We start from the raw sequence: 144,179 nt of genomic DNA, 5'->3' as shown, positions 1-144,179 counted from the left end.
TTATAAGAGTCATCACCCCCCCCATCCCCCCCCCCCATATGATGGGCCCTTGCTAAAAAATGAGGGGGGGTGTTTAGGACAGGTAACCCTCTCCACTTGATTGAGAGCTGAATGCCTAAATATTGTGTGATACTTTGTGAAGCCCCTCCTTACTTACACTATTGGCAGCCCACGAGACAGGTAAGAAGTGTCATAATAACAAAATGAAAACAAATTGGAAGCACATTTTGACATTCTACTATTACATAGCAAGAAAATTAATGTGGCCCTTACACTACATGCTTTGGTGAATTCGTCCATAAATGTGACCATCAAAAAGGTAGGTATAGTGTGTATTGGGTTTGGTCAAGTCATCATATTGAGGATTGCTATCAGCTGAGCTAGCAGTTGGGGGGAGGGGGGTTACTAATGAATTTGGCACAACCCCAAAAATTTAAAAAAGGTCACTTTGCATGAATTGAAGCACACACATCACATTTGTAGACATTTTAGGGGGTGTTTAGGGGAAAGCAATACTATGGAGCTGACAAAAAACATTGGTAAGTGACTAGACTATAGTTTTATGGGCCAAGAAGAGCATGGTGGGGAAGTTAGTGAGGCAAATATGCATGAGGACAAAGGGGCAGAGCATATGAATTAGAGCATATTGCAATGATGGTAATTAGGGAATGAGGAAAGAAATGCAAGACATTAGCAATCATGAAATATATAGAATGTGATGTTAAAGGAGAAAACTTAGCTTCATATAGTCCTTCTGCAGGACCTGAGTGATGGCAGAACAGGTCTCTGGAATAATGATCCCCAGAGCCTGGGGGGAGATGCCTGTAGAGAACTTGAAGTCCTGAAGGCTTCTCCCTGATGCCAAGTAGCGCAACGTGGCGATGAGCCTCTGCTCCGGAGTGATGGCTTGCCGCATGCAGGTATCCTGCCTGGTGATATAAGGGGTCAGCAAAGCCAGCAGATGGTGAAAAACGGGGTCCGTCATCCGGAGATAATTCCTGAAATGATCAGGATTATTCTCGCGGATCTCATGGAGCAAAGGCATGTGCGAGAACTGGTCACGCTGGCGCAACCAATTCTTGGTCCACAAACGCCTCCCCTCCCTGTTCATGGACCGGGCTTGTGTCAAAGTAAGAACCCCAACACGAAGCCCCTGCACAGCACAAACTCTACGACGAGTACGTAGACGAAACATGGTTTGAAAACATCGGCTGGTCAGAACGGACACCAGAAAGCACCGATAAACAGCAAGGCCTGAAAGAACGAAGCAAGCAGACAATAAGAAATGCTTTCCAAAGCGTACTATACCAAGATATAGTCCACAATGATCAGCAAATACTTACTGACTGCACGCACTGATTATCAGATACGCAAAGACAAGCAGAAACCGAAGAGCAGTAGCGATCTGAATCATTAATGTGAAAAGCGCAAATCGTCTCTCCCCAAACTTCTACTAACACGAGATCAGCAGAAGGAGCCCAAAGGGTGCCGGACGTGGTGCTGAACTTCCCTTTTCTAGTCCCGCCGTACACGGCTTACGTCACCACGTTCTTGTTAACCGCAAAATCCGACAACTGGGTCCGACCGTGTGTATGCAACAGTTTCGGACAAAATCCGACGGATTTGGTTAGCAGAATGTCCGACCGTGTGTACGGGGGCTTAGCCTGAATGATTTTTGACCAGAAAATTTGATAAGGGGGTGCCAGCCCCCCTCATTAATCACTTAATAAGTCTCTAATTATGTGAGATCTAACCTTAAAACCACTTGAACTTACAGGATCTAACAAATAGCTTCCAAAATAGCTAACTGCATGGTCAATTTTTTGATAAGGGGGGCTGATGACAGGTTAGCCCCCCCCCCCCAAGCAAATAACTGTTAATATTGCTTCTTCTGTGTGAGATCTAACGTAAACAACGATTGAACTAACCTGATCTAACAAAGATCTAGCAAACTGCATAAGATTTTTTCAAAAATATTGATATGGGGGGCTAACCCTGCAGAGGTGAATAAATGTGTTATCTTGCATTTGACCACTTTACCAGCTATGTGTCACGTGCTTCATTTAAAGTCCTTTTCCTTTTAAATTTCAGATTCATGGATGGAGGCGTATGGCTTTAGAATGTCATGGGCCTCATTTAAATTCCTAAAACCCCCCTAACACCCACTTTGGGTACTATGGGGGAGGTGCTTTTACTAGGTGGAGGCATTGGATCCATGTCCCTGCTTTGCAGGAACACACAGGATCCATGCCTTCCCTACTGACAGAACAGCGATCTGCCTTGTTTACAAAAACAGATCATCGTTCTGCCTCTGTACCCAATGATCGGCAGGTGACGGCAAACATTGAGTCACAGCGAGAGCGAGCCGCTGGCGGTGCACATTTAGGCCCGCTACTCGGGGGTTAAGAGAGGGTTAATAAAAGAGGGCAAGTACTTCCCTTTCAGGCCTGCTTATTAGGCAGCTGGTCAGAGAGGCTTGGGGGGAGATGGCTATTTTGCTATCAGTTCCGAGAAGACTTGAATGCTGGATGGAACCTTCTGGAAGAGCTGGAGTGTAACTGGGACTTTGCAATGTTTGTTTGGCTGGGATGATAACATGATATAAAAGACTGTTATACTGATGAGCAGCGCACCTTGTGTTGTGTTGAGCTGCCCATGAAGACAAAGTCTGTCATTATTTTTTCAGTTTTTTGCTGAATAAAGCCGTTTAAGTTGACTGACCTGTCTCCCAGCTGCCTGTTAACCCCTCAGATCCCAACAATATATACATGTGATCCAGAGCATAGGTGCTGCCCTGTAGCATGACAACTCCTATAAGGCCGAACTTAAGTGGTTAAAGCACCATGACCATAGGTGTTGCCAGGGGTTGGCTATTGAGGCTGGAGACCCGAATCTGGAGCCCATAGCTCCGAGTCTCTGGCATCCGGGTCGCAGGTGCGTCAGGCGGGCGGCATTAGAGGTGGAGGAGAGGAACATTATCTCTCTCCTTCTGCATGTCACCACTCTTCCGCTCTCACAGCCAGGCCACTTCAATGTGGGAGCGATGTGCGGTGGGGAGCAGAGAGATGACATCATCTCTCACTGCCTACCACACATCAGTGCTCTTCCGCCCTCACAGCGCGGGCCTATGAAATATTGGAGTTTCGGCAGGGAGCAGAGAGATTACATCTCTCACTGCCTGCCCCGCATCTCCGCTCACCTGCCCTCACTAAATGGACCAGTGCTGTCAGCCTGTCACAAATGCAGCGACAATGCACATTTGGTAGCACTGCCTGGCATGGCAAGTGACAACCCACATCTAGTGGCAGGTGACCACTTCATTATATATTAGAATGTAACAATAGAAACATTGCTCTTCAATCACCCTGACACCATATCAACCATGGTGCCATGATGATTGAAATGCCAATGGCCCAGCCTTCCTTTGCCTGTGAAAAATTGCCCAAGTTAAGGGATAACATCAGTCTGGGGGGGGTGGGCACACTTACATCTTTGGCCTGGGCAGCTCCACTCTGCCAGTCCCAGCCACTCATCCCCACATAGGGGCTACTGCAAATATAAATAAGGACCCACTGCTGTCCCAGTGAGGCCCAGCCTGCTACAGGAGGGCTTGTTCTACCCCCTATCGGCATCCCTGTCCATAGCTATATAACACTTCCTGTGCATGTGTACAGATGCAAATCTCGGGAACAAAGACAGTCTGTACGCATGTGCAGGTTTACACAAATAACGCCCTATACCTGCTACAGTGTCACACAGCCATACATGTCTATGAGAATTACAGGTGAATGTGCTCTGTATGACACTCTTGCAGCTGTGTACATGAGTCTTGAAAGATACCCACAAACCATATACAGTACATGTACTACCCATAGCTCCCAACTGTTCCTAATTTTGAGGAACTGTCCCCCATTCTGAACAATGTCCCTCTGTCCCTCTTTCCTCCTCATTTGTCCCACATTTTGGTCTGATCCATATAGTTGTATATAAAATGCACTATTTATCCATCAGAAAGTGTTTCACAGTGCTAAACTTTTCATTTAATTTCTGCATTGCCAGTACCAAACGGAGAGCACTATATGTACCATTATCATTTTATGTATGAACGTGACAGAGTCTATGGTCGGGACATAGGATATCTCATGCCATCAGTGTGTACACCTGTCTCCAGTGATCCTGTCATCTGGTGGACTAGCATATGTATCCTTATTGAAGGGGCTGCTTGTGTAACCTGACTGATTTACTCAGGGGTCCACACATTGAGGTGAGCGGTTGGGACTCACTGTTGGTGGAGGCTGTCACTGGTTTGATTTATCACCCTGTCTGTCACCCATAGGACCATCGTTTAAGGACACTTGATGGTGCTTTCATATTTTATGGACTTTTATATGTTTTTATTCAATTGTTTTGTTTGTCTATGCGCTGCACTGCTTTTATTACATTAATTTTTGGGGATTTGATATTTTGGCCCTTAGTGCTCAGCTGCTGTTATGTGTTAGATTTTTGCGCTGATTGACTCATCTATTTGTAATGGATAAAAGTAAACTACAAGGTTGATTTAGTAAAGGCAAATAGACTGCGCAGTGCAGATGCACTCATATTCCTTAGTAAATGTATTGTGGTAAAGCTTCACTTTGTAAAGCAGTGGTCATCAACCCTGTCCGCAGGGCCCACTAAGAAGCCAGGTTTTATGTATTACCTTGGGGAGATGGAGACTAGAATACTGCAATCACTGAGCAGCAAATGATATCACCTGTCATGTATTTCAGCTATCTTGCAAACGTGGCCTGTTCGTGGGCCCTGTGGACAGGTTTGATGACCGCTGTGGTAAAGAATACCCAGTCAGATGCAAGGAAAAAAATTTGGGTTCTCTGTTCTGTGCCTCAACTCCAAGAATAACCTCAGCCCTTATGGGCAAACACTTATAAGAACACAAGTGTAGATACATTTAAAGAGGTTGTAAACCTCCGGGAAAAAAAAAAGAAAAAACTTGCAAGACAAAAGTATAATGAGCTAGTGTATGCATCGCATACTAGCTCATTATATAATATTTACCTGAATCTGCGTCGGCACTCCGAGTACTCCGAGTACATGGCCGACATCTTCCACCCGAGTTACTTCTGGGTTTGCGGCTCCGGCACTGTGATTGGCCGGAGCGGAGATGACGCGGGAGCCGACGGGCACAGCACGAGCCTTGAGGAAACGGCACCAGCGGCCCATTTCTTCAGTGCGCATGCGCCGATGATGGCGACAACAGTGCATATACTGAATATCTCCTCAACTGTGCAAGTTTAGGAGAAATTCAAGGTACCTACAGGTAAGCCTCGTTATAGGCTTACCTGTAGGTAAAAGTGGTTCTCCACTTTAACTCAGCTGTGAATTAGCACCAGGAAATAGACACAAGACCGTTTAGTAGTAAATTAACTCAATGTTTTAGTACAGGTTAGAATAAATGGTGGTTTGAGCATAAATGAACACACAGAAGGTAGGTTCAGATAAAGTCTGCTAGACAGTATAATCACTATGCCAATGTAACTTAGAATAGAGCTCTGTACCATTAGACTGGGATTAACGCACTTTATCAGCAAATCCAGCAATAAACAGTGCATAAGCATTACCTGCAATGTGAATAATAATACCCTAACTAATCTAAAGTGCACTATAGGAGAATGGCTAGGGTATGGTTCAGTGTCACCTGACAGGAACCTTTTAGCATAAACAAAAGGTGATGCTCTCTGTGTAGCAGCTGTAAAGGTGCCATCTTTAGTCCTATCTCTTCAGCCGGCTAGCATTGGGGCCCAATTGTACTGTTTGTGCAAATGAGAATAGTCCCAGTCAAGTCTGCATGCAGAAATAATGCTACCAGATGGCTGTATGTTCAGTTCCTAAAGTGCTCAGTCTCTCTAGCAGCAGATAGTAAACCCCTACAGCAGCAGCAGTTCACCAGTTCCAGCGACATTGCAGCTCACCATCCAGTCACACACAGTGATTAGTGCACACTCTGCTCTGCACCCAGGTGACTCTGTCGGCATTGCCACACTCAGTACTCTGGATCCTGCGCAGGCTGTAGATATGCAGCAGTGATGGTGCATACTGGACATTGATGTGCACTCTCCAGGCTCCTTCATGGCAAGAGGAAGCTGTGTCCTCTACAGCCTGAGAAAATGCGTCTCTTTCCCCTCTTCCTGGCAAGCTCTCTTTGGGAAATGCAGTTCAAAAGCTCTTGATTACAGTAGAGTCTCTCTCCTCTGGACTACAGTTCCCACAGTGCAGTGCTGCCTGACTGAGTCTACCGAACTCTTCCTGCTCAGCAGCTCCCTCCTCTTGATGATACAGCTGCTACCCATTTCAGCACTGCAGGACAGCAACTATGGAGACCAGCTGCAGACAGTGGTTCCTCACTAGTAAGAGTAAGGGAGGGTTACAATCAGTGTTTATTTTGCCATCTGTGGCAGGGGATCTTTTTTTTTCTCTTTATACTAGTAATGGCAAAGATCAGCGACTTATAGAGGGACTGCGATATTGCGGGCGAACAATCTGACACTAACTGACACTTTGTGGGAACCAGTAACACTAAGACAGTGATTGGTGCTAAAAATATGCACGGTCACTGTACATTGACACTGGCTGGGAAGGGGTTAAACATCTAGGGTGATCAAAGGGTTAAATGTGTACCTAGCCAGTGTTTTTGTGTGTACAGTGTGCTGCTTTCACTAAGGGATATGCTCAATTTTATTCCCTGCTTTACAAGGAAACAAAATCCATCCCCACTGACAGGACAGAGCTCTGCATTGTTTACATATGCAGAGCTCCATCCTGTGTGTCTCCTCGCCAGGGCCGCCTTTAATATTGATTGGACCCTGGGCAAAACTTTTCTTGGGGCCCCCCATGCAGTTTTGCTCTCCACCTACTATGAGACATACAATAAATAGCAGCTAAACTCAAAATCAGTTTACTGAATCAGATTGGGCGGCTATTGCGATTGTTTTCCAGAGGATACAGTGTATCATGACCCCTTACTGACTGGTTGCTAGAGGTTACAGCACACATTACGGTTCACTGGTTAGTTGCTAGAGGTTACAGCACATGATTTTTGCTTGCTGATTGGTTGCTAGAGATTACTGTGGATATGACCTCAGGGGGACATGATATACATTTGAATGCTGCCGGCCGCCGCTATTTACATTTGAATGCCGGTAATTTACATGTAAGCACAGGGTCTGGAGGTGAGTCATCTGTACACAGCAATAGGGCAGAGCTGGGCAGCATTAGTAGCAGCACTTCACACTGCGATATCGGGACACAGCACAGGACTAAAACCTTAAGGGATGAGGGAATTTAAACCAGGATAGTTGGCAAGTATGAGGCAGCTGCTTTGGGCTCCACAACGACAGGGCCCAGGGCAGCTGCCCATTTTTCCCGCCTTAAAAACGGCCCTGCTCCTCGCCAATCAGCGGGTCCTGGCAGACATCCATTGGCTGGCATATGATGATTGGCTTCTGCTCGGACTACTCAAAGCAGGTATGGTGCGCCCCCTACCCAGAAGTGCAGAACCATGTAAATATACAGTACGTAATTCTGCACAGAATGGCTGCTATAGGGCAGTTGGCAACTGGCTATACCACATGAAAAAAACATGACTATGTATGTAAATCCAGATGCAATGTGGATGAATAAGAAATAATCCTAAAAATCACAAACAAAGTCCATAAATAACAGTCCCACTGTGTATGGCAACTGTAATATCAAAAAAGTAAACAGAAGTGATGTTAAAATCTTCTGTGAAAACCACCACCAAAGGACCCCCAAGGGTGTATGCTCACTATACTGACAGGCCCCAATATTTAGGGCAATAGAAGCCTCATATTGTATAGGATGTTAAATCAATGGCTGCAGGTAGATGCCTCAATGGATTTGACAGTCAGCATGACACAAGTCAAAAAGAGAAAAACAGCTTCATATTGCAGAGCATAACATTTTGTTTTTTACTTTATTTAAAATGTGTATGCAGTCATGTGGATGAACAAGATTAAAGGTTCATAGAAAGTAATGAACCACTACTTCCCTCGTGTTTCAATTCAGTATACGGTCAAGCTGCAGTAAGGAAAAGGATAGCAGAAGCCAGCAATTCATTAAGTCTCACTCTCTCTCTTCTGTATCCCTGTAGCTCCGCCCCACATGTTTAGTCTCATCGATGTCATCAGGTACATAACTTAGTTATTGATTTACAATTTTTGATGGTTATCAGAATTTATGTTATTTCTATCTAGTATATATAAAAGTTGTTTTGAAACATGTATTATAGTAGGAATGTCCAACCTGTGGCCCAGTGGCAGCAGGCGGCCCAGGATTGCTATGAATGCGGGCCAACACAAAATCGTAAACTTAAAAACGTTGTTTTTTTTTTTTTTACTTTTTGTAAAAATGTGTTTTCACTTAGTGAACACATGTAGCAAAAGAAAAATTTGACAGTGTCTCTTTACTGGACTTTTATAGGTTTTATAATTCCAAAGAAAAATATCCCATTCACAATCACGACTTATTCATGTCATCATTTTTTGGCGACACCTACTGTATATTTCTGACTAACTGTTTTCAAGGATGAAGCACACGAAGGGCAAAATTAAAACCAAAATATCGGATGAGCAACTTTAGACTTCATGGAGAATTGCTACTACTTTACATCCATCCAACCAGATATTGATGTGTTTTCCTTTATCAAAAACCGTGTCAAATATCACACTAGCTTTATGTTGCCCTATTTTATTTTTATAATAAAGAATATTAGGAAAAAACTGAATTTATATTACTCAAATAGGTACATTATCTATATCAGTGATTGTTACATTGTGATCTGTGTTGGAACTAGACATGTGCATTTCGTTTCGTTACGAATCGAAATTCGGACGAATTTTCATTCTTCGGACATTCGGATGCATCCGAATTACCGGATTGCAATGTTAACGAATTTAAACGAAAATTGAATCAAATTCGAAAAATGACATTTTGCGACCCGACTTTGGTATGCAAACACAGTAGAACTAGCACTACAACATATCCAAATTTGGGGTTGCTAGCTATAAGTGGCCCCGAGATACGGGGCCCCAAAGTCGGGTCGCAAAATGTCATTCTCTGCTTCAGAAAAGTGCTTGACATTTTGCGAGCCGACTTTGGGGCCCCATAACTCGGGGTCACTTGGAGCTAGAAACCCCAAATTCGGTATGCAAACACAGTAGAACTAGCACTATAACAAATCCAAATTTGGGGTTGCTATCTATAAGTGGCCCCAAAGTCGGGTCGCAAATTATCATTCTCTTCTGCAGAAAAGTAATATAAATGAAATAAGATGTGTGTGTTTTTTTGCACTGGTACACTGCAAGTATGAGAAGTTGATGTGACAGATGTATATAAGTAACTAACCATCTTCCAAAATGTATAATTCAAATAGAAAAGATTAGAAAAAAATATAATTTAATAAAATAAAATAGAAAGAATATACAACCATCTTCTGAAATTCAAATTTCAAATAGAATAAATTTGAATTTCGAATAGTATGAATTCAAAATTTTTAATTAATTAATTTTAAATTTGGATAGAAAAGATTATAATAAAATAGAAAATAGACTAGAAAAATGGTAGAACAGAACAGAATAGAATATATTATATTTTATTCTGTTCTATTGTTTTTCTAGTCTATTCTTTTATATTCTATTAAAATCTTTTCTATTAAAATCGAAATCATTATATACTAAATTCGAATTTCAGAAGATGGTGGTTTTATAATATATATATATATATATTTCTTTCCGACATTCAAATTTCGTTTAGAATGAATTTGAATTTGAATAGAAAAGATTAGAATGGAAATAGAGAATAGACTAGAAAAACAATAGAACAGAATAGAATATAGATACTATCTATTTCATTTTTAATTTCTTTTGCAGATAGCTATTTGTTTCCATACAATCTCTTGCAGACTATTAGCATCTATTTAATTTTTTTGCAGATCTCCTGCAGACTATTAGTATCTATTTTGTTTTCTAACCTGATCTCCTGCAGACCATTAGCATCTATTATTTTTAGCAGATCTCCTGTAGACTATTAACAGCCATTTCACTTCTTTTTTTTTTCAGATCTCCTGCAGACTGTTAGAATCAATTTCATTTTTTCCTGCAGTATAATAACATATATTTCATTGTTTGCAGATCTCCTGCAGACTATTAGCATCTATATCTAAAGGAAATGGCTGTTCTAATGCAAAAAAATTAAAATTAAAATTAAATAGGTGCTAATAGTCTGCAGGAGATCTGCAAAAAATGAAATAGATGTTAATATACTGCAGGAGATCTGATGGAAATAAATAGTAATCTGCAAAAAAAAAAGAAAAATGAAATTGATTCTAACAGTCTGCAGGAGATCTGCAAAAAAATAAGTGAAATGGCTGTTAATAGTCTACATGAGATCTGCTAGAAAAGAATAGATGCTAATAGTCTGCAGGAGTTCTGCAAAAAAAATGAAATAGATGCTAAAAGTCTGCAGGAGATCTGGTGAAAAAACAAAATAGATACTAATAGTCTGCAGGAGATCTGCAAAAAAATGAAATAGATCCTAATAATCTGCGGGAGATCTTATTAAAACAAATGGTAATCTGCAAAAAAATTAAAAATGAAATGGATAGTATCTATATTCTATTCTGTTCTATTGTTCTAGTCTATTCTCTATTTCTATTCTAATCTTTTCTATTCAAATTCAAATTCATTTTATACGAAATTCAAATGTCGGAAATATATATAAATATATATATATATATATATATATATATATATATATATATATATATATATAAAACCATCTTCCGAAATTTGAATTTAGTATATAATGATTTTGATTTTAATAGAAAAGATTTTAATAGAATATAAAAGAATAGACTAGAAAAACAATAGAACAGAACAGAATAAAATATAATATATTCTATTCTGTTCTGTTCTGTTCTATCGTTTTTCTAGTCTATTTTCAATTTTATTATAATCTTTTCTATCCAAATTTAAAATTAATTCATTTAAAAATTTGAATTCATACTATTCGAAATTCGAATTTATTCTATTCAAATTTGAATTTCAGAAGATGGTTGTATATTCTTTCTATTTTATTCTATTAAATAATTTTTTTTTCTATTCTGTTCTAATCTTGTTGATTTGAATTAGAAATTTTGGAAGATGGTTAGTTACTTATACTTACTTATATATATCTGTCACATCAACTTTTCATACTTGCAATGTACCAGTGCAAAAAAACCACACACATATTATTTAATTTATATTTATGGTATCAATGAAGTTGTCAGCATGCCTGATTAAAGAAGTCACGGATGTCGATCGCAAGGCAAGTGCATATGCTGTATGTCATTGTCCACTTGCCAAAAGTAGTGTATTGTATTTGTCCACTTGCCACGTCACCTGCCACAAGTTGTGTATTGTCCACTTGCCACGTCACCTGCCACAAGTTGTGTATTGTCCACTTGCCACGACACCTGCCATGAGTGCCATGTGAACTGCCACGAGTGCCACGTGGCCGGCCACGAGTGCCACGTGACCTGACACGAGTGCCACGTGACTGGCCACGAGTGCCACGTGACCTGACACGAGTGCCACGTGGCCGGCCACGAGTCCAATGTGGCCTGGCACGAGTGCCACGTGACCTGACATGAGTGCCACGTGACCGGCCACGAGTGCCATGTGACCAAGTTGTGGATTGTCCACTTGCCACGTCACCTGCCACCAAGCGACCCCAGATATGGGCAATATGAAAGTACTTTTCTGCAGCAGAGAATGACATTTTGCGACCCGAATTTGGGGCCACATATCTCGGAGTCCTAGCACTAAGTGACCCCGAGATACGTGGCCCCAAAGTCGGGTCACAAAATGTCAAGCACTTTTGTGCAGCAGAGAATTACATTTTGCAACCCGAATTTGGGGCCACATATCACGGGGACACTTATAGCTAGAAACCTCAGATTTGGTATGCAAACACAATATAACTAGTATAACTAGCACTACAACATATCCAAATTTGGGGTTTCTAATACCAAGTGACCCCGAGATACATGGCCCTAAAGTCGGGTCACAAAATATTTTCGAATCCGGTTGAAATAGTTTCGAATGCGGTTGAAATAATTTCGAATCATATTATATTCTTTTTATTTTATTCTATTAACTAGATGCCGACCGCCGGCTGTCAAATGACGGCCAGGCGGCGCACCTATTGTGGCGGGAGGCCGTCATATGACGGGCTCCCGTTTAAACAGGGAATGTGCGCAATCGTGCGCGCGCATCCCTGTTTCTTCGGTGGCGGCGTGTCACGGAGACACCGCTCGCCACCGAAGGGGGTGAACAGCCATTCGTTATGGCTGTTTACCACGTGATCGGCCGTGATGAAGTCACGACCGATCACAGATGGTCACACCCCGAAGGTGCACGGCGAATGCGCGCGATCGCGAGTGCACTGCGCGTGCACATCGGTGGCGGCGTGTTCCCCGGGAACACTGCTCGTCACATACGCTGGTAAACAGCCATTGGCCAGCTGTTTACCCACGTGATCGGCTGTGATCCTTTCACAGCCGATCACTAAAATGTAAACAAACCGCGGTAACGGGATGTTACCGGGTTCTCCTCCTCACACACCGATCGTTACCGGATACAGTGTACACCAATCATACTGATTGCCCTCCCCAATAAAGAGGACCTGTCACCACCCCTCATAGTACCTGTTAATCACAGTCCATCAGAGTACCTGTCACAGCCCATCAGAGTACCCGAGTACCTGTCCCAGCCCATCAGAGTACCCAAGTACCTGTCCCAGCCCATCAGAGTACCCGAGTACCTTTTACAGCCCATCAGAGTACCAGAGTACCTGTCCCAGCCCATCAGAGTACCCGAGTACCTGTCACAGCCCATCAGAGTACCCGAGTACCTGTCACAGCCCATCAGAGTACCCGAGTACCTGTCCCAGCCCATCAGAGTACCCGAGTACCTGTCCCAGCCCATCTGAGTACCCGAGTACCTGTCACAGTTCATCTGAGTACCCGAGTACCTGTCCCAGCCCATCAGAGTACCCGAGTACCTGTCATGGCACATCAGAGTACCTGAGTACCTGTCACGGCACATCAGAGTACCTGAGTACCTGTCACGGCACATCAGAGTACCCGAGTACCTGTCACGGCACATCAGGGTACCCGAGTACCTGTCACGGCACATCAGGGTACCCGAGTACCTGTCACGGCCCATCAGGGTACCTGAGTACCTGTCACGGCCCATCAGGGTACCCGAGTACCTGTCACGGCCCATCAGGGTACCCGAGTACCTGTCACAGTCCATTAGAGTACCGAGTACCTGTCACAGTCCATCAGGGTACCCGAGTATCTGTCACAGCCCATCTGAGTACCGGAGTACCTGTCACAGTCCATTAGAGTACCGAGTACCTGTCACAGTCCATTAGAGTACCGAGTACCTGTCACAGTCCATCAGGGTACCCGAGTACCTGTCACAGCCCATCTGAGTACCCGAGTACCTGTCACAGTCCATCAGGGTACCCGAGTACCTGTCACAGCCCATCTGAGTACCCGAGTAACTGTTCCAGTCCATCTGTGTACCAGAGTACCTGTCACAGTCCATCTGAGTACCCGAGTACCTGTCACAGTTCATCTGAGTACCCGAATACCTGTCACAGTCCATATGAGTACCAAATACCAGTCATCAAACCATCAGAGTACCTGTCACCAGGCCATCAGAGTACCTGAGTACTTGTCACCAGGCCATCAGAGTACCCGAGTACCTGTCACCAGGCCATCAGAGTACCTGAGTACCTGTCACCAGGCCATCAGAGTACCCGAGTACCTGTCACTAGGCCATTAGAGTACTCGAGTACCTGTCACCAGGCCATCAGAGTACCCGAGTACCTGTCACCAGGCCATCAGAGTACCCGAGTACCTGTCACCAGGCCATCAGAGTACCCGAGTACCTGTCACCAGGCCATCAGAGTACCCGAGTACCTGTCACCAGACCATCAGAGTACCCGAGTACCTGTCACCAGGCCATCAGAGTACCCGAGTACCTGTCACCAGGCCATCAGAGTACCCGAGTACCTGTCACCAGGCCATCAGAGTACCTATTTGCAGCCCATGTCTCATAGAATATACGTTGGGGTGTTTGCTTTCCAAAATGGGGTCATTTTGTGGGTAATTTCACTGTCCTGGTGGTCCAGGACCTTCAAAAGTGTGATGGGTAGGAATGAAATGAGATGTGTCATTTATGCTCCTAGAACGCCTGAACGTACTACTTCAATGTTCGGCCTCTCTATGTGGCCAGGCTGTGTAAAAAGTCCTACACACGTGGTATCGCCGTACTCAGGAGGAGTAGCAGAATGTATTTTGAGGTGTAATTTTTGCTATATACATGCTATGTGTTAGAAATATCTTATAAATTGACAATTTTGTGTAAAAAAAAAAAATGCATTTTAATTTTTTCCCACATATTCCAAAAACTTCTGGAAAAAAATTAACCATTCAAAAGACTCATTATGCCTCACAGATTATACGTTGGGGTGTTTGCTTTCCAAAATGGGGTCATTTTATGGGAAATTCCATTGTCCTGGTACTCCAGGGCCTTCAAAAGTGTAATAGGTGGTTGAGAAATGAGATACGTCATTTTTGCTCGTAGAACGTCTGAAGGTACTACATCAATGTTGGTGCTCTGTATGTGGCCAGGCTGTGTAAAAGTCTCACACATGTGGTATCGCCATACTCGGGAAGAGTAGCAGAATGTATTTTGGGGTGTAATTTGTTGTATGCATATGCTGTGTGTGAGAAATAACCTGATAATATGACAATTTAGTAAAAAAAAAAAAAAAAAAAAAAAAAAAATCTTAATTTTGCAAAGAATTGTGGGAAAAAATGACAACTTAAAAAAACTCACCATGCTACTTACTTAATACCTTGGGATGTCTACTTTGTAAAAAGGGGTCATTTGGGGGGTATTTGTACTTTCCTGACTTGTTAGTGTCTCAAGAAATGAGGTACACCTGATGTACTGAAGGCCTGATCAGAAGTGATCAATTTTCAGTGATTGGCACCATAGTTTGTAGACTCTATAACTTTCACAAAGCCCAAATAATATATACTAATGTGGGTTATTTTTACCAAAGATATGTAGCAGTATCAATTTTGGCCAAAATTTATGAAGAAAAATTACTAATTAGCAGAAATTTATGACAGAAACGAAGAAAAAGGCATTTTTTTCACAAAATTTACGTTTTATTTTATTTATAGCACAAAAAATAAAAAACCCACTAGTGATTAAATACCACTAAAAGAAAGCTCTATTTGTGTGGAAAAAAGGACGCAAGTTTCATATGGATACAGTGTTGGATGACTGAGTAATTGTCATTCAAACTGTGAGAGCGCTGAAAGCTGAAAATTGGTCTGGTCAGGAAGGGGGTGTAACTGCACTGTATTGAGGTGGTTAAATAATTTTTTTTCTATTCTGTTCTAATCTTGTTGATTTGAATTAAAAATTTTGGAAGATGGTTAGTTACTTATATATATCTGTCACATCAACTTTTCATACTTGCAATGTACCAGTGCAAAAAAAACAAACACATCTTATTTAATTTATATTTATGGTATCAAAGAATTTGTCAGCATGCTTGATTGAAGAAGTCACGGATGTCGATCGCAAGGCAAGTGCATATGCTGTATGTCATTGTCCACTTGCCAAAAGTTGTGTATTGTATTTGTCCACTTGCCACGTCACCTGCCACAAGTTGTGTATTGTCCACCTGCCACAAGTTGTGTATTGTCCACTTGCCACGACACCTGCCATGAGTGCCATGTGACCTGCCATGAGTGCCACGTGGCCGGCCACGAGTGCCACGTGACCTGACACGAGTGCCACGTGACCGGCTACGAGTGCCACGTGACCTGACACGAGTGCCACGTAACCGGCCATGAGTGCCATGTGGCCTGACACGAGTGCCACGTGACCTGACACGAGTGCCACGTGACCGGCCACGAGTGCCACGTGACTTAACACGAGTGCCATGTGACCGGCCATGAGTGCCATGTGACCAAGTTGTGGATTGTCCATGAGTGCCATGTGGCCTGACACGAGTGCCATGTGACCTGACACGAGTGCCACGTGACCGGCCACGAGTGCCACGTGACCGGCCACGAGTGCCACGTGACTTAACACGAGTGCCACGTCACCTGCCACCAAGCGACCCCAGATATGGGCAATATGAAAGTACTTTTCTGCAGCAGAGAATTACATTTTGCGACCCGAATTTGGGGCCACATATCTCGGAATCACTTATAGCTAGAAACACCAAATTTGGTATGCAAACACAATAGAACTAGCACTACAACATATACAATTTGGGGTTTCTAGCACTAAGTGACCCCGAGATACGTGGCCCCAAAGTCGAGTCACAAAATGTCAAGCACTTTTGTGCAGCAGAGAATTACATTTTGCGACCCGAATTTGGGGCCACATATCTCGGGGACACTTATAGCTAGAAACCTCAAATTTGGTATGCAAACACAATATAACTAGTATAACTAGCACTACAACATATCCAAATTTGGGGTTTCTAGTACCAAGTGACCCCGAGATACATGGCCCTAAAGTCGGGTCACAAAATATTTTCGAATCCGGTTGAAATAGTTTCAAATGCGGTTGAAATAATTTCGAATCATGTTGAAATCATTTCAAATTTGGTAGAAATATTTTCGAATTTGGTTGAAATATTTTCGAATGTGTCTGATTTTTCTACTTTGGCAGAAAACTAAACGAAATATGAAAACGAATTTAAAGAATTTAACTAATATAACTGAACAAAATTAATTAACGAATTAAAACGAAACAAAACTAAACAAATTTTTTCCTTTTGCACATGTCTAGTTGGAACATGCCCTTATCTGATTACATGCATCAGTATGAATGTGGCACGGTAATGGAGCAGGCCCCGCTTGCTGCTTACACCCATACCAGACTTTGGGACCTGTTGCAGGCACCACCAAGACTAGCACATCAGCATTTCCTTTGGATGGCTTGTATATATACCAAAGGTTTGGCTATATCTGAAAACATAGATGCGGATTTTTCCGTTTTATACATACCTCAAATTTGCAAAGTATATACAAATCTTCATCCTTTGAGACTCTTTATCAGTTTTGTACTGCAATGTGTAAGCAGGGCCATAGATAAGGGTGTACCACCAGTCCTCCTGTATGGGTCCCGGGCCAGCAGGGTGAATCAGATATGGGCAGGACGGGTGATTGGTATGGCGGGGGGCAATTACTGAAACAAATTCCTGTATGGCTCTCTCTGCAGTAGCTGAAAGCTGACTTCTCCTCTCCTTCTTGTTGGCTTTCAGTTGCTGCAGAGAGAGCCATACAAAGGATCGGTTCTAGTAATTGACAACCCCCCACCATACCAATCACCCTGCCTGTGCACTATACATTTCCCCCTGCTGCCCAGGCCCCCGGTGTGCCCTCCCTGCCCCGGCAGCACTGCTGGCTTCCCTCCCAATACACACAATAGGATCCAGGCAACACACGGAAGCAAAGCTGCTCCAGGTGAGCAATCAGCCGTCCATCTACTGGCTGCTTGAGGTGAAGGTGCTAGCACAGCTTGTCTGTAAGCTACAGAAAGTGAAGAAGTATCCGGAATCTGCTGCACTTCTTCAACCTTTATTGTATGTATTAATAAAATCATCACAGACAGTGTAGGGTACAGCTGAAAGTTAATGTGTTTCGCGCTACAGCTAGCACTTACTTATAACCAAAGTTTGAGATTGAGAGTGGGGGAATGGCTAGCTAAATGTCATATTTACCAGCCTCTTCCTTTCCTGAATGAACATGACAAGTGATTGGTACAGATCACACATTGTGTTCATTCATAACTGAAGCATTGGGTATATGAGGCCCCGTGTCAGGTTGTCTGTATGGGGCCCCTTTGGTTTCTAACAGCAGCCCTGTGTGTAATAAAGAGATATCCAGCTGGAATGTCGAGGGTGATCTTATGTTGATTTATATGTGATCCTCCGTAAGAGCTGGCGCTGTTTAAATATGAATTACAAGCTTTGACCCGTCACCAACTTTTATCTAGGACATTTACCTCTATTTACCTAAGGAACATTCTCTTGGATCATCACAAATATTTGATCTCTGTTTTTTCTAAGGATCACTGGCAGGAGCTAAGTGGCATTATGATGATAGCATAATCCAAGAAATGTGTTGTTTATTGTACACAACATGCATAATTCATTAAGGACGTTTTTTCTGGATTTTAGGCAACTGCCATGTTGGGTAGGTGCAGCATGGTGTGGCAGGCAAGAAACACACAGAGTCCCGATTTGCAAAGAATGTTGTTTTGAACAGTAACTCAATAGCACAGCAAGCCTGGCGGGGAGCTCATCTGCCCAGAGCATGCAGAGGATGACAGCGGTCAGAAGACACTGGGATGCCGACAGCATCTGCTACAAGAAGCAAAGTGTGACCTGGCCGGTCCACACCCAAAGGGGCAGCTTCCTGAAGAGGTAGACGTAAGCCCTGCTCTCTCTTCCTACTCCACCGGAATCTTTCCCTACAGCTACCACTGTTCTTGTCAGACAGGGAATCTGTCCTTAATCTGTCCTCTTGTATAAAGTGTACCAAAGCCAGGGGCAAGAGTCTTAAATAGCCTCTGCCTGACCTAAGATGGCCACCAGGGTCACGTGGGGCATGTGCATCCAACCGGATCACTGCCCAAGTGGCTGAGGAAATCATAGAAAACCATAGCTTCTCTTGACTTCCTCTCCCATCTGCATTGCCGCTGTGGACGAGCGTCAACTACAAAAAAATACACTGCGACTGCCTACAATCAACCCCCCCCACACACACACTTTTTGACAGATGCTGTCCTTGGCATCAAACAGAGCAAAGAACAATGTAGCATAAACACAATATGGTTACAACAGAGAAACTTCAAACAACATAAACAAAATACTGTATCATTGAGTCCTATGTTGTTTGATCTACACCATGTGGAAGCCTTCCTTTTTTCTTTTATGATCATCTTTTACCCACTGCTGGAGGAAATCCTTAAAGATGCCATACAGATCAGCAGATCATGGTCGCCTTCTTGCTTCCGGTTTTACCTGCTCATCCTATTGCTGAGAGTATCTTTTCAACTATTGGAGATCGTGGCCTGAGTTCTGGGTTTCCATAAATGCCTGTTTGACCCACTGCCGCTGGCGTGTGTGTCCACGTCCTGTAGTCAGAGTACCTACCCCTTCCTTTGGTGGTGGAGCACAGCCCTGGGTGCTTTTGAAATATCGGAACCTTACCAGCTTTGTGCTTTGAGATCCATTTGATTTTCATGTCATCATGGGCTATTCAGGAGGAGTACAACATGATACTCATCATTGATGGATTTCATATTGTGCTAATATGTACTGAAATTGAATTATCTACTGATGTCACGCTTTATTTTGTATATTGATTTATCATATACAACTCTTCACTTTACCTTTTGTTTGTTTATATGAAGTCAATTGATTCTTAGGTGTTATTTATATTAAACCAATAAGGATGTAAACAATCATCACCCCTTCTATACACCCCTCTGCGCTTTATGGACCCTAAAAATTGTATTATTTGTATTAAGGTTACTATTAATAGCATTGAATTGAAAGATTAATGCACGTTTTGTTTTCCCGAAAACATTACAGTTTAATTACTGTTGTATAGTTCTCACTTATTACTCAATTTATTTTTTGGGTATACTTGCATTTGTAGCGCTGCACTTTTTATCACATTTTTTTTATTTACAATTAGTCTTATTGTTGGTTCAGGTTCACCACAATGCCCACTTGTAAGTCTTCAGCTCCTTGAGCTCCTAGTCTCTCACTGGACTCTCTGATTCACTGACTCTGAATCCAGTGACTGCCTCAAGGATTTTGCGGTGGTATCTCCCTCAAGCCTCACCCATGCTTCCCTGCTGGGTCTCTAGTTTGGCACTCCAGATACTCCTCAAGCTACACCCCTGATCACTGGCTCAGTCCCACACTTGACACACAAGGCTGCTCTGCAAGCGTCACCTCTGCTGGTTGGGTCCCTGACTTGATCACCGCCCGAAGTTTCCAGATTGTCCACCGTGCCTGTTCAGTGAGAATGTTACTCCAGTACTTACTTCAGTTAATCACTGTGATCCCTGATAAAGGTAGTTGGTCCCTTAGTGGCGACAGCTTTTCTTCTACCTCTGACCACGACAGGTTCTCTGGCCCGCAGAACTGTCACTTTTGGTTGGACTACAAGCCGCAGTCCCAACCCTGTGCTGCTTTCCTGCTTCTGGATAGGCCTTCAGACAGCCTAGCAGCCAGATGTGCCTGGGTTAGGCCCAATCCCTGGCCTAGCAGCCGGTCAATACAACACGTCCACTCAGAGAGCCGTCCAGGTTGCACAGAACAACGATCACCTGACTCCACTCAAATATATAGGTTCTCCCAGCAGGCAAGGGAACCAAGAAAACCCCTCCCCATTGGCTGAGATTCCCCACATACCCATAACCTGAACTTGGGTTGCCCTTCTCCTATCTTTTTTTACTTCAATAAAAATTGAGAATACCAAAAAAGGAAAAAGGTATATATACATCAAAGTGTTTCTTATGAAATAGTTACTTAAATCCATTAATGCACCAACAGTTCTATCTATTCTCTTCCCTTCACTCTAATTCTATGTGCAAATTTCATTTTTAACCTTTTATTCCTTAATTGTGAAGCCATTCCTCCCCCCACCCTTTGCAAACATAGTGCCGTTCACATACACACAGAATTTCTAGTTATATTATATAACGGCAAAGTGTCTTTTTCCCATGTCTTCTTCTACTCCTCACCTGGTTGCCTATTGGCGGTAACCAGGTGAGGAGTACAAAGAGAAGTGTGTCTTGCCTACAGTCAAGCATGGTGGTGGGAGTGTCATGGTCTGGGGCTGCATGAGTGCTGCCGGTACAGGGGAGCTACAGTTCATCGAGGGAACCATGAATGCCAACATGTACTGTGACATACTGAAGGAGCGCATGATCCCCTCCCTTTGGAGACTGGGCTGCAGGGCAGTATTCCGACATATAACAACTCCAAGACGACCACTGCCTTGCTATAGAAACTGAGGGTAAAGGCGTTGGACTCCAGACCTAAACCCTATTGAGCATCTGTGGGGCATCCTAAAACAAAAGGTGGAGGAGCACAAGGTGTCTAACATCCACCAGCTCTGTGATGTCATCATTGAGGAGCGGAATAGTACTCCAGTGGCAACCTGTGAAGCTCTGGAGAACACCGTGCCTAAGAGGCTTAAGGCAGTGCTGGAAAATAATGGTGGCCACACAAAATATTGACACTTTGGACCCAATTTGGATATTTTCACTTAGGGGTGTACTGACTTTTTTTGCCAGCAGTTTAGACATTAATGGCTGTATGTTGAGTTATTTTGAGGGGACAGCAAATTTACACGGTTATACAAGCTGTACACTCACTACTTTACATTGTAGCAAAATGTAATTTCTTCAGTGTTGTCACAGGAAAAGATAGAATAAAATATTTACAAAAATGTCAGGGGTGTACTCACTCTTGTGACGTAGATATACATACACACACACACTGCATTCAGTGTAGACTATATACAGTGCAGGCAGTCTAGTGTGTTATATATACACACACACACACACATATACATACACACAGTGCAGAATATATATACAGTGCAGGCAGCCTAGTGTATATACAGTGCGGTGTATATAATACAGTGCATTGAAGTGGTTAAGGGGAACCCTATGACAGAACCCCCCAAAATCCATACCAGGCCCTTCGGTGGGGGTGGGGGGGGGTGGTTGGATACACTTGATTCTTCATCTATATTGCTGGGAGTCGACAATACATTACAGCCGCGAGCAAGTTTATAAGACATATTTTCCTTTAGAAATGTAATTTTGCTGCTACACAGCTCACAGATGCGCCACTTTGCAGGCAAACTAAGGGGAGCACCCAGGCACGATATTTAAAGGAATATTTCATGTTTATTGTTTCACTTTATGCATTATTAAAAATCACTGCTCCTGAAGAAACAGTAGTTTTAAAAACTTTTTTTTGCATTAATACATGTACCCTGGGGCAGTACCCGGGTCCCCATACACTTTTTATGGCAAGAACTTGCATATAAGCCTTTAAAATTAGCACTTTTGATTTTTCATGTTCATGCCCCATAGACTTTAACAGGGTTTGCATGTTCACTCAAACTTTTTGCCTGTTCGCATGTTTTGGTGTGAACAGAACCGGGGGGTGTTCGGCTCATCCCTAGCCCTCACGATAAAGGGCAGCTGAAGTAATGTCATGCACATTTAGGTGAAATTTCAATGCCTATGTACAGTATGCAATGATTGCTCTGAAAAACAGTCGTCTTAAGATCACCATCTCAGTTTACCAAGAACCTTTGAACTAAGACGATCAAGTTCATTTTTGGAGAGGTTAAATCAGTACAGAACAGACAGAAGCATACAAAGATGCGTGCTTACAATGCCACACTCACACAAACAGGATCAGAAATGTTTGCAGTGTCTGAACAATGTTGACACAACCAAATTCAGGTGTTCAGCAGCAGAACTGGAAAAGAAAACTTATACAACCAGAATAGAAGAATTCCAAATTTGGCACTAGGTAAAGTGGACCCAGAGTGGGCGAGCATTGGTACATAGGATTCTTCGAAATCAATGGAAATATAAAGTACTATGGTACTGTGAAAAAGTATTTGCCCCTTCCAAATTTTTTTTTTTTTTGCATATTTGTCACACTTAATTGATTCAAATCATTAAACAAATTTCAAATATTACAAAGATAACCCAAGTAAATATAAAATGCAGTTTTTAACCACTTAAGGACCGAGCCCCTTTCTGGGATTTGTTGTTTACAAGTTAAAAACATTTATTTTTTTTTGCTAGAAAATTACGTAGAAAAAAGTATAATGTTTGGGGGTTCTAACACCCTAGAGAATAAAATGGCGGTCACTGCAATACTTTCTGTCACACCATAATTGTGCAGTGGTCTTACAAGCAATTTTTTTATTTTTTATTTTAAATACACTTTCTGAATAAAAAAATAAAATAAGACAACAGTAAAGTTAGCCCAATTTTTTATATTGTGAAAGATAACATTACGCCGAGTAAATTGATACCCAACATGTCACATTTCAAAATTGCAAAATTTTACCTTTTTTTTTTTTTAAGTAGTATAAAACTAAAACGTGTCACTTTTATGCCTATTACAAGGAATGTAAACATCCCTTGTAACAGAAAAAAAAGCATGACAGGACCTCTTAAATATGAGATCTGGGATCAAAAAGATCTCAGATCTCATATTTACGCTAAAATAATAAAATAAAAAAAAGTCATTAAAAAAAAAAATGGCCCTTTAAGAGCTATGGGCAGAAGTGACGTTTTGACGTTGCTTCCGCCCTGCATTGTTATCACCCGTCTCCATGCCCAGAAACGGTGAAGATCTGATCGCCTCCGCCGATGCCAATGACTCTGGTAAGCAAGCGAATCTTACAAGCAATTTTTTTTGGGAAAAAATACACTTTTTTTTTTTAATTAAAAAATAAGGCAAAAGCAAAGTTAGCCCAATTTGTTTTATATTGTGAAAGATAATGCAACACTGAGTAAATTGATACCCAACATGTCTCGTTTGAAAATTGAGCCCGCTCATGGAATGGCGACAAACTTTTACCCTTAAAAATCTCCATAGGCGATGTTTAAAAAATTCTGCATGTTGCATGTTTTAAGTTACAGAGAAGGTCTAGGGCTAGAATTATTGTTCTCACTCTACCGATCGTGGCGATACCTCACATGTGTGGTTTGAACACCGTTTTCATATGCGGGTGCTACTCACGTATGTATGCAAGCTTGTCGGGATGGGGCGCGTTTAAACATTTTATTTTTAAAAAAATTTATTTCACCTTTTCTTTTTACACGTTTATAAATAAACATCCCTTGTAATAGAAAAAAAGCATGACAGGACCTCTAAAATATGAGATCTTGGATCAAAAAGACCACAGATCTCATATTTAGACTAAAATGCAAAAAAAAAATAATTAAAAAAAATTGGTCATTTAAAAAAAAAATAAAAAAAAATGGCCCTTTAAGAGCTATGGGCGAAAGTGAAGTTTGGATGTCGCCTCCACCCTGCATTGTTATGGAGATGGGTGGGTGGCCATCTTCCCCTCGCTCATCTCCATACCCAGCAAGGGTGAAGATCCGATCTCCTCTGCCGATGGCTCTGTTAAGCGGCGGAGGGCGCCGAAGCTCAGAGGGAGGGTGGCGCCTCTCCCGCAGCCTATAAAAGTGATCTTGCGGTGAATCCGCTGCAGAGACCACTTATCTGAAATCCGACCGCTCACTGAAGAAGAGGATACTGGGGTCATGGCAGTTAGCTGCTGCCATAACAACAATATTCCTCTTCAAACAGCCGACGTAGAATGACGGTGGGCAGTCCGGAAGTGGTTAAAATTATTATTTAATTTATTAAGGGAAAAAAAGCTGTCCAAACCTGCCTGGCCGTATGTGAAAAAGTCATTGCCCCTAAACCTGGTTGTGACACCCTTGGAGTCGGCGACAACAAATGCAATCAAGCTTTTGCGATAACTGGCAATGAGTCTTTCACACTGCTGTGGAGGAATTTTGGCCCACTCTACTTTGCAGAATTGTTTTAATTCAGCCACATCCAGTGCTGTGAAAAAAATATATATAAGCAATTCAGGAGGCAGAGCATGTGTATTTATGTACTGTCATTAAAATGTGCCTTTTTTTGGCACAAGAACAGGTCCAGGATAGTTTAACCACTTAAGGACTGCCTCACGTACATAGACTGTGGCAGGGCGGCCCTTAAGAGCAAAATCACATACCTGTATGCGATTCTCGTACGCGGCTCTGGGGCATGTGCTGCCAGAGCCACGCTCCGGCTGTGACTGGACACAGCAGGAGCCAATGAGCAGGTCCAGCTGCCACGATGGCCGCTGGCCACCCGCGATCGATCTCTGGAGAGATAGAACGGCAATCTGCCTATGTAAACAAGACACACCATCATTCTGTCAGACAGGAAGAGAGACATCTGTGATTCCTGCTAATCAGGAACACAGATGTCCCTTTTCCTTGATTCAGTCCATGCCCCACACAATAAGAAACCACTCCCAGGGAACACAGATAACCCTTTGAATCGCCCCTGATGTTAACCCATTCCCTGCCAGTGTCATTTATACAGTGTCAGTGCATTTTGTTTTAGCACTGATCACTGTATTGGTGTCACTAGGTCCCCGCAAACTGTCATTTAGTGTCTAATTTAGCCACTGCAATGTCACAGTCCCGCTAAAAATCGCTGATTGCCACCATTACTAGTAAAAACAATAATAAAAAAAAAAAGTCCATAAGTCTATCCCATAGTTTGTAGATGCTATAACTTTTGCTCAAACCAATACATGCTTTTTGGGATTTTTGTTTTACCAAAAATATGTAGTAGAATACACATTGATGAAGAAATTTGATTTTTTACATTTTTTTTATTGAGAATATTTTATAGCAGAAATTAAAAATTATAAAAAATTTTTTTCCCAAAATTGTCATTTTTTTTTTGTTTATAGTGCAAAAAATTAAAAAAAAACGCAGGTGGTTATCAAATACCACAAAAAGGAAGCTCTATATGTGGGAAAAAAGGACATCAATTTTTTTTGGGTACAGTGTCGCAATTGTCAGTTAAAGCAACGCATTGAAGCATCTCAAAAAATGACCTAGTCAGGAAGGGGGTAAAACCTTCCAGAGCTAGGGTGGTTAAAGGAACGTCTAAAGCCCCATACACACGGTCGGACTTGTACAAACTTTTCCGTGGACTTTTGTACAAAGTGTGTTGTCCACAAGTTTGTATTGCATACACACGGTCGGACTTTTTGACAACAAACACGAACGTAATGACGTCACAACGTACTGACGCCGCTTCAAAAGAGGACGTTCAATGACTCCAGCGCCACCTTTGGTCAACTTCTGTATTGTAGTCTGATCGTTTGCAATGGTTCTGAGCATGCGTGTTTGTACCTTGTACAAAAGTCCGATGCTTTTGCGTACACACGGTAGGACTTTGCTCCATCGGACTTCTGTTGTCAAAAAGTTTGTCCGTTCGCAGAGCCAACAAAAGTCCGATGAAAACAGAAAAAGTTTGTCCGATGGAGCGTACACACAGTCGGATGTTGCTCCAAAACAGCTAATTTGCATGTTTGTTGTCAAAAAGTCCGACCGTGTGTACGGGCCTTAACATGCATGGGCCATTTATAGCCTGTTGCACACTTAAAAAGTCACCAGAATAGAACAGAGAATAGGTTGAAACCAGTGTTTTTTTTTTTTTTTAATGACTTGACTTCACCTATGGTGGAAATCTCTCCAAAGTGAGGGTAACTCCCCTCTTGGACAGTGGTCACTGCAACATGTGCCCTCATTAAAAGACTTCTGCTCTATTCCTGTTGTGGAATAACTAAACATTTAAATTTGCGCTAATTTTCAGTGCCGATGATCACCAAGACAAAGAGGGTGACTATTCCCAGCAGAAAAACAGTAATAAATAAAAACTAATCCCACCCAAATTTCAACAAAAATAAAAGGTTTGGGTTTAGGTATATGTTTAATTTATTATTGTCTTGAGGGTGTAAGTCCAGAAAGGTTATGGATTTTTTTGCCACAATTTTGGGGAGATGAAAATTCCGATTCACTCTTCTCTACTGGTCAGTGAGATTCTGTGAATGAACATCTTTGCCAGAGAGGGAGCGATGCCATAGAACCCGTTGTTCCCGTCAATGGTGAGTTGCCAGATTCCTCCTGATGAAGACTGTATGATGAAACACGTAGGACGGAACTTACTTTACATCACCACACTGTATGATGAGGCTCGGTGCCCAGGGAAATTTGTGGACATTTGGAGATGTGTGGTGACAGACCGAGGAGCGGTCTTGTGCTCTGTGGTGAGGAACAAAAACCAACGCAATGGAGTGTGTGTGTAATTAGCAGATTATTATTAGCAGATTCTGTATTAAGGTTCCCAGATTTTGAAAATTAAACCTTGGGACACCCTACTGGCCACACCTTAAAAAAAAAAAAAAAAAAAAAAAAAAGGCCCCCCCCATTTTATCTCACCTTGAAAACAATCAGTCACAGACTTTTGGAGCAAGAGGCAGAATCAAGATATAAAGACAAAACATGGTTCCACGGTGAATTGTGGTTACAGTGGGAGGGACATGGTTCTCTAAAACATGAGCCTATAGTGCTATAGGGTCAAGTGAGCATAACACAGGGGCTAGGTAGAGCACAGGAGTAATTAAAGAGAGATTCCACCAAAAAAAAAAAAATATTAAAAGCCAGCAGCTATAAATACTACAGCTGCTGACTTTTAATAAATGGACACTCACCTGTCCCGGGTTCCAGCGATGCCGGCAGCCGAGGCCGATCAATCGCTCGGCTCTCGGCTGCTGCAGTCACCATTCTAGGGGAGGGAATCAGGAAGTGAAGCAAATCGGCTTCACATCCCGGTTCCCTACTGCGCATGCGCGAGCCGCGCAATAGGAAATCTCCGCGCTGTCACTGGGACCCGTGTGTGTCCCAGCAGACAGCGCGGCAGGGCAGGAAATGGCGTAGACTCCCACGGGAGTCTATGCCCGGAAGTGGGTGAAAATACCTGTCATTGACAGGTATCTCCACCCCCCTCCCCCCTGAAAGGTGTCAATTGTGACACCGGAGGGGGGGAGGGATCCGATCAGCAGAGGTTCCACTTTAGGGTGGAATCCCGCTTTAAGAACTTAATAATACGTACAGTCTGAGGGGGAAAAAAATAAATAAAAACATTTTTAAAAAAAACACACACGGTCCATATATGTATATTTTTCAGGCATTTACCAAAACTATATTCAAGCTATAGTTGTATAATGGATAGGGGATGAAGCTATAGTTCTATAATGGATAGGAGCTGAAAGTGCACGCTCTCAGGTTTAACTTGAGGGTATATCCATCCCAATCGTAGGAAGGGTTTAGGAATTACAGCTCTTAAAGCAGAGTTCCACCCAGAAATGGAACGCTGATCAGGCAGCTTTCAGGGGGGTGGGGAGGAAGCAGATACTTGTAAAATCCAGATATCTGCACCCACATCTGGGCACTACACAATGTCCAGCCCCTCCTTCTCTCCCACCCCCCCTTCCCATCTTCTGGGCAACACACAGGTCCCAGAAGACAACAGGAACCGTTCAGATCGCACATGCGCAGTAGGATACAGGCTATGAAGCCGCAAGGCTTTACTTCTGGTTTCCCTTAGTAAGGATGTCGGTGCCTGCACGCGAAGCTGGGAGCTGAGAGATGTGTCAGCTTTGGGTGAGGACATCATGGGCTTCCTGGACAGTAAGTGTCCTTGTATTAAAAGTCTGCAGCTGCAGTATTTGTAGCTGCTGACAGTGAATTTTTTTTTTTTCCCCAGGCGGAACTCTGCTTTAAGATTAGCCATCCCATTTTTCAAGGGACCAAAAGTAATTGGACAATTGAATCAAAAGTTGGTTTCATGGTGTCAGGGCTGGCTTAGCCCTTCCTTCTCTGGGCTGGCTGCTCAGCTGTCGGCTAATTGCCAGCTCTCATCTCTCTCCACAGATATCAGCTGTTCCTGATCATGCTCGTCTGACCTGCCTACTTAAAGCTGTCCAGCTCACTTCATCTCTGCCTTTGTCACATCACAAGAAACCATCTCCTGCGGTTCTGTTTAAAGACTGGCTTGCTGACTACTCAATCCGGTTACTGGACTCTGGCTATGCTTTGACTACACTTTTTCTATTTACCTTTTTATTTTTCTTTAACCACTTTCAGACCGGACCATTTTGCTGGTCAAAGACCAGACCACTTTTTGCGATTCGGCACTGCGTCGCTTTAACTGACAATTGCGCGGTCGTGCGACGTGGCTCCCAAACAAAATTGACGTCCTTTTTTTCCCACAAATAGAGCTTTCTTTTGGTGGTATTTGATCACCCCTGCGGTTTTTATTTTTTTGTGCTATAAACAGAAATAGAGCGACAATTTTGAAAAAAAACGCATTATTTTTTACTTTTTGTTATAATAAATATCCCCCAAAAATATGTAAAAAAAAAAATGTTTTCCCTCAGTTTAGGCCGATACGTATTCTTCTACATATTTTTGGTAAAAAAATCAATAAAAAAAAATCGCAATAAGCGATTATTGATTGGTTTGCGCAAAAGTTATAGCGTTTACAAAATAGGGATAGTTTTATAGCATTTTTATTAATAATTTTTTATTATTTTTTTTTTTTACTAGTAATGGCGGCAATCAGCGATTTTTATTGTGACTGCGACATTGTGGGGGACCCATCGGACATTTTCGGGACCATTGTCATTTATACAGTAATCACTGCTATATAAATGCAGTGATTTCTGTGTAAATGACACTGGCAGTGAAGGGGTTAACCAGTGGGTGGCAGTGTAGAGGTTAAGTGTTCCTAGGGGTGTGTTACTAACTGTGGGGGGGTTGGGCTTTCATTTAGTGAACACTGATCTCTGCTCCAATCACATGGAGCAGAGATCAGCGTCACTAGTTGCTAGGCAGAATGGAGAAATGCTGTTTACACGGCATTTCCTCCATTCAGCCGTCCCGTGAGACGATCGCGGGTATGCCCGCGGTGATAGAGTCCGCGGGGTCCCGCGACCGTACTCACGGGGGTCCCGACCGGCGCGGGAGTGCGCCGCCGGCGGCGCGCTCCCGATGGCAGGGCGGCATTGAAGATTGGACGTACATGTACGCCAATATGCCTGCCCGTGCCATTCTGTCGACGTACATCGTCGTGCGCTGGTCGGGAAGTGGTTAATAAACAAGTGTGATTTAATTGTACTTCTGTCTCGGTCTGATTCCTGGTTTCTGACACATGGCCAGGTGTGGGCTACTCCTTTTGTATTTCTTCATCATTTAAGCAGGTAAAAGATCTGGAGTTGATTATGGGGTATTTTCGTTTGGAATCTATTGCTGTGAACCTACATCATGCTTTCAAAGGAGCTGTCCATGCAAGTGAAACAGGCCATTGTAAGGCTTCAAATCTATCAGAGATAACAGCAACATTAGAAGTGGCCAAATCAACAGTTTGGTACATTCTGAGGAAAGAAGAACGCACTGGTGAGCTCAGCAACATAAAAAGGCCTGGACGTCAATTGAAGACAACAGTGGTGGATGATCGCAGGATCCTCTCTATGGTAAAGAAAAACACATTCACAACATGCAGGTAATTTAAGGACACTCTCCAGGAGTTGGGCGTATCATTGTCAAAGTCTACAATCAAGAGAAGACCTAACGAGAGCAAATAGAGAGTTCACCACAAGGTGCAAACCATTCATAAGCCTGAAGAATAGAAAAGCCAGATTAGACTTTGCCAAAAAACATTTAAAAAAAAAAAAAAAAAAAAAAATAAAAAGCCATTCTTGACCATTGGGACATCCCCAAGCAGTGTCATGAGAGGTGGGAAACAGCATTAAAAAAATAAAAAATAAATAAAAAAAAGGAGTCAGCCACAACCAGAAGTGCTCCCCAACAGGGGAGTTATCCCCTTATCTATCCGCATCAGAACTAGCGGTTAACAATGCAACAGTGCATTATACTCAAAAGAGAACTATTTTTTTTATTTTTTATTTTATAAGTGCAATTGCAACATTGCAAAACTTTGCGGCCAAAACAGGCATCAGCCGATATGCTTGCATCTACTTCAGGGATATGCAATTAGCGGACCTCCAGCTGTTGCAGAACTACAAATCCCATGAGGCATAGCAAGACTGACAGCCACAAGCATGACACCCAAAGGCAGAGGCATGATGGGACTTGTAGTTTTGCAACAGCTGGAGGTCCACTAATTGCAGATCCCTGATCTACTTTGTAGAATTTTTTAAAAGTGTGAACGGACGACCAAGTCGCCGCCTTACACACTTGAGCGACTGACGCTTGATGTCAGAAAGCCCAAGAGGTTCCGATTGCCCTGGTGGAATGGGCCGTGACAGGAAAGGGGGGCACCTGCCCCTTCAAGGCGTAGGCCTGTACCACAATCAGTCTGATCCACCTGAAAATGGTGGCCGACGAGACCGCCATGCCTTTTTTCGGACCAGCTACCGAAACAAACAGAGTCTGACTCCCGAAAGGGAGCCGTGGCAGACAAATACACCCTTAGAGCCTGGACTACATCCAGGGAATGAAGGGCCACCTCCTTAGGATGTGTCGGTTTAGGACACAGAGATGGTAACACAATGTCTTCATTGATGTGGAACGTCGAAACCACCTTCGGAAGAAAGGAAGGTTGTGGACCCAACACCACCTTATTCACATGGATAACCAGATAGGGCGACTTGCAAGACAAGGCCTCCAGTTCCAAAACCCTCCTGGCCAATGTAATGGCCACTAGAAAGACCACTTTCTGGGAAAAAGTCAGCAAGGGAATTTCTCTGATATTCTCAAATGGCGGTTTCTGAAGCGCCGATAACACCAGGTTCAGATCCCACGGGGGTAACTGTGGACACGCCGGAGGGACTACATGTCGGACCCCCTGAACAAAAAGGGGCTCACTAGAGAGTGAGACACCAGGGGTTGCTGAAAAAAAAAAGAAAAAACACAACATTTTTGCCCTTTAATGGTACTTAAAGCCAATTTCTGGTCTACTCCACGCTGCAGATACAGCAGGATCCTGGAAATGGAATAGGTGCGCGGACGCCATCCTTTCTCACACATAGAGATGTATGCCTTCCAGGTACGATGATATATCTTCCGAGAAGAAGATTTCCGTGCTCTCAACATAGTTGAAATCACCAAAGTCCGATAGGCCCCGGCTCCTTGGCAACTGGCTCTCAACAGCCATGCCGTTAAAACCAGTGATGGTAAAGCAGGATGGGGAATCAGACCTTGAGACAAAGTCTTCTCGCATCGGTAGTCACCAAGGAGCGTCCGCAACCAGGCGTACTAGGTCGGTGTACCAGGAGCGCTGAGGCCAATCTGGGGCAATCAGAATTACTGGAATTCCCCTCGGTCTCCACTCTGCGAAGCAGACGTGGTAATAGCTTTAGTGGAGGAAAGGCATAGATCAGTCGGTACTGACCCCACGGAGCCACCAGTGCGCCTGACGCGTCTGCCCAAGGATCTCGTCCTGGATACAAATCTCGGCACCTTCTAATTGAGACGGGAAGTCTGTCTGCCAATTCTCCACTCCCAGGCTGTAAATGGCTGATAGGGCCGGTACATGTCACTCTGCCCACTGAAGGATGTGAGCGACCTCCCGTGCTGCAGCTGAGCTTCTTGTTCCTCCTTGATGATTGACATATGCCACCGCCATGGCATTGTCTGACAGGATCCTGATCAGACGCCCTCAAAGTCTCATTGACCATGTGGAGAGGCATAGCCTGATCGCTCGTAGCTCGAGCAAATTGAGCGGCAACGTGGATTCCTCCCTCAACCAAAGGCCCTGGGTCGAATGTACTCCCAGTACTCCACCCCAGCCAGTCAGGCTGGCATCCGTTGTTATCACTGTCCAATGTAGAGGTAGGAATGGACTTCCCAGGCCGAAGTGCCAGGGACCTCAGCCACCAGAGCAGGGAGTCCGACTGGCTCACCTGAATCTGCTGATCCAGGGATAACGGAGATTTGTCCCACTTCATCAAGATCTCCTTCTGCAAGACTCTGGTATGAAACTGGGCATACGGCACTGCCTTGAAGAAGGAGGCCACCTGAAGCCCCAGGACTCGCATGCAGAAGCGTAGCGACGACCACATGCTGTTCATCAGATTTACCGCAACTCTGACAGTCTACAGCTTGTCTGAAGGGAGAAACACTCTCGCTTCCATGGAGTCCAGCAGTAAGCCTAGATACTCCAAACGTTTAGTTGGTATAAGCACCGATTTTTTTAGGTTCAACAGCCACCCAAAATCCTGTAGTGTTTGCATGGTGATCGCCACATCCTTCTTTAATTTTGAGGTGGAAGATGCTCTCAGGAGGAGATCGTCTAGGTAACCTATAATCGCGATCCCGCGTTGTCGCAGCAATGACAAAACTGGAGCCAATACCTTGGTAAAGACTGGGGGGGCTGATGCCAAGCCAAAAGGGAGAGCCACAAACTGGTAGTTGGCGTCCCCAACTGCGGATTGCAGAAACCTCTGATGTCAGAGGCATACGGGTACGTGCAGGTACGCGTCCTGGATGTCCAAAGACGCTAGGAATTGCCCTTGATGGAGTGCAGCGACTACTGAGCGAACTGATTCCATTCTGAACCTCTGTACTTTCACAAAGCAATTGAGGGCTTTTAGGTCCAAGATTGCACATACTCCTTCCTTTTTGGGGACTACAAACAGATTGGAGTAGAACCCCTAGAACCTTTTCAACTCCGGAACAGGTGCTATCACCTGTCAAGAGGACCCCTGTGTGGGACCCCCAAATGTCTCCATAATTCACCTCCAATTTTAGAGCTTCCTTATGATCGGAATCTGATACTACTTACCGGAGAGTTATATTTCAGAATTGTGGGGACGCAACGTCAGATGCCAAAGTTGTTTACGGTTATTGCACAGCGTCTCACAGAACGTATGTTCTTGGGGGTCCAAGTGATTTGGTAAGCCTACATCTGTAGAGGTGGGGGTGTGGTCACACTGTTTTCTATACGTTGCATTCTTCGGATCGGGTGGTCTATTAATGTTTCATCAATTCTCAACATTGGATTTATCACTTGGGACTATTTTTTTCAGCAATTGATTTATCACTTGGGACATTTTTGCACAGAAAAGGACTTTTTGCACTAATTTTTTTTTGTTCACTTAATAATCATTAATATGTGTAGTTTTCATCACACGAGTCACATTATTATAAATTGTGTATGATATATGTTTGATACTACCATATATTCAATTTTCACTATATAGGACTGTTTATTTGGCACGAATTGATCATCTGAAATGACAGCGAAGGGGCCACTAGTCCCCACGGGGCCCGAGTAGGCGTCAGAGCTCTGCCCTGAGGATGGGGGGGGGGGGGGGCAGGGGCCGATTTTTACCACCTTCATGCCCACGCACACTGCCTCCATCCTGGCAACGAACGTGTCAAGGACCACCGACAAAGCGTCCAGAGGCACTGCATTGTTTGCAGGCGAGCTGGTTGCAATTGCCTGGAGTTCGGGGGAAGAAACACCAGTTTCTGAAGCCATGCTGACCCACCCTGTCTGCCACCTGTTGGGGACTTAGGACAGGTGAATAGTCCCACCCTCCTAGCTGCTGCAGGCTGATGGGGCCCCCCCACTACAGGACTCACCACCCTGACTGAGTTATGCACCATTCAGCTAGTAGTACCTGTGTCCTGTGTCAGCTCCCAAGTGTCTGTGAGAAGAAACCACGCTGTTCTGAGCCTCAGGGATCAGCGCTGGGCTACAACAAAATGGTTCCTGACCATGCTTATCCCTGAGTCACACCAAACATGGCCGCCAAACAACTGTACACAAAGAGGGACAGTGAAAAAAGAGAAAATAGCGGCAGAACAGCGCTATGGCGATCAGCATGTGCAGACCTCCAGACACCCAGCGGAGAGACAGACACCCAGGGACACAGCCACCCAGCACAGCCCCCCCCCGGGGGGGGGGGGGGGGGAACTAGGGACAGGAAGAGAAGAGAGGGACCCCCGAATTGACCTCCCAGGGAATGCCCAGCTGCTCAGCCCCACCGAGGCAGGGAGAGCTGTACTTACCATTCCGGACGAGCTGGGGACATTCCATCACAGACCCACTCCCGAAGAGTAACAGACCAAGGAGTAACGACGTTTCACACATACATTGTGCTTCTTCAAAACCCAAAAGAAAGACTGACCTACCGAACCTCTAAGTAGAGGACACTCCCAAACCTCCACACAGGTGTAGGGTGGCGTGATCAGCTCTCCCCTTATCTTGATAAGCAAAAACTAAAAACATTCTGAATGACAATACAAATACATGTGTGTAACCACATTTTAAAAAAAACTGACACCATAGAAAAAGTACATACAAACTGAATAAAAATATTGACCGCCCTCTTCAAACCTATTCTCCTGCAATGACCTTGGCTTGTTACTCTGACATTGATCATCCATCTAGTGGTTCAGACAATTCAACCTCGTAAGAACTGTGCTTAGCCTAATGTTTTTGACTATTGGTCTCCACACTCCACAGGTATTCTCATAACACAAAGACTGCAAAAGGTTAGAGGCAACAGATTGCAGCAGTCAGACATAGGTAATGCACAAGAGCAGTTCAGGACTAAGAATTCAGGGGCAAGGAGTACGTTTTGCATAGAACACAGGGGTCAAGAGTCAGTAAAACACGAAGCGCAGCGGTCAGGCTCCCCTCTTCGCCCTGGCAGGAAGCTCTGGACTGGCTCATGTTGTGTAGGTGGGGGTGGAGGGTACCATTGCAACAGCTCTTCGTCTCGCCTCTTTCTGCAGATGTGGCAGAATGTACTTCTGTTATCAGCTCTCAACAGGCTTGTAAGAATGGGAGGCTTGGCTGCTGATTACAACCAGCATTTATTACTTGTAATCACAATGATTGGTTCCCAGCGATCACAAGCCACAGAGCCCTGCCAGCTTGCTCTCGATTTAACCTGTAATCTGTCTCGTCTGACAGTGCAATCATAGGCATTGTGAGTGTGCCTAACACGTTCATGCGCATTAAAAATAAGGGCATTTATAGACGTACGATCAGAACAAAAAATGTGTACCAACCGGCCTTTTAATCACAAAAAAGAACAGAGACCAACAACTGGGATAAATTGTTAAAAATATATAATTACAAAATACTAAATAATACATCTTTACTCCATAAAATGCATGAGGTAAACTATATTTCCAAATACAACAAAGATTTTTTATTTTTTTTTAACAAAGGCAAATACAATAAAATTATTTTTTTACAGTAGACCAGCGATTCAACAATGTTGAAAGCCCCGTAGTTAAGACTACACCAAACATTAACAGTATATACACCTTGTGGGCATAACTTATGGAAACTAGAGCTTAAATGGAGTCATTGACCGTGGTTATTAATGGCAGCCATGCTTTTCCATGCAGTAAGTGCATGGTGTGAAATCCTTCTGGTAAGCCATCAGCAGCTGGTAAAATAATGAATGTAGGTCCTAAACCCTTCTCCAGAGCTAGGTATGGAGGCATCTGCAGTGCTGTTGCATTAAAAAACAAAAACGAAATATGTACATTTCAAGCAGCTTCCACTCAAAGGTCGTACAATATTCTGCAGCTGTGACTTGGGGAAAACGTTTAGGAGTTGTGTAGCGCTTTTGACATTTCTTTGCTTTGTCTGTTAGAAGTTGGAATGTGCACTTATCTCTCATATGTATACATGCTTAATTGACTACAGTAGATTGGACTGACTGTCCCCAATGTTCATTTGCCAACTAGTGCAAAACAGTGACATGGTCCATATCCACACTTTATAAACACAGTGAACTAGCTAGCCCCCATGGAACAGCCTGATCATTGGTTCAGCCCACCAAATGGCTACCCTCCACAACGCACAAATAAAAGCTATAACTCAAGGGGTAAGGCTTTGAAAGCAGTACTTTGTAATCTCACCTGGCATTCTGCTTTCAAGTGGGAAAGGAGGCAGAAATTTGGCAGAAAATGTGTGGGCTTAAAGTAAGGCCAGCTAAAACGAATCCAATTTTCGATTAACCGCCATCAGAATTTTATTCTGTCCCCCCTGGAGAGATTCACCATCAACGATTTGTCCCGTTAACCCATTTTTGCTAGGGCACAAAATGAGGGGATTTCCAAAATTTTACATTCGTCACGTTAACCAGACAAACCTCAGTGGGGACAAAGGGGATACTGGTTCCTGCAATCACCAATTCAGTCAACGTGTTGAGTCACTAGGGACTAGTGAAGTGAAATCTCAAAACGGGCAGCCATCAATAAAAAGAGGTTCTTAACACTTCTACTACATCCAAAAAACTTTAAATAATTAGGTCCCATTGGCTGGAATTCCACGAACCCCTTTTGCCACCACATGTGTTGGGTGGTCATAAAGATGGGCTTTAATGCCCACATCTTGTACATATACACCACTATGTGGCCAATGTATATGTGCTGGGAGCACGCTCACCACTCTCAGCACAGACTGGGCTTCCAAAGACAGCTGGACCAGGTTCCAATCATGTGTGCACTGTCACAGTGCGCACACGATCGTCGATCCATCCCACCCCCGGCCTTTCCAAACTATTTAAAAAGGGACACCGAGGAAGGCGTTAACTCTCCCAAGTAGAGCCTGGATGGAATACTGACAATCTTATTTTGCTCAAGCTTTATATCAAGGAATGTTGGCAAGGAATGTTGGAAATTACAGGTCCCCTTTAAAGTTTAACAGCACGTGTGTGGGCTCACAGTGAAGTTTTACACATTAAAAACGAACATTTGTGCACGTAATAAATCCTACATTTAATGCAAATCTATCATGGTCCAATGAAAGAAAATATATTACACACAAGCTATTTAACTACATTATCTACAATAATATCTATAAAAAGAATATGGTTTGGCTTTGGACATAACAATGGGAAATTATATAGGAAATATGCTATATGAGAAACAGAATAAAGCAAATCTGTAACTCTCTAGCTTTCCCTTCATCCTTATGCACTTTTATACAAGTCAAGATTTCCTGGAGACAGTTTGGGCTGAAAGTACACACAAGTGTCTGATCCAAGCCCACTACTGAACCATCCCAAGAACCCACCACACGTTTTAGAGCTTGTGGTGTGTGGTGCTTGTTAAGACCAGTCATTTTATGACCAGTGGCCATATTGTGCCTGCCATTTAAATGATCGGTCATTAAGAAAAAAAAAAAAAAAAAAACACAAATAAAATTGGGCATTACAAAAAACGTCCATTGAAAGTATCCATCATGGCCATCTGCTATCCACTCAGAAAATTTGTATCGAGGAGGCGATGCTGGTGTATTTTTGGTAGAACCAAAACAATATTTTCATGTCTATAGGTATACAAGTGCATAATGGCCACCAAGTGGCAGCTTGACCCGCTTTTAAAGGATAATAAACAAACATGCATACGTACCTCTATGCTGCAGCTGTCCCCTGCCAGCTCAAAGACTAAGAACTGAGCAATTACAAGTCACTACTCCGCCCTTCCAGTGCTATTAGGAGCACCGAGCTAGGGAGGGGGCGGACACAGCTGGCTCTGGACAGCCAAAACCATCTGTCAGACATCTGTATGGTTCCCAACAATATGGTCGGGATCCTTTCAGAGCCTGGAGCGGCTCTATGACGTCAGTCGATTCTGGGTCACAGGAGAGCACAAGTGCACTTGTGACCCACAAGAGAAGTATGGCCAAAAAAAACTTTTGGCCATACTTCTAATTAAAGTGTCTATGCCTGCTGCTGTGTCTTTCAACTTAGATGGAGGCTGCCCACAGCCATTTATTTCCTTCCCTTGTCTAAATGGAAAGCGTCTGTTAGCACTGCTAAAGGTCTTCAACACCCTAAAATGGCTTGCTTGAATGTTAAAATGAGGAGCGTGATCACGCCGTTTATGAGCAATCAATAGTAAAGCTGGCCATGCACCAGATGAAATTTGCTCAGTGGGTGGCAATGCCTGTCATTTTATCAACTTTTGTTGTAGGAGCATGTTGGGGAATTTTCAGCTAAACAATGGCTATATCCAAAAAAATTCAGCCACTGTTTGCATATTCTGACAGCTGTCAGAATACAATAGCCCAGAATGGGGAATCATCCATCAGAATGTTTTTTCTTTTTTTGTCTGTCATTGTTGGAGATGTTCGCTCACCTTCTGTCTGGTTAAAATGTTGTCACTATAGGCACATTTGATGGAAAACTCCAAGCCCCAGATGGAAGGAAAAAAAATAAAAAAAAAAATAAATAAAAATGGACACTGGCTTTTACCCTTCATCACCATCAAAAACAAAATGTTGGCTAGACTTTAATAACTGGTCATATACTGGTCACTGGCAAATCATCATGCATACTCATGTCTAAGGAGTATCGGAGAAGATCAAGGGCCTGAGTTGACAGGCTTTGGGCTTGTGGCAATGGCATCAGTTTAAGACAATCCAAAGATCATTCCAAATTCATAGACAGGTGTATTTGACCTGCAGTTTACCTGCTTCACTTGGGTTTGTTAACCAATAGATTTGTATGGAAATGCAAAATTCGCCCGACGCAAACAAAAACCTGTTGGATTTTAGACAATAAGCTGCATTTCCAGGCATCTGAGTGCTTGCTATTAACAATCTGATAACATTTTGAACTAATTTGTTCTACAATGTGGAGAAATGGCAAATAAAAAAATAAAAAAAATAAAACCAAAATAAAGATAACTTCTGATACTCAATACATAGCAGCTGGGCAATTTGCTTGCAGAAGACCTCAACACAGAGGTCAACTATTTGTGGAGCATATCATTGTTGGTTGTACATAGGACTCAATATTGAGGGAGAATATACTTACTCTAATGTTCAGTACCAGGGACAGGTACCTGATCGAGAATGGTGAATTAACCAAAAGACTGCATGTATATAGTTTTATAGACCCCCCAAGGTCTTTTTGGAGGACAATATATTTCTTATGCCGCGTACACACGACCGGACTTTGACGAATGAATCCGCCGGACAATTCGATCCTGTTTGGGCTTCATCGGACCTTTGCTGTCTAAAAATCAGATGGACTTTAGGTTTAAAACAGGTTTCAAATCTTTCTGACAGACTCGAGTCCGGTCGGAAAAACAGTTTGTCTGTATGCTAGTACGAAGGACGAAAACCGATGCTAGGGCAGCTATTGGCTACTGGCTATGAACTTCCTTATTCTAGTCCGGTCGTACGCCATCACGTTCAAATCTGTCAGACTTTGGTGTGCTTGTGCGTGGCCAAGTACGGAAAGTCAGTCGAAAAGTCCGGTCATGTGTACGTGGCATTAGACACTGGCTCCTTTATAGGGCGTTGAGTGGAATGTAAATAAAGGAGAACAACATAAAATGCTGAGACATGACATGGAGAGGGAGCTTGTGGACGAGTTGCTGGTAGTCTATGCAGTGAAATCAAGCACACTTACTAAAGTAGCGCCGGTGGGCGATACACCCAACATATAAAAGGTGATACTTTGATGATAAAAAAAAAAAAAAATTATGATGGTGGTGCACAAAATAAACAGACTGGCACACCGTCAACCAAAATATTGCAGCCTGTCCAATAGCATTTTGCTATTAATAAAGTCAGAATAAAAAAAAACAAAAAAAAAACAAAAACAAAGCTGGAGTCTATGATGACCTACAGATATTAAGGCCACAATCAGTCTTTCAAGCTCACAAGTATTATACCGTTATAGAACCTCGACACCCAGGATTATTATTTTTAAAGGGTTAAGTGCACTCAAATCTTGATGATTTTGTTTTTGGTAGACTCTACAAACTAAAAAATCACCTGACTGCTTATATTTCCTGGGAACTCTGGTGGTAAGATCTCTATGCAAGCTCCTGGGTCTGCACATAAGCTGTGACTATCATGAGGGGCTCCTACCGTCCCCGTTTTTTTCTATTTAAGTTGTACTATAAAAAACGTAGCAGGAACTGCTGAAACAAAGAATGGAATGTACAGAAAATCTCCCAGGTGGACAGGAACATAGTTCGGAATGAGTATCCAAGTCATAAGAAGTCGGGGCAGACTAAACCCATGAGGCTCCAAAATAGAAAACTTTTAGGTTTAAAGACTTTAAATAACCCAAAAAGCCTTTCAAAAATTCAGTGCTGTTTTGATTTAGGCTGCTGTAGGCCATCAATTTAACCCGGACACTTCTTTTACAAACCTATTCAACTTGCTTTGTAAACAAGGCAATTGGATTTTTCATCTGCAGATTGTCTAGGCTGCAAAATATACATAGAAAACATAAAAGCAGAATCTCTGGAAATAAATTATACATCTAGAAAGGAGCAAAAAGACCGCTTCCTGAAGATAACCATTTGTGGCATAACAGGTTTAGAGTGCATGAAATCATATACTGCCCAATTCAACATATTCATCATCCCTATTAACAAGTTCATCTTCAGCTTCCCAACTTCGCCATGTGGTGGTTGATATAGAGGGTCTAAAAGAGGTTATATGAAGAAGAGCAAATGGATACAGGGAAGAGCGCCGGACTGACTTTTTACGCCTGCCGTCTACGTCATTTTCCTTGAGCGTTGGAAGGTTTGCAGTTGGTCTCTCCTTAACTTTTTTCTTCAGGCTCTGAATTTCATCCATTAGCTCTAACACTTTCTGCATGGCTGCCACATTTCCTCCTCCGAGAACCTGCGCTTCTGGGATCCATCTAAGGTGGCGCTGGGCCCAGATTCGGATTTCAGGTCCCTCGATATGTGGCAGGATCAAGCCATGAAAGTCTATAGGTTTCCTATGCCAGTTCTCGTAGAATACTTTGTAGTTACTTGGCACCTCATCAGAGGAGCTGATTAGTTTGCTAATTCTTTTACCTAGGAGACTTCTTATGAATGGTCCAGTTTCCTCCCTAAAGAATCCTTTTTTGTTAGAACCTTTCGACTGGGTAAGTGGCAGAGACAACTGTCTTTGATGCTGCAAAAATATAAAAGCAAGGATATTAAATTACAAGTAAAAAAATAAATAAATAAAATCTACAAAACACGCTAGTATGTGAAATCAAAAACGTTATGTTAGATGTGTACCATAAACAAGCAGCAGCTCTACTATGAGATCTTTTACCCAATAAATCTTAAATGTCCTGAGCGATGCTACACCACTGTATATACATCTGTTACATATACATTGCATTCAATTAAGTAATAAAAAAAAAAAAAAAAAAGTAAATAAAAATAGTTGTTGTGTCAAAAAGTACTCTTATTAGAAGTTGATATCAAGGCCACAGCCTCAAAAATGGTTCTCCATCACCAATACATTAGAATATCCATGCATCAAAAGCCACTACCTCAAGTGAAGGAGTAAAAAAAAAAAAAAAAAAAAGAAGAGCAAGCTTACCAGCTGTACATGACCAAAAGGTCCCAACGAGCCCATTAAAAAAACTGTACTGAGCCCCCACATATCATTATCCAGAGATGGCAAGGATTCTTACAGAGATCGCCACTGAAAATGCACTTACATCAAGGATTAAAATAATGCACAAATGTGAATCTCTTTTCATCAGCAAACACCACAAAGCATCCGTGCTTCCGGTATCAAAGGAACGTGATGACAGCACGCAGTTCCGCCCTACGCATTTAGTCGAGTGACGTCTTCCTGAACATTGATATGTGGCGACTCCAATACAGTTTTAATGGGCTCTTTGTGACCTTTTGGTCATGTACAGCTGGTAAGCCTGTATTTTTACCATTGAGGTGGTGGCTTCTTAATGAAACTGTAATAAAAAATAGTGTGTGTATATATAATCTCACACATCCATACACTATCTCACAAAAGTGAGTACACCCCTCACATTTTTGTAAATATTTTTATTATATTTTTTCATGTGACAACACTGAACAATTGACACTTCGCGACAATGTAAAGTAGTGAGTGTACAGCTTGTATAAGTGTAAATTTGCTGTCCCCTCAAAATAACTCACACAGCCCTTAATGTCTAAACCGCCGACACCCCAAAGTGGAAATGTCCAAATTGGGCCCAATTAGCCATTTTCCCTCCCCGGTGTCATGTGACTCATGTTACAAGGTCTCAGGTGTGAATGGGGAGCAAGCGTGAAATTTGGTGTCATCGCTCTCTCTCTCATACTGTTGCTCTACATAAAGATGGCTCAGTCTATGAGAAGATTGCCAAGATCCTGAAACTGAGCTGCAGTATGGTGGCCAAGACCTTACAGCGGTTTAACAGGACAGGTTCCACTCAGAACAGGCCTCGCCATGGTAGATAAAAGAAGTTGAGTGCACATACTCAGCGTCATATCCAGAGGTCATCTTTGGGAAATAGATGTATGAGTGCTGCCAACATTGCTACAGAGGTTGAAGGGGTGGGTGGTCAGCCTGTCAGTGCTCAGACCATATGCCGCACGCTGCATCAAATTGGTCTGCATGGCTGTCATCCCAGAAGGAAGCCTAAAGATGTTGCACAAGAAAGCCAGCAAACAGTTTGCTAAATACAAGCAGACCAAGTTCATGGATTACTGGGAGCTACAGTTCATTGAGGGAGCCATGAATGCCAACATGTACTGTGACATACTGAAGCCGAGCATGATCCCCCTCCCTTCGGAGACTGGGCCATAGGGCAGCATTCCAAAATGCTCACAAACCCCAAACACACCTCCAAGACGACCACTGCCTTGCTAAAGAAGCTGAGAGTAAACGTGATGGACTGGCCAAGCATGTCTCCTGACCAAAACCCTATTGAGCATCTGTAGGGCAAACGGAAGGTGGAGGAGTGCAAGGTCTCTAACATCCACCAGCTCTGTGATGTCATCATAGAGGAGTGGAAGAGGACCTCAGTGGCAACCTGTGAAGCTCTAGTGAACTCCATTCCCAAGAGGGTTAAGGCAGTGCTGTAAAATAAATGGTGGCCACACAAAATATTGACACTTTGAGCCCAATCTGGACATTTTCACTTAGGGGGGTACTCACTTTTGTTGCCAGCGGTTTAGACATTAATGGCTGTGTGTTGAGGTATTTTGAGGGGACAGCAAATTTACACTGTTATACAAGCTGTACACTCCCTACTCTACATTGTAGCGAAGCGTCATTTCTTCAGTGCTGTCACATGACTTCCAGGACTCCTATTTCTTTAAACTGAAAAAAATTGACATTGGCTGTATATTTGGATTAGTTGTCCTGCTGCAGAATAAATTTGGGGCCAATCACACGCCCATAAGGCTGATAACAGAAGACAAAGCTTTGCAACACAGTGCTTTGAAGAGAGAGAAAAGAAAAACCCTGCAGATAGATGTGTCCATCTCAAATTTCATGAATTGGGTTTACATCCGCTTTAAGAGCATGAGACAGTTGGATTGATACCGTCAGAGGCATAACTAGAAGCTTCAGGGCCCCGATGCAAGAAACCATGAAGGGCCCCCCTGACTCCCTGCAGGCAGAATGTTAGGGCTCAGTCGCAAGTGCAAGGTTTGTGTCCCTGGTAGTTCCGCCACTGGTGTCAGCAGTTTATTTTAATTACGTTTATTTTTTACAATTTATTAAATTTAACTTTTTTTTTTTTTTTTTTTTTTTTTTTTTAGGAGCCCTGGAGAGATATCAAGGATCTCCTTTTTCCTCTGGCAGCTGCTGAATTCTGGAGGAAGAAGAGAAGCAGCAATCATTCAGCAGCTACAGGAGGAAAATGGGTCAGGTGTAAAGGGGGGGGGGGGCAGGGGGGCGCATGGGCCCCCTGCAGCATAGGGTTGGGTGGCAATTGTGACACCTGTAGGTATGCCCCTGGATACCGTCCATTTCATTGTAAACTCAGTTTCTATAGGATAGAGTTTTGGGAGAGAAAGGGTTTCCCAAATTGCACCAATCGTCATAAATTGTCCCCATTGCTCGATTCCGAGTATTTTTAGACTTAGCAAGTCTTTATACCCAAAGGGGTATGACGAGAGCGGAGAAGAGTAGCTCCAAAATCAGCAGAATGATCAAGTGAGGCTATAGTAGCATGTGCACAGGGGCCTAGGAGAGAACCATCTTCCAAGGTCCCTTCAATTAATTTCTCCAGCTCCTCCTGTACCGTTTTTAGGTTTGCCTCTTTAACCACTTTCCATCCTGCGATGTACCGGTACGTCACTGGATGTAAAAGGTGATCTCGGTCATCGCTACAGCGATGATTGAGATTTTTTTTTAAACTAGAAATTCCCTCCACTTTAAAAAGTAATCCTAGCGGCTATACAGCTGCTGGATTACTTTTACAGGCACCGGAATGGGGTTTCCCGCCTCCGCAGTCTTTATCGATCTCTCCTGAGCAATACCGCAGCATCTAGTTTCTCCTCCCACTGTGTAACGTCATAACTCAGAAGCGAAAAGGATTTTGTCCTTTACAGTTTTTTTTTTTTTTTTAACAAACATTTATCGGCTTGTACAGCATGTGATCAAACTGATCTAGGTTTGATCAGATGCTGTGGAGGGCAGAGGAGAGATCTGAAAAGACCCCAGATCGTGCCATAGAGAGGACCACGGCTTATGCGATCACAAGGGATGTTGTTCATCCCTTGGGACAGCAATAGAAGAGATTTTAAAAAAAAAGAAAAAAAATATAGGAGTGCCCCTACTCAATTCACAAATGCGAAGGTGCGCAAGTCCCACATGAAATGTAAAGGTCATTACACCACGCATGGGAGGTATCGCCACGAACGCCAGAGCAAGAGCAAGAGCAATAATTCTAGCTTAAAACCTCCTGTGAAACTCTAAACTTGTAACCTGTAAAAGGATTTTAAAGTGTCGCCTGGGGGGGGGGTTGGGGAGTTTGGTGCCATTAGATGGGCTTACACAATTTTAATGCAGAACATGTTTGGTATAAACTTTCTCGGTGTAACATCATCTTTTATATTTTGCCAAACAATTGGGTATATTATGTTTTCATGCACTAAAACTCAAAATGTTTATTTTTTTCCCTGCACAAAAATATCCACCATTTTATAAAAAAATGTTTTATATACACACATACCGATCGTGTAAATTCTAATTGTGTTTAGACAATTCCGACGGACAAAGTGCCACGCATGCTCAGAATAAATTACAAGACAGAAGCTATTGGCTACTGGCTATTGAACTTCCTCTTTATAGTCCCGGCGTACGTGTTGTATGTCATGGAGTTCTTGACAATTGGAATTCCTGACAACTTTGTACGACCGTGTGTATGCAAGGCAAGTTTGAGCCAACATCCGTCAGAAAAAAAAAAAAATCTGAATGTCTGATGGCGTGTACAGGGCATTATAGGGTGACCCGGTCTTACCTGTTCACAACGCTGGACTGTAAAGTCCACACTTTGCCTGTTGTGGTGGGCCTACCCCTGAAAGGATCTTTATGGCTTTGACCCTTATGGCACCTTGCGGCTGACTATGACAGGGGGGGAGGGAGTAGAAGATGCAGCCCACAACCCACATGGCAGACCTTTCTATTGCAGGGACCTTACATGTGGATTTAATTTTAAGAACCTGACAGGGGTCTCTTTAAATACACAACTTACACAGATCCTTCAGGGGTAATGAAAGGTAAAAGCCGTAATAATATAAAAAACACTAACATTTACACAAATGTTCACCAAGACTATAACAATATAAAAATTACCTTTGACCGTGTTCCTTTCCGACTTTTGTCTTGTTTTGACTTCTCCACCACGTACAGCGGGTTGTTTAAGAAGGACAGAGCCTTCAATTCAAACTGCACTGACCAATTCCAGGCCGTGTAGAAGCTCAAAGCCTCCCTTTGTCTACCCGGTCCATCCTCAATCTGCCAAGAAAAATCAGAACACTCTCAGATGCCAAAAAGAAGCAGGTCACAGCTTAAGCAAACTTTTTCTTAATCACCAAATTACATTCCATGACTGCACAATACAGCGTTTGTCAAGTGCACTATAGTAAATGATCAGATCGTTCATCTACCAGCTTCTCAAAAAAATGGAGTCAAATATGCACTTCAGACTTAAAGTGGTAAAGGGTTTGGCTTAAAAAAAAAAAAAAAATTACTTACCTGCTCTGTGCAGTGGTTTTGCTCAGAGCAGCCCCGATCCTCTTCTTGGGACCCCCACTGGTGCTCCTGGATCCTCCCCCTTGACCAGTGGCCCCAAAAGCAAGCCAGTTGCTATGGGGGCACTGGTGTGCACTTCCTCCCGTGCCCTGCTCCTAACATCCATTAAACACAGAGCTGCCGCTCTGCCCCGTACCCTGCTGTCTCCTCACTGGCTGCGATTGACAGCAGTGGGAGCACGTGGCTCTCACTGCTGTCTCAGCCAATGAAGAGAGGGAGTCCCAGGACAGCTGAGGCTCTCATGCACATCGCTGGATTGAAAGGGGGCTCAAGTTAGTATTAGGGGGGCTGTGGGGGGAGCAGCACAGAGACTGTTTTTTACCTTCATGCATAGAATCCATGAAGGTAAAAAACCTTCAGCCTTTACAACCACTTTAAAAGTAAACGTATAGTGGTGTTGTGGAAATTCACTCTTCTCCAGAAGTCTGTTGAATATGAACGATTGCATATGACTAGTTTGTTTATTCATCCAGCAGGTGGAGCTCTTGACACCTTTTCAAGGCTCTTGGTTAGCGGTTTTGCTAAAAGAGCCTGTGACAGCTGTTTACAGAGTTCAATCGCTCAAGCTGAAATCTACATATAGAGAATCAAGTCACAGCAGAGAAACACACCTTTGTCTGACTTCCTGTCAACATATACATCACAGATCTTGCATAAATTTAATCTTTTCAAAAACTTCTCATTACAGAAACAGGAGTCGTCATCCCACGTAGCCTGATTTTTGCAAGTCAACTGATTTGAGCTGGTCTAACATGCACTTCAGATTTTGTACGTTTGCTCAATACAAAGAATTACCAGCTCCTGCATGTGGTGGCTGTTTTTTTGGGGGGTGGAGGGGGGGGGGGGTTTACTTAACACTATTTTACTGTGGTGATCCTGCCAGTAACTATTCTTCTTTCAGGTGACAATGTTCACACGCTACCAAAAACTTTTGGTCACTCAGGCAGGATTGATCAAAGGAACCATAACTGATTTAATGAGCCATTCGCCACTACAGAGCACCTCCATCTCCAAAATATAGAGGGTGGGTAATTTGTAGTCCACTTTGAGGGAATGCCGTTTAAGAAGAAGAAACCAACACAAGTAGAAAGTACTAAAAATAATCTTACTAAAATTTTCTGCCAGGATTTTTTTTTATACCCATCATACCATCACACACTTAAAAGAGAAGTATAGTTTTTTTTTGCCCATCGTACTTACCTAGGTGGATGTAGCATGGGTTCCAATGCGGCATCTGTCCCTGGCGCCTCTTCACTGAGAACTGAGCCATCAAACACTGCCGATCGCTCATTTCTCTCAGCTTCCTGAGTGGAGAGCTGCTGCCGGTCAATCAGCAGCTCTCCGCTCTGCGCCCCCCCCGCGCTGGGCTTTTGGGTGGCGGGAGTGGAGAAAGCCCAGCCAAACGAGCTCAGGCTGGACTTGGCATTCTGACAAAAGAAAGGAAGCCACATGCCACACACCAGCAATGCAGCAAGTCTCTGGATGGAGAGTACCCCCCCCCCCCCCCCGTCATGTTTCAGCCCTTACAGGGAAATATTTGATGGTTGTTACATCACCCATCATCGGCTGTGATCTAACTAACACAACACAAGTCCTAGCTGCATGGTGAAAATTGCCGTTTTATTCTGCATCAGACTGATCACCTTTCATTCATACACCAACCTTTAGCTTCCCTCTTTCTTATATGCCAACTGGTCTGGAGTATTGGAGAAAGTTTGTCATCAGTAGAAAAAAATAAAATAAAAAATACAGATAACTTACCCACTTGTGTGTGTCTCTTTGGTGTGGTGAATTGAAAAAGAATGTGCTGAAGATGGGGATATTGATGCAATCGGACAGGACAGTCAGATACGTCTCAGAGAATTCAAATGCAAGTGGGTACTGCTGCACCAACTGCCACACACAGTCCAAGAAGAGCAGGAAGACAGGGGCCTGCAGGGCAAAGAAACAAATGGATAAAAATTAGTAAAGAAATAATTTCATTAAAACTTCCATCTTAAACTTATATCTTTCCTAATACTATACAGGAAAATGGTGCTGCCAGGCCGGCACTAAAGTGTTGGAAGCTTTAATCTTCGCCCACTTCCCACTTCTTTTGTTAAAGGATAAGTTCACCTTTAGGAACATGTTACATGTTCCACCCATTTTTAGGGTAGAACATGTAACATGTTCTCTCTGCTGCAGCCTCTGCCTGATCCACTGCCTCTTGTGACAGCGAGACGGGGGATCTCCTCCCTGAACTTGCTGTCACAAAAAAAAAAAAAAAGTTCTGTGATAAAAGTACCGACAGACTTTGCGGCCGTCAGCTTTTAGCGCTCAATGAACTACCAGGGCAATGTTGAGCGCTCTTGGTAGTTCATGGTTTCTTCCATGTCAGTGTGTACCTGCCATCCCGTCTGTGCAGACAGCTTACACAGTGCGTAGAAGTCATGCATTGCACCTGTGAATTGCGGGTGCAAAGCTTTGCAGGCACTTGGTAAAAAAAAATTAAAGCACATTTTTTTACCTGCAAAAAGATGTGCATTCTTTTTTTTTTTTTTTTTTTTTTTTTTTTTTACAAAGGTGAACTTATCCTTTAATGTTTCCAAGCAGTTCACATGCTTCATCAGAATGATGCCCTCTGGAATAGTTAGTCCTTTATTGCAACAAAGGGTTACATCCATGAAAAGCATAACTAATCCACACGAGGGACTTCAAATCAAAATTTTTACAATAGCGTTTTCACCTTCTGTTAAAGTCAGTTTATTTTCAGATGGTTTATCATCTTTCTATTCTATGGACAGAAGAACAACTTCTTTGAATGGCCTGATGAACTGGAAGTCATGCAAAACGCATAGGCTGATAGAGCTGATGTGTCTAGATTAAGTTGCTAACTTAATGCATGTGGGCAGGTTTTACATCAGGTTTTATATTTTGAACACAATAACATTTTTATGCTGAACTTTATATAGTGGTTAAACCATTTATATAGCACTTGGAAGGTATATTTAAAGTCCCATATATTTCTTGTGGGATTTTCTGATCAGCTTTCATTACTCCCATTAATAAAGTGCAGCAAGTCGTACAAAAAAAAACAGACCAAAGAGCTATTTTTTGGCACTGTGCTAATCCCTGGTCAAGCTTGGAGTGAACTTTGAAATTTACACTATATTTTGAACATACACTATATAACCAAATAGAATGCAAACTCCTCATCACATTATTAAAATTAAAGTGATTGTAAAGGCTGATTCAAAACAAAAAACAAACCTATTTTACTTTCCTCCTCTGTGCAGTTGGTTTTGCACAGAGCAGCATGGATCCTCTTCTCAGGTCCCTTTTTTCTGCTCCAGGCCCCTGCCTCCTATCAAGTGCCCCCATAGCCAGCAGCTTCCTATGGGGGCACCCGAGCTGGGTCACGGCTCCATATGTCCATTCAGACACGGGGCCCTAATCCAGCCCTGCACCCTTCTCTCCCTTAATTGTCTGACTGACTTTGACAGCCACGGGAGACAATGGCGCTGCTGCTGTGTCTTAGCCAATAAGGAGGAACGTCCTGGGTGGCTTAGACATTTTTGGACATCGCTGGAGAGAGATGGGGCTCAGGTAAGTAATTAGGGGGTGCAGAAATAAACAACCTTCTGTCTTTACAATCCCTTTAAAGTGGAAGTAAACCCATGGATTTAAACAGTAAAAAAAAAAAAAGGCATGACGGGAATGCTAACTGCACATTCAGCTCATCCAGAACTCCTGTACATTTGCCTTGTTGATCTCACCGATACTGAGATCTCAAACTCTGGTAAGCGGTCTTTTACTGGTGGAGGTGGCTTCTTGGATCTTTTTAAACACAAAGTATTGTGGGTGCCAGCTTCATACCTTCACTTTGGACGAATCACCATCTGTTGACTGCTTTCTTTGGGACTTTTATTGACTTTATTCTTACCAATTTCCTTTTTATTTAAATTTTTTGCATATTTACTACAAGTGGTTTGTGTTTTATAATAATTTATTTTCCATGCACAAGGGATACATACATTTTATGTTAATTTGGAAAAAAAATTTTTTTGTGATTATTGGCACTGGTGACTTTGGTTAAGGTCCCCATTTGTGATTTGTTATTGGGATAAATATTTCCACCTATATATTTATTTAAGATATTATTCACTGATATAATTTTATTTATTTAATATTTTTAAAGTTATTTAAGTATCTTTTTCGCCACCATCTTCCTTTTTGGGGTTATAGATTTTTCAATAAACGTGGGATTTGAGGTTTTTTTGAGTGGTTTCGTTTTTGTTTTTTTAGCGCAGCTCACCTTTTCACTTATTTAGTCTATTATATCGGAGTATTACGATCGGAGTTGCTGCTTGTAGGGAAACATATATCTTTCAAAATTTTTTTTGAATAGCGCGGTTTACTTCTTATACCTAACTGCACATTGGCTGTGCTCTCAGCCAAACTATCAAACCCTCCAATGGCTGGTGTCATAACAAATCACATGTGCAGCACCATAGCAGTTGAAGATTAAACAGAGGCAAAGATGGCAGCTTCCTTGGCTGAAAACGATAGGGGAGTTTACTTCCACTTTAAAAGGTCAATGAGTATAGTGTAGAGAAAGTAAGTAGGTGGCTCTGAGTCCATGAGCCTGAAGAACGTCATCTAAATACCTCATTCTCGTTGCTCCGAAGGTGATTACATCTGTCCAGAAAGTGGTGTCCTCCCATAACCCACTCCTTCTGGATAAGGCTCTGGAAGCCGGCTCGGGTACGATAGTAGGAATCCATCATGATCTGCACCAGACTGGCAATCACAGAACAAAAATCGGAGGCGGTGTCTTCTGCAGGGACATGAATGACAAGAAGAGTCATAGGCAAGCCATGAAGAATTCAGAATGTCAGACTTTACTGGAAAATGTATGCAGTGTAATTCCCATTGTTCAGTTTTTCATTCTTCCTGCAGTCATACAAACATACATAAATGACATGTCTTGATGTCCCCTGGGAGGAGATGCCGCTGATTGTCTCTCCTCCCCACACACTGTCGGTGTGAGGCGATAGGAGCCGATCACCAGTATCTCCGTGTTTAAATGTGACAAGCAGCTGTGGCATTTGCAGGGCTCTAATGGGGAAAGTGGTAGGGTCTGCATCCCGTTAGACAAGATTTCCCTTTGGAAGCATCTCATCAAAAATTTAATTTTTGTTGCAGGGGATGTCTAAAATCCAAATATGAAAATAAAATAGTAAAGCGTGCTTAGACCTACAGAATACGAAGAATCTGCAAAACCTAAAAATATTGCTCAGAAATAAACAAAAATGTGTTTATGTATATATAATCACACGACACAAAAAGACATACAGTAATGCTTAAATTATACATTTAGTGAACCATGTTTAATACATACACAAGTGAATGTGCATACACATTGTATATGTGTGATCCAAATAAGAAAATATGTAAATATTTCAGTGTCCAAGCATCCAAAAAATACATGTGACTAACAGTTAGAGCACCATGACTTGGAGCAAGTCGGGTATGGACGCAACGTGTCAGCCGGGCGGAGCAGTGTGATGTCATCACCTTAGGCGACATCTTGGATTTCCAATAATGTTTAGGTGATGCCATTTCATTGAGCAAATTTGTAAGTGCAATTTTAGTTATGAATAAAAATTATTAGGTTTTACACTATGGAGTTTCCTTCTGCTTTTATCCTTTGAATACCCTTGGATGGAGACCTTTCTGGTTGGAAAGTGATCAGCCACAATTACTGGAGGAAGACCAGGAAAGTAAACAGGATACTTTTTAGTGCCATTTGACCTTCTGTTAAAATAGTGGGGTCCAAATTAGAACTGTGGTGGTAGTAAGGCACATATTGAGTGGACTGAAAGTGAAGATTATATTATATATTTTGGGAGATGGTCATCTAAATATTAGACTCTGGCCACAAATATTTTTTGGATGTTTGGATACTGAAACACTTGTGTGTTATCTTATTTGAAATTTATATATATATATATATCTCTATCTATCTATCTATCTATCTATCTATCTATCTATCTATCTATCTATCTATCTATCTATCTATCTATCTATCTCCCCATCTCACACATACATACACAGTTTTTGTTTATTTTTCAGTAATATTTTTATATTTTGCATGGTCTATGTAATTTGTAGTGCCAAGAGCACTTCCCTATACACTACATTTCCATATTTAGATAATTTTTGTGGCGTGATTACACATAGTGGTGGCAGCTCTATGTAAACATTTAGTGTTCTGTATTTAGAATACTGTGAGAGATATAGATAATATATACATACATATATATATATATATATATATATATATATATATATATATATATATATATATATATATATATATATATATATATATATATATATATATATATATATATATATATATACACACATATACATACACACACACACACACACACACACACACACACACACACACACACACACACACAGTGTGTATATGTATGTATGTATATGTGCAGAAAGCCTTCAGATTGCCATATTGCATGTTACAGAATGTAACAGCAATTATTGATAACATTTAAAATTACAAGAGGACTTTTGTAGCAATTTTATATAGTTTTTTTTTGTTGCAAAAGTGGAGTTGCCCTTTAAGCCCTGTGCAATAGACTAATCAAATACATTACTTTCCTCATAAACAACCTTGTTAAAACTATGTACATGGGTTTCTCACAAAAAAAAAAAAAAAAATAAAATAAAAAAAAAAAAAAAATTAAAAAAACAAACAAAAAAACCTATATACATGCACATGACAGCATTCTACTAAAACGTACCTTTAAGAACAACGTTGATTTTTTGGGACTCTAAATAGTCAATGACCTCAATGGCTTTCTTAAGACACTGCCTGTAATAGCAAAAGGTATCAAAAGAAAAAAGTAAAAAATAAATAAAACCAGGAGTCATTCATCTGTATTGTGCATCTACCCTGCTATGCATTACAATTATTACAGTTGCAGCCTCACTGGTATATCACAGATCAATATAGTTCCCAATATAGGAAAAAATAAAATAAATAAAAAAACATTATAAAACACAGAATACAATCAACATATCAAAGCAAGGGAAGTGTAGAGTAGATTACACACAGGCAGAAATCTGGTGCATCTATTCTGGAAATGAGGTAAAAAAAAAACACAAAAAACAAAAACACACATTATATCACACACAAAACATAATTAGTCATAGTAAATAAAATCAAGTTGCTGTCAAACTGCTTTTCATATTCAAGCACTTACAGATTCCTCTTTAGGACAAAGTTCATTTAAAGTTCGTCCTAAGGCAGTCAAATTTGAGAAAGCCCCACTATATGTTTGTTATGTATTCACACAGCTAACCCATTTTTTTTTGTCAAATATTTCTAGCCTTTTACATGTTTCTCAGGAGGTGTCATGACTGACTGCAAGGTTTTTCGATCAATGTCAGAGTGAAACCCACATCCAACTCGCAATAGTGTGAACGCAGCCTAAAGCCTCAAACATGATGAGATTATCAGAGGTTACTAATCATGCAAAAATTCTCGGACAACAGAATACAACTTTGGAAGTGATGTAATATGTTGCATTGTATTCTCTCATTCATTTCTTAGCATGCGTAGTCATGCACCGTCACGATCAGCTCTCGAAAGCTGTGCACCAACCATCAGATCACCATACGATCGTTTTGAAAGAGTCCAGTTACTGGTATGCAAATTTTATCTTCATCTGAAAATCATCATGTAATCCCTTCTCTATCTCTAAGCATTCCTGGACAGACGTAGTAAACAGTGACACAGCTGTCACCAGTGCCGAGGTGTCCTTGATGTGCTGGCTGCGATTTACAGCTTGGCTTCATCTTCTCTATGCTGTAAGGGCAACAGTATGGTGGCACCTACACTGAACTGGCCTTCCGGAAACCCGGAGCGGAGTTTTTGTTCAAGTGACATGCATCAGTGAGTTTCTTGTCTTTGTGTTCAATAAGAAAAAAGTGCAGCACAAAAGAGAACCCAATCAGAATATAAAAACATGCATAAAAGTCTTTAAAAATTCACTGAAATGAACCAAAGGACCCAGACAGCAACAGCAAGGAGCATCTACGTGTTGAAAACGAAGCCAAGACACAGATATAAGCTCAGTTTAGTGGTAAAAATAAGTGTGGAATGCAAGACTTCGCTGAGTGTAAAAAGATGTCCGCTTGGAGACTTTGGACTGTAGGCCTACTATGGGGTGTACCAAGATGACCGTGACATTATGTCAATTCCTTACAAGTTTTGATGGGTCGCCTAATCTCACAGAACCCCCGCCTTGCTCCAGCCTTACTTTACCCTTGAAAAAAACGGACACACTCTGTTGACTTCCTGTTAGTTCAGGGGTCCATTCAATAAGGTGAAGGGACTGTCACGCATCCATCGCCTGTGTCTTTGGATTCTTTTTCAAATACGTGGATGCTCCTTGCCATCGCTGTCTTGGTCCTTTGGTTCATTTCAGTGAATTTATAGACTTTTATGCATATTTTTATATTCTGACTTTTTGCTCTGCACTTTATTTTTGTCTTACTTAGGTTTTGTGAATATCCGTAGTGTTCAGCTGGCATACAATTTTGCTTTTATATTTGTGCTGATTGCATTAGGTCTTTGTGTTCAACCCAGCATTGAGCAATGCAGATCAACCCACCTGATGTGAACGAGGCCATATTTGTGAGCCTACTGTCCTCCAGCAATGTGAGGTCTGCACGTCACCTACGTAGCGCATATGTGCGGCAGCAAAGAGAGGGCTTAAGTGCCGACACCACACATATGCATCTATGGGTAATAGATCGCTCCAGGTCTGTACTAAGGATTGGGAACTGGCACCCGATCACATGACCACTGACAGCCGATCACAGTGGTCACATGATCAGGCAGAACTTCCAGGAGTAGCAACCCTGGTAAAAGGGATGCTGGGCAGGTTGGGGGTTAAGAAATATTACCCACTATTGTTTTTATGGCAGAACAGACAGTCTCTTCTAGGGAAAAAAAAACTACCAGCTAGAAAATGATTGTCTTAACTTTAGACCACATGCCACTTTTATGGTAGTATATAGTGGTAGATAGAACTAACTCTTACACACCTGACTATTTCCAGCCAATTGGAGGTGTCTAGCAATGAAAACCACTTGGAGTCTGTATCCCAGAAGTCAGTGGAGTTTTCTACAAAAAAGGTAAAAAGGAAATAACGACAAAAATTAGAAGAGTTTCCCACAAGCATACTGAAAAACGACAAAAGTAAAAATGTAACATGCGGTACAGATTGTTCTGCGGTTTATTATTCACCATCTACTTGCCAATCGCCTAACTGTGAAAATACATCATGACTGATGTTTAATACCGGGGTTACGTTTACAGTTAGATGCCATAACCCCAGTATTTTTTTTCCCCCTCGGGCACTGGTCTTTCTGATTTCACTTTTAAAAGTGGTCGGAGGGGTTGCCAACACTCTTCTCTCCCCCCCCCCCATGATACATGATATCACTTCTGGTTCTGGCCCCATGTGAACAAGGCTTTTTTTTTTTTTTTTTTTAATAAACCACTTCAGCTCTGAGCCTTGTTTTGAGATTTGTTGTTTACAAGTTAAAATCTTTTTCTGCTAGAAAATTACTTAGAACCCCCAAACTGAGATAGATAGATAGATATATAGATATATAGATGAGGGGGGGTTTAGGAAACTTTCTAGCAAAAAATACAGGGGCTCGATGAGGGGTTGAGCCAGGTGCCGGTCCAGGCATGTGGGCAGATCCTAACTCCATGGTTACAATCTTGCCTGAGCCTGGACTGGATCTGACATCAGCTGACAGCGGACTTCAGCTCACTGTCTACTGAAAACAGGTTACAGGAGTGCAGAAGGGGCTGCACTCCTGTGACCCATAGGAGAAGTACAACCAAACGAGCTTTGGCTGCAACTCTCCTTTAAAGCTTATCCCCAGGCAGATAAATTACTTCACATTAAAAGCAGCTACAGAGGTCAGGGATGGTTTGTTTTAAAGCTGGTTAGGAATATGTAAATAACGTAATGGTTTGTGGACAGGTGCACTTTAAAGCTGAACTGTAGCCTAGCAGTGAGGCCCCTCCCACACTGCAAGGGTTAAATACTCATGTAGCCCAGGTGTGGATGGATAACTTACCTTATCCCTGGCTCCAGCAGTGTTCTCAAGCTGCAGGGGGTCCATAGGCAGCAAGGCTAATCACCCTGCATAATGTCTTTTCTACCTCACTTTGTTATACGATATATTATTTTGTATGTTGGAGATTTTTGTATAACCTAATAAGATTCTTTATATATAGATTCTGTTATACTGAGATCCCAGGTCCTGCCCTTGCCCTTATAAATAGATTTTCAGGCCATTTGTATTGTAATGCTAGGTGGCTGTTTTGAATGTCTTATTAACTGATTCCGGACCGCCCACCATACATATATTACGGCAGGGTGGCCCGGCTGCGCAAAAATACGTACCTGTGCGTAAATTTTGCGCATGTGGTTTCTGGGAGCGGGCGCGTGCCGATGTGACTGGACACAGCAGGAACCAATCAGTGGGTCTGGCAGCCACAAAGGCCGCGGCGACCCGCGGATTATTCAAAGGAGACTGATCTGTCAGTGAGGAAAAGAGATCTCGTGTTTCAGCTAAGCTGAAACATGATCTCAGCTTTCCTGCAGTGCATCTGTCCCCCATTCTGTTAGAAAGCACCTCCCTAGGACACACTTAACCCCTTGATCACTAGTGTTAACCCCTTCCCGTGTCATTTATACAGGGATCAGTGCCTTTTTTAGCACCAATCACCTGGGGTCAGATTAATCTGTCAATGTCGCAGTCCCGCTAACGCTGACCGCCGCCAATACTAGTATATAAAAAAAATAAATAAATAAATAAAAAAAAAAATTGAAATGCCTTAAATCTATCCCCCATTTGATTAGACCCGATAACTTTTGTGCAAACCAATATATGCGTATTGCGTTTTTTTACCAAAAATTTTGGATATGCATTATAGCAGAAAGTAAAAAAAAATTTTTTTTTCAAAATGTTTTTTTTTCTTTAATAGCGCAAAAGAAAAAAAAGAAAAAAATGCAGAGGTAATCAAATACCCCCAAAAGAAAGCTCTATTTGTGGGGGGAAAATTTAATTGGGTACAACGTTGCACAACCGTGCAATTGACAGTTAAAGTGATGCAGTGCCCCCATCGCAAAAAAATGGCCTTGTCAGGAAGAGGGTAAAACCTTCCAGGGCTGATTTAAGGATATGTTCTTAAAGCGGGGTTCCACCCTAAAGTGGAACCTCCACTGAGCGGAACCCTCCCCCCCTCCGGTGTCACAATTGGCACCTTACAGGGGGGAGGGGGGTGGAGATACCTGTCAAAGACAGGTATTTACACCCACTTCCGGGCATAGACTCCCGTGGGAGTCTATGTCATTTCCTGCCCTGCCGCGCTGTCTGCTGGGACACACACGGGTCCCAGTGACAGCGCAGAGAATTCCTATTGCGCTGTGCGACTCGCGCATGCGCAGTAGGGAACCGGGAAGTGAAGCCGATTCGCTTCACTTCCTGATTCCCTCACCTAGAATGGTGGCGGCAGCAGCCAGGAGCCGAGCGATCGATCGGCCTCGCTGGAACCCGGGACAGGCGAGTGTCCATTTATTAAAAGTCAGCAGCTGTAGTATTTATAGCTGCTGGCTTTTAATATTTTTTTTTTTGGTGGAATCCCTCTTTAATATGTCAAAATAAATCAGTATATTTAATGTAATTGTATTTGTTTAGACTATACCTTTGGAGGTCCCATTTTTAATATATTTTGGGTTTTGTCTATTATGTTAGGGATGGTCCTTCCAAAAGGTAAGAGTTGAGTTAACACCTTGTCATCATGCAAAACATTTTATTTTATGAAAAAAATAAAAATAAAAAAAAATAAAAATTTACACATCACCATATTATCGCTTTCATGCTTACCAATAAGGAACAGCTGTTTAAAGCGAGTGTAGGCCGCTTGGACTTCTGATAGTGAAGGAAGACTTATTGAGAGGTCCTCAATTCTCACTTCTTCATAGGGGGGTCTGTGAAGCGTCTGCTCTACACTGTTAAAACACAGATTTAAGGTGGATCGTTCAAGGACAATGCTAAACTGGGATAAAAGATTCATTCCTAGGCTTCTGAACTTCTTTTAAAAAAAAAAAAAAAAAGGTAACTGTTTATTGAGGTATTTCAAAAATATTGAACAGCATAAGATAACAATGCAAGAAAAAAACTAGTACAAAGAGAGTACAAATAATAAGGCGAAAAAAAAAAAAAAAAAAAAAAAAAAAAAAGGAGTATACAGGTAGGCCAAAGATATCAGAGGCGCATCAGAATAAAGAGGTCACTGGCAAAAATAGAACTGTTGGAGTGGATATAGACAGGGTGTGGGAAAGCATATGACAAGAGAACAGCCCTACTACGCAGGGGCTTTGCCGCCTGTGTAACAAATACAATCCACAACCCGGGGAAGAGATGACCTGAGTGCCATTTGTCACAGCAAACAAGAGGACTAAAGGAGCCCAAAAAGTGAGAAAGAACAGAACAGAGCAAAAAAGAAAAAAGGGGGTCCCCCAGGATACATCCACATGTCCGCATATGGAGGCTGCATGAACTCCTATCACACCGAGAGCAAAGAGCGGTCCAGGTTCAAATTGGCATTATAAGTGATCCAAGGTTCACAAACCTTCACAAATTTAGCATTTGCGTCATTCAGACTAGAGGAGAGCTTCTCATGGTACCATGGTCCCCATGAGACGTTGTTTAACCTCAGCTGAGTTGAGAAACGGTTGCCCCCAGGCCTTGGCCAATGTCTGGAGAGCCGCCAGGAAAACAAATTCCACAAATCTCCTTTGGTTCTTCAACAGAACCATGATAGGTTCTATAGCAAAGCCTCCCATGGACTACGGCCAGGGGTATTATCAGTACAGCTCTAATCAGTTTTCATCTGGGTCCAAAAGCAGATCACTTTGCGGCAAGTCTACCAAATGTGGTGATGGAAGGCAACATATTTTATTTCATAATACAAGAAGTGTTTGAAATATGAACTATGGCTATATCAAGCCTCTGCATTCTTGGGGGCTGTCTGGAATGTAACAAGTTGCACATCAAAGCTTTGTAGCATATCAGAATCTTCATCTGAAAGAAGTTAGGGCTGAACAGCAGCTTGACTCCTGACCAACTGGTGTGATAACGCTCTGCAAGTAAGCCTCAAAAAGGAGATGGCTGACAATATGATTCATGGATGTCCTGCTACAGAAGGCTAGTGGGGTGTGGTTACGATTGAGTCTGAATGAATGTGTAAATAGTGCACAGAAGGGAAATCTGCCCTTTTCCGCTCTTGGCTTGTGCCTGATGGCTCTCAGAGCCTCATGGCTCTCTGTTACCATCTTGAGCCCCGCTGATGAGACCGTGTCTAGGGGACAGCCTTGTGTTAAGTACCTTTGATATCTTTTGTTATATGCTCTATAGTATTTTCATGTTAGCATTTTCCTATTTTCTTGGGAAATAAAACATTGTTTTATTAAGCAGTGTGTTTATTTTCATAGCTAACCTTATATTATTGTGCCATCAACAGTAACATTATCAGTTTCAATAGACTAGCCAACTATAGGAATAGACAAATGAATACATATATAGAATAAACAGAGGGAATCTGTAACCACCTTTGGGTAATATTTATTTTAGCATTTTTATTTCATGTGGAGTAAGATGCCATGCCCCAAAAGCACACTGGAGAAGCGCTAGGCATGAACCAGGATATATATACGATCAGGGATGGTAACTGACTTTCTAATGGTTTGAATGTTAGAAGGTCAAGCAATAAAGTAGTAATTTGGAGAGAAGGTATCCCTGGGTCTCTTTTTTTGCCAATCTGAAAAAAAGATACTGTGAGGGTGTTTATAAGCAGGGGCGGGCTCATCACTGGGGATTCAATTTTCTTGGGACATCCTTTTAATACTACTTTCACATTTACATTCTTGCTGTACCAAATTTCCATTATCCAGATGTGTACGTTCTTCTTTGAGGGGCTGTCTATTTCCAGGCAATCATACAGCCTTTCTGATCAACAACAAATGAGAGAATCTCAGACAGAGTGAATGGTTTCCAGTCAGACTTGTATGATATATTTGAACTGTAAGATTAATGCTGGCCATACACATATGTTGGCACCATCCGGGTCAAAAGACTTTAATCTGAAAATAAAAAAATTTGAATGGAAAATTCTTGGTCACTGATTGCAGCCAAATCGCATGCAATTCAGGTGTTAAGGCAGCCATGGGTGCAGCAGCTGTCAGAAAACCATACCCAGCAGGGGAGATTCCTCCATTCAAGCGGTTGGTAGCATGCATGAGGGATTCCACTGATTACAGTCATTCAGCCTATGGAACTGAATGACAAATCTCAAAGTAGTACAAAAAAAGGCGAAACTCTCCCACATCCGCACGAGGTCCCTCGTCGGTAACTTCTTCCAGCAGGTGCTAGTCTTTGGCCACCATGGGATGACAACACTCCCACACATGCGCAGGAGTACAGTCATCCCGGCACACAGGCAGTGTCCTGGAGTGTTAACTGAGCTGTGCATAGTAAACAGGCAGGTAAGTATTTTGCTGCAAAAGAGACATTGCATGCCTGCCTGTTCCCAGTTTAATTTTTACCTTTAGTTCCACTTTAACCTGTATGGCCAAGCCTTATGGACAACCCTTCTGAGTGTATAGCCAGCAGAGCCGCATATGTATACTTGCCTGGCTGTGTCTGGCTGGAGTCAAAGACCTATGGCAAGCAAGCAGAAAACTAGTCAGACCTCCCCCTCTCTCTCTATACTTCCGGGTTTAGTATGTGAAATTGAAGCCAAAAAAAGGTCAGCGTGAGAATTGAGAAGTAGTATTTTCACAGGGCAGTCAACAGTTACAAGTTACAAGCTTACATTTTTCTCTCAGAGGACAGGTTTCCTATAAGCCTCACACACTGTAGCAAAAAAAAAAATAAAAAATAAAAAATAAAAGATTTTACAGGAATTTGACTTTTTTCTGCCCCTAAATGCACCTCTACATTAGCCTATGCATCCATTCACAATTGTTTACAGGCCTTTAGCGGTAGGAGCGTTTATGGGCAGAAATCTGATCATGATCAGGAGAGCAGCGTTTGGGCAAAACAAAAACACCCAAAGTGCCTAAACCCTACGTGCGTTTAGTGCTTAAGCATTCATTTTAATGAACAGAGTAAATTAATATTCTGCCCAATTAAATAAACAGTCAAATGCTTGACACACATGAATGCATTTGAAAAACGCGCCTTTTAGGCACATTTTTTAATGCTGCTTTTCTCCTGCCAGGGGAAAAGTCATTCAGAAGAGCTGGGCAAACTCCCAGTGTGCATGAGGCCTTACAGTGTCACTAAACCCTCAAGAGTAAAATCAGTCTGTATATATCTAGTTAAAAAGGGATATGCAATTAGCGGACCTCCAGCTGTTGCAGAAATACAAGTCCCATGAGGCATAGCAATGCTCTGACAGCCACAAGCATGACACCCAGAGGAAGAGGCATGATGGGACTTGTAGTTTGGCAATAGCTGGAGGTCTGCTAATTGCATATCCCTGCAGTAAAACATGCTTGTTATACTCACTGTGGAACCCAAGGTGTTAATCCTCTACATTGTGTAAAAAAGCTGTTTGATCCCATCTTCTCTGTCCCTTTCCTTTTTACAGTCCCCAATCCATCTCCTGATAGTACAGAGCCCTGGAGGCACTCTGCACATGCTCAGTTTGGTGTGTATTGCTACAGAGTTTTTTTTTCTTTTCTTTGGAGGGTGCATGTGTTCAGCACAGGGCTAACCAGCACTTTCAAGACAGAGGGTCAGGAGTCATGCAGCCTCATAGGACAGCCAGAGGAGAGTGAAAACTCCTCCTACAAGCTTTAACTAGTGCTCAGCTGGCCACTAATAGAAGTCACAAGACTGCTATTTATTGCTAATGAGAAAAGGTATCTAGGATGGATAAGGACCTGGGGGTCCTAGTAGATGATAGGCTCAGCAATGGCATGCAATGCCAAGCTGCTGCTAACAAAGCAAACAGAATATTGACATGGATTAAAAAGGGGATCAACGCCAGAGATAAAACGATAATTCTCCCGCTCTACAAGACTCTGGTCCAGCCGCACCTGGAGTATGCTGTCCAGTTCCGGGCACCAGTCCTCAGGAAGGATGTACTGGAAATTGAGTGAGTACAAAGAAGGGCAACAAAGCTGATAAAGGGTCTGGAGGATATTAGTTATGAAGAAAGGTTGTGAGCACTGAACCTATTCTCTCTGGAGAAGAGACGCTTGAGAGGGGATATGATTTCAATATACAAATACCATACTGGTGATCCCACAATAGGGATAAAACTTTTTTTGCAAAAGGGAGTTTAACAAGACTTGTGACCACTCATTAAAATTAGAAAAAAAGAGGTTTAACCTTAAACTACATAGAGGGTTCTTTACTGTAAGAGCGGCAAGGATGTGGAATTCCCGTCCACAGGGGGGGGGGGGGGCATCGATCGTTTCAAGAAACTATTAGATAAGCACCTGAACGACCGCAACATACAGGGGATATACAATGTAATACTGACATATAATCACACACATAGGTTGGACTCAATGGACTTGTGTCTTTTTTCAACCTAACCTACTATGTATTTAGCAGTTTATATTTACAAAAATAATTGAATTTCCATGTTCTGTGTATTGTGGGAGACCAGATAGAGTGGATGCAGGCTCCTGGGTTTAATCTCACACTGAAGAGCAGTTTCACCTTTTTAGCAGTCACAAAGCACAACAGCAATGCATATTTGCAGAGGAGACCCTCCTTATAACTATGCCCAGGGGTCACAATAATCAAAACAGTGAACAATTGCACTGGAAAACTTATTTTTTAGCTCTCCACTTTCATCAACTTGTTGATTTAAGTTTTTTATTTTTTCTCTAATAAAAACATTTTCATTACATACTGTATTTTAAGCCCTACTGATGTCATCACTGGATCCTTGTGCAATGCATGTAGATCATGGGTAGTGGAAGGGGCTATACATAGCTTCTTCAAAAACAGACCACCATGGTATTGCCCACTTGTGATGCTGAGCTTCTATGAATGAAAGAACTGAAACCCAATGAGTGGCAGGAGAAGGCCAGGGACACTAAGGCTTAGATGATGCTGGATGTCTTCTAGCAGGGAAATGAAGCAGGTTGCATCTGACTTGCTGCAGCATTCAATGCACACTGTAAGAAGCTCACAATGTGCAGTGAAAAAAATCAGAGTAATTTCAGAAGAAGGGAGGAACCTGTACAACTGTGCAAGACTGAAAGCTGGAGCTCAGCTTTACAAATATTCTGTCCCACTGTATAATAACAAGAAATATACCGAAGGCACCAACACATGATATGTACCTGTTGAGGAAAGCTCTCTGGTCCTGGATGGCGTTATCATCCACCTCTTTAGGGAGGGAAGCCATCTTACACAGAGCTGTGCCATGCTGACTAGACCAGCACCAAATCTAATGCCAGACGAGAATGAGAAACAAAAACACATTTTAAGTAAAATCCACTTTCACAAAAATAAAAATGCAACATACAGACCTATGAAGAGACCCTGTCACCACCTGCTTTGCTGCAAAGTAAAAAAAACTGGCACAGAATCTGAATCAGGGGTACTTGCAGAAATACTGACTGCTGCAGCAATACAGTGGAATATCGTTTTTTCACAAAAAGTGAAAAGGTGAACTTACACAATCCCCCACCGGGTCCCCATTGCACTTACCTCTGTGGGCGATGAGCCGTAATTTGCAATGCAGCCAGTGCAGTGCTCCAGGGAATGGAAAGCCCCACTTTTCTTCCCCATCTTGTCTTAGGGCTTCAGGGACGGATCTGAGTGATTTTGATTAGTCACGTGTTAGAAACTTTGACCAATCATCTCTCAGGATGGGGAAGAAGAGAGGAGCTTTAAAAAAAAAAAAAAAAAAAAAAAAAACCATCGCTGGACCGCTGCACGGGAACTGACCGCTCATCATCCATGATGGTAAGTGCAACGGGGCCCCCGGGTGGACAGGGATGTGTAGGGTGTTCATTCACATTTTATTTTTCTGTGAAAGCACTGGCTTTTTTCCAAAAACAAAACAAAACCTGCAAGGCAAAGTTATACCGCATACTAGCATATTATGTGAAACTTACCTTAAAACTAAGCCGTCCAGCAGCACACTATCACTGCTCACAGGGCTTCCATCTTCACCCGTCTTCCTTCCAGGTTGGCTGGCCTCAATTTTTTGATTGGATGAGCCACAATGTTGTTCACAGCACAGGACTCTGAAGGAACGGCACGCATATGCCGTTCCTTCAGAGCACATGCGCCGGTGACTTCACCGGCGGCTTCGCAAGTAAATATCTCCTAAACGGTGCACATTTAGGAGATAGTTACTGTGCTTACAGGCAAGCCTTCTTATATGTAAAAATCAACCAAGTGATTTTACTCCCACTTTAAGAAAAGATATTAGGCTGACAATCCTATTACTAAGGCCCATTTAACACGGGCTGTCCAATCAGGTCTGCCTGACAGTTTTTAGGCAGAACTAAAAATCGGACATTATATGCAGGGGTGGGGTGAATGTGGAATACTAATACTTCTACAGAGGCGCCATCCCGGGAAGATATGCAACTATGTTTCAAAAAATATATGGAACTGGATGGGACTTTAATTGTGCCTCTGAAAAGTGTAAACAAATGAAATACAATAACAAACTTATGAAAAAAAATAGCCAATTTACTATAAAAACAGGTTTTAAAAAGTACATTACAGTTTGTACGATTAGGTTTGAGTTCAGGGTGTGCAGATCCCCAACAATTAATAGAAATATGACCTACGCATTTCACGGACAGTGCCGCTTCGTCAGGGCCTCCAGTATGTTGTGTGACTTCTACAGATTAAACATCAATTAGTACTGTATAGATTATAAAAATTACATAGATCTATGTAATTATATATAATCTATACAGTACCAATTGAGGTTTCATCTGTGCCATCTTCAAGGGGCTGACAAAGTGGCACTGTCCATGAAATGCATAGGCCTATTTTACATCCATCTGTTGGATTGGATTATAAACAGACCAGGCATTCCGTTTTCACCCAATTTCCTCATAGAGAACGGGACCGTGCCCAACTCCGCTGTGCACAGTGAGCAAAGACAGACCCATCATCTGCCTACTCATCAGGGATCAGCGGAGCAATCACCCGCTGAGCAAGCGGAGTCCGCCAAACGGAGGCACCCATGTGAAAGGGGCCTAAATGGACACATCCTAGAACATGTTGGCTACAGAGCCTTCGGGAACACCGGTGAACCCCACCTACATCAGTGTGTTTCACTAGAATGTAAAATACCTTTATAGGATTTTAGGTTAGATTATTGTAGATTTTCCTTTTGTACTACATTTACCAAACGACACATACATACAGCATAAACCTACATAAACAAGAGAAAATTGCAGAGAACTGTCATCAGCCGGCTGTATATTGCACACAGGGCTCCTCACAAGTTTGAGGAATGTCTGACTAAGGCTCCATTCATACTAGCGTGACGCCAAAGTCGCACGATTTCCAGTGTGACTTTGAGAGCAACTTTGATTCAACTTTACACGCTCTGGATCAAGGTCGCATAAAAGTAATGCAGGCACCTTTTCAGTCGCTGCGACTTTAAGTTGTACCAATTTGAACGGGTGCCATTGAAAATGGGCTGTGACTTGTCATGCGACTTTGATCTCCAAAGTCACATGAAAAGTTGCACAAGTGTGATGGAAGCCTAAAAGGGGGAAAAAAAAAAAAAAATAAAAAAAAAAATAAAATTTTTTACCAGTGCCACTTGCTTAAAGCACAATCATGAGGAAAGGGGCATAAATTACCATTTAGTAATGGAGATGCATTGGAGCAGGGCACTAAATGCCTGTCTCTGGGGCAGGTCAAATTGACTGCTGGTGTTGTGGAGCGGCTCTTATGTTCTTTTTTAATTGTCAACCTTTTCAACACAGAGGAACCCTTGAAATAACTTTCCGGGTTAAGGGAACCCCTGCTGAAATTTACTTTGTTTACAACTCATGACACATTACCGTGATAGTCAGTGTGAAGAATGTGCCTTACATTTGTGGTCATTGGGAAGAATTACCCCCTTATAGATGGATAAAAAGATCAATAGCGTCAGTGGGAACTGATCTTCTGAGAGCAATGACAGCCAGTGGCAATTTTTTTTTTTGGGGGGGGGGGGGGGGGGCAACAAACAGTACCCCCCGGTTGGTAGCATTTATCCCATTGCTTCACTGGTGGCTTCCCCTGCTCGGCGGCAGCCTCCCATTCCCCTGCTCTCCGCAGTTCATCACGGCGGCGGCTTTCATTTCCTCCCTCCTCGGCGCCCAACTGGGAGTCTGAGTGTTCTGATTAGCCAGATGGAGGATCAGTGTTTTGTTTTTAACCGCAAATATTAATTAGCTGTTGTAACACCTAGATAGGCTCACAAGCCCACCCTATTTTGAAGCCCATTAATCAGGTGCTTAAAAAATAAAAAAACACCCCCATCGCTGTAATTCAGGCATCCTGAAAGGGGCCGGACGCATGAATAGGGGGTGGCCGCGGCAGCCGTGGATAGATTAATGTTATGAATGAAAGTATATTTATTATACAAATAGAGGGTGGCGTGGATAGAGGGTGGCGTGGATAGAGGGTGGCGTGGATAGAGGGTGGCGTGGATAGAGGGTGGCGTGGATAGAGGGTGGCGTGGATAGAGGGTGGCGTGGATAGAGGGTGGCGTGGATAGAGGGTGGCGTGGATAGAGGGTGGCGTGGATAGAGGGTGGCGTGGATAGAGGGTGGCGGCGCCCCTAATGGATGGGCCGCCACTGTCTGAGGCAGAAATTGCTCCAAGGAACCCCTAGCAACCTCTGGAGGAACCCTAGTTGAGAAACCCTGGTGTAACGCATATGTGATGGGAAATGGCGATTTATTGCCCAGCTGACATATATGCATTCACAACACAGAAGGTTGTGTGCTGAGACAACACAACACTTGCCATGAAAGTGAAAACAAACACTGAGAAATTCGTAGGTTGGGCATGGTCAAAAAAATAAATAAATAAAAAAACTTGGCACAGCAGCTAGTCGATTTACTAAAACCGGAGAGAGAGCGTAAAATCTGGTGCAGATAGAAATCAATCAGCTTCTCACTTCAGCTTGTTCAATTAAGCTTAGACAAAAAAATAAAATAAAAAAACCCTGGAAGCGGATTGGTTTTTTTAAACCAGATTTTACACTCTCCAGTTTTAGTACATCAACAACATTATCCTACTAGAAAGTTCTACTAGTGGCCATTTACAAGGCCAACTGAACCCGGAAGGAGAAAAGATTTGGTCTCTATAGATCTATAATTACTTACAGGTATTCCCCTTCCCTGGAATTTAGAAACACTCTCCTCCTGCAGAGATATTGGCACCACAAAGTAAGGGGGTAACCTGCAGGAACAGAAGATAGAAGTGTTACATCAGCACGGCATGCTATACAAACAGCGGGGCTCAATTCCTACATGACAGATCCCATACCTCTCCGACAATCTGTAATCCTCATTGACAGACAGCACTTTGTAACCCAGGTTTCCTTTGGTGCGGTCCAGTTCTAGCCTCCAGTCCTTCAGTGTGTCAAACATCAAAGTGTTATCCCTGGTGGTTGCCGCTAATACAAAGCAGAAAAATCACAGAAATTTAAAAAAATACAACAACCCGACTGCAACTGCTGCTTCAAAAACAATACTCCCACTACTAATACCAATAGTACTAAGAAAAAGAAAATCAAACTAGCTCTAGTACCAATAATCATACTAAATCTACTACTTGTAATCCTGATACATCATCAATACAACAATGATCCTGCTACCAATAATCCCAAGCACTCTTAAAACATGAATAAGTATTACCGCAGATAATAAAAACAAGATTATTCTATTCTGAATAATTTTTTGGCACCAATACCTTGGCCCTATGAAATTAGGGGGCACAGATTTATTGCATAGCATTCTTCCCAACCCGTGGGTGGCGTTTCACTGTTAGAATAGTCAGGTATTTATGGCTGTGATGATATCCAGCAGTGGCGGCCCATCCATAAGGGACGCACCCCCCCCCACCCCCCCCCCCCCTCCATCCAATTTTTTTTTTTTTTTTTTGTTTGTTTTTTGTTTTTAAGCACGCGATTAGAGCCTAAGGCTCTAATAGGCTTTAAAAAAAAAAAAAAAAGGGTGGGCTTGGGGCACAGTGGACACCCACTTGTGTGACAATAGCACATGTGTACTCACTATTGTCACATTGATTCTCCTTCCAGCCAATCAGGAAGCGGATCCTAAGACCTGTCACCTAGTTGGCCAAAAGGAGAGGCGATCCGATTGGCTGCCTAGGAGGAGGAGGGAGGAGTCGAACAGAGGAGAAGAGAGGGGAGACACACAACGTGTTGCAGGGGATGAGAAGTCCCGCCGCAACCTACATGGGGTAAGTGGTGGGGGGGTGACTTAGCAAATGACTGGGGAGGGAGGTGGGTGCATTGTTTGCTGCACCACACGCACACCACCCGCCACTGATCTGCACTTCAGCTCTGGCGCATTGTTTAGAGATGTAGGGAAAGCCACAGCCCGGAGCCGCCGCAATCTAGATGCAGTAAAGGGGGCGGGGGGCTATGGGCGACACACAAGAGGAGGAGAGAGGGGAGTGCTGCTGCCACAGATCAAAGTGACACCCATGCTGCTGGAGAGGATACAGGGAGGAGGTGGTCCGCTCTGAATGCTGGGTTCCCGCTTTCCTCCTCGTCACGACGTCACTGGTTGCTAGACGCCAGGCTTGCCGCAGCTAGCACCCAGTTTGGGCAGTGAGCCAGGCAGCGGCCAGTGGTAAATAATAGCAGTCTAGGCCAGGAGTACAGTACACGAGGGCAGTGAGTGACAGCGTTGATGCGGCGGAATTTTTAGTGGGCATCAGATCGGCCAAGGGGTTAATTCCAGGACACTGTCCCAGAATGAAGGTGCCCGGGAACCTGGGACAGACCTCTCAGACACGGGACTGTCCTGGGCAACCTGGGAGGTACGCTTTAATGTACCTCTGTAGCAAAAAAAATAAAAATAAAAAAAAATTAAAAACACATTTAATATAAGTACAAATATATTTACCCGTTTAACTGCCTGAATTTTTATTCTTTTAAAAAGTTAAAGAACGCTTAGCATATGACCCGCTGATGGGTACATCGAACAACTGGTCCCCTGCAGCACTGTGGTTGCATCTGCTTACTGTTGCTTCACCAGAGAACACAGTAGTCATGTGGTAGCTGACAGATGGTACCACAGCGTAAAGCGGGCGGGGGGGGGGGGGGGGGACCATACATCCGACAAATCAGAGGCGTGCCAAATGAATGATAGAGAGCCAAGGAACAGAAGGTCACACGGGTAGAATAATTCCTCTTTTACACGAATACCCACCTCCACACAGTGGACTTTAAATCTGGAAAAGGTTCTATATGAGGATTTGTGATGAAATGGACAACACACTTCAAGATTTGCCATTTTGAGATGCTTTTCTATACATATGCAAGGCTTAGAATTAGCAACTCACAATAACAGAGAGGGCATGCATTTAGGTTGTATCTTCCGCACTTACCTATGTAACACGGGGCAGCTTGAGTGTATGAGAATAAGAAAAGAAGTTTCAGAAGCTTTGGACTTAGCGTGTGATGAATGATTCCACTGACAATCTAAGAAAGAAACACATAAGTAGTACAGCTTACATATTAGAATACCAGTACATAAGCCAAGATATCACTTATGTATGGAAATAAAATAAATCAATAAAATAAAGAGCAACTCCCACCAACACAAATTTCTCATTGAGCAGTGCAGGGCCTGAGATGCTGCCAGGTCATTCTGTCTGGCCAAGATCTCGGGTGGATGATTTTCTCCCATTAAATCTGTCGCCGCTATACCAGAACTTCAAAATGAGCGGTTGTCTCCAACCCAAGGCTACAAACACACAGTTACAGGCTGTTCAGGCCTAAGCCTTGCGGTAATGTGTGCTCCTGCAAACGCAAGTACCATGAAACAGTATTGTTTGAATGCCACCCCAATTTACTACACCAACACACCTGTGTTCCAATGCTTGGTACTGCACTCCTTTATAAAAATGCTGCCAGTTCGGTTTTAGGACCGCTTTGTTGTCTTGGCAGCCCATTCAAATAATTGTGTGACATAACATGCATACATAAATGCACCACCAATGCTTGGATAGATGTGATTAGACCCTTATTTTGGAGGAGCATCACCCACCCCTGGTGGCTTCCAGGTCACGAATCACAGCGCCGGAGCTGCGAGACCCGGAAGTCGCTCCGTGATCCATGGCAGCGGCGAAGAGGAAGACAGAGGACCGCTTTGGGGGCTTCATTCTCAGGCAAGTTATTCATAATGAGCTAGTATGCTATGCATACTAGCTCATTATGCCTTTGCCTTATAGGGTGTGTTTTAAAAAAAAAAAAAAAAAAATTTTTTTGTCTTTACTTCCTCTTTAAGAGAAAAGCGAATAACTGCCGAAACCAGTATAAGCTAAAAATTGCATGCAACACTGGAGTATACATAGGGCAGAAGAACGGCCTTCCAGCTTAATACACAATTACAGACCCAGGGTTTTGGACAGAAACAAAGAAATAGCAGTTTGGGATTCACATTAGAAGGATACAGTAATTGAATTACTGTATCCTTATAATGAGGATTCCGCACTGCTATTTTTTTGTTTTGAGCTCCTTGGATCTTCACCTGGCAATATGCAGAATCCTTGATAATTGGTTTGACCCATGTTCACTTCATGCTGATGTTAAAGACCGACTACTGTCGAAACGGGATCTTGTAGGGTGCTTTACTGGTCTGTGTTTTTTCTATAATAGCGTTTAGGTTCCTCAAACAGGGTTCCATGGAGCCCTAGGGTTCCTTGAGCAATTTCTGCCTCTCAGATATGTTGTAGTCTATTGACATGTCCTCCGGCTTACAAACACAAAGCTCATACAGGAGGAAGATGGATCTGCAGGAGCCTGAGATTGCAACCCTGTCTACTGATAAATGTATTTTTTTTTTTTTTTTGCAAAAATATGTACATGTATTTTTTCCAGAATGGTGAACCTAACCTTTATAAAAAAAAAAAAAAAAAAAAAAAAAAAAAAAAGGAGGTCCAGGTTTTAATTTCACTTTAAGTAGTGTGGTTGGGCCAAGCTGGTCCAAACCTACTATTTCCTTGCCGCAACATTCTGGCTGCTTTAAAAAGCCTTAAAGCGGAGCTCCACCTAAAAGGGCAAATTCCTCCCTGCTCTTTTTAGGAAATGTCACTTTTGTATTCGGGACTGGACTTGACAGGTACACACACTCCCACTTTCGCTCAGATTACCTAGACAATCTGAGCAGAAGTTCTCCTCCACTCCTCCCTCCCTGCAGTCTTTTGGGACATGTCACGGGTTCCAGAAGTCTGCAAGACCATTCACAATGTGCAGCACGCTCGCGCATACGCAGTGAAAACTCGGCTGTGAAGCCACAAGCCATCACAGCCAGGTGCCCACAGTTGAGATGCCAGTGCTGGGGACAGAAGACAGGCTGAACACACGGCTTGGCCGAATACAGCGCTGGATCCTGGGACAAGCGAGTGCGCGCTTATTAAAAGTCAGCAGCTATGAAAACTGTAGCTGCTGACTTCTAACACAATTTAACTGGAGCTCCTCTAAGCTTTAGCACAGCAGTACAAGAAGACATTTCCTCACTGCTGATGGGTCGAGTCCGTCTTAGCACAGCTCCACCATTGAAGAGATGCATTGTAAATTTTCAACAAATACACGGTTTTTGCTTATTATGCAAAGTGAACATAGTAATATCATCCACCACCCACCTTTTCACCTGGTCCAATCAGAGGAAGCCTTGCATTCCATGATCATAATAATACAAGGCTTCTCCTGAGTGGTGGATTTCTCTTTATTCCTGGCAGCAGGGAAGAACGTTCTTGTACTTTTGCCATAAAACAGCACTACTTATTGTATGTAGCTAAGCCTACTACAGTCTATTACAGCTGGCCCAGCGGCCAGACCGTTCTGGCATGGAAATAATTTGTTTGGGCCAGGCTGCTGTTAAAAACGATTAAAGTGAAAGTAAACCTGGAATTCTCAGTTTATCAGTATAAAATCAGGTTTAGTATCTTTTACCCTCTTTAGTTCCTCCTCCTTCGTGTATGTCAGACAGAAATGGAACACTCGGAAATCCTTGCAGTAGATGATTAACTTCTCTGGGTATTTCTTAAGCAATAGTCCCGATACAAGAACTTTCTTCTTATCGTCAAACACTGAAAAGGGCAAAAACTTTGCTAAATAATTTATTTAGGATGATAAAAAGATGAAGATCAGACTAACATGCTGGAATTAGGGCAGTGTGACAACAAGCTTGACCTTTGTTCTGGATGGCGCAAGATTGGGTTAGATTGGATTAGAACCTCTAACCACCGTTTTATTTTATTTTTTATTTTTTATTTTATTTTTTTATTTACAGGCAGTAGTAGGTGGGCTGGCTGGATCTCTCCCACAGCTCTGCTTCCTACAATATATAATGGTTGCATTGCCGCTTTAACAAAGTAATAACTTGGTTTGCAAAGGCATCTGGAGCACATATCCTTTGTGGCTGTTGGGAAAAATATTTACATACCCGGCATTCAACTTTAATGACGCACGACCGGATTTTTTGACAGCAAAGGTCTGACGGAACGAATCCGGACAATTCGATTGTGTGTGGGCTCCATCAGACCTTTGCTGTCCAAAAATCTGACGGACTTTAGAAATACACGTTTCAAATTTTTCTGCCATAACTCCGTCGGACCCAGTTCCTAGCGAGAAATCAGGTCATCTGTGTGCTAGTCCGGCAGACGAAAACCGACGCTAGGGCAGCTATTGGCTACTGGCTATGAACTTCCTTATTCTAGTCAGGTTGTACGTTATCACGTTTGAATCCATCGGACTTTGGCGTGATTGTGTGTGGCCAAGTCCGTTCGGAAAGTCCGTTGGAACTCTGCTGAAAGTTCGGTTGTGTGTACACTGCATAAGATGTTTATACAATTTGATCATCTCCTTTTTTAGATGAAGTTCTTTCTTCAATAAAAAAAATGATCACATTCCAAAAATGTGCAATCTTTCGGAGCCATGCAGGGCCCCTTTGTCAGGCATGTTACACACCACATGCTTGATAAAGGGGCCCTGCGTGTCTCTAAAACATTGTCCTTTTTTGTAATTTTTTTATTAAAAAGGTTCAGACTTCTTTGAAGAGCCATGGTGTGCTAGCGAATATTTACACATGAACTTTGTATTGACACACAGCAGATCACAAGGGTAATCTGACTGGAATGTGGTGTGGAAAACGCATGGACCGCAGCACATTTCCCGCACCACATTAGTGTGAACCCAGGCTTAACTGGATGGAACGGTATCCTTATTCAACCTTACTATGCAACTTGGGAATTGGTATGAAAAATGCAGGATATGGAGATGGGTCACAATAACCTCACCACAAAGCATGATGTCAAATCACATCAGTATATGCCATTTGAGATTAGATTTTCTATTTAAACTAGGTATGATAACAACAATCTTGGCCAATTATTAACTTTCTATGGGACACTATGTACATTAGGCCCAAACCTGTTAAAGCTAAACAATTGCAGACACAAACAATACTATTTGCCCAGTGAAAAATATAACTTGTTCTATGCTAGTAAACCCCCATGGCTTTTTTTTTTAAAGAAGCACGCTTCCTGTTCCTTATGAACACAAAAATTCCCCTAATTCTCACTAGTGGACTACCTTTCAACCGATGACCATACAGATAGATTATTTTTTTGCACCCAGTCATGACGAATGTAACACAAATCCTAATGCCTGAAAACTGTTTATAAGTTTGCAGTGTTATTAAAACTATACATATCATCGCAATTACATATTATATAGCAGGTGGATTATACCATGTTTTTTTTTTTTGTTTTTGTTTTTTTTTAGGACAAATTGTATCATCATTTGGGGTAAATAGTAATAGGCATTGTATTGTTTAATATCAAGAAAAGTGGCACAAAAAAATTGTAAAAAAAAAAAAAAAAAAAAAAAAAAACCACACACACACACACACAAAAAAAAATATCTATCTATATATTTCTTGCCATTACCACAACCAACCACCAAAGAACAACTCAAAATAAATTCTTACATCTGACGATCACAGCGATATCACATGTGTATTTTTTGTTTGTGCACAATAATGCAGATTTTTTATTTTTTTTTATCCTACCTACAACATGCAGAAACTAAATTCTTTTTGAACGAACCTAAAAAACACAGACCCTGGCATTTCACCCTGACCATTGACATGGACATGGACTGGGAGCATGATCGCTGAGCTAGATCAAACCACCCACCCCTCCCAAGCACAGTTTTTTCTTTTTAAGTTTACAATTTTCTCCTTTAGCAAGAAAAAAATATTTAATGCATCTTGTTCTCCATTCAAGAGAAAAAATAAACAGAGGTGGGATATACAGGGACTGCGGTAATTTCCCCATCGTTAAAACGAGAGCTGGAGGTGTAAGTGACAGCTTGGTCCTCATGCTCTGCAGCTCGCTCTCAAGACAATGATATATGCAACACTAAAGACCCACTTCTGTTAGGCTGCATATATGTGTAATGCTTGGTGGGAAAGTGTTAAATTCCTGGAAATCGGTGAACTTGTAAGGATACAATTATCACAATGCTTTGGCATGGGGGCCCCAGGTCTGCCATCCTGATTCCGAATTTACCAAGCTGAAACAAGCATGAGGTCACAGAAACTCTGATTTTTCATGATTCCATGACAGCAGGCTTCTTCCAGGTTCTACCGTATTAGCTTTACCCTGCAAATCTGGGGAGGGACCGTTATGCATAGGTGAATTTTTAAGACAAAGAGCAGCACCAATCATCTCCATTTCACTTGGCTGTGCTAATCTAATGAAAGGCAAAATTTGATTGGTTGCTGTAGGCCCCTTCGCTTTGCAAGTTATCACATAATAAGCCCATTAAAGTGGCCCACCTGTGATCACCTTACCTCCATAGATCTGGTCCACACACTGCAGGGTGATGTCATTTTCACCAACAATCTTGTTCCTGAATTCCGGTGTCTGAGAAACAATGAGAAGTAATACAAAGTCAGATTATGGATAGTAAGAAGCTGGAACAACATGGAGAACTGGGCGATTCCCAGACAGACAGGGAAGAAAAAAAAAAAACAAAAAAAAACAAACACGGTCCGGCCAACACAGCCAAGAAGTCATATGTTTTCATGGGTCAAGTCATCCGCTATTACACAGGAATCAAGAATTTGGCTCGTGGTCAGAATAAAATGAAATACAAAACACTTATGAGAAGGAGATGTATTAAAAGGGGATTTACAAGAAAATTGGGAAGTCCTAAGCCTAGATTCCCTTCTGTAGTAACACACGATTACTTATTTCTTCACCTTAGTAAAACAACTGGTTCCCCATTGATGGACTCCAAGGTAGAGCTGCACTTAAATGATCATTAAAAAAAAAAAAAAAAAAAAAAAAAAAAAATCAATTCAATCCCCCTGAAGATCTCTATTGCAGAGTTTGCCAATTCTTTCATATAACAAGTGGAGAGACCTATCTGCTCACTCAGCTGTCAAAATAAAACATCTGAGAAGTCTGCCAAGTTTTTTAACATGAAACATTGTAACCAACTCTTCCTTTTTAGATCAAAAGGGATAAACTGTATGCAAAATAAAAAAAACTCCATGTAGTCTGATACATTTTTTTAAAAACTGTAAATGCAGGAAGTTTAACCACTTAAAGTCTAAATCTTTTTCTGACACTTGTTTAAGTTAAAAATCAATATTTTTTGCTAGAAAATTACTTGGAACCCCCAAATTATATATATATATATATATATATATATATATATATATATATATATATATATATATATATATATATATATATATATATATATATATATATATATATATATATATATATATATATTTAGTAGAGACCCTGGGGAATGAAAATGTAAATTGCTGCAATATTTTATGTCACACTGTATTTGCCCAGCGGTTTTTCAAATGCAATTTTTTTGGGAAAAAAAAAAAAAAATACACTTCAACGAATAACCAAAAAAAAATAAAAAATAAATAAAAAACACAAACACACCACAGTAAAAGATGTAAAGTAAAAGTGAAAGATGATGTTACGCTGTGAGGATCATGATCTATCTTCCAAGCAAAAAAGAAAAAGAAAAGTGTGATTCTTATTTTAGCCAGAATCGTGCAGCTCTACTCCAAGGTGAGGAGTACCAAGAGAAATACAAGGCTGCCGTTACTGACCTCAATGTTTGTATCCTTGGGGTCTTAGACATCCCCATAATTTGGGGTCACTGACCTGGAACAAGCATGCCATCAGTGAACGCAGATCACCTTATCTGCAAACCTGTCACATGTCAAGGTCTCAAAAAAGCAACAAGACAGCCAGAGAACTAGCATTTTCCAGAACAGATGATCAGCAAAATGAACTCTTGTTTTTTTCCCCCCATGCAGGGTCAAGCAACAGATTCGTATATTGCCACCTCCTCCTCAGCATCACACACTCCACTTTCCTTCAGTCCACCATTTGGCTACTGAGAGAGAGGAATGAACACCTAAATGTAAGCTCCGAGTTCCTCTAGTCTACTGGTTATCATCCACAGACTGCAATATGTGTATATACATTGCAGCTTTGAAGTGGTTTACCAGGGTTAAGGCTGAAGCAATCAGCCATAACTCCGGTATTGCAGCCGGCACTTCTCATAAAAGTGATCATTGCAATAAGAATATGTCTAAAGGGAAGTAGACCCTGCTGCTTTCCACATCAGAAACCGGGATTCACCAAGCGATTATAAATGAACCAGTTGCTCCCATTCAGAATCAGTCTGCACAGGAAACAAACTGCTATTTCTTCAGAACAGAAACAGGTAGCTGCTACAAAAAAAAAAAAAAAAAAAACACATACATTGATCACGCAGCAGGGAGTATCTGTCTCAACAAAAGTAGAGATAAACTTTAAAGTGAATGTTTGAAATATCTCATTCAGCAATCAAACGGATGCAAAATTAAAGTCATTTTTTTTTTTTTTTTTTTTTTTTTTAAACAAAGAAAACCTGACTTTCTGGTAGGGGTGAGCTGAGCAATTATTTTCACTCACCAAGCTGTTTAGGTGAAGTTTGCTTTAAAAGAAAAAAAAGTTTTGTTTCTTCAAGGGTGCAATAAGCTTAACATGTCTCCTAAAGATGTTTTTATTTTTTTTAATGTATACAATTATCCTGGAGAACCTGTTCTTTAAAAGCAACACCACACAAATATGCAGGACATGCGAGAAGCCAAAGCCTGCATGCAGCTATATACCCACCCTTGTATTCATTTACATTCAAGATAAATACCAGGTTACTCATTTCCAGCAGGGTTTAGCTTTTTTTTTTTTTTTTTTTTTTTTTTTTTTTTTTTTACACACACAATTACAGACCCCCCATATTGGGGTATTTCCCTATTCCCCCTTCCAGACTGTCCTATTAGGTACTGGGGTAACTTCCAAAAGATATAATTGGTTTTATTTATATGTAGGAGCAACTGAAAGAAAATAAGGATCTTCTAAAAATGTATTTATGGGTAAAAAAATTACATTTTTGCAATTGTTTCCCATTCACACTCCAACGCAGCCCAGCACTGCAGCATAGTGGGATAAAATACAGACATGCTGCATTTTATAGCAGCACACTGGCCCAGATCGCAATGGCAAGTAGCACAGCGTGCCGCCCAAGATTGCAGTTACTGAAATGCAAGTTTTGCACACTTCAAATAAAGCTTGTACAAAAAAGGAAGTGGGGGGGGGGGGATGAAGCAGTGCAATGCCCCTCCCACTGCCCCCTAGTGCACTTGCAATGCAGAGCGCAGAACGCTCCGGCTGCACTGCAATTTGCTGCCCTTTATAGTGTGAATTGGCCTGTAGAGGCCTAATTCCTGACAATGTTACACGTCATCGACACCTCAAGTTGATTTCTTCACTACTTCGATTTTGGGGCTTAATAAAGAAGAGAAAACAGAATTCCATTTTAACCACTTAAAGACCAGGCCTCTTTTTCAGACTGTGTTTACAAGTTAAAAACACTTTTTTGCTATAAAATTACTTACAACCCCCAAACATTATACATTTTTTTTCTAACACCCTAGAGAATAAAATGGCGGTCACTGCAATACTTTATGTCACAGCGGAAAAAATTTAATTAAAATAAAAAATGCATATAAAAAGCAAAGGAAAAGGCTTTAAAAAAAATACAAGGTTGAGGGATCATCAGCATTCAGACTTTATAAAGAATGCAAAAAAAATAAAAAATGCAAGGGTGCAATAAGGACAGCTAAGATAGAACATGAAAGACACATAGCGGAGAGGAGGAAAAAAAATCCCAAGAAATTCTTTAAGTATGTAAACAGTATCAGAGGACAGACCATATTGGCCCCAAAGAATGAGGAAGGACATCTGGTTACAAAGGATGGGGAGATGGTGAAAGTATTGAATTTATTCTTCTCCTCAGTCTTCACGAGGGAATCGGGGGGCTAAGTAACCAAAACTGCAGTGTTTATCCTCATAACACATCACAGGAAGCACCTCCATAGTTAATAGAGGACAGAATTAAAACTTGCAATTAATAAATCACCGGGACCAGATGGCTTGCACCCCAGGGTACTTATAGAACTCAGTCAAGTAATTTCCATACTATTGTTCCTAATATTTTTACAGTCTGACTGGAATGGTACCAGCTGATTGGAGAAAAGCCAATGTAGCACCAATATTTAAAAAAGGTCCCAAAATACATCCCTGGGAATTACAGACCAGTTAGTCTAACATCAATAGCATGTAAACTCTTGGAGGGGATGATAAGGGACTATATACACAAGATTTTAGTAAAACTCCTTGTGGAGCTCTACTATTCTTCAGTGTCTTTGATGCTGGCGTGCTCTGACCCCCCTAGGAGTGATGAACGCTGGATCCTTTTTCATCCCCGCTCTTTTTTATTTTATTTCTTCTGCCTGTCTTATAGTTATTTTTGGAAGGGAAGGACTTTATGTAACATTTTGAGTCCTGCTTGCTGACCTTGCTAAGTTATGGCTGGTCCCATCTAGGTTTGGCCCTGGCTGATAATAGTGAAGCTATACTGTTACTCCCATATTTTTGGTTGAATGCCATGACTATTTGAAGTTGAATTGCTACTACAAAATTTGCAACCCCTCCGGGCTACTGATCTTACTGTGTATTGGTTTGTTGTGGACCCCACAGGATTTCCTTTGTTTTGTTTTTTTTTGGAAAGAGAAACTTTTTTTAAAAATGACCAAAAAAATTAAAAAAACAAAACCCTCTGCATGCAGTTCAGTCTTGGAAAGCTGGGAGCGGTGATGTTGGAAAGCTGGGAGGGGTGATGTCGCAGCTAAAACTGATTTTATGGTTGAATGTCAAGCACATAACCAGAAAAGAAGACGACTTTGCTCACATTATCATCTGGCATTTCTTCACACAGAAAGGTGATTTTAAAGTTGGTGCAGAGGAGTCTCCCGCAGACTCCACGCTGAGATCCTTCCTCCTGAGAACACTTGAAGACATTGTTGGCTTCACAAAGAAGCATCTCACCTGCAAGAGACATACAGAAGATCTGGTTACTGCTGCACCTAATGACATGACTGCCAGTCCTATCGAGACACTTTCTGAAACAACTTTACCCAAGTTTTTGGCTTTAGTCTTTTTATCCAACCCAAAAAGTCTCCCATCTACTGGATATACAGTGAGGAAACGTATTTGATCCCCTGCGGATTTTGCACATTTGCCCCCTGACAAAAATGATCAGGCTATAATTTTATTGGTAGGTTTATTTTAACAGTGAGAGCCAGAACAAAAAAAAACAAAAAAAAAAACAAACACACATTTCAAAAAGGTTATAAATTGATTTGCATTTTAAATGGGTGAAATAAGTATTTGATCCCTTTGCAAAACATGACTTGGTACTTGGTGGCAAACCCATTGTTTGCAATCACAGAGGTCAGACGTTTCTTGTAGTTGGCCACCAGGTTTGCAAACATCTCAGGAGGGATTTTGTCCCACTCCTCTTTGCAGATCTTCTCCAAATCATTAAGATTTTGATGTTTGGCAACTCGAACCTTCAGCTCCCTCCACATGTTTTCTATGGGATTAAGGTCTAGAGACTGGCTAGGCCACACCAGGACCTCAATGTGCTTCTTCTCAAGCCCTTCCTTTGTTGCCTTGGCCATGTGTTTTGGGTCCTTGTCTTACTTGAATAACCATACATGACCCATTTTCAATGCCCTGGCTAAGAGATGAAGGTTCTCACCCAGGATTTGATAGTACATGCCCCGTCTCTCATCCCTTTGATGCAGTGAAGTTGTCCTGTCCCCTTAGCAGAAACACCCCCCCCCGCCCCCAAAGCATAATGTTCCCACTGCCATGTTTGATGGTAGGATGGTAGCATTCGCCCTCCTCCAAACACAGCGAGTTGAGGCCAAAGAGCGCAATGTTGGTCTCATCTGACCACAACACTTTGACCCAGTTCTCCTCTGAATCATTCAGATGTTGCAAACTTCAGATGGGCATGTACATGTGCTTGCTTGGGCAGAGGGCATTACGGGAACTGCAGGATTTCAGTCCTTGATGGTGTAGTGTGTTACCTTGTTTTCTTGGCGACTATGGTCCCAGCTGCCTTGAGATCATTGACAAGATTCTCCGGTGTAGTTCTGGGCTGATTCCTCACCGTTCTCATGATCATTGAAACGCCACTAGGCGAGATCTTGCATGGAGCCCCAGACCGGGGGAGATCGACAGTTATTTTGTGTTTCTTCCATTTGCAAATAAAAAATCGCACCAACTGTTGTCACCCTGCCACCAAGCTGCTTAGCGATTGTCTTGTAGCCTATTCAAGCCTTGAGTAGTTCTACAATCTTGTCCCTGACATCCTTGGACAGCTCTTTGGTCATGGCCATGGTGGAAAGATTGGAACCACACAGAGCTCTGAGCACCGACACATGATCCTGTTTTTTTTGTTTTGTTTTTGTAGAGCAGGGGGGAAAAAAAACCCCAGCAAGATTGTTTAGTGAAAGTACCACATAATAACAATGTTTACTGTGTGTGTTAACACATTTAATCTCTTTTGCCCTTAGATGTTAACCCCTTCTCAGCCAGTATCATTAGTACAGTGACAGCATATAGTATTCACTATTACTAATCACTGTTGATGTCAGTGTGACCCCTTTCACACTGGGGCCACGGCCGTGTTCGTGCTAAAGCGCTGCTAGTTCTAGCACCGTCTGAGCGGTCTTTTACAGTTACTAGCGGAGTGCTTTAACCCCAAAGAAGGGGTTAAAAGCGCCCATGCTGCGGTGCTTCCAAATTGTTTTGGAAGCGCTGCTCATTCATTTCAATGGGCAGGGGGCGTTTTGGGAGCACTAAATACAGCACTCCCAAACCGCCCCAAAGATGCTGCTTGCCGGATTTTTTTTTACCAAAGACATGTAGCAGAAAAATTTTGGCCTAAAATTTATGCATGAAGAAATTAGATTTTTTTACATAGGTTTTATAGCAGAAAAAAAAAAATTGGGGGTTTTTTTTTTCCTTAAAAACGTCTTCTTTCATTTGAAAAAAAAAAACAACATTTTAATTTGTGCAGTGTTGCATGACCGCACATTTGCCAGTTAAAAGTAGCGAAGTGCCCAATAGCAAAAAATGCTCTGGTCATGAACGGGGTAAAATCTTCTGGAGGTCAAGTGGTTAACAAGCTGCTAGAGCCCCTGAAAGCCCCAGCCTACTAGGTATGGGACATGTCCACATTTTAATAGGAGAGCACTGTGCTCCAGGAGTCAGGGCTGTCCGCCGTCACTTCATGAACTATACATAAAAAAGGAAATTCTATTTTTTACTTTTCCAAACCTTGGTTTGTTTTCAGGCCACCGATTTCCTATTTTACTTTTGTTAATTAAAAGAATAAAATAAAAAATTACGGATATCATCTGGTCGGCACAGACAAATAAACAAGCTCATTGCTCACCCCTTCCTTCCAATACACATTACATCAGGAGAATGGTGACCACTGAGCACTTCCTCCTGAGGAAATAACCCAGAGGGCTGCTGACAATAGAACAGCCGTGCAAGAGGAAATAATCTCTGATATAAAAGCAGAACACACAATTTCTTGTTACTACGGATGATCTTCTGTGGTTATAGTTTTAAAATATACATATAAATATTTTTTTTTAAAATATATATATATATATATATAAATATAACACACCAGCAATCTCCAAATTGGCCTGTGCGGATTGTAGCCCCATGACACATCTACCTCCTGGTATTTAAAAACAGAATGTATTTAACAGCCAGCTATGCCACCCATGAGACTTAACCCCTTGTTGTCTGCAATCTGAAGATTAATGGTGGAGGTAGTACTCAACGGGGACGATGTGAAGTGTACAATACAGACTCCGCAGCAAGCTTGAGACTGGTACCAGTTGTAAGCGATTTGAACATTTTGGAAAGCAAATGCACTGCTCAAAAAAGATCTCAAAGGGGAAAAATATAATGCTGGATATCTATACTGACATGGACTGGGTAATGTGTTAGGAACGGAAGGACGCCACATCGTTTGATGGAAATTAAATATCAACCTACAAGGAGGGCTGAATTCAAAGACACCCCAAAAATTGAAGTGAAAAAATTATGCAACAGGCTCATCCATTTTGGTGAAATTTCATTGCAGCAACTCCAAATGGTACTCAGTAGTTTGTATGGCCCCCACATGCTTGTATGCATGCCTGACAACATCGGGGCATGCTCCTAATGAGACGACGGGTGGTGTCCAGGGGTATTTCCTCCCAGATCTAAACCAGGGCATAACTGAGCTCCTGAACAGATGGAGGTGCAACCTGGCAGCTTCGGAAAAACCAAAACAATATCCCAGATGTGTTGTATTGGATTTAACCACTTGCTTACTGGGCACCTAAACCCCCCTCCTGCCCAGTCCAAGTTTCAGCTTTTAGCATTGTCGCACTTCGAATGACAATTGCGTGGTCATACAACCCTGTACCAAAATTCTTTCGGTGGTATTTGATCACCTCCGGGTTTTTTTTTGTTTTTTTTTATTACATTTTTTGTTAAAAAAACAAAGACCAAAAAAAAAAAAAGAAAAAAATTATTATTATTAATAATACAAAACAGTTTTATATTTTGTTCATTTTGCAAACAGGTAATTTTTCTCCTTCATTGATGTACGCTGATGAGGCTGCACTGATGGGCTACATTGAAGGTCACTAATAGGCGGCACTGGTGGGCACTAATGGTTAGCACTGAAGGGGGCACTCGTGGGCATTGATAGGTGGCACAGATAAGGCAGCTTCCCCTCTTCCTCTTCGGGACCAGTGTCCCTTGCACAGAAGCCGGTGGTTGGCTCTTTTTTTTCTCCTCACGCCATCAGTGTGAGAAAAAGAAACGATTACCGATCTTCTGTTTACATCACGTGATCAGCTGTCATTGGCCGACAGCTTATCACGTGTTAAGGGGACAGGATCGACTCCTTACTCCGATCACGCGAGTCTCATTGACTCAGCGATCACAGCACGCAGGGGGGGCGCGCAAGGAGCCTGCAAAGGGGAGGACACTCCCGGCAAAGTAGGTCCACGCTATAGCAGTCATTTGGCTATAGCACGATCTGAAGGAGTTAAGTCAGGGGAGCTTGGTGGTATTCAATGGTATCAATTCCTTCAGCCTCCAGGAACTGGCTGCATACTCACCACATGAGGCCAGGCATTGTCATGCACCAGGAGGAACCCAGGACCCACTGCACCATCGTAAGATCTGACAATGGGTCCAAGGATTTCATCCTGATCCAACAGTTAGGGTGCCATTGTCTAGCCTGTAGAGGTTTGTGCTTCCCTCCATGTATATGCCTCCCCAGACCATCACTGGTCTGGACCCACCACCAAACCGGTCATGCTGAATAATGTTATAGGCAACAGAACGTTCTCCATGGCTTCTGCAGACCCTTTCTCGTCGATCACATGTGCTCAGGCTGAACCTGCTCTCATCTGAAAAATCACAGGGTGCCAGTGGTGGACCTGCCAATTCTGGTGTTTAAAGGCAAATACCAATCGAGCTCCACAATGTCGGGCAGTGAGCACAGGGCCCACTAAAAAGAATGTCGGGTCCTCCAGCCACTCAGGAAGTCTGTTTCTGATTGTTTGGTCAGAGACAGTCACACCAGTGGCCTGCTGGAGGACATTTTTTAGTGCTCATCCTGTTCCTCCTTGCATAAAGGAGCAGATACCGGTCATGCTGATGGGTTAAGGACCTTCTACGGCCCTGTCCAGCTCTCCTAGAGCAACTGTTTTTCTCCTGGAATTTCCTCCATGCTGGGACACACAGCAAACCTTCTACCGATGGCACATATTGATGTGCCATCCTGAAGGAGTTTGACTGCCTGTGCAACCTCTATAAGGTCCAGGTATCGCCTCATGCTACCAGTAGTGACACTGACCCTAGCCAAAATGCAAAACTAGTGAAAACAGTCAGAAAAGGAATAGTTGAAAAAAAAAAAAAAAAATATATATATATATATATATATATATATATATATATATATATATATATATATATATATAACACTGGCCTCCACCTGTAAAACCATTGCTGTTTTGGAGGTCTCATTGTTGCCCATCTAGTGTATTTGTTAATTTCATTAACACCAAAGCAGCTGAAACTGATAAACAACCCCTCTCTGCTACTTAATCAATATCCCAGGAGTTTGGGACTTGATGCTATACTCTTATTAAAAAGTGAGCCTTCAATTTTTTTTGAGCAGTGTATTTCATGTCCTGTGATCAACTGTGACAAATGTTTCTTAGGACAAAAAAACTGAGGTTTTAGTACTACTTAAAAGGATGTTGCAGCTTCTGGAAACTGAGGATGAATTTCTCCCCAGTGTAGCCACGGAGGTTGCATATGATGGCACAGTGGCTGCAATTGATTTTTATTTTATTTTTATTTTATTTTTTTAAGTATTTTTCAGTTTGCACCCCCCCCCCAAAAATTTTGAGCAACAGCCGCCACCGCTTTAAATGAGAAAGCCAATCGCAGCGTGACATTAGCTCATGCACAGTGACTGTAGAGTGCCAGGGGAGAGCAAAGCAAACCCAAGATAGAATTACTCTTACACAGTGAACAGCATATGAAAGGAAATCATTGTGTACATTTTTTCCAATTCAGGTCCATGGGGGGCTTGGATAGGTAGAGAAGCAAACCAGACATATACTCAACGTTTATTACCTGGCAATAACAGGACATCATCCACCTTTTCGGCTTGTTCCTTGTCTCTAACATCTATTTCCTGTGGAGAAAAGAAAGACATTTTTGAAAATGCTCACACAGGAGATACATGGATGTTAGAAGCCAGACATTAACAGGTAGAAAAAAACAGCTACAAGCTAGATCAGACAAGTAACGAATTTATCATACATCGATCTCTGCTCACTCCAAAGTTTATTTCAGTCCACCAGACAACATACAGATCAATATCAGAGACTGTAATGCTTCCTGATGGGTTACAAACTTTGATTCTTCTTAAAATGTAACAGAGCGTTCACTGCTTACTGGAGAGTGTAAAATCTGGTGCAGTTCTACATAGAAGCCAATCAGCTTCCAGGTTTTATTATTAAAGCTTAACCACTTAAGCCCCGGACCAATTTGCAGCCAAAGGACCAAGCCCCTTTTTTGCAATTCGGCACTGCGTCGCTTTAACTGACAATTGCGTGGTCGTGCGTCGTGGCTCCCAAACAAAATTGGCATTTTTTTCCCCCACAAATAGAGCTTTTTGGTGGTATTTGATCACCTCTGCGGTTTTTATTTTTTGCGCTATAAAACAAAAATAGAGCGGCAATTTTGAAAAAAAAAAAAAAAAAAAAAAAACAATATTTTTTACTTTTTGCTAGGAATAAATTTCTCCAAAAATATATATATATATAAAAAAAAAAAATAAAAAAAAAAAAAAAAAAAAACTTTTTTACCCTCAGTTTAGGCCGATACATATTCTTCTACATATTTTTGGTAAAAAAAAAATAAACCGCAATTGGCGATTGATTGGTTTTAGCGTTTACAAAATAGGGGATAGTTTTATAGCATTTCTATTAATATTTTTCTTTTTTTTCCACCAGTAATGCCAGCGATCAGCGATTTTTATTGTGACTGCGACATTATGGCAGACACATTGGACATTTTTGACACATTTTTGGGACCATTGTCATTTATAAAGCAATCACTGCTATGTCCCATCCCCCCCCCCCCCCCAATCATGTGAATTTTGACTTCCGCTACAAAATTGGTGCTTATTCATGTCCCCCCCACCACTTTAGAAAAAGCAACATCTCACTCTTGCTCAGTGAAGGTACCATAGATAATTATGACAGATGCCAAGCACCGATTCCAAAGTGAAGATAAAATTTAGATCAAAACAAACCATTCCTGCTGGCACCTGACTTGTGTCAACATTTATGTGAAGATGCCCACTTATCCAGGCCATGGTATAACTACCCTGTTTCCCCAAAAATAAGACCTAGAGTGATTGTCGGTGACGGCTGCAATATAATTCCCATCCCCCAAATAAGCCCTAGTGAAGGGGTGTAGGTCTTATTTTCAGGCTAGGGCATATTTTTGGGGAAACCGGGTAGGGCTTATTTGGGGGGGGTTAAGGCTTATATTGCAGCCATCATCGACAATCACGCCAGGTCTTAATTTTGGGGAAACAGGGTAGTAGGACTACAACCAAACGTGTTCTGGAACGATCACTGAGGAAGCCATCTGCATAAGTGCAAAACAGCTCCAGGTAAAGGCTACCTACTACTCTTAGCCCTTGTACACACGGTTGTAGATTCTGACGGAATGTGTCCTATCGGACCGTTTTGTCGGATAATCCGACTGTGTGGTCTCCATCAGAGTACCCGATGGACCAAGTTTTCCAACAAAATTTTCCCACAAAATGCTCCGATTGGACATACTCTGATCATGTGTAGCCTACTCCGACGGACAAAGTGCCATACATGCTCAGATCAAATTCCTAGACCAAAGCTATTGGCTACTAGCCTGAACGTAGTGCCGTCGTAACGAAATAATGTCATCACGTTATGTACAATCGGATTTTCCGACCGTGTGTATGCAACAGTTTTGGACAAAATCTAACGGATTTGGTTGTCAGAATGTCTGACCGTGTGTACCAGGGCTTAGACTGATTTCACACTGGGGCGCTTTGCAGGCGCTACAAATAGTACCTGCAAAGCTTCCTGAAAGAGCCGCTGCTGTGTCTCCAGTGTGAAAGCCCTGAGGGCCTTAGGGCTCACCGGGGTGGATTTGACTTAAATCATAAATTTGTAAAGGAGTAACTCATCTCTGTCCTGCAGCGGCTCCTCTTTTGACCTGCTGTTGACTCACCGACAGTCCCATTCACTTTATTGGGACAGCTGGTGATGTGGCAGTGACACAACAAGGCGAGGGATGTGGTGGCAGCAGGTGAGTGGATGCCCGCTAACGTGGGCACTGCCATAATGGATCTGAAGTGACAGGTGCTCTTTAAAATTGAAGGACTCATTCTTGCTGGCAGTTAGAATCTTTAATACCGTATTTAATCTGCGTATAACACGCACTTCTTTCCCCTTAAAATCAGGGGGAAATTATGGGTGCGTGTTATACACCGATCCCTGCCATCTCTGAGGGAAGAGGAGCGAGCACCGCTGAATTACATAGAGCCGCAATCTCCTGTGTACCCGGCGCTCCGTTAGTCATGACCCTGCCTCCTGTCCCCACATTGGGCCACTGTTCTATTATATGAGCAGGGCCAGGAGGCGCGGCTGTGAGTGACGGAGCGTCAAGTACACAGGAGACTGCGGCTCTGTAATTCAGCGGCGCTCGCTCCTCCACTTCCCTCGGAGACAGCAGGTATAAACCAACACTGGCGCGGCTGCCATGATGGGAAAGGTGAGGCTGCAGATGGGCACTGAGCAGGGTGCATTGATGAGCTGTGATCCTAATTTTGCTTCAAAGTTCTTTAACCACTTGAGATCCGCGCTATAGCCAAAATGACGGCTACAGCGCGGATCTCCTTTGCCGGGACTACGTCTATTGACGTAGTCCCGTGCACGAGCGGCCTGCGCGCCCCCTGTGATCGGCGAGTCCATGAGACTTACCTGATCACCGATCCGTGCAAGGGGGTCGATCCCGACCCCTTATCACGTGATCAGCTGTCAGCCAATGACAGCTGATCATGTGATATAACGGAGCCGGTAAATCGGAAAAAAAAAAAAGCCGATCATCAGCGGCCGTGATCGGGACATCAGTCCCGATCACGGCCAGCCCTGCTAGTGCCCACCTGCCCCCTGCAGTGCCAAATGTTTAAAAAGTGCCCCCCGTCAGTGCCACCCAGCAGTGCCCACAGTGCCACCCAGCAGTGCCCACAATCTGCCTCAAAGGTGCTGCACCCCAGTGCCACTTATCCGTGCCCATCAGTGTCATCTACCAGTGCCCAGCAGTGCCGCCCATCAGTGCCCAGCAGTGCCACCTATCAGAGCCACCCATCAGTGCCCATGAGTCCCATCTATCAGTGGTACCCATCCGTGCCACCCATCCGTGCCCAATGCAGCCCATCAGTGCAGCCTATCAGTGCCGCCTAATCAGCGCACTTCAATGAAGGAGAAAAATTACCTGTTTGCAAAATTTTATAACAAACTATTAAACATGATTTTATTTTTTTTTTGCATCTTTTTTTGTTTGTTTAGCAAAAAATAAAACTCTGAGCTGTAACTAAATACCACCAAAAGAAAGCTCTATTTGTGGGGAAAAAAATGATAAAAATTTCATTTGGGTACAGTGTTGTATGACCGCGCAATTGTCATTCAAAGTGCATCAGCGCTGAAAGCTGAAAATTGGTCTGGGACTGAGGGGGGTTTAAAGCGGAGGTCCACCCTAAAGTGGACCTTCCGCTCATCGGAACCCTCCCCCCCTCCGGCGCCACAATTGGCACCTTTGAGGGGGGAGGGGGGTGCAGATACCTGTACAGTACAGGTATCTGCACCCACTTCCGGGATAGCTCTCTGCGCAAAGGGGCGTAGATTACGCCCCTTTCCGCAAGTGCCCGCCCCTTTCCGCAAGTGCCCCGCTGCCTGCTGGGAAACCCACAGATCCCAGAGGCAGCGGGGACCGTCCTTATTGCACAGCGCGACTCGCGCATGCGCAGTAGGGAACCAGGAAATGAAGCCGAAAGGCTCCATTTCCTGATTCCCATACCCAAGATGGTGGCGGCAGCACTCGAGAGATGATCTAGAGATCGGCTTCGGGTGCCGACATCGCGGGCGCGCTGGACAGGTAAGTGTCACTATTTTAAAAGTCAGCAGCTGCAGTATTTGTAGCTGCTGGCTTAAAAAAAAAAAAAAAAAAAAAAAAAACGGAGTCCCGGTGGACTCCCGCTTTAAGTGCCCAGTAAGAAAGTGGTTAATTAAAATGTAAGCTTTACCCTTAAACTTCCCTCCTAAAATTGGGGTGCGTGTTATACACCGATAAATACGGTATTTGCAAAGAAAACCAAGGTTTCTTGTTTAGCATAAGCTGTCAGGTTAGTAAAACAACAACAACATCAGAACGAATTCAATCATACAGTTTGTAGTGTACATAGATTAGCAAAACAATGGGATGAAGGATAATTCCTGAACATTGTTGTTTCTCGTGGTTACTGTGAAATTGTGTGAATGCATGAAATCTCAGCATGTAGAGCTTGGATTCTTTGAATGAGTTTGCCAAAATATTTTAATATTGCAGAATATACAGCCTCATGCTACAGAACTAAAAAAAATTTTGACATCCCTACAGCGTCTGCTGCCGATGAGTGACAGTCACGAAACGTGTCAAGCTATAGATGCTACAATCATGGTTATACATCCAGTTGTTTGAGCTAACAATGTTGCTACCTTATGTTTACAGTCAGTGACTATTTTATCACTAATGTATGGGATGTCTTATGCAATTGTATCTTATGTTTACGTATTTATACCGCATATTATAAATTACGCAACTCAACTCTAGACGACTTGCAGGTCACAATGTATCTCTGTGCCACGGATGTACTGTATTGTGTGTTGCATTTATGGAATAAAATTTATTTTGATAATCCTCAGTGCTTCCTTGCTCTCCAGCTGCATGCTTCACTCAGTCCTAAACCCCTTCTCTCTTTTTTTGCTGCGCAATAGCTGGGATGGAAGTACCTCCGATTCCTACTTCATCTAAAAGTCCCAAATTATTTTCTTTCATGCTACATAACCAAGTTCCATTTCATGCTGAATAAACTAAAAGTATTAAAATGTATCTTAAAATAGAAAACTATCTTTAGATAAATTTGATTAAAAAAAAAAAAAAAAATTATATTATATTATATTATATTATATTATATATATATATATATTTATTAATATCTTGGTGTCCTTTTAAGTGCCAGAATTTGAATAGCAGATTTAAAAGCGGGTACACACTAAAATCAGGCGAATGATCGTCCAGCTTTCCCCTCGATGTTTCACAGCAAGTCAAAACCAAGGAAGGAAATGATGTACGAAAATTCTTGTACAACAAAGGCTTTTTTTGTCGTTTATTGTTGCTGATCATGCAGTCTCATATCTGATTTTTCTCGTAAAAAAAATAAAAATAAAATAAAAAAAAACTAACGTTCATATATGGAAAAAAAATAAAATAAAAAAATAAAATAAAATTGGAGTTTGTCCCTTTGGAAAGTCGGAATCAGATGTCTAAAGTGGTGTACACACATTACTGTATACAATAATCGTGCCTTGTACGGAATTTTTCTTCCAATTTTCTAATAGCATGTACCCTACGTAAAGCGGATCTTCAGTAATTTTTCTCAACTTTCCATCTATTAAATTTTCTTCCCTTGTTGTTGTTTTAACTTTGGATAGAAAAATAAATAAAAATAAATTCTGCCAGTAAATACCTTATACAGCCTACTTCCTGTTTGTCGGGTAAAAAGCCTAGGCTTAAGAAGGTTGCAGCCAGACTCAGTGGAGGGAGATTTCTGCAGCATATTTGGCAAGTACAGAATCACAGTATATATATAAAATAATATGCAAAGTGGTTGGATGGAAGCTCCAGAATGGCAAAGATGTTTTTAATACAAATTATGTATTCAATTATAAGGTGGCTCCATTGTGGTTCCTGCTGTGCAAGCGCTGCGCAGTACGGGGGGGGGGGCACTTTCTCGGCAGAACAACGGCTGTCAGAATACCTGAACACTACATACAGGCCTTGTTTGATGTCAAAGGAGCTCAAAATTGCTAAGAGTCAACTGAAGAATCTACTTTTGTTGAGCCAGCAAGGCCACTTGTTCGAATTTTGCCCAATTCCTCTGAAACAACCGAAATTCTAACAGTGTATGGCAAACTTAAAGCAGACCTTCACTCCTAAAATGAATTGTTTATATCTGGTTCCAGCCCTCTCCCCACAATGTGATAGTTTTATGGGCACAAGCAAAAAAATGAGGTTGCACCCGATCCATGCCTGCGCAGATGTGCTAAAGGGCTCTGTCCGGCCTGCACTAACCGGTGGCACATCTGCGCCCACGCAAACATGATGCAATTAGGGAGGTTCAGGACTTTGTTTAATCAGTGCGTGTGCAGACCGAACTGAATTTCCTGTACCCTCCTAATGGCAATATGTCTACACGCGGGCACAGGTCCACCGCAGGACTCCACCAGGTCCTGAAGGATGGAGATAACACTCCAGGAACATCTGTGCATGTGTCAGACCATCAAAGATGGCGGCCCCAGTAAGGTGACTGAAGTGTATACACTGTACTGAGGTAGGTAGTTTATTGTAGTAGACATGAAAGGAATATGGTAAAACCTGATTTATATTAAAAAAACAGTCAACTCATTGTTGTTTCGGGAATGTAAGACAAGGGAGTGTACCAGGAGCAGAGCATCGCAGCACAGCTAATGTATATATTTATAGGTCAGGCTGCTTAATAACACCCCCCCCCCCCCATGTATGCCAACCAGTTTATTTATAACATTCAAAACCAGTAATTATCATACTGAAACCAGACACATCATAAAAGCGGTCTAGTATAGACTTGTCTGTACAAAAAGAAGCACAGCGGAGAAGTCTGGGGGACAAGCTGATTAGTACATTTACTGGATGGTTGTGCCATTCTTTACTTTGGAATCTATGTTATGCATCACCAGGGTGAACCAAAAAAAAAAAAAAAAAAAAAACAAACAAACAAACCAAACAAACCAAACACACACACACACACACACACACACACACACACACACACACACAAAAACGCAGGAAGAGCACATATTTTAAAGTTTTCTTGCAGTGGTTTCCAATTCCGTAACTGATTTTTTTATTCACTTGCAGTGTGCCTTCAACATTTCTAGAAAACCTGACAACTCCAGCAAGATTCAATTTCTTTAGCACAGGCCCCACCCTTTCTAGGCGTGCATTTTCTGTGCTGGCCCAGCTCCTTAGCGCCTCCATTCATAAACTTTTTTGTAACGGTCGGTGAAGAAGTGCAGAATGATACTATACAGTGTCAGTGTTGGGTGACCGCTCCAAAATTAAAATGGTAACACTCAACAGTAGTCTTAGGGTTTTGAATGTATAGATAAGGGAAAGGGAGGCTTTTACAAAGGTAAATGATATGCCAAAAACATGTCAAATGCACATACTCTTGGGGGGAAGATTTTTGTTGAAATTAAGGATCTAGCCACAGGGTCTCTAATCACTTTTGCAGAGTTTACAACCACTTTAAATAAAAAACAAAACACACACACACACACACACACACACACACACACACACACACACACACACACACACACACACACACACACACACACACACACACACACACACACACACACACACACACACACACACACACCACAATACAAAAGGCATAATAGAATAGATAACACATGTGAGTTGTTAAGCCTGCGGCCCCAATTCGTTTAATTGAATAGGAAATCCCTCAAGGGTTTTTTTTTTTAGCAGCAAGATTGTATTTGAGGCAAAAAAACAATAGTTTCTTTAAAAACTGTAATTTATTAGATTTTTTTAACTTTTGATAAAAATAAAGAGTGGGTATAAAGCTGACAAAAAAGGTATAATGAGCTAGTATGTATCGCGTACTAGTTCATTATGAAACTCTTACTAAGAACGATGCTGTTGCATTGGTCTCCATAAACCACTGACAGGCGACACGTCTCTGGAATGTTACTTACTCTAGGCTTACCTGTAGGCTAAAGTGGTCGTAAAAGGTTTACAACCACTTGAATGCCCCATACACACGATCGGATTTTCCAACAACAAATGTAGGGATGTGAGCTTGTTGACGGAAAGTCCAACTATGTGTATGCTCCAGTGAACATTTGTTGTCGGACTTTCCGCCAACAAATGTTGGCTAGCAGGTTCTCAAATTTTCCCCCAACAAGTTTTGTTGTCGGACTTTCCGATCACGCGTACACAAGTCCGTTACACATGCTCGGAAAAACAACATTATCAGAAGGAGCCCAAAGGGCTCGCCGTACGTCACTACGTTCATAATTGCTGGCCAACATTTGTGTGACCATGTGTATGCAAGACGAGTTTGGGCCAACAACCTTCAAACAAAAATCCAGTTTTGTTGTCGTAAAGGCCGATCATGTGTATGGGGCATAAGACCAGGCCTTTTGAGGACATTTGTTGTTTACAAGTAAAAATCTATTTTTTTTTCCTAGAAAATTCCCCACATTTTTTTTATATTATATATATATATATATATATATATATATATATATATATATATATATATATATATATATATATATATATATATATATATATATATATATATATATATATATATATATATATATATATATATTTTTTTTTTTTTTTTATTTTTATTTTTTTTTTTAACAAAAACCCTAGCACATAAAAATGTCAGTTGTTGCAATATTTTATGTCACACTGTATTTGCACACCGGTCTTTCAAACACAATTTTTCTGGTAACAGTACAGCAAAGTTCCAATCTTTTTGTATAATGTGAAAGATGTTACACCAAGTGATACCCCAACATGTCATGCTTTGAAACTTTGCACACTCGAGGAATGGCATCAAACTACGGTACTTAACCACTTGCCGCCCACCATATAGCAAAATGATGGTGGCAAAGTTTCAATATCCTGACCGGACGTCATATGACATCGCTAGGATATCAAGCCGCGGCGATCATTGCTGAGGTGTGTCAGTCTGACACACCACAACACTGATCTAGGTAAAGAGTCTGATGGAGACTCTTTGTCATGCGATTAGCCGTTTTCTATCACAGCTCTGTAATAAAGAGATCTGGTAGCGAAAAAATAAATAAAAAAAAAAATAAAAAAAGGGGGGGGGGGGGTAGGAAGGTTTAGGGACAGGGGAGAGTAAGGCAAGTAATTTTGACTTAAAAATTTTTGTTGCATGGCACACATTGGAACAAGTATTCCCCATGAAGTGGATCCTTGCTTCAGCTATTAAAAATTTGTTTGGGACTTTCATATTTTTCTTTTCTTATTACTGTTAAATTTTTCATCATATGTGTGAGGTTTATATTTTAGTAAACATATTGCATAAGAGTTATTCATTAGCACTAGGAATCTTGGCTTTTGATGCCAATCAGCAGCGTGGTATTGAATATTTTTTTCTTGCACAGGTATATATGCTCCACTTGAATCAGTGCACCATTACTTGACTTTATATTACAAAAAACACAATAGAAAACCCAATTGTTCGGTAAAAAAAAAAAAAAAAAAAAAGTAAGATAATGTTACACTAAATAGATACCAGACAAATTGCGCACACAATGGCAACAATGCAAATCCAATGCAAAAAAAATAAAAATAAAAGCTGCAGAAAAGGTTTTTCACGTGAAAGTGAAAAACCTTGAGGCTTTAAAGCCACTTTAAAATAATTACAGTGCCGTCATCCACATACAGAGAGGGGGACAATGGAAATTAAATGGTGTTTAGTATTCCTTTAAAGGGGTTGTAAACTCTCAAGGTTTTTCACCTTAATGCATTACGATGAAACACCTTCTGTAGTGCAGCAGCCCCTAGAGAGCCCCCCCTTTACTTACCTGAACCCGATCATTCCAGGGACTAGAATGAGCCCAGCAGCTCCAGTCCTGGTCTCCCTCTTCATTGGACAGATTGATGGGAGCTCCCGCTGCCATCAATCACATCCAGTAATACAGGAGCCAGGGCCAAGTCCTGCTGTTAGTGTCAAAAGATGCAGCAGCAGGACTCGGGAGCATGCCCGCATAAGTGCCCCCATGGAATGTGGGTATCCGAGGGGGAACTCGATGCAGGGAGGAGCGTCGCTGGGGGACCCCAGAAGAGGAGAATCAGGGCCACGCAGTGCAAAACCCTTGCTCAAAAAAAGGTAGCAAGTATAACATGTTTGTCTTTTTTAAATCAAGCGAACCTTTACAACCCCTTTAGGTGTGCAGGAATGCTAAAACGCACCATCAAAAATATGGGAACGGATGGCACACATAACCTGAAACAAAATGTTTACAGGCAATTTATGATTTTTTTTTGTACTGTTCATTTCCCCTTTAATAAATAATGATGCGCACTAACCTTTGGAATCCAGATCTGGCCACATCCAGCCATAATAAGAGAAGATGAATATTGAGAACCTGAACCACAGTTCTCAGAGATCTGGTCATTAGGAGATGCTGGCTCCGGTGCCCAGCCGTCCTGCATATCAAACACTGGTAATACATTGACTAAAAAGAAAATAGCTTCCCTGGCACTGAGCCATTAGAGAAGGCATCCATCCAAGGCTGGAAACTGGCAGAGGGGAATGTGGAGAATTCCGAGTACATGTCCTGGAGCCGAGAGGTGAGCTACACACCGATCACCCTACATGAGCCTCCAACACCTAAAGTGAGCTTGTCACGAGAGATTGACTTCTAGGCTGCCATTACAGGCATGCCGACTTCCTGGCCGTCATGATAATACCAACTTCAATACCTCTAAAAAAAAAAAAAAAAAAAAAAAAAAGAGGTACTGACCTGAAGTACGCCGATCAGGAGTTGTGACTTCACTCACTGTGTTCCAGGTCAGTGACTCAAAAAGTCATAAAAAGGAGACATCCAGGGAACTAGTTTTCATAGAAGCACTCCTATTTCATTCATTATAGGTTCATTTTTAAAAAGGGACAGTTTTGTTGACTATGGATAACATAGGGGCATATACAGCCTGTAAAATAAAGTATTGAACTCGTCACCGTTTTTCTCAAGGTGCTATGGTCATGACATTTCCCCCCCCCCCCCACCCCACTTCAGTAACAACCTATGCAATCCATAGACACCAAAACAAATACGTTCAGAAATGTGTAATAAAATTAAATGAAACAGGGAAAAAAGTATTTAACACATGAAGAAAGGGAGGCGTAAAAAAAGCGCATGAAAAGCCAAGACACCAGCTGAAATCAGTAATTAGAAAGCAATCTTGCCCCTTTTCAGTGAAAAATTAATATGAGCTGGTTAAGTCTTAACCGATGGCCTATAAAAAAGGTGTCTCATTACAAAGGTGTCACACAAGAAACATCTTATGATGGGTAAAACCAAAGAGCTCTCTCATGAGCTTTGCAACCTTATTGTTGCAAAACATACTGAGGCCATTGGTTACGGAAAGATTCCTAAACTTCTGAATGTTCCAGTGAGCACTGTTGGGGCCCTAATCTGGAAGGAAAAAAACATAATTTCACCATAAACCGGCCAAGACCAGGTACGCCTTGCAAGATTTATGACAAAGAGTGAAAATTATTAGAAGAGTTGTCCAAGAGCCAATGGTCACTTGTGGAGAGCTTCAGAAAGACCTGAAATGAGCAGGTACAATTGTTTCAAATAAAAGACAAGTAATGCACTCAACCGCAATGGCCTGTATGCACGCTCCCCACACAAGACTCCATTGCTGAAGAAAATGAAGGGTGAAGCATTTAACCACCTCAATACAGGGCACTTACATTCCCTTCCTGACCAGACCAATTTTCAGCTTTCAGCACTCTCACAGTTTGAATGGCAATTACTCAGTCATGCAACACTGTACCTATATGAAACTTGCGTTTTTTTTCCACACAAATAGAGCTTTCTTTTGGTGGTATTTAATCACTAGTGGGTTTTTTTATTTTTTGTGCTATAAATAAAATAAACTGTGAAAAAAAAAAAGTTTTGTTTCCGTCATAAATTTTTGCTAGTCATTTTTCTTCATAAAGTTTTGGCCAAAATTTATACTGCTACATATCTTTGGTAAGAATAACCCACATTAGTGTATATTATTTGGTCTTTGTGAAAGTTATAGTCTACAAACTATGGTGCCAATCGCTAAAAATTTATCACATCTGATTAGGCCTTCAGTACATCAGGTGTATCTCATTTCTTGAGACACTAAGGCCCCTTTCACACTGGGGCGGTTTTCAGGCGTTACAGCGCTAAAAATAGCGCCTGAAAAAAACGGCCCCTTTCACTCCAGTGTGAAAGCCGGAGGGCTTTCCCACTGGAGCGGTGCGCTGGCAGGACAGTGAAAAAAGTCCTGCTAGCCGCATCTTTGGAGCGGTGAAGGAGCGGTGTATTCACCGCTCCTACCCATTGAAATCAATGGGACAACGCGGCAATACCGCCGGCAAAGCGTCGCTGCAGCGGCGCTTTGCGGGCGGTTTTAACCCTTTTTCAGCCACTAGCAGGGGTTAAAACCACCCCGCTAGCGCCCGCAGACAGCCGCTAAAACGACGGTAAAGCGCCGCTAAAAATAGCGGCGCTTTACCGCCGACGCCCGCACCGCCCCCGTGTGAAAGGGGCCTAACAAGTCAGGAAAGTACAAATACCCCCCAAATTACCCCTTTTTAGAATGTAGATATTCCAAGGTATTAAGTAGCATGGTGATTTTTTTCAAGTTGTCATTTTTGCCCACAATTCTTTGCAAAATGAAGATTTTTTTTTTTTTTTTTTTTTTTAATATACACAAAATTGTCATATTATCAGGTTATTTCTCACACACAGCATATGCATACAACAAATTACAACCCAAAATACATTCTGCTACTCTTCCCAAGTATTGCCATACCACATGTGTGAGACTTTTACACAGCCTGGCCACATACAGAGGACCAACATTAAGAGCTGGTTCACACAGAGGCGACTCGTCAGGCGACTTAGCCGCCTGACAAGTTGCGTCCCGCTCTGTGCAATGGAACCGTTCTAATCGGAGCAACTCAAGTCGCTCCGACTTAGAAAAAGGTCCCTGTACGACTTTTGGGGCGACTTGCATTGACTTCTATACAGAAGTCGTTTTGCAAGTCACCGCAGCGGTCGCGTCCAGGTCACCTGAGACAGTCGCGCTGTAAGTCGTGCTGCCTCAGTGTGAACCGGACCTGAAGTAGTACCTTCAGGCGTTCTACGAGCAAAAATGACGCATCTCATTTCTCAACCACCTATTACACTTCTGAAGGCCCTGGACAATGGAATTTCCCATAAAATGACCCCATTTTGGAAAGCAAACACCCCAACGTATAATCTGCGAGGCATAATGAGTCTTTTGAACGGTTCATTTTTTTTTTCCAGAAGTTTTTGCAAAATGTGGGGAAAAAAAAACTTTTTTTTATTTTATTTTTTTACACAAAGTTGTCAATTTATAAAGATATTTCTAACACATAGCATGTATATAGCAAAAATTACACCCCAAAACACATTCTGCTACTCCTCCCGAGTATGGCAATACCACATGTGTAGGACTTTTACACAGCCTGGTCACAGAGGCCGAAAATTGAATTAGTACCTTCAGGCGTTCTAGTAGCATAAATGACACATCTCATTTCATTCCTATCACACTTTTGAAGGTCCTGGAGCACCAGGACAGTGCAATTACCCACAAAATTAACCCATTATGGAAAGCAAACACCCCAATGTATATATTCTATGAGGCATGGGCTGGTGACAGGTCCTCTTTATTGGGGGGGGGGGGCAATCAATCAATGTGATTGGTGTACACTAAGCTGTAACGAGATGTTACTGCAATCTCCTCACACACGATCAGTGTGTGAGGAGGAGAACCCGGTAACATCTCGTTACCGCGGTTTGTTTACATTTTAGTGATCGGCTGTGAAACGATCACATGTAAACCAATGGCTGTTTACCAGTGTCGTGATGAGCAGTGTTCCCGGGAACACACCGCCACTGACGTGATCGTGCGCACGCGCCGTGCACAGTGGGGGTGTGACCATCTGTGATTGGCCATGACTTCATCACGTGGTAAACAGCCATACCCAATGGCTGTTCACCCCCCCCCCCCCTTCGGTGGCGAGCGGTGTCTCGCCGCCACCTAAGAAACAGGGATGCGCGCGCACGATCGCGTGCATTACCTGTTTAAACGGGAAGACGTCATATGACGCCCTTCCGCCACAATAGGTGCGCCGCCTGGCCGTCATTTGACTGCCGGCGGTCAGCAAGTAGTTAAACAAGACTGACATATGAGGAGATTATAGTCTGGTCAGATAAAGACCAAAGATTAACTCTTTGGATGCCATAAATACACACCATGTTTGGAGGTCAAATGGCACTGCACATAACCCCAAAAACATCACCATACCAATAATAAAGTTTGGAGGTGGGAACATCATGGTGTGGGCCTGTTTCAACATATGGTAGTAGAAAACTTCATATCATTGAAAGAAGAATGAATGAGAAAAGAAAAAAAAAAAAAAAAAAAAATACCAGGATGATGAAGATGAAAACGAGGGTGGACATTTCAGCAAGACAATGATCCCAAAACACAAAGCCAAGGAAACTCAATTTGTTTCAAAGAAAGAAAATCAACCTAATAGAATGGTCCAGCCAATCACCTGACTTGAATCCAATAGAAAGTCTACAGAAAGAACTAAAGATCAGAGTTCCCAGAAGAGGTCCATGGAACCTTCAAGATTTGAAGACCGTGTGGAAGAATGGGCCAAAATCACCCCTGAGCAATGCATGGGACTGGTTTCTGCATACAGGAGGCGTCCTGAAGCTGTCATTACCAACAAAGGAATTTGTACCAAGTTTTAAATACATTTCAGTTAGCGTGTTCAATACTTTTTCTTGGTTTCATTTTATTACACAACTTCTTTTCTGAACATATTTGTTTTGGCTTCTTTGTTTTATGGATTGCATGGTTTGTTACGAACATGTGGTGAAACTTTCATATCAATAGCACCTTTAGAAATATATTTACCTAGAAAAATAGTGACGTGTTCAATACTTATTTTACCCGCTGTATTTATAAAAGCACGAAAAGGGACATTGACAGGTGGCAAATAATTTACAGTGTTTATTTACTGCTTTATACATCTCCCCCATAGTGTACCCATTACAGCAATAGCTGTTCCCTTTCACCGTTTCTGCTTAAAGCAATAACAACCCCCGCTTATTCATTTTAACTACAGGTAAGAATATTGGTAAAGATGACCATCTCCAATATGAACACCGTCTAAGAGGTATTCACCCTGGGTACAGCCAGTGACTACGTTTTCGTTTCTACTTGACGGCTGCCCTGTCTGCACACCCCTGGATTTACTTCTTATTGGACTGGTTCATATATCAATTATTAGATCTAGGAATTTTATTTATTATTATTTGTCTTAATACTGCAATTACCAGAGATATTTTTGCACTGGGAGATATTTACACTCTGAAGGTCCGGCATGCCTTGCCGGAACTTCGGGCCGGAACCAAGGGCTCCTGCATACATGAGGCTCCAGCCAATCACTCAGCTGGAGCGTGCAAACCCAGAAGAGATGTCAGCCCCCTCAGCGGTGACAGCATGGAACTGGAGGGCTTTGTTCCAAGGAAAATATTTCATAATGCGTTAGTATGTTATGCATACTAGCACATTACGCCATTGTCTTACATGGTTTTTTTTGTTTTTTTAAACCAGCCATAGTTTACAACCGTTTAAGGGAGATCTATTCTCACAGCATACACTTTCATTTTACAACATCAGCATTGTCATAACGATACAAAACGACAGTTCATTTTTGACAACCCAGTATAATCCTACTTGAAAAATTAGCCTTTATGTTGTGAGTTCTGCCTAACTGCTGCCTGTCCCTTTCCATAACTTCCTGGATTCCATGCATGCTTCTCCTCATTTCTAAAGGACTACATATCCCATGGTACCTCGCTGTCTGCAACTAGTAACATGTACTGACTCCACCTCCTGAAACGCCTCCTCTCCGACTCTTTAGTTCATAGGGCAGGCTCTGAAATGTGCGACACAGCAGTGGCTAATCACAGGGCATAGTGACTATGTGGCACAGAATTCTGAGAAGTAAATGTATGGAGGATCTTCACAAACGTCAAGATGGTCCAGATTAATAGGATTTGGGCAGAAATAACTGATATACAATGTAGAAATTAATAAAGGATTTTACATTTTGACCACAAATCCATTTAAAATCTCCTGTGGCACTTATGATCAGAGAAGACTCATTTAGCCATGTGTGCGTTTGAGCTTCAACCAATCATACAGCTTGGTCTAGAAGACAGCTCTGTAAATAACACTGGTGGGGAAAAAAAAAAAAAAAAAAAAAAAAAAAAAAAAGGGGGGGGGGGAGGTAAAAGACCTTTCTAGGTTGTAGGGCTTGTTCACATTGGTGGTCAGGGGCAGTAAAAGTCAGCACTTGAGCCACGGTTTTCCTGCCCACTAACCTAAACAAAGAAATGCAGCTGCTCAGGGCTGTACACATGCAGAGCAGAGAATGAAATGGCACAGTGGTGTAGTGGTTAGCACTCTTGCCTAGCAGTAAAACAGGTCGCTGGTTTGAATCCAACCACGACTCTACCTGCCTGGAATTTGCATGTTCTCCCTGTGCCTGCGTGGGTTTCCTCCGGGTACTCCAGTTTCCTCCCACACTCCAAACACATGCAGGTAGGTTAATTGGCCCTAGTATATAAATGGGGACCTTGGATTGTGGGCTCCTTGAGGGTAGGAACCAATGTGAGTGTGCAATGTACAGGGATAGAGACAATTGTAGACACTCACTCAGGATGGACTGGTGTCTTTATTCAACCTTACTAACTATGTATGTTGCATTCGGCGTCATCAGGGGCTGGCTAAAGAGACAGCTGCCCCTGATGACGCAAGAAGAGTAGGGCTACAGAACGGCAGGTTACACCACCTTACTGGGTGTGTAAAGAGCTTATGAAGACAACCCAGAGGTCAAGGTAAGGGTGGCGTTCCCTCACATTACAATCCTCTTTTGGTTGCTTACCAACTATGTTGTGTAGGACAATCGGAGATCTTCTACAGCGCATTCATAAATGTATTCAGACCTTCGTCACTTGCTCAATTTTGTTAAGCCAGATTGTTTAAATTTTTTTTTCCTCCTCATTAATCTACAAACCCCATAATGACAAAGTGAGAACAGACTTTTAGAAAGGTTTGTGATTTTTTTTTTTTTTTTTTTAAACACCACACCTGAAATATCACATGTACTCAGACCATTTACCCAATACTTTGTTGAAGCACCTTTGGCAGCATTTACATCCTCAAGCCATTTTGGGTAGGACGTAAAAAGCTTTGCACACCTGGATTGGGGGATTGTCTGACCTTTGTAAATCTTCTCAAGCTCAGTCAGGTTAGAAAAAGACCACCTGTGCACAGCCATTTTCAGGTCCCTCCAAAGATGTTCAAAAGGGTTTAAGTCTGGGCTCCGGCTGGGCCACTCTAGGACATTCTCAGTTGTCTCGTTGCCACTCCTGTGTTATCTTTGCTGTGTGCTTAGGATGGTTGTCAAATTGTAAGGTGAACCTTAAAGAGGAAGTAAACTCTCCCACTCTGATGCTTCTTTTCATTTAGTCCATTATAATAAGTAATTATCAGACTATAGCCACTGTAATCAAGCCTAAATCGCATATTACTTACTGTTTAAAGAAACAAAAAAAACACACACACACACACGTACGTTTCCAGGGGTAAGGCAGCGCCATCTTAAGTATTGTTTTCCGAGTCCACAGTGGAGTGTATTTCCGCCCTTACATTGAGCACTTCCTGTACTGTTAACCAAGCCTCCTTCTCAATCCAATGTTTCTATGGCAACCCTGCTTCCCTGTTCATAGCTTACTTGTTTATTTCATAGTATTTACTTCTGTCGATGTCTAATGTTTGCCTTTGTCAGACTTATCAGCTTCAGCTAATAGACTGCAGTAATGGCCACGTTTAGACTGTATGTGAGGTCACATGGTGTGTAGGGGGAAGCTCTGAGTGATTAGCAGAGTTCAGTGTTGTGCTATAGGAAGTCCTGATAACAGATAGATAAGCACATAGAGTGTGCCGTAAATCAGGGGAGATCTGGGCATGCTCAGTGACTTCATTCTACAGAACAACAAGTATTACAACAATACTAAGCAAGTAAGGAGATATCTACAAGCAGTGTTCATTAGGGTTTTTTATGCTGATTTACATGGGACAAAGTTGTGGGGGAGGGTTTAGAACCACTTTAAGCCCAGTCTGAGGTCCTAAGAGCTGTGGAACAGGTTTTCATAGAGGGTATCTCTATTCAGCCTTTCCTCAACCCTGACCAGCCTCCAAGTTCCTACTGCTGAACTTTGGTGGTGTGTACCTTTCCAAATCATATCCAAACAATTTACTTTGCCACAGGTGGACTCCAATCAAGGTTTAGAAATCTCAGCAATGACCAAGAGAAATTGGAGGCACCCAAGCTAAAAAATTTAAGTGCTGGCGCAAAGGGTCCAAATACCTTTGCCAATGCGATACTTCAGTTTATCTTTTTTCATACATTTGCAAACATTTGTAAAATTCTGTGTTCAAATTTGTCATTATGGCGTACGGCATGTAGATTAATGAGGGAAAAAAAAAAAACAAAAAAAAATAAAAAAAAATACTTGCTGCCATAACCCTGGTATCCTCTTCAACAGCGGACGGTCCTCTTTCAGATAAAAGTGGTCTCTGCAGTGGATTTGCCGCAAGATCACTTTTAAAAATCGGGGGCGGGAGCCATCTCCATGGAGAATTGATTTTGCTCCTCCAGTGTTTGGAGCTTCAAGCTACAAAACACGGAGGTGTGAAAGGGGACTATGTCTAGTTCAGAACCCAGGTCACAGGTAACCCAGATCTGCCCCCGTCAAGTCATCTAAACAGTCAAAGCTATAGATCTGTTTTATAAATGAGTCTGAGGTACAGTCATGACATTTTCTAATACACATTGTTGAACAAAATGTCTACATCCCAAGTGACTTCTTTCCATAAAAGCAGTTGTCAGGGCTAAATGGTGGAGAGCTGATTTCCTAAGTTCTTAGATAAAATCAAATTGCAGGTTAAGCTACACCATTTTTCTTTAACTGGAGTGGTTTAACCACTTGCTGCCCGCCATATAGCAAAATGACATCGGCAAAGTGGTTGATCGGACACCATTTGATATGATCAGGATAACGAGCCGGCTCGCAGCAATCCTGGTACGGTGCGCCAGTTTGACACACCACAACTCAGACTCTTTACCACGTGACCAGCTGTGTGCAGAGCAGTAATCAAAGCAAAAAAGGTGGCTACTTTGAAGAATCTAGAATATAAGACATATTTTCAGTTGTTTCACACTTTTTTGTTCAGTATATAATTCCACATGTGTCAATTCATAGTTTTGATGCCTTCAGTGTGAATCTACAATTTTCATAGTCATGAAAATAAAGAAAACTCTTTGAATGAGAAGGTGTCCAAACTTTTGGTCTGTACTGTATGCAATATATACACACACACACACACACACACACACACACGTAACCTGTATCCCAATATAACCAATAGCAAATGGCCTCAAAACAATCCAAATTAAAAGCAAAATTAAGTAAAGTGCAATTCCAATATACAGATGCCTACACAGTATGTGCCAATTCAACAATCTGGTGTGACGCTAATTAAAAACGTCTCCATGTGATTTATAAAGCCCCATACACACTATCAGTTTTTCCTTCAGGTTTACCAAAACCATGTAGTGTAAGGGCCTGCCTGATTACATACACATTGAAACTCCTAAGGTTTGACCTCATATTATATGGTTTTGGTAAAGCTGAAGGAAAAACTCAGCAGAAAAACTGATAGTGTGTATGGGGCTTAAAGCGGAGGTCCACCCTAAAGTGGACCTTCCGCTCATTGGAATCCTCCCCCCCTCCGGCGCCACAATTGGCACCTTTCGGGGGGGAGGGGGGGTGCAGGTACCTGTACAGTACAGGTATCTGCACCCACTTCCGGGATGGCCCTCTGCGGAAAGGGGCGTAGATTACGCCCCTTTCCGAAAGTCCCCCGCTGCCTGCTGGGAAACACAAAGATCCCAGAGGCAGCGGGTCCATCCTTATTGCGCAGCGCGACTCGCGCATGCGCAGTAGGGAACCGGGAAATGAAGCCGAAAAGCTCCACTTCCTGATTCCCATACCCAAGATGGCGGCGGCAGCACCCGAGAGACGATCGAGAGATCGGCTTCGGGTGCCGACATCGCGGGCGCGCTGGGCAGGTAAGTGTCACTATTTTAAAAGTCAGCAGCTGCAGTATTTGTAGCTGCTGGCTTTAAAAAAAAAAAAAAAAGAAGAAGAAGAAAAAAAAAAAGCGGACTCCCGCTTTAAAGCATACAAAAAGGAGAAGGCAGTCCCATGGATATGTGAACGACAGTGCCAGTTTTTAAAACATATGTGAAACCATAAAACATACATAAAGGCATAAAACTGGATATCTTTATGCCGATACCCTCTGGTAACAAATTCTACAAAAAAAATAAAATAAACTAAAAAATAAAAAGTTATGCTACATACACAAATAGTTCATATGCCATAATAGTGAAAAACAGCATAAAAATGAAAAGCGACAGGTACTCTTCATAAACTGTGTTCTGTGCTTCTTATAGGTGTCCTATAGGAAATGCACTCACCGGAACCATTCACCCCACAGGGGGGGCATTACGCTTTCACAGTATCTGCCACTGTGTAGCAAACAAATGGCCTTTTCCTGTTTCAGCTGGTTGTTTCCGTGTTTGCGGTGGAAGATATGAAAGTCTCCTTCAACTCTCCCTTTTTGGTCTGCTCACGGGGACAGAGATCATCATGTGCATTGGGTTTACACACATTTATATATAATATATCTATCTAGTGATATATATGAATCACCGGCACAAACAAAATAACTAACTATTTGTGTCAAAAAAAATAAATAAAAAAAAAATAAAAAAAAAATTATAAAACATATGTGTAAAAAACAAAAAAAAAAAAAAAAAGTCTTTAAACTTGGTTGCTGCAGTCAAAAAATACCTTCAATATGTGAAGGGAAAAATAAAATAGTGTTAACAACGCTAACCCAAATGTTAGATACACAACACTTTATCAAACATGGGGGGAAAAAAAAAAAAAAAAAAAAAAAAAAAACAAAAAAAAAAAAAAAACACACAAACACAGCACCCCCCCCCCCTCCTGGACCGTACCAGGCCCTGCGGCCCCACCCCAAAGCACCTTGTGCCCATGTTGATGAGGAGAAGGGCCTCTTCCCAACAACCCAGGCGGGGGGGGGCTTATCAGAATATGGGAGCCCCCAGATTCTGGCCCCCTACCCTATGTGAATGAGTAAAGGGTACGATGTACACCTACTTTTTTATTTATTTATTACACAAACACACAACACAGGTTTTTAAAAAAGTACTTTATTAGACAGCTCCGGGTGTCTTCTGGCCGGGCTCCTCAGCTATCTTCCGCTCTTTTACTAGCGGAGGAGACTGGCTTTCTCCGTTGCCGCCATCCGGGGGTCTTCTTCCGACTTCGGAGGTCTTGTCCCACTCTTCGCTACTGCCAGGTCTCCGCTATCTTCTTAAGCTCTTTTACTCACGTAGGCCCGGTCATCATGGCACCCCCCCCCCATGTTGAGGGCACGCGGCCTGGTACAGTTTCCTGTGTGGCCGCATGCTCAGATAAGGGTCTGCTATGGACTTTGGGGGGACCCCCACGCTGTTTGTTTTTTTGGCGTAGGTGTTCCCCTTTAAATCCATACCAGGCGACGGGGCTTGCGAGGTGTCAATCTCGCCTATGGAGGCGGCAACATTCACTTCCGTCGCTAGTCCCGGCTACCTGGAGTCACGTTAAAAATGAATAGACTTTACCCCGTGTGTGGTCAAGTCCATTCATTTCGAAAGTCCGGCGGTAGATGTAATTGCGGTAACGCCGCCCAAGTAATGGGAACGGCATTACCATGGAGGGGAAGAGTAATCAGTTAGAGTACTCGTTACCCTCTAAAGTAACTGCGTTAAGTCACTCAGTTTATGTTAACGGAGTTACAATACTTACATCACTGCCACACACAAACACAAAATATGAAATAAAAGCTAAAAATGGAAAAACTAAAAAAGCTGAAATACCTAGCAACAAATGACGCAACAAATAAAAAAAAAGTGTTCTCTATTGGCCAATTAAAAAAAAAAAAAAAAAAAAAAAAAAAAAAAAACACCCCAAAGCTTTGCCCAGTCTTCCTCTATGAATGTTTCTGGCCTCGGTTTACTAGAAATAGAAACAAAGAGCTCATCAAAACCCCAGCAATAAACACAACAAAGAAGGAAAAAAATAAAATAAACACACAAAGTAAAATTCGGCCTATGAAGTTCCCCTCCCCAATCTGTTCATCTGAAGTTCTTCCATCAAGGTACAAATTAGGACCTGCCCTCCTCCTCCTCCACCACACCTGTCTGCAGCAACTTGGTAAACAGGTCCTGCCAGGATGAACAACTTTCACAATCGATGTATCCGCAAACCACAGCCCTGTACGGATGTCGTCATAAATTCAGCACACATGAGAAAGTGCCTACCACATCTGGCCTTCTCTGGCTTTTCAGATGAATCCGGCGACAATCTCACATCTAAGGCGACGCTGTGCGATAACACTGATCTGTAAGGCTGCACAAATGCTCTCATTTGCGATTTTGGTGAGCGTTTTGCACGCAATGTCACACATAGGGCAACCCATTAACTTTATGGGCTGCCCTATGCGCATTTGCTGCCTGAGAAGAAGCTCTGGCTCCTTTTTGGGCAACAAGCATAGTGCGTTTTTAAAACATGCATAAGGCCGCGTTCCCATCTCTGATCTGGGACAGCGAGCAAAACTGGCGCAATTCTACAATCGCAGGACACTGCGTCAGAGCTCCAATGTGAATTCTGCCCCACAACCAGTCTCCTCCTCCCAGCAACCTCAGAGCCATCAACATGGAGGATTCAGAAGTGTCCTTGTTGGATGTGGAGACTTTCATCGGCTTGGTGAGAACCCACAAGAACCTCAGTCATGCCCATTACAAGAACCGTGCCAAGCAGCAGAGGGTCTGGGAAGAAAACGACATACGATGCTTTGGCCAAAATTAAAACACCTGAAGTTTGAGAACAAGTGTAGCATGCGAAAAGTGCTAATAAAATAAAAAAAGGTATATAAATATACATGCATATTAAATGCATTTTTTTTTGTATATACAGACCAAAAGTGAGCAAATAAAAGAAGTTGACCGTTAGGCTCCAATCACACTTGTGCGACTTGTCATGCGACTTTAGTGGCATTTAAAAGTTATTTGGGGAGGAGGGTTCACTGCACGCAAACAAATGCAGACAGCCTGGATTTGTCAGCTACATCATGTTCAGGAAATGAGGAATGAGATTCTGGAACATCGCTATTGTGTCTGCAGACTTATCACATCTTGTGCAGCAGTCTGAGATCCTCTAGTTACATTGTAACAAGTTCTTGGAATGATCTACAAGGATGCAGATCATAGAAGAGAGTTCTCCACCCCCCACAACACAGGAAGGTCACAGTCACATGACTTATCACCAAACGATAAGGATTATGCTAGGCTAAGCACCATTTAGGCAAAGCAATAAAAAAAAAAAAAAACACACACTCACTTTAAAAGCAACACACTTGGCCTTTAGAAAAATATGCGGAAGAGTTCTGTATAGATTTTCTGATTACCACAGCTATAAAAAAAAAAAAAAAAAAAAAAAAAAAAAAGTATATATATATATATATATATATATATATATATATATATATATATATATATATATATATATATATATATATATATATATATATATATATTAAAAAAAATTTATTAATCAATATTATAATTTTTTTTTTTTTTTTTTAGCAGAGACCCTAGAGAATAAAAACGGTGGTCGATGCAATATTTGTGTTACTGTATTTGCACAGCGGTGTTTCAAAGTATTTAAAAAAATAAATAAATTGCATTTGAGTTTTCATGTGAAAAAGGGTTACATAATTAAGCCTCTGGGCATACCCCAGCTTAAACATACATTGTAACAGTCCTACAAGATCTAATATATTCTATAGAAACTACAAACTTAAAGCAATTGTAAGGCCCCTTTCACACTGACGTCCCGTTCAGGCCCGCCTGTCAGTTTTTCAGGCGGACCTGAACGGGTGCTCCATAGAGCTCTATGGAGCGTTGGATGTCAGCGGTGACATGTCCGCTGACATCCGACCCGCTCCGAAAAAGTGTAACGGAGGAAAAAGCTATTTTCCAGCCATCTGCGGATTGGGTGACGACGGGCACTGCGGTCCGTCGTCATCCGATCTCCCATAGGGGAGAGCGGCGCTGTGACAGGTCCGTCCCTGCGCAGTATGCAGAGACGGACCTGTCATCTCCCTGCTCAGCGGGGGATTGACGAGTGATCCCCGCTGAGCAAACGGATATCCACGGGGCAGATCAGAACTGATCCGCCCCGTGTGAAAGGACCCTAAAGGTCATTTTTTTTTTTTTTTTATAAAAAACACAACCCCCATCATACTTACCTCCACTGTGCAGCTCATTTTGCACAGAGTGGCCCCAAACCTCATCTTCTGTGGTCCCCCGAGGGCACTCGCGGCTCTCCTCCCCACATCAGATAACTCCCTAGAAGCACTCTCCTGAGGGGGGGGGGGGGGGGTGTCACCTTCCGGGCATGCTCCTGAGTCCAGCATTCGGCATCCATAGCTGCCGAATGTATGACTCTGCCCCGCCCCCCGATGCCATTGGATTTGATTGACAGCAGCGGGAGCCAATGGCTGCACTGCTATCAATCTATCCAATCAAGAGCAGCATGTCCCCGCCAGGTCAAGTTCCAGGAAAGTAAAAAAAAAAAAAAAAAAAAAAAAAAAAGAGTGGGCTGGGGGACCGGTCATTGCCAGGTGTTTTTTTACCTTAATGCATAGGATGCATTAAAGTGAAAAACACTAAGGTTTACAACCCCTTTAAACTAAACTACTCATATTGTCAAATTGGAGGGATACAGGAAGGATAATGGATCGTATATTTCAGGGAGAGATGCTGAGCATGGGGATAATGCATCTAGGTGAACCTTCCGATAACCGCAATATTAGGTCTTCACCACTACAAGACATTTAGTTAAAGGGGTTGTAAAGGTAAATGTTTTTTCACCTTAATGCATTAAGGTGAAAAACATCTGACAGTGCCTGCCCCCCCCCCCCTTGTTTTACTTACCTGACCCCTCAAAAGTCCAGCGCTCGTCCCCCGACGTCCTTTCCACTGTTCAACCTGATTGGCTGGAGTGGATGGAAAGCAGCGCAGCCATTGGCTCGCGCTGCTGTCAATCAGATCCACTGACGCGGAGCACCAGGGGGCGGGGCCGTGTGATACAGCCAGCGGCTATAGCCGCTGGCTGTATCACGGGAGCGTGCCCGCAGATGCTTCTCACCATGTGAGGGAGCTCGCATGAACATGAGAAGCACCTGCGGGAGGAGCCGAAACAGCCGCCGAGGGACCCCAGAAGAGCAGGTTCGGGGCCACTCTGTGCAAAACGAGCTGCACAGTGGAGGCAAGTATAACATTTTTTTTTTTTTTTTTTTTTTTAACAAATTCACTTTACAACCCCTTTAAAGTAAGCAAAGGGATCCAAATACGATTGTGTGGAGTTCGTTTCATGTCTAATTCTAACCACACATGCCAAATTTTGGCAAACTTAACTGGGCAGCATCTGACAAGATAGGCTGCTTTGTATAGTGGCACCACTGAGTTGATTAATGATATCCATGAATTTGAAGTGGGTTGTTTCTATTTTATCAGTAAAGCCTTCCTAGCATAAAACAGGAGTCCTATTAGAGTTCTGGTTGCTCGACGGCAGGCCAGGGAAGTCCACCAGACCCAGCAAGCAGATCAACACATTCAGAGGAACATGAATCATGGTCAAAGTTTCAATGAAGTTTGTGACCTCCGTTCAAAAGGCCTGCATCCTGGGACAGGACCATAACATGTGGCTGAGGCATCTGCTTCACCACACTTCCAACAGTTGGAGGAGGAATTTAGATAGATTTTGCATAATCTTTGGGGGTGATAAATAAACATACCCTGTAAATCAGTTTAAATTGTATCAACTGATCTGACGGAGATAAGTTGTAGAAAAATGATACTCCCAGGCTTCTAAATCCAGATCAGGGATCTCACCACGCCACTTGGAGAACAAATTCATCAGACCAAAGCAGAATGAGGGTAAATGCCTAAAGTGTATTTTATCAAAAAAAAAATATATATATATATATATATAGATATATTTTTTTTTTCTCTAATTTTTTTGTATACTGTGAAAGATGTTATGCCGAGAAAATATATACCGACATGTCATGCTTTAAAATTGTGCACGCTCATTTAATTTTCTTTTTAAAAGGTTGAGTTTAGAGTTACAGAGGTGGTCTAGGGCTAGAATTATTGCTCTCGTCCCAATGATTGCGATGATACCCCACATGCGTGGGTTGAATGCATTTTACATATACCGTATATACTCGAGTATAGGCCGACCCGAATATAAGCCGAGGCCCCCAATTTACCCCCAAAAAAACTGGCAAACTTATTGACTCGTGTATAAGCCGAGGGTGAGACATGCCTGTCCATCCCTGTGTGTGTGTCCGTCCCTGTGTGTCCGTCCATCCCTGTGTGTCCGTCCATCCCTGTGTGTGTGTGTGTGTGTGTCCATCCATCCATCCCTGTGTGTGTGTCCATCCATCCATCCATCCCTGTGTGTGTGTGTGTCCATCCATCCATCCATCCCTGTGTGCGTGTGTGTCCATCCATCCATCCATCCCTGTGTGTGTGTGTCTCCATCCATCCATCCATCCCTGTGTGTGTGTGTCTCCATCCATCCATCCCTGTGTGTGTGTGTCTCCATCCATCCATCCCTGTGTGTGTGTGTCCATGTGTGTGTGTGTGTGTGTGTGTGTGTGTCCAGCCTACCTGTGTCCCGAGCCTCCGTCCCGTGCCTTGCCTCCTTGTCTCCGTCCCGTGCCGTGCCTTGCCTCCTTGCCTCCGTCCCGTGCCTTGCCTCCTTGCCTCCGTCCCGTGTCGTGCCTTGCCTCCTTGCCTCCGTCCCGTGCCGTGCCTTGCCTCCTTGCCTCCGTCCCGTGCCTTGCCAGGATCGCCGCTCTTCGTCGGCGCCTCGGCGGACATACTACAATTCGAAAGCCGCGCCTCCGCCTGTGATAGGCGGAACACTGAATTTCCCAGCAGCCTGTGTTCCGCCTATCACGGACATCGTCTCATCCTCGTACTACGGACGAGGATGAGACGATGTCAGTGATAGGCGGAACACAGGCTGCTGGGAAATTCAGTGTTCCGCCTATCACAGGCGGAGGCGGAGGCGGAGGCGGAGGCGCGGCTTTCAAATTGTAGTATGTCCGCCGTCTGTCTGCTCGATACGCTGATCGAGCAGTCAGACGGCGATGACTCGAGTATAAGCCGAGGGGGGCACTTTCAGCCTCAAAAAAGAGGCTGAAAATCTCGGCTTATACTCGAGTATATACGGTATGCAGGTGTGACTTTACATATGTGGGCGCTTCTGCACGTGAGCATGGAGGGATGGAGTGCTAAAAAAAAAAAATAATAAAAAAAAATAATAATAATAAACCCCCACCTTATTTTTATACTGTCCATTTTCTTTTTTTTATTCCTATTACAAGAAATGTAACCATCCCTTGTAACAGAAATAAGCACGACATGTCCTAAACATCTTGTTACACCCACCAGAGTTTTAGATTTCACAATTATTTTCAACACAAAATGGAGCTTATGTGCTTAAAATACAGGATTTTTAAAAAGCAGCAGCAAACCTGCTGCCCTTACATGGTTGCTAAGTAAAGCGCCCCGTTCCACCGAGCTCGCGGGCAGAAGTGAACACATACGCAAGTCGCACACACATATGAAGACAGTGTTCAAACCACACGTGAAGTATCACTGTGATCATTAGAGCGAGAGCAATAATTCTAGCACTAGACCTACTGTAACAAAACTGGTAACCTGTAAAAAGTTTTAAACGTCACCTATGGAGATTTTTAAGGGTCAAAGTTTGTTGCCATTCCACGACTGGGTGCAATTTTGAAGTGTGACATGTTGGGTATCAATTTACTCTGCGCAATATTAACAACAAAAATATATATATATATATATATATATATATATATATATATATATATATATATAATTTATTAAATAAAAAATAAAATAAAAATTGGGCTAACTTTACTGTTAGAAGCCTGAAGTCCCGATACGTCATAACCAGCATGGACGTTGGAACACAGGCTGGTCTGCAGATAGCGTTCCTCAACAGACACAGATAACAGCTCTGGTAAAAACCATCCCCGTGCAGCCAATACCTTTTAAAGGAATTTTTATCATAGATGCCTATGCTGAAAAAAAAAGGTTTTAAAGGATCTTAAACAATGAGGAGACCTCCGTTTATATATTCCATGCCTGTACACCCTTGATTTTGAGCGCCACCACAGGAGGCCAACCCACAAAGCGGAAGTATCCAGTGAAAGTCGCAGAGGGATAGGTGCCCCCCCCCAAGAGACCAAAAAGCACAGTTGACTGTGCAGGAGTCCAACTCATCTGGTGAGTGCGGTACCAAACAGTGGTGGAATTACAGTAACCTTTGGAGCATGGAGCACCAAGCACTTTGTTTTTCTGTATTTGCACACATTATCACGAGTCACTTTACATTGTATAAATCAAGTCACTATTACAAAAAAAAAAAAAAAAGGGGTTGCAAGACCGCCGCGCATGCTTTGACAAAGTATTGCAACGACTGCCATTTTATTCTCTAGGGTGTCTGAATGAATAATATATATGTATTTTTTTTTTACTTGTAAATACCAAGTCTGAAAAAAAAAAAAAAAAAAAAAAAAACAGACTTGGTCCATAAGTAGTTAAAAGGGCCAGGATCCACTATATATTTTTTGGGGTTACGAAGCCACCAAAAATTTCCAAAGCAGCCAGATTTCATCTATTGTTCTGAACATGGCAGGATGCATCTGATTGGTTTCAATGCTGAAACACACACTTTTCATGGTCATACCAAAAATCCTTTGGCTGCGTGTCCTCCAGTGTTCGGTTACCACACCGCATCTAAAAACAAAGCACCACAAGCCCGGTGATATGTAATAAAACGCCGGTACTAACCTGTGATTAAATAAATTGCAGTTTAATGTTTTCAGTAAATATTATCATTGAGTGTTGCCATAGTATCTTATTACAGAACTTCCCAGAATCCCGTTGTCATAGAGAACACCCATAATGAGGTCACATAATAAAATACGATTCAATGACAGGATACATGAGTACCATGCGCCAACGCACCAGATCCCTTCTCCTAATGGATTTTCTATGATGCTGCAAGGACACTTGGATAGTAATTGCTCAGTTGCACGATTGTAGAAAAGACACATCATTGTAGAAAAAAATCCAGAGTATCTTCATGTTGTCACACAGACAGATCCAAGTCAACCCAACATCTAAACATACAGTATCTCAAAAAGTGAGTACACCCCTCACATTTTTGTAACCATTTTATTCTATCTTTTCATGTGACAACACTGAAGAAATGACACTTTGCTACAATGTAAAGTAGTGAGTGTACAGCTTGTATAACAGTGTCAATTTGCTGTCCCCTCAAAATAATCCAACACACAGCCATTAATGTCTAAACTGCTGGCAACAAAAGTGAGTACACCCCTAAGTGAAATTGTCCAAATTGTGCCCAATTAGCCATTTTCCCTCTCTGGTTGTCATCGCTCTCACTCTCTCATACTGGTCACTGGAGGTTCAACATGGCACCTTATTGCAAAGAACTCTTAGGATTTGAAAAAAAAGAATTGTTGCTCTATATAAAGATGACCTAGGCTATAAGAAGAAGATTGTCAAGACCCTGAAACCAGTACGGTGGCCAAGACCATACAGCAGTTTAACAGGACAGGTTCCATTTAGAACAGGCCTGGCCATGGTCGGCCAAAGAAGCTGAGTACGCGTGAAAACTTAAGAACCTGCTCTCAATCTTTTGTTGGCCGAGATTCCGCCAGCAAAAGTCCGATGGAGCATACACACAATCGCATTTTCCGACCAAAAGCGCTCATCTGACTTTTGCTGGCGGAATTTCTGATCTTGTGTACGGGGCATTAGTGTGGCCGAGTGCTGGGTGTTCCAAGATGGTCGTGACGTTACGCCACGAAATCTGACGGAACACCTCCTCTTCTGGTGTGACGCGGTGCAATCCGAGCCCATTCAAAATCAATGGGCTCGAATCGCATCACACGGATTTGCACGTGTTGCAGTTCATGTGTGCTTCGCAAGCAGGTAATAGTGAACCGGGGATACCTGCTCAGTGCAGTGGTATTGCACACAGCGGCCCCAAACCTCCTCTTCTCTAATCCCCTGCCGGTGCTCCTAGCACCTCCTCTTCTCAGTGGGCCCCCAAAGGAAACTCACTCCCGAGCTGGGCTGTGTGCATCTACTGAAACCTACAGTGCAGGTCAACCCCACCCCCTCCACTCCCTTGTCACAGGATCAGATCCATCAAAAAAAAAAACGACATGCGGACCTAATCAGACTGCCCATGTGGCTTTGGTCTTGTGTTGATGGCATCAGTTTCAGCCTAGCATCAAACTGGGAACCGCATGTGAAGCGCATTCCTGAGCCCATTCATTTGTGATGGCTCAAATTGGATCTCATCCGCATCAAAAAAATAAATAAAAAAAAATAAAAAATAAAAAAGTGCCGGTGCCTTTTCTTAGCTGCACTGGAAATCAGATTGGATGGGTGTTTATACCCATTGGATCCTGTTCAAACGCACTGCATTTGTGACCTGCTTTTGAGGGGTCATTAACCTTTAATTGGACACACACAGCAGATCAATTGCAATGCAGGAAATGCGTCAACGTGAACACAGGCTGAGAGGGGTCCAAGATCATTCAATGACGGGTGCAGCAGGCTTCCTCCTGACATGCTTCAAGAGAATTGTGCATTCCCATAGACTTGTAAAGGAATGTAAAACATGCTTGAAGAGAATAAAAGCCTGTCGGCACAGGTTGTGTCTGCTGCATCACCCCACTGCCGGGTCCATGGTGAGGGATTACCAGCCACAAATGTAGACATCACCCAGGGCTGTCTTCTGTCAGCTGGAAGAAAGGAAGGATGTCATCCGCTGCACTGGAAGGGTTGTAGCACTCAAAATATGTAAAAACTAACCACTTCCATAGAAATCTGGCAATTCTATGTGTACCATCTAATATCTGTCACCACAGGGCACCCTGATGCCCTCCCCGTCTAAATAAATCCCGACTTTATCACAGCTGCTACTTGCATTGATAATTCCATACAAAACTAAATAAAATAAAAAAGTCCGCTCATGAAATCTACACATATCTGGGTACAACACCGAACAAGTCTAAAGTGTTCTCCGATTGGTTGAGGTGGTGAGGAAGGGCAGTGACGTCACACTACACTTTATCCAGAGAACACTTTGCATTCACTCAGAAAATACAGCACTCTGAATGGTGTCCGTGCTCAGAGGCTGACCTCCTATATTCACAATGAAGCAGGCCAGCCATTCAGCATGGAATCCAGAAGCATGTGGAGATGACGGGGAGTAGTGGAATCTACTTCAGTGACTTCCAGCTTCTAGGGGGCATCGGCCAGGTATAGTATACATGTCCAGCTGAGCGACCAATCTGTACATCACCGGACATGGGTGTTTATACAAGGACAATGCCTGCTATTCCAATACAGTATTTTTTAGAGCCGGTGGTTGGCTCTCTTGTAAAAACCAATCCTAGGGACCCAACTAGCCGCTGGACAGCTTTTACATGCTGCGGAAGGGGGCGCGTTCTGCCGCCTTCCATGGCTTGCTGGGGGGTCTCCTGTCCCACTGGGAGACCCGAGCGAACAGCCGGCTCATCTGCTGTCTGGTTGGATAGTCGAACAAAGCCAGGATCAGCTTTGATGGGCTCTCCACTATAGTAACCCAGAAGCAATGACCTGACATTAGGGATGCACTGATACTAGTATCAATATCGGTGCCGATACCGAGTATTTGCGCATTATTATAATATTTATAAACTTTAAAAGAAAAAGAAACAATGTTTCTTTTTGTATATCTGTTTCTTCAGCTGCAGATCAAAAGGGATGAACAAATCTTCCTCTGTTTAACCCCTTAATTTACTCTAATTTGGAGCTGAAACAACTAATCAATTATGAAATTAATCGATTACATTCGGCCAGTAACATAACGGCGGGGAAAAAAAATAATCACTAAAATGAGCCCTTTATAGTACAAAAAGAGCAAATAATTGCTACTGTAAATATTACGTTCACTGTTCTACAGTAAAAAAAAAAAAAAAAAAAAAAATGAACCTCTTACAGGGGTAGTGATTATCTGCTTCTTTTCTACTATAAAGTGCTAATTTTTGTTTTCTTTTAACCCCATTACACTACTAGTAACGTCTTAGACCTGGTTCAAATCTATGTGTTTATTGGGGCTTTTTGCAGAAATGCACTACAGTTCATTTACATGGTTTCCTATGGGACACGTTCACATCTGAAAGGGTCAGGGACTTTTAACCACTTTCAGACCGGACCATTTTGCTGGTAAATGACCAGAGGTCTTTTTACACTTTGGCACTGCGCTGCTTTAACTGGTAATTGCGCGGTCATGCAATGTTGTACCCAAACAAAATTTGCGTCCTTTTCTTCCCACAAATAGAGCTTTCTTTTGATGGTATTTGATTGCCTCTGCGATTTTTATTTTTTGTGATATAAACGTAAAAAGACCGCAAATTTTGAAAAAAAATGATATTTTCTACTTTTTGTTATTAGAAAAATCCAATAAACTCAATTTTAGTCATACATTTAGGCCAAAATGTATTCAGCCACATGTCTTTGGTAAAAAAAAAAAGTCAATAATTGTATATTTATTGGTTTGCGCAAAAGTTGTCACATCTACAAACTAAGGTACGTTTTCTGGAATTTACGCAGCTTTTAGTTTACGACTGCCTATCTCATTTCTTGAGGTGCTAAAATGGCAGGGCAGTACAAAACCCCCCCAAATGACCCCATTTTGGAAAGTAGACCCCCTAAGGAAATTGATAAGAGGCATGTTGAGCCCATTGAATATTTTATTTTTTTGCCTCAAGCGATTGAATAATGACAAAAAAAAATTTTTTTTTTTTTTTTTTTTTTTTTTTTTTTTACACAAAGTTGTCACTAAATGATATATTGCTCACACATGCTATGGGCATATGTGAAATGACACCCCAAAATAAATTCTGCTGCTTCTCCTGAGTACGGGGATACCACATATGTGGGACTTTTTTGGAGCCTAGCCGCGTACGGGGCCCCGAAAACCAAGCACCGCCTTCTGGCTTTCTAAGGGCGTAAATTTCTGAGTTCACTTCTCACTACCTATTACAGTTTTGAAGGCCATAAAATGCCAAGATGGCACAAAACCCCCACAAATGACCCCATTTTAGAAAGTAGACACCCCAAGCTATTTGCTGAGAGGCATGTTGAGTCCATGGAATATTTTATATTTTGCCACAAGTTGCGGGAAAATTACAAACTTTTTTTTTTTTTTTTTTTTTCACAAAGTTGTCACTAAATGATATATTGCTCACGCATGCCATGGGCATATGTGAAATTACACCCCAAAATAAATTCTGCTGCTTCTCCTGAGTACGGGGATACCACATATGTGGGACTTTTTGGGAGCCTAGCCGCGTACGGGGCCCCGAAAACCAAGCACCACCTTCAGGCTTTCTAAGGGCGTTACAGTTTTGAAGGCCATAAAATGCCAAGATGGCACAAACCCCCCCCAAAGGACCCCATTTTGGAAAGTAGACACCCCTAAATTTAGGGGTACACTAGTGAGACTAGGTAATAAATGGCGGGTGCCCTGAAACTATAAAAAAATAACTAACCAACCAGCGTCACCTGTAACAGTTATATGGTGATCACTGGTGAAAGGGTTAACTAGGGGGCAATCAGGGGGCTTTATGCGGTAGTATATGGGGGTCCCTGGCGCTATAAAAAGCTGCGGCGAACCTAAATACCTACCTGCCTAACTAGCGTCACCTGTGACACTAATACGGCGATCAGAAAAAAGATTGCTTATTAGGCTGGGTTCACACTGGAGCGATGCGGGAATGCCACGAATGCGCGGCGGGTTCCCGCATCGCATGCCTCCCGGCGGCAGTTCACACTGCCCTATGCGAACTGCTGGGAGTGTCAGTGAAATGTTAATGACACCCCCAGATCAGTTCGCATATCGCAGTGCGATCTGCAAACTTGGATCGCATGGTGTGAACACCCATGCGATCCGATTCTGCTGCGGACCAAAAAAGGGTCCCGTGCGAGTTTGCGGCGGGTGCGACACGAATTCAGCCATACTATCTGTATAGCTGAACTCGAATCGCACAGAGATCGGATGTGATTTGCACTGCGGTGCGAATCACATCCGTTCTCATAAACCGCTGCAATGTGAACCCAGCCTTAGTGACACTGGCGACGGGGGGTGATCACGGGGTTAAACCTTTATTGGGGGGGTTAGGGGGGTACCTTAGAACTAAAGGGGGCTAACCCTAACTGCCCTAACAGTTATTACAGTCACAAATGACACCCGCCAGGTGATCAGGGGGTTAAACCTTTATTATTAGGTAATAAATGGCGGGTGCCCTGAAACTATAAAAAAATAACTAACCAACCAGCGTCACCTGTAACAGTTATATGGTGATCACTGGTGAAAGGGTTAACTAGGGGGCAATCAGGGGGCTTTATGCGGTAGTATATGGGGGTCCCTGGCGCTATAAAAAGCTGCGGCGAACCTAAATACCTACCTGCCTAACTAGCGTCACCTGTGACACTAATACGGCGATCAGAAAAAAGATCGCTTATTAGGCTGGGTTCACACTGGAGCGATGCGGGAATGCCACGAATGCGCGGCGGGTTCCCGCATCGCATGCCTCCCGGCGGCAGTTCACACTGCCCTATGCGAACTGCTGGGAGTGTCAGTGAAATGACACCCCCAGATCAGTTCGCATATCGCAGTGCGATCTGCAAACTCGGATCGCATGGTGTGAACACCCATGCGATCCGATTCTGCTGCGGGCCAAAAAAAGGGTCCCGTGCGAATTTGCGGCGGGTGCGGCGGGTGCGGCGAATGGCTGAACTCGAATCGCACAAAGATCGGATGTGATTTGCACTGCAGTGCGGTGCGAATCACATTCGTTCTCATAAACCGCCGCAATGTGAACCCAGCCTTAGTGACACTGGCGACGGGGGTTGATCACGGGGTTAAACCTTTATTGGGGGGGTTGGGGGGGTACATTAGAACTAAAGGGGGCTAACCCTAACTGCCCTAACAGTTATTACAGTCACAAATGACACCAATGCAAAAAAAAAAAATGACATTGGTGTCACTGTGACTGGGGGGGCAGGGGTAATTGGGGGGGGTGATCGGGGGGGTGTGAGTGTGCCTGGCATGTTCTACTGTGTGTGTAGAGTGTTGGTGCAACTCACCGATCCGCTCTCCTCCGTGTCGGAACGAAAAATACCGACACGGAGGAGAGAATACATCACTTCCTCTCCTGTGTTTACATTACAGGAGAGGAAGTGATGTCACGGGGGATTCCTATTCGTCGGGAGCGATCGCGAGGGGGTGGCCATGAACGAATGGCCGTCCCCTCGTCCGGGATCGCTCCCGCACGAATACCGACCGCCGCAGGCACCGGGCGGGGGCCCGATCGGGCCCCCGACCTGGGGGAAGGCAGGGACGTACATGTAAGCCCTTATGCCTGCCCGTGCCATGCTGTCGACGTACATCGTCGTGCGGCGGTCGGGAAGTGGTTAAAACGCAAAACAGTGCTTTATTGGTTCAATATACTTCAATGGAGAAGCTGCAGAAAAAGCATGTAATGCGTTTTTGCACCAATTTGTGTTTTTTAATCTGCCCAAAGAAAATGCAAATTGCAGCAAAATCAGGTGCGCAAAAAAAATCAAAGTGCACAGCAAAAAGCACTGCAGAAACAGATCAAAGGCAAACTGCATAGGTGTGTACCGAGCCTTAGGCAGGCCACATGGATCAATTTTCAGATGAGAATATTCAGATGAAAAATCTTTGTACATTCGCTGAATGAAAGAATTATGTTTGAAATTTTCACTTGTTTTTAAAATGAATGTCATTTCTGAACGAAAACCACATACACTGTCTGAAAATTCCTTTGACTAAAGAAGTTTTCCAAATTTTTCTGTCACTGTGGTTGAAAATGAACGTCAATTTGACCCATTTTTTTTTTTTTTTATTTCTTTTTACACTGATCAGCCAACTAATAATTATGAAAATAATCGTTAGTTGCAGCCCTACTCTAATTAGCCTCCATTTAATTATTATTTTCCTGCTTCCCCCCCCCCCCCCCCCCCCTTTTTGTTCATGTCTATTTTATAAAACGCTAAAACTAAAACTTTTTTTTTCTTTGTAAGTGAATATTTTTACACATATTAACATATATTTACAAATTCCACATTGAAAAAGAGCAAAAAAAAAATATAAATTATATATATATATATATATATATATATATATATATATATATATATATATATATATATATATATATATATATATATATATATATATATATATATATATATATATATATATATATATACACCCCCCCCCCCATTTGTAAACAACTTTTCAATGCTTTGTACCATTGCTGACAGGTGAAGTTAAAACAAAAAAACAGTTGAAGTAAGTATCGGGGTGTACAAAAAAAAAAGTATTGGCGCATCCCTACCCAACATCATTTCTGGTTTATCCTGATGTCAACTGTTTTTTTTTTTGTTTTTTTTATTCCTTTCAAAAAGTTGCAGTTTAGCCAGGTAAACAAGAGAGGAAAAACACATTTATCAAATGACAACCAAGAGCAAGATCACACCATTTAGATCCATAAGACATAGTATATGAGCACACAATACAAACATTAACCTGATAATCAATGTACAGGGAATATATAAGGCATTAGAGGTGGCGGCGGCATGGAATATTCGCAGATTTAAGGCCTCTTTCACACGGGGCGGCTCAGTGATGATCCACCCCATGGACATCAGCTTGCAAGCGGGTATCGCTCCGTCGATCATCGCTGAGCAGGAAGATGACAGGTCTGTCTCTGTACACTGTGTGGGGACAGACCTGTCAGAGCGCCGCTCTCCCCTATGGGGGGGGGGGGGGGGAAAAAAAAAAAAAAAAATAAAAAAAAAAAAAAGAGTCAGTCATCACCCAACCCCATGACGGATGGAAAAGTAAGTTTTTCCTCCGTCACACTTTTTCGAATCGGAGCGGGTCGGATGTCAGCTGACATGTCACCGCTGACATCCGACGCTCCATAGAGCTCTATGGAGCGTCCATTCAGGTCCGCCTGAAAACCGACAGGCGCACCTGAATGGATTGGCCGTGTGAAAGGCCTAAAACTGTGCAACTATATAAAAAACACACAACAATATATATCGGGAAGCTGGGCAGCGGCATTTTTAAAATAATCAAAAGCATTCAGAAACACTGATCTTAGGGTTTTGAATGCTTTTAAGGGCAGAGGAGGGATTTGGGGGGCCGTCTAGATCCCAGATCTCTCCATAAAGAGTACCTGTCACATGGATGTGTACATTCCTTGCGACAGCAATAAAAGTGATCAAAAAAAACAAACAAACAAACACATTAACAGGGTAAAAGTAAAAAACTAAAGAAAATGTATGTTAAGTGCCTATGACCCACGCACATCCCCATGGAGCATCAGATTATGGGCAGTAATTCTAGCACCACACCTCCTCTGTACATCCAAAGTAATAACCTGTAAAGGCTTTTAAAAATGTCGCCTAGGGATAGTAAAATTGATGCTGTTTGTCACTGTGGCACGGGCGTGCGCAAAATTTTAAAAAGTGTTTTAAATGTTACATGATGGAATGTTGAAATTCTTCTTGCTAGCAAGTACTATGTATGTGTTAAACTTTTTATACAAAATTGTTTACTTGATTATAAATCTTTATTATTAGAAATGTATTGTTCTTTAAAGAGGAAGTAAACCCTGATGGGTTTACTTCCTCTTTTTTTCCCTGCAAAGGTAAAGCATAATGGACTACTATGCATCGCATAGTAGCTCATTATGTGTCACTTACCTGACACAGGAGCCAGCGAAGTCGCCGCTGTCCCCTGTAGTCCGCCGCATCCATGTTGCTTGTGGCGTCTCGCAGCTCCGACGAATCACAGCGGCGCAACCGCGATGACGTCACTCCCGCGCATGCGCACGGGAGTCGCGCCTCGCAGCTCCGCCGCTGTCATACGGCGAAGCCGCGATGACGTCACTCCTGCGCATGCACACGGGAGTCGACAAATTTGGCAAATCCATTCTTGGATTTGCCGCATTTAGTGCGCCTGCACGCCGCTGTCTACGGCGCATGCGCCGTAGACAGCGGTGCCCATTTTCGGGCAAATATCTCCTAAACCATATAGGTTTAGGAGATATTGCTTGGACCTACAGGTAAGCCTTAATCTAGGCTTACCTATAGGTCCAAGTTGTTTGGAAGGGTTTACTTCCTCTTTAACAATGCTATAGATACATTTTCCTCTTCATACACCCCTGAAGGAGGAGAAAGCTTGTACTCTGAAACACGTTGGGTACAAAGAGGCCTTCATATGTGTTTATAAATATGGTGACAACATCAGAAATTGTTTAAACATTCCATCGTTCTATATCTACATATGTACTATTTTAGTGCAGGGGTTGACAAATTTGCTTTGAATTTAGGAGCCAGTTAAAAAAGTTAGGAGCCAGTTTTTTTTTTTTTTTTTTGTTTTTAGAGTGGTATGGATTGTCAGCTCCCGAGGGAAGGCCACTCATTTTCACCCCCTATCCCTAACTCACAATGGAGCACCCAGTCAATAACTCCAATGAAACGCTGTTACATCAGGGTTATGGGCTGACCAGAAAGAGCAAGGCTGGCAACAGGTGGCACTGGCAGGTGACACTGGTTGGAACTGGCGGTGGCATGTGGCACTGATTGGCAGGTGGCACTGGTTTGAAAGTGGTAGGTGGCCCTGGTTGGTGATGGCAGGTGGTCCTGGTTGGCGGTGGCACTAGTCACTGGCAGATGGCACTGATTGGCGGTGGCACTGGTTGGCATTGGCAGGTGGCACTGATTGGCGTTGGCAGGTGGCACTGCCAGATGACATTGGCAGGTGACACTGGTTGGCATTGGCAGGTGACACTATTGGCACTGGCAGATGACACCGAGCGGTGGTACGTGGCACCGATTGGCAGGTGGCCCTGGTTGGCGATGGCACTAGTTGTCACTGGCAGATGGCACTGATTGGTGGTGGCACTGGTTGGTGTTGGCAGGTGGCACTGGTTGCAGGTGGTATTGATTGGCGGTGGCACTGGTTGGCACTAGCGGGGGCAGGTTTCACACAGAGCACTCTGTTACTGAAATGTAACAGAGGAGCTGTCAGAATTGAGCTTAATGTCGGAATGGTGCGGGACCCGGCCGGGTGGGCGGAACTCAGCAGCTATCATACACCAGCCAACTATTGGGCTGCTTAAGAAAAGGGGTGGGGCCACATAAACGTAGCGGCCCGCCCAGATACCATTGGCTGGTGTTTGATAGCTGCTGGGTCCCGCCCACCCCGACATCAAGCTGAAATCTGACAGATCCTCCTCTCTCCATTGCTTGTCAGTTTCACACACTTAGCGCAGCGCCGCAAAGCGTGGAGGAGGGAGGAGGACGGCAGTCAGTGTTATGCTCTGCATGTCTGGGGCATCAATAGTGAGTGGGCTGGTGGCAGCTTAGGCGCCAGGTTGCGATTTCTGGTTGCATTGGCGACCTGGGGTTTGTCGAGCCCTGTTTTAGTGATCATGTTTAATAATTAATATTTTTGTACGCTAAATACTTTGTACACTCTGTCAACTATACTTCTATGTGCCTTTACAGTCCACCTTCGGGGATATTTTCTTTTTGCAAATTTTAAAGTGGGACATGTTTGGTATCCATTTACTCAGTGTAACATCTTTTACATTTTACAAAAACATTGGGTTCTGTATTGTGTTTTTGTGCATTCAAATCTAGAAAAGTATATATTTTTCCCAAAATTTTTTTGAAAAGCCACAAATCTCATGTGACATAAAAATTTGCAATGACTGTCATTTTATTCTCTAGGGCCTGTGCTTAAAAAAATAAAATAAAAAAAAAAACACAAGTTACCGCCACCAAACTCAACTGCCACTGAAGAATGCAGTGTGATTCCTGTCCAAATCGCATGCAGTTGCCACACCAGGCTGTACCTAGGTACTAGCAATCACAAACAAGCATTTAATCCTCAATACTTATATTGAACAATGCAACACATGCAGTATAGATTGCACATATGTGCCAATCAGAAACGATCTACTGAAAACAATAATTTACTATATCTGCATTGTGATCAGTTGTCGGACACACACATTGATACAAAATATATAAGAGAGATATATATATATATATATATATATATATATATATATATATATATATATATATATATATATATAATATAATATAGAGATCTAGATATATATATATAATATAGAGATAGAGATAGAGATATATATATATATATATATATATATATCTCTATCTATCTATCTATCTATCTATATCTACACACACATTTATTTTTAATAATAATGCCTGGTAGGGACAGCCGGGTATAGAGGGCAGACAGTCTGAGTGGCAGCAATACAGACAGTAATCAGCAGAGAGGAGAGTGATTGGGAAGGGCAGCAGACACAGAGTGCAGGTAACAGAAAAGATGTAACTGGTATAGGCTGAGAGTGGGCACATAGGGCAGAGGACAGCAGGGGGTAGTTGGTAGGATAGCAGGCACAGAATGGTAGGGGACAGTGAAGGGTGGCTGGTAGGACAGGAGGGCACAATTGAGGGGGGGAGTTGGTAGGACAGGAGGGCACAGTGAAAGGGCAGTTGATAGGATAGGAGGATACAGTGAAGGGGCAGTTGATAGGATACAAGGGTACACAGTGGTTGGGTACAGGGGTAGTTGGTAGGATAGGGGGGCACAGCAAAGGGGCAGTCGGTAGGATAGGAGGGCACAGCAAAGGGGCAGTCGGTAGGATAGGAGGGCACACAGTGGCTGTGTACAGGGGGTAGTTGGTAGGATAGGAGGGCACAGTGAAGGGGTAGTTGGTAGGATAGGAGGGCACAGCAAAAGGGCAGTCGGTAGGATAGAAGGGCACACAGTGGCTGTGTACAGGGGTAGTTGGTAGGATAGGAGGGCACAGTGAAGGGGTAGTTGGTAGGATAGGTGGGCACAGCAAAGGGGCAGTCGACAGGAGGGCACGCAGTGGCTGGGTAGGGGGGTAGTTGGTAGGATAGCAGGGCACAGTGAAGGGGTAGGATAGGAGGGCACACAGTGGCTGGGTAGTTGGTAGGATAGCAGGGCACAGGAGGGGGATGATGGGGACGGTGGCACTGGGTATTCTCCGGTCTCCCCCACTCACCTCCGGGGTGAGGTAGGACACGAAGGACGGCTGTTTGGGGGACTTGGCCGCCCCTCCTCCGGCTCCCAGCCCCAGCATGACCCGATCCAGCCGCTCCGCTCTCTGCCCGGCGCTCCCTCTACAGCGGATACAGCAGCCACACCCACTCGCGCCGCCATTGGCTGTCACCGGTCTACAACCAAAGAGGCGGGGACCACAAGCTCTCCTCCTACCTGCTTGATCTTCCGTAATAAGCGTCTGATGATTGGACGAGCAGCCTGACAATCTGCAGTGATTGTTTGTATCCTCCACGGTCAGGATGTAACTCATGATTGGCTGAGTAGTTCCTGATTGCAGTGGGCGGGGCAGGGGAGTGTCAGGAGTTTTCCCAATGTCAAAGCACTGTCCAATCAGTGCGCTGAGCTGGGTACATTGAAGATAGTGGCTGGTCTGGCTGGGTGGGAGAGATCAGACAGTGATCATAGAGGGAATGGATGGACAGTAGAGTTCTACAGGGACAACGTCTACCATGCGGCACAATACACTGTGCAAAGGTGTCACATCATAACATACAGTGTAAATAACCTGCACACAGAGCTGAGACACCTACATGGAGGTTTCCTGTCCCTCCTGATAGAATATAATCGTTTTTTCATGTTAGATAGAGTAAGGGAGGATTGTAACCCCTGTCAGGGTTTTTTTTTCCCCATCTGTGCCCCAGTGGGGAGATTTCCCTTCACTTCCTGTCTCATAGCCAAAACAGGAAGTGAAAGGAAATGCCTCCAAAGTGAGGACATCCCTAGGTGTCACCAGAACTAGTGTCCCCACTGGAAGATTTTCCCTCCATTCCTGTTCTGGTGACAACCCAATTAATGTTTTCCCTCATTTTTTAACCACTTGCCTACCAGCCGCCGTCATTATACTGTGGCAGGTTGGCACGATCCTGCTATACGTCGGCTCCTTTAAGCGGGATAGCAGGCGCACACACATTTTGCTGGGGTGCCAATGATCGTGGCCGGTGATCGCAATGACCGCTGGCCACACGCGATCGCAGGCACAAAAGGCAGAAGAGGGACGTGTGAGTGTAAACACAGAAATCCCTGTTCTGTGAGGGGAGGAGAGGCACATCATGAGTTCCTAATAGCTAGGAACCTCGATCTGTCATCTCCTCTAGTCAGTCCCCTCCCCCTACAGTTAGAACACACAAAGAGAACACAGTTCACCCCTTGATAACCCCCCTAGTGTTAACCCCTCACTGCCAGTGACATTTACACAGTAATCAGTGCATTTTTATAGCACTGATCGCTGCATAATTGTCAATCGTTCCAAAAATGTGTCAAAAGTGTCCGATGTGTCCTCCATAATGTTGCAGTCCCATTAAAAATCGCAGATCGCCGCCATTACTAGAAAAAAATAAATAATTAAAATGCCATAAATCTATCGCCTATTTTGTAGGCGCTATAATTTTTGCGCAAACCAATCAATATACGCTTATTGCGATTTTTATTACCAAAAATATGTAGAAGAATACATAGCCTAAACTGAGGAAAAAAATAGCTTTTTTAAGAAAAAATTGGGGATATTTATAATAGCAAAAAGTACAAAATATTGTGTTTTTTTTTTTTTAAATTGTCACTCATTTGTTTGTTTATAGCACAAATAATAAAAACCGCAGAGGCCATCAAATATCACCAAAAGAAAGCTCTATTTATAGGAAAAAAAGTACGTCAATTTTGTTTGGGTGCAATGTTGCACGACCGTGCAATTGTCAGTTAAAACAATGCAGTGCCGAAATGGCCTGGTCATTGAGCAGCCAAGCTTCCGGGGATGAATTGGTTAATGGAGTAAAAAAGGGTTAGAACACCTGTCAGGTCTTTATTGGTAAAAGAAAATATATAAACAAAACCTGCGCTTGAACTCAGTACATTGTAATAAGTACCTGCTGACACAATTTGCTGGCTGCAAACATACATAATAAAACAGAGAAGTGTAGCGCTGTTGGATAAAATGACACCAAGGTGCACATGAAGTCCATTCATATATATATATTTTTTTTAAGTCAGCAGCTGCAAACACCGTAGCTGCTGACTTTTAATAAGCACACTTACCTGTCCAGGGCGCCCGCGATGTCGGCCTCCTAAGGCTGACCCGTCCCTCGGCTCTCGGGTCCCAGCGCCGCCATTCTATCTAAGAGAAACAGGCAGTGGAGTCTTGCGGCTTCACTGCCCGTTTCCTACTGCGCATGCGCGAGTCACTTAGCGCTTTGTAAATGGGGCGCGATGTGTTCTGGGGCACACAGTTCCCAGAACACAGAGCAACCCATTACCCAGAAGACACCGCACGGAGGAGAGAAGACAGAACATCACTGCGGATTAGGAAGAGGCAAATTAGGATGATATGCCTAGCAACAGGCATTTCTGGTAAATTTAAAAAAAAAATCATTTTTTTTTTCTGATTTTTTGCAAATTTTTTATGTACTTTTGTTTTTTAGGGTGGCCCTCCACATTAAGATGAGATCAAAGTGACCCAGAGCGAGATCCGTCACCTCCTAGAATAGCACACACAGCCTCTTACCACATGCAGTGGACCCCTATTACAGGTGGTCAAAACACACATAAAAAAAGGGTCCCGGGTATGGCCCACAAATGATTCAATCCATCAGATAACAAACTTGGCTTAAACTCCTCCAAACAGGAATGGTCAGGAGGTGTAGAGCAGTAATCACCCAACAGGGAATATCTCAAGGGAAGAAATGGAGCCCTCTCATGGTGTAGTTAGCTCACATAATTAGTGGGAATGCTTTAGCAGTGGGGGAGAGCACAGACACACCATGTACTGATTTATAATAGAGGAATATTATGGGGCAGTTTTGATGGGGCAGTTTTGATACTATTCAGAATTCTCATGCATTTTCTCCAGGAAATGCATTTTCTAGTTCGTCTGTTTGTTTATTAATTTTTTTTCGTAAGTTTTTTGGGCTCTGCGTAACTTCTGCATACTTTCAGCTATTAAAGCCATTCAACGTTTAAAATGTTCAGCTATTTCAGCTGATGTGTGCACTTCTTCAACTTTTTTTCTACTATTTATACTTTTTATAATATTAAGCTTTTTAACACTTTTTTAACATTGAAGTCAATGAGAGCATGCTTAAAATCCTTAAAATCTTCTTTTTTCTTTCTTTTTTTTTCTTCTTCTTTTGTTGTCTGTTTTGTTTCCATGGTTACCAAAGCTTCTTATACACAGTGATGGGCAGTGGGGGGGAGGCGGCTGGAGCATCTCAGATTACAGAGTCCGGGGGAGAGCACAGACACACCATGTACTGATTTATAATAGAGGAATATTATGGGGCAGTTTTGATGGGGCAGTTTTGATGCTATTCAGCATTCCCACGCATTTTCTCCAGGAAATGCATTTTCTAGTTTGTATTTATTAACCGCTTCACCTCCAGAAGGTTTTATCCCCTTTATGACCAGGCCCTTTTTTGCGATATGGCACTGCGTTACTTTAACTGACAATTGCACGGTCGTGCGACGCTGTACACAAATAAAAATTATGTCAGGTTTTCCCCACAAATAGATTTCTTTTGGTGGTATTTGATCACCTCTGCGCTATAAACAAAAAAAGATGACAATTTTGACCCGGGTTCATACATATGCGAACACAGACATCACATGTGATTCGCACCGCATTGCTGGTGCAGATCACATGCGATATCTGTGCAAAGCGAATTCAGCCACACAGTTGTATGGCTGAACTCGCATTGGATTTGCATAAAAAAGGTGCAGGAACCTTTTTTTTTAATCGACCTGGGGTTGTCATCAACTTTGTATTGACACCCACAGTGGTTCCCAGAGGGCGGTGTGCACTGCCTGCAGCAAAGATGTGATACGGGAACCGGCACTGGAATCACGCTGGTTCCCACACCACAATAGTGTAACCCGGGCTTTAAAAAAAAAAAAATGTTTTACTCTCTGCTATAAAACATATCAAATAAAAAAAAGTATAAAAAAAAGAAAATTTCTTCATCAATTTAGGCCAATATGTATTCTGCTACATATTTTTGGTAAAAATAAAAAAAAAATCCCAATAAGAGTATATTGATTGATTTTTCCAAACATTATAGTGTCCAAAAACTATGGGATATATTTATGGACTTTTTTTATTATTATTCTTTTTTAGTAGTAATGGCGTTCAGCAACTTATAGCGGGACTGTGATATTGCAGCAGACAAATTGAACACCTAACTAACACTTTTGACACTTTTTGGGAACCAGTGACACCAATACAGTGATCAGTGCTAAAAAACGAATGACACTGGCTGGGAAGGGATTAACATCTAGGGCAATCAAAGGGTTAAATGTGTGGCCAAAGTGTTTTTCTGTGTGTGCTGTGTACAGTTTTACTAAGAAATATGCCGTTTTTTATTCCCTGCTTTGCAGGAAGAAAAAACAGCACGTTGCTGCTGTCAGAAGAGAGCCCTGTGTTTGTTTACCTATAAAGGGCTCTCTTCTATAATGTCCAGAGCTAATGTCCAGAGCTGTTTAACAGGGGCATGTATTTACAATTTTTGATATTATATTTTACAGCAGGGCCCGTTCCTGTGCCCAACAAGAGTATCTGTGAGGGGTTGTAGTGTTGTGGCACCACCCAAAGCCCAATTTTTCTGCCCTGTTTAACAGGGGCATGTAATAAATTTTTTTAAAATAATATTTCACAGCAGGGCCCGTTCCTGTGCCCAACAAGAATATGTGAGGGGTTACAGTGTTGTGGCACCACCACCCAAAGCCCAATTTTTCTGCCCCTGTTTAACAGGGGCATGTAATTAACAATTTTTGATACAATATTTCAACGCAGAGCCCGTTCCTGCGCCCAACAAGAGTAACTGTGAGGGCTTACAGTGTTCTGGCGCCACCAAAACAAAAGGCCCAATTGTTCTGCCCCTGTTTAACAGGGCCATGTAATTACAATTTTTGATATAATATTTCACAGCAGGGCTTGTTCCTGCCCCTAACAAGAGTAACTATGAAGAGTTACAGACAGTGTTCTAGGACCACAAACACCTAAGACCCAGTTTTTCTGCAGACTATATAGAGCAGGCCTTATACTATATCTACTGCTGTTTGTTCAGAGTATAAAGTGCATGGGGAGCCCCTCACCATTTTTTTTTAAATTTGGTGTGGGGTTCCCCTTAATATCTATACCAGACCAGAAGGGCCTGGTATGGATTTTGGGGGTGACATCCACACCATTTCATTTTTTTTGTATTTTTGGTATTTTTATCTATATTGATCTGACAATACCTTACAGCCGCAAGCAGTTTTAAATTAAATTTTTTTCTTTAGAAATGTCATTTTGCTGTGGTACTGTTATAAACATGTGAAAGATGCGCTACTTTACAGGCATACTGAGGCACCCCCCAGGCACAATATATCATATAAGGGAATATTTCATTTTTATTGTTTCACTTTAAATTAATTAAAATCACTACTCCCGAATAAACGTCTGTTTTTAAAACTTATTTTTGCATTGATACATGTCCCCTGGAGCAGGACCTGGGTCCCCAAACACTTTTTATGGCAATAACTTGCATATAAGCCTTTAAAACTAGCACTTTTGATTTTTTGCTTTCACATTTCATAGACTTTAATGGTGTTCGCGTGTTAGCACAAATTTTTTGCCTGTTCGCATGTTCTTCTGCTGCAAAACTAAACGGGGGGTGTTCGGTTCATCCCTAATACCCATGCAGTTAATTTTTTTTTGGAATGCTACATACATATTCCTACAATTTTATTGGGTAAATATAATCTTTTGCCTGCCTAGTGACTGCTATGAATGTAGGCAGGTTCTTTTTAATGCTGATCTAGTACCTTATTGGCTGGCCCAGACTGGAGGAAAGTGTTAAGTTATGAATGCACAGTTCCTGGGCTTTTTGGTCTCAGCCAGCCCACCTGCAAAAATAAGCAAGGGGAAAAGCTGAGGACCAAGGCTCCTGCACCAGTTCCCACTCTTGTAATGACTCGTAGTCTTGGGACTGCTGTGCCTTGGAGTCTGCTGAAGGCACCAGGGTTCCAGAGGACATCCAAACCATGGAAAGCACCAGCATGGACTATCAACTTGTAGATTTATGCCTGGGCAGCCACACAGCTATAGTTAGGGTTCGGGAATGGACTTGTTCATATTGGACCGTAATGTTGAAGTCTCTCAAGTAAAGTTACTGTATATTACCAGTTCTGAGCCTGGTCTGAAGTTATTCAAATGGGTGCATGTTGGTTCTGGTGTATCTAAAGAACCAGGGCCTGTAAAGCACTAAGGCGTATGAAGAAATTGCTACCAAGGGGTTAACTCAGCAAGACAAGGAAAAGAAATGCCGTTGCTAAGAATAACCAAGTACAAGTTCAAGAAACTAACCAACCAGCCGTTAGGCATGGTACCTGGTAAGGTGACGGGTCCTCCAATAGCGAGGGGGTCGCTGTCTGGCTCCTTTCCTAGTACCAGCGTTACGGAGATCCAGGACCTGGTCACATAAGTACAGGAAGAGAGGGAGCTAATATTGTGCACACAAAGTGGCAGGATCCCATTCTGTTACTGGGAGTCAGGTAACAGAGGTATGCTAGACTGATGGAGGGGGCGCAGGCTTTGCATGTCCCTCCTAGTGCAGCTTACATCAATTATAGTGTGTAGTCACATGGGACAAGACACTTTTCAAAGAAACTCTGTATGCTATGCTAATGCACACAATGAAGGCTCAGCTCTAAGTCGGAGAACTGCCTTAATGTTAGATTTTCACATGACTACAGTCTCCTCCCAGTCCCAGAGCATTGATGAGCATTCTCTGCGTGAAAGGTGGCCCCACCCACATGTATGTCTGTTGATCTACCTTGCAGAGTAAATGTAACACTATGCATTGTTACTGTATGCAGATGTTTATTTCGACCACAAGATGGCAGTGTTCAGTAACTTTGTTCATCATAAGTCCCAATACAGGAGTGCAGGGTGCACTGGGAAGTGTATGCTGGGAGCAGAGGTTTAGCTGAGATGAAACTACACAGCCCAGGAGCAATTAGCAGGGTGCAGAAGGATATAAAAGCAAAAGCCTAGGAACAAGAGGGGGAAAGAGAGATTTTGCTGCTGTGAGGACGTGTAGTAGAACTGTATGGAGCTGCGTGGACTCGGACCACTGGTTGAGCCAGAAAGCTACAAGTGCCATCAGAAAGCCTGAGGAGGCAGTCTAGTGGAGATCTGTTTGTGGTTGGATCAGGTTATCATCATCATTGCAGCCACATCTTCAAAGGGCAAAGGTGGCCCTCCAGCAGGACGCTAATCGCTTCGCTATGCTTAGCTTAAGGAATGGGTGAAGGTTCCTACCCCATTTAACACTACCCTTGTTGTGAATCTGTTGTTGTTTCAAGGTTCTTCAAGTTCAAGGACACATTATATTACAGGTCCCTGCATTTGAGCACAGGTTCCACAGTCGATCTTTTGGCACAGTTTGCCATTCCTATGCAATCAGCACATGTGCCAGAGCCCATCTATTGCTGCAGTTTGCCATTGTTATCCATTCCTACAAATACTTCCTGCAGCTTATCTGAGTTAACCCTATCACGTTGTGCTTGGCAGAACTTTACTCTAATTCAAGTTCAGGTTCAAGTTCAAAATTTTCCACATACATTAGAACCCCCCCCCCCCACCCCCCCATTAATATAACTCTTTTCCTTCCATTCAATATTCTTAAAGTGACCTTCCACACCAATGTCATCTAATAAAAGGGAACTCTGCAGACCACTTTACCATCTATAGAGATTATTCTGCTTTCTTCTAAAAGAGATTGCATCCTTTTCTGTGCACCAATTTAAGAGCCCCAACTAACCCGGCAGAATAATCCAACCTATACTTATAGTTTAGTTGTGGGTGATAGCTCTGACAAACTTCCTGAAGCTTAAACTTAGGCTCTTCTGTATAAGGGCCTATAAATGAGGTAGCCCTGCATTTTGTTACTTTTTCTTTGCTCAATTGGGGAAAATCTCTGAGCCTGAGAGCTATTGTTTCCACCTCCAGTTCTGCAGAATAGGTGGGGCATGTCTTAAAGTGGTACTACACTTGCTTAGTGATAACTTTGGTTAACTGTTTCTTTGCGTGCCCTACTATCCTTTCATATTAATACAAGCCAATTATATATTTTACCAGTGTGTGCGTATTCTTCCTTTGTGTGACAGCCAAGGAACTACCGTGGCAGCAGGGGTGGTGTTCTGCCTAGGGCTCAGTGATAGAGAACCCAAAATATTAAATGGCTCCTGCTGAGGAGGCGCTACATAAATATTAGGAGGCAGGAGGCATATGACACATCTGTCCAGCCCAAGCAGTGCTAGGTGTGTGTCATTCAATGTAGGTCTCCTCCACCCACCCATACTGACACTGACTCCCCCAGTATCTGTGCCACACCTGTTAGCTCTGTGATTACTCTTGTTATATGGCCATCATGGAGGTCTCTGTGCCACCTGACAAGGGACTCTGGCAGCTCCCAACAGTCCAACACCGAGCTTCTGAGACACCGCGAGCGCACCCCCAGCACCAAACTCACAGCGGGGAGGAAAGAGGAGTTTTGGTTTAGGAAGTGCCTGCACTGGACTGCAGCTTACCTGAGTTCAGGGCTAGAGATATGCACAAAGGAAAGCTTTGTTTCGTTTTGTTTTAGAATAAATTGTTAAAGTGACACTAAAGTAAAAAAAAATTTTTAACCACTTTAAGACCGGACCAATTTGCTGGTCAAAGACCAGACCACTTTTTGCGATTCGGCACTGCGTCGATTTAACTGACAATTGCGTGGTCGTGCGACGTGGCTCCCAAACAAAATTGACGTCGTGCGACGTGCGTGGTCATGCGACGTGGCTCCCAAACAAAATTGACGTACTTTTATTCCCACAAATAGAGCTTTCTTTTGGTGGTATTTGATCACCCCTGCGGTTTTTATTTTTTGCGCTATAAACAAAAATAGAGCGACAAGAACAAAAAACGCATTATTTTTTACTTTTTGTTATAATAAATATCCCCCAAAAATATAATAAAAAATTTTTTTTCCCTCAGTTTAGGCCGATAGGTATTCTTCTACATATTTTTGGTAAAAAAAATCGCAATAAGCGATTATTGATTGGTTTGCGCAAAAGTTATAGCGTTTACAAAATAGGGATAGTTTTATAGCATTTTTATTAATAATTTTTTATTATTATTTTTTTTACTAGTAATGGCAGCGATCAGCGATTTTTATTGTGACTGCGACATTGTGGGGGACCCATCGGACATTTTTGACACATTTTTGGGACCATTGTCATTTATACAGTAATCAGTGCTATATAAATGCAGTGATTCCTGTGTAAATGACACTGGCAGTGAAGGGGTTAACCAGTGGGTGGCAGTGTAGGGGTTAAGTGTTCCTAGGGGTGTGTTACTAACTGTGGGGGGGTTGGGCTTTCATTTAGTGAACACAAATCTCTGCTCCAATCACATGGAGCAGAGATCAGCGTCACTAGTTGCTAGGCAGAATGGAGAAATGCTGTTTACAACGGCATTTCTTAATTTGGCCGCTCCGCGAGACGATCGCGGGTATGCCCGCGGCGATCGAGTCCGCGGGTCCCGCGACCAGACTCACGGGGGTCCTGACCGCCCATTTGCCTGCCCGTGCCATTCTGTCGATGTACATCGTCGTGCGCTGGTCGGCAAGTGGTTAAATAACAAACATATCATACTCACCTCCACTGTGCAGCTCTTTTTGCACAGAGTGGCCCCGATCCTTATCTTCTGGGGTCCCTCTGCGGCTCGCACAACTCCTCCCCGCATCAGATAACCCCCTGGGAGAAGCGCTCTCCCGGGGGGTTACCTTGCAGGAGCGCTCCCGATTCCAGCATTCAGCGTCCATAGACGGCGAATGCAGGACTCGCCCCCCCCCCCCCCCCCCCCCCCCCGGCGGCCGTGTCATTTCATTGACAGCAGCAGGAGCCAATGGCTGCGCTGCTATCAATCTATTCAATCAACAGCCGTGAACCCCCTATCAGAAAGACGGCGCATCCTTGTGGAACAAAACGGAATGAAACAAAACAAATTATTTTGACGGCGCCCATGTCTAGTATCAGGCCCCGGCGTGGGGACTATGGACCACTGCTCTAGACAAGGAAAGTTAGTGAGTAAGCTGGGGATACTTGTCCAAAAAACACTGCAAATATGTTATATATTCAAGTCAAATATTATAAAAAAATACAGGATGGTGTGCTGTGGTTGGATGACAGCAGGTGTAGAGGAAGTTAGAAGAGCAGGTTACAATGAAACTAGAAGTGATGTTATATTCTAAAACCATTTCTAGACAAAACGAGAAGTTCTGATGCTGAAAACCAAAACTCGGCATGCAACTGTTGTAGATATACTGTAATTTGATTCACCGCTGGAAAGTGAAGTATTAAACTTATTTTTAAGGCCATTATTGATTTAATTTGTGTAGCAACAGGATTGCTGTGAAGAGAAACTCCACTATTGTTCAGAAGAAAGAAAACAACAATCTTCTTCACATTTTCTATATGTTGTATTATGTGACAGTGCTGGACTCTGAGGGGGAAACTGAGGGGCTTCGGAATGGCAATTATGAGCAGAGAAAACAGTTAATTCTGTTTTCTACGGATTGAGTTCCTGAGTCCAGAGACTTCAAAGAGTCTTGGGAGAGACAAAGACTCTAAGAACGTGTCCCTGTCTTACTGGAGACCAACGGGCTGCTTGTGCAGGTGTACACAGCCTTTATAATCAAGGGGATGGTTGTAGTTTAGGGCTCCACCTGAAGAAGGGCAGGGAGTAGGCCAGAGCAGTAGGAAGCTGGAGAGAGAGAGAGAGAGAGAGAGAGAGAGAGAGAGAGAGAGAGAGAGAGAGAGAGGGAGAGGGAGAGGGAGAGGGAGAGGGAGAGGGAGAGGGAGAGGGAGAGGGAGAGGGAGAGAGAGAGAGAGAGAGAGAGAGAGAGAGAGAGAGAGGTGCGGAGTTGCTTATAAGAGTTTTGGAAGTGCAGAGCAGGGGCCAGGAGGCTTGTGTTTTTTTTCTTTCTGTTTGAAATGATAGTGGAAACCCTTGTGAGGGCAAATTTTTTTTTGGAATATATACATGAGGACTGCTATGAGGCCTGGTGGTGGAAGCCGGTCCTTTTAGGAACCACCCTTAAAGAGGAAGTAAACCCTGATGGGTTTACTTCCTCTTTGTCTCCCTACAAAGGTAAAGCATAAGTAGCCCATTATGTGTCACTTACCTGACACAGGATCCAGCGATGTCACCGCTGTCCCCTGTAGTCCGGAGCGTCCATCTTCTTCTGGGTGTCGCTGCTCCGTCCACTCACAGTGCCGGAGCAGCGATGACGTCACTCCCGCGCATGCGCACGGGAGCCGCCACTAACAGCATATCGCCGTTAGCAGAGGCATGCTGCTAACGCCGATAGTGCGCCTGTGTGCCGCTGTCTACGGCACTTGTGCCGTAGACAGCTGTCACTGTCTTTTACTAAATTTTAGGAGATATTTCTTGGACCTACAGGTAAGCCTTAATCTAGGCTTACCTGTAGCTCAAAGTGGTTTGTAAGGGTTTACAACCACTTTAAGAACAGTTAATGTCAGTCATACAAGAGGAGACTTTAGAACTGTTGTCACTAGTCACAGATAGTGATGGACGAACTTCCGACGGGACGTTTCGCGAACGCGAAACGCGAACGGACACAAACGTTCGCGAAAACGACCGTTCGCCGCGGGCTCCATTGACTTCAATGGGAGGCGAATTTCGCAAACCTTTAGGTCGAATTTGCGGCCACGGGGTAATTATTAGGGGGTAGCACGTAGTCCCACCACCTGGACAATAGCATAATACATGTATGAGGTGAATTTGGGATCGATAACTACAAGCATTTTTTTTTTATTTGGGAAATTGTTCTGACAATTCAGGACTATGGAGCTAATGAAGGCAATGGAGGAGAGGGAAGGTCAGGGACCAGGGTAGGCAAACAAGAGGGTGCAGGAGATACAGAGCACTGACAGCAGCACCGTAATACAGAGCACTGACATCAGCACCGTGACATACAGCGCTGACAGCAGCTCCGTGACATACAGCGCTGACAGCAGCTCCGTGACATACAGCGCTGACAGCAGCTCCGTGACATACAGCGCTGACAGCAGCTCCGTGACATACAGCGCTGACAGCAGCTCCGTGACATACAGCGCTGACAGCAGCACCGTGACATACAGCGCTGACAGCAGCTCCGTGACATACAGCGCTGACAGCAGCTCCGTGACATACAGCGCTGACAGCAGCTCCGTGACATACAGCACTGACAGCAGCTCCGTGACATACAGCGCTGACAGCAGCTCCGTGACATACAGCGCTGACAGCAGCACCGTGACATACAGCGCTGACAGCAGCTCCGTGACATACAGCGCTGACAGCAGCTCCGTGACATACAGCGCTGACAGCAGCTCCGTGACATACAGCGCTGACAGCAGCTCCGTGACATACAGCGCTGACAGCAGCTCCGTGACATACAGCGCTGACAGCAGCTCCGTGACATACAGCGCTGACAGCAGCTCCGTGACATACAGCGCTGACAGCAGCTCCGTGACATACAGCGCTGACAGCAGCTCCGTGACATACAGCGCTGACAGCAGCTCCGTGACATACAGCGCTGACAGCAGCACCGTAAGCAGCCCCAGGAGGAAGTCAGCACAGCACAGGGATGGTGTGATCCCCTCATAATAAGAACCCCCAGGAGGAAGTCAGCACAGCACAGGGATGGTGGGAGCCCCTCATAATAAGAACACCCAGGAGGAAGTCAGCACAGCACAGGGATGGTGGGAACCCCTCATAATAAGCAGCCCCAGTAGAAATATGACACCGCTCAACCTCTTCAAAGAGGAGGGTAGGGGCATATAGTACGGTGTGCTTTTTTGGGTCAGGGAAGTGAGCCAAATGAATTAAGAAGGTCTGTGTGCTTGATTCCAAAAATTGTTTATAGACATATACATGGTCTACTGATCACATGTGTTGAATTCCTCCGAGATCCATGCCTCATTCATTTTTAGAAATGTGAGGTAGTTAACACTGTGGTGAGCTAGGCGAGTACGCTTATCGGTCACAATCCCCCCTGCTGCGCTGAACGTCCTTTCGGACAGGACACTGGATGAGGGGCAAGCCAACAGTTCGATTGCAAATTGGGCAAGCTCTGGCCAGAGGTCAAGCCTGCCCACCCAGTAGTCTAGGGGTTCATCACTCCTCAGAGCGTCCACATCGGCCGTTAACCCAATGTAGTCGGACACCTGACGGTCTAGGCGTTCCCTGATGCTGGATCCGGATGACACCTGTCGATGGGTCGGCTGAAAGAATGACCTCATATCCGAAGTCACCAACACATCTTCAAACCGGCCTCTTCTTGCAGGCGCTGTTGGATTGGTACCCGCAAATCCTTCTCTGGGAGTGGGAATTGCTCCTCTGCCAGCGCACGCAAAAGCAGAATGCAGCATTTCTCGAAGCAAGGCCTGGAAGTGCTGCATTCTGACAGCCCTCTGCGACGGCGGTAACATTTCCGCCATTTTGTGTTTGTACCGGGGGTCTAAGTACGTTGCCACCCAGTACTGGTCCTTGACCCTCATGCTTTTTATACGGGGGTCCCTATTAAAACACTGGAGCATGAAGGCCCCCATTTGCACTAAAGTGGAAGCGGTGTGGTGGCCTGGCTCCTGCTCATCATCCAGGATAATGTCGTCCTCTTCATTCTCCTCTCCCCATCCTCGCACAACAGGGATCCCAGAAAGGTTTAAAGCATGCTCTTCTTGCTCCTGCTCATCCGCCCCGGCACCATCCTCCTCTGACTCCTCATCAGACTCCTGTTGTTGACTTGTCTCAGATAGAGTAGCCCCCCCTGGGAATTCATCCAGCATTGCGACTTCCTCATCTTCCCGCTCCTGCTCCTCCACAGCCTGATCAATGACACGACGCAATGCACGCTCCAGAAAGAAGGCATAAGGTACCATGTCACTGATGGCGCCATGGCTGCGACTGACCAGTTTGGTGATCTCCTCAAATGGCCGCAGAAGTCTGCATGTGTCGCGCATGAGCAGCCACTGGCGCGGTGAAAAAAAACCCAGCTCCCCAGAACCGTTTCTTTCGCAGAGTTCATACAGGTAGACGTTAACTGCACGTTTCTGCTGGAGCAGCCTATCAAGCATATAGAAGGTTGAGTTCCATCGCGTCGGGCAATCGCAAATAAGACGTCTGACCGGCAGATGGTGTCGCCGCTGAATGTCAGCAAGGCGAGCCATGGCCGTGTAAGATCTTCTGAAATGGGCCGAGATTTTCCTTGCCTGCCGCAAGATGTCCTGGACCCCAGGGTATTTGACAAGGAATCGCTGCACGACCAAGTTTAAGACGTGTGCCATGCACGGCACGTGCGTGATTTTGCCCTGTTTCAATGCGCTAAGCAGATTGGCACCGTTGTCACACACCACTTTACCAACTGTCAAATTGAGCGGTGTTAGCCACTCATCTGCCTGTGAACGCAAAGCTGAAAGGAGTGCCGGGCCAGTGTGGCTCTTTGCTTCCAGGCACAACAGACGCAGCACGGCATGGCAACGTCTCACCTGGCATGTGGAATAGGTTCTGGGGAGCTTGGGCGGTGCAGTGGAAGAGACGCTAGCAGCGGAAAAGGAGGAGGCAGCTGAGGAGGAGAGGGAGGAGGATGGAGTAGGAGGAGGAGAAGAAGAGTCAGGCCTGCATGCAATCCGTGGCGGTAAAACCAAATCTACACGGGTGCCACGGGTTACATGCTTGACGGCCGTCAGAAGGTTCACCCAGTGGGCAGTAAAACTGATATACCTTCCCTGCCCGTGTTTGCTAGACCACGTGTCTGTGGTCAGATGTATCTTGGCACCGACACTGTGTGCCAGAGATACATTCACTTGCCGCTGAACATGGCCATATAGCTCTGGGATGCCCTTCTCTGAGAAATACTTCCTTCCTGGGACCTTCCATTGTGGTGTTCCAATGGCCACAAATTTGCGAAAGGCCTCCGAGTCCACCAGTTTATATGGCAGTAGTTGGCGGGCTATGAGTTCTGACAAGCCAGCCGCCAACCGTTGGGCAAGAGGGTTATCCGGCGTCATCATTTTTTTACGCTCAAACATTAGGCCCACGGAAGCCTGCCTTTTTGCAGAAAAATGTGAGCTTGGCGTGATGGAAGGTGGAGTGGAGGACAATTGTGAGGAGAGAGGAGAAGGAGAAGTAGAAGACGAGGCTGGACGGTGAGAGCCTGCAGTGTGGCTTTGTGTGTTCCGTTGCTCCCACTGGGCTCGGTGATGGCTGCTCATGTGCCTTCTTAAGGCGGTCGTCCCTAGGTGAGTATTGGGCTTACCGCGACTAACGCGTTGACTGCAAAGATTGCAGATGGCAACGCTATTGTCAGCAGCGGACACGTTAAAAAAAGCCCACACTGCGGAGCCATGTGCCGGTGTCCTGGGAGCGCCAGATGTGACCGTACATGGTCGATGACTCGCTCCTGATACATTTGCAGTCTGCTTTGTCCCTGCTGTGCAATGTAAGTCATTGCTGCTTCTCCTCCCTATCTGCTGGTCCATATCTCCCTCTGAACTCCCCTCCTCTTCCTCTCTTGTGGGCACCCACGTGACATCACTAGACACGTCATCATCAACGTCACCTTCCCCACCGCTATAAGTAGAGTAGGCAGCAACACCGGGGACCAACCTCCTCCTTGGGCTGATCTGGGTACTGGCGTCAGACTGCTGAGTAGCGCTTGTTGCTACCTCCTCTTCCTGATCCAATACCAAGAGTGGCTGCGCATCAGAAATGTCCTCTTGATATGGATCGGAAAATAATTCCAGTGACTCAAGCGGAAGGTATGTGGTGGTGGTGGTGGTGGTCGTGTTGTTGGTGGTAGTGTCTTTGGGGGTGCACATAGCAGAGAGTGAAGAAGAGGGTGCAGATCGAGAGGATGAGGAGGGTGCAGAAGAGTAAGGCTGAGCGAGCCACTCAACCAAGTCTGGTGCATCCTTTAAAGTAATTGAACGCACCTTCTGCAACTTCCCACTTTGGCTCAAGCCTGTTGCTCCTGCCCTACCCCTACCACCCCT

At 43.0% G+C, this 144,179-nt stretch overlaps 1 protein-coding gene across 1 annotated transcript; it reads right to left on the bottom strand.

Annotated features, from left to right (window-relative positions):
* Positions 1-40,962: 40,962 nt before the first annotated feature.
* Positions 40,963-128,280, bottom strand: MTMR12 (myotubularin related protein 12). Its single transcript, XM_077462903.1, has 16 exons — positions 128,059-128,280; positions 86,380-86,440; positions 80,552-80,688; positions 76,068-76,140; positions 73,163-73,299; positions 70,594-70,687; positions 68,503-68,632; positions 68,340-68,415; positions 64,323-64,429; positions 58,840-58,964; positions 55,975-56,053; positions 53,664-53,734; positions 51,498-51,667; positions 48,613-48,783; positions 46,393-46,554; positions 40,963-41,736 (listed from the first exon to the last, which is right to left on the bottom strand). Exons 1-16 carry the CDS (start codon positions 128,134-128,136, stop codon positions 41,161-41,163), a joined length of 2,247 nt encoding a protein of 748 aa, XP_077319029.1. The 5' UTR covers positions 128,137-128,280; the 3' UTR covers positions 40,963-41,160.
* Positions 128,281-144,179: the final 15,899 nt, after the last annotated feature.

This window comes from Lithobates pipiens, unplaced genomic scaffold, assembly GCF_037356315.1.
Source record: "Lithobates pipiens isolate NorthernLeopardFrog02 unplaced genomic scaffold, aLitPip1_a1.2 Scaffold_3, whole genome shotgun sequence".
In the NCBI taxonomy this organism is placed as follows: domain Eukaryota; kingdom Metazoa; phylum Chordata; class Amphibia; order Anura; family Ranidae; genus Lithobates; species Lithobates pipiens.
Note: the sequence above shows the minus strand (reverse complement) of the source record. Positions and strands in the feature narration are given on the sequence as shown.

Excerpts from the sequence above, each read along its gene's own strand:
- MTMR12 (XM_077462903.1), bottom strand. The coding sequence starts at position 128,136 with ATGCTGGGGCTGGGAGCCGGAGGAGGGGCGGCCAAGTCCCCCAAACAG. Across the intron at positions 73,300-76,067 it reads TGTGGACCAGATCTATGGAG|TGTTTGACGATAAGAAGAAA; the intron begins GTAAGGTGATCA and ends TGCCCTTTTCAG. Across the intron at positions 64,430-68,339 it reads TCCAGGGAAGGGGAATACCT|ATTTGGTGCTGGTCTAGTCA; the intron begins GTAAGTAATTAT and ends GTCTGGCATTAG.